The 144,179-nt window shown below is 44.5% G+C and overlaps 1 protein-coding gene across 2 annotated transcripts; it reads right to left on the bottom strand.

Moving 5' to 3' along the window:
- Positions 1-47,084: 47,084 nt before the first annotated feature.
- ST8SIA3 (ST8 alpha-N-acetyl-neuraminide alpha-2,8-sialyltransferase 3) lies at positions 47,085-131,045 on the bottom strand. 2 transcript variants are annotated; one of them, XR_012242858.1, is made up of 5 exons: positions 130,547-131,045; positions 96,133-96,255; positions 90,037-90,594; positions 50,759-55,418; positions 47,085-50,620 (listed from the first exon to the last, which is right to left on the bottom strand). XR_012242858.1 is itself a non-coding variant. In XM_073620240.1 (4 exons), the coding sequence occupies exons 1-4, from the start codon at positions 130,723-130,725 to the stop codon at positions 55,136-55,138; spliced, it is 1,143 nt and encodes a 380-aa protein (XP_073476341.1). In that variant the 5' UTR covers positions 130,726-131,045; the 3' UTR covers positions 47,085-55,135. The 2 variants fall into 2 exon arrangements, 1 of the variants encoding a protein (XP_073476341.1); XM_073620240.1 differs by having other exon boundaries at positions 47,085-55,418.
- Between the last annotated feature and the right edge of the window lie 13,134 nt (positions 131,046-144,179).

Genomic DNA, 144,179 nt, shown 5'->3' with positions numbered 1-144,179 from the left:
TGGTAAAGAAATTGGGTGAAAAATTGCCCAAGACTGAGTATCTTTGGCTTAGGGAGCATAACAATAGTGGCCTGTAGCATATTAAGAGTGAGACTGTCGCCGATCTTGAGGATATTAAACATGGTGGTGAGATGTGGGATGATAACGTTTAGGAGTTTCTTATGAGGCGCTTATGAGATTTTAATTCCTTGATAACCTGGCGGACCTCCCGTTCTGTAACATCTGCTCCAAAAGCTTCACCCGTAAGGGCAGAGAGGTAAGATTTGGTTAAGAACGTGTCTGTGTCAATAACCAGACATTCACTTGAAAGAGAATAGATCTTAGATAGATGGTGTCAGAATAAGTCAAGAATTTTAATCAGGTCGGAGTTGCGTACCTGAAATATCGTTCTGAGGGAGTTGGCAGGTTGCCTAGGGGCAAACTATTTCAATTTGATAGCTAACATTGTGCCGATTTTATTGCTTTTAGCGTAAAAGTTTTGTTTAGTCCATCGAAGATGTCATTCTGCCCTGCCCATTAGGCAAAGATCAAGGTCCGCGTGGAGGAGTGCAACTGTCATTCTTGTTTGTTTCATAGGGTACTGTTTAAGCTGAGCAGTAGCTGTGTCCGGTTCAGACTCTAAGCGTGCAATATGGGCCTAACAATCTTTTTTTTTTTTAGAGTTTTTTTATATAAAAGGTTTGTTGGACAAATTCTAGGGACAGAATGTCATATTCACATCCCTGTTAGATCAATAGAAAAAGGATAAGAGAGAGCATCACTCTTTCGTGGGGTGATGGGATTTTAATGGATATGTTTTTCTGTCACTGAGGTAAGTAAAACCACAAGGGTATTGATAAAATATACATTTATTACAAGATATACAAGATATAAAATTGATTCAGTAATAACATTCAGTCATATACACATTTGACCACAGTTAATACTCAGTCCAGAAAGCTTGAACAGATGCTTGAATATGCGGATATCCAACACGTTTCGCAGACTTATCTGCTTCTTCAGGGCAGCTCAACATGCATCTATATCACTGTCCAAGTTATAAAAAGATATAACATTAGTATCGATATCAAGTAGATTTATTCACAATATTGGCAATATTTGTACTGTTATGCCCCATACACGAGATCGGAAATTCCGCCAGCAAAAGTCGGATGTGAGCTTTAGGTCAGAAATTCCAACCGTGTGTATGCACCATCGGACTTTTGCTGGCGGAATGCCTGCCAGCAAACGATTGAGAGCAGGTTCTCAATTTTTTCAGTCGGAAAAAGTTCAGAGCGGAAATTCCGATCATCTGTACCAATTCCGACGCGCAAAATTGCTACGCATGCTCGGAAACAATTCAACGCATGCTCCGAAGCATTGAATTTCATTTTCTCGGCTCATCGTAGTGTTGTACGTCACAGCGTTCTTGACGGTCGAAAGTTCAGAGAACTTTTGTGTGACCGTGTGTATGCAAGCCAAGCTTGAACGGAATTCCGTCGGAAAAACCATCCGAGTTTTTTCAGATGGAAAATCCGCTCGTGTGTACGGGGCATTAGTATGGGTGCTCACCAAAACTTTTTAGTACTGAAAATAAAACGACCGCAGCATCAGAGAGAGCAGAGGCGAGTCACTATCCAGTGATTAAGCGGTGATGTCAGAATCACGAGCTTGGTCTGATGGACGTCGGACTGCATAAAAGGCACAATGGTTTGGACCAATAGTAATCTAAAAATACCAAACATATGTGTTCAGATGCACAGCACTTTACATCACCACATATGTAAGGAACGAATATAATGGTAGTATTGGCAATATGTTAGCACAATGGCATATATCGATATATATGAAGCATGCATCCATATGGCTTGAGTCCCAGATAGATTAACATGCTTAGCACATGGAGTCATATCATAAAACATGGAGGGGCAAGAACATTCATCATATAGCTAACCATTCAATATCCCTATAGATTTAAAGTTTAACATATAGGGCTATAGCATAGGTCATGGAAAGACTGGAGCTAATATTACATGACTAGCCACTAAACGCGAGGCTGCCGGTTGCAAACATAAATGGCAAAATTTCTATATATTCAGATATCAATATAAAGAAAAGGAATAAAAATAAAGTAGCCAAAACAAAGAATGTGGCTTACTACCTGAGTATTTTCGCCAAGGGGGGGCATATAGATTGTAGATAAGCAGGGTGCAATTGCACCTCGATCTCAGACTGATCCCTCACCGTCACCGTAATGTGCGTCCTGGCAGCTGAGCCAATCATTTGCTGCCTTTATATATACGGTCCCACTGGAAGTGAATGAACCGGAAATGGCTCACTGACATCACATCCGGCGGGTGCCCCTTAAGATGCGCATGCGTCAGAAACCCCCAGCCACAGTGTAAACAGTGGATATAGGGCTAAAGGCGCAAGTGCCCCCCCCTCTGCCAGAATGCAAAAAGCAGATGAGTTCCGAGGAGAAGAGAGCCTCCTCGTCTATCAGGGGCAACCGAACTCCACATCGAATAACTGTCACAGATAAGGAATCGACTCACTCTCAATGATGCAATTAAACAGTCGCAAATAATCAACCAAACAGTTAGTAATGCAAAGATAGATATCTCTCGTAATGGAAAAGACATAATGAAAAATTAAGAATAAAAAAACAATAAAATATAGCAATGGTGAGTTGAGAAGGTTATGCCCTGTACACACGGTCGGATTTTCCGGCGGAAAATGAGCAATCGGAGCTTGTTGTCGGAAATTCCGACCGTGTGTGGGCTCCGTCGGACTTTTTCCATCGGATTTTCCGACACACAAAGTTTGAGAGCAGGCTATAAAATTTTCCGACAACAAAATCTGATTGCGTCAATTCCGACCATGTGTGGACAATTCCGACGCACAAAGTGCCACGCATGCTCAGAATAAATTCCGAGACGGAACTGCTCGGTCTGGTAAAATTAGCGTTCGCAATGGATATAGCACTTTCGTCATGCTGCAATGTTTTAAATAGTTTAATGCAGCGCACTCTCTTCTTCTTTATAATGCTAGAAGAATGAAGTTGTTTTGCTGCTCATATTCACATAGAGTTCTTTCTTTATTATTTCTCGTGATTTCATCACTATATTTTGGTGAACACATCTGAGTAAAAAATTTGAAACTTTTTTTTTTTTTTTGTATTTTTTTTCAAGCCTAATCTTTTTTTTTTTTTCTTTTTAACTACAGAATAGTTTTGGGTGTGTTTTGTGTGTCAAGTTACCACAACACCATTATTATCTTGTATTATTTAATCTCAAGGAGATAGCTTGGTGTTGGTGTCTCTTGTTAATTTCACATTGTAGTTTTGAAATGTGCCTGACCTCCTCACAAACAAACTGTCCTTTTAGAAGGAAAACACACATAGGCGAGTATAATAAATCAAATCACAAATTTATTAAGGGCTCATAACCAAAGAAAGAGGGAGGCAACGCTGGAGAAACAGCAGAAATTGGAGAAGCCTTTGACCCCCAGGGCACACATCAATTATTTTACTGCAAAATTGGTGGCCTGAGGAGTCCATATATATGGGAGTTCAATCTGGTCCAGAAGTCCAAGAGATCATGAACAGCAGCAGATGACATGTATGTTCCCAGGCTGTGGTCATACAAGAGCCTGCGTCTTTTGTCAGACCAGACTGAACCCAGGTCATCACTCTCTGGTCTTCCTTTCATGCTTCCTTCCACGCTGTGTCTGTGGTGGTGGAGGATGGTCCAACTCACACAGGTGGGTATTGGGTGTGATTTCGCCCCTTACCCCCTTAGTTAAGGTTTTATAAAGAATAACACATGAGGCGTTGGCCCTCCTGCATGCCCTTCAGCTTTGTGGCAGCCATGCAGGCAAAGGCCTCTTCACGAGTGGGGAAGGCTCTGAGGGACGCAGAAGCCTCCTGAATCAGCCTGAGTGCTGAATCCTGCATGTTACTCCCCTTCCTGGGTCTTTTGTTTGGAAGGCGGAAGGGAGGGACCTGCGATTCTATCAGGCTCCTACTGGGCCCGGCCTTCTCCTGGCTGCCACTTAGCCCCGCCTCCTCCTGGCTGCCACTAACCCCTGCCTCCTCCTGTGTGCCAAATTCCACAGCCTCCTCCTGTGTGCCACATTCCTCAACCTCCTCCTGGCTGAGGTCTTCCTGTGTATGAAAAAAGGACATAATTTTAGTTTTTTCTTCATCATTCACACACAATTTTCACATCATGACTGTTGCAAATTGAATGTTAAGAAATATAAAAGACTATCATTCTGAGCCCAGCATTTTTCATTCTTGTCCCAATTATTTTTGCCCACTACTGTCTATTGATATGTAAAACACTTTATTAAATCAGCAATTAGTGATCAATAATAACATCTAGTAAACATCATTTATGTTTTACCAATAAATCTGTAGAAGAATGCTACACCTGGCTCCAGCTGGGCTCCTCCACTTCTTCCTGGCTAGAAGTCCCAGGTTGGACATCGGAAGCCTGAGCTGGGGTGAAAGATAGGGTGGAAGGAAGAGTGGAAGGAAGAGTGGTGAGTGATTCCCTGACCTCAGTCTGGTCTGACAGAAATTGCAGTCTCTCATAGTACCACAGCCTGGGGACATAAATGTCATCTGCTGCAGCTCCGGATCTCTGGGAATCCGTGACCTTCTTGCGCTCCCTAAGATAAGTGCTCCTCAGGCCACCAATTTTGGCTTTTAAATAGGGGGTGGTTGCTGTGGGGACCACCGGCTTCACCAACTCCAGCAGTTTCTCCAGCGCTGCCTGCCTCTTTTGTTTATTGTTGTATTGGGGGTGTTTGATCTGCCACAGACAGGGCAGCTCCCTGTATTTGTCTATGAACAGGGAGAGGAAGTTGTGGTCATTGAAGCCATCCATTTTATCTGCAATACACAAGACAAACCCTAATGTCAGGCTAAAGTCTCCTAATCTTGTCCCAGAATCAGTATAGGCCCAAGTTTAAATGTTACCTTCGTTATCATGATCGGCGCTTACAAAACTCTTTCCTGTCGCATCATGGCATCATGGCAGCATACACGTTGGGTTGTGACTCCGCCTCCACAACCTGATAGGACCACATAGCTATAAATTAGAGAGTAGGCACCTGCCCCAGTATTCTCTTATTTTTCCTCACCTGTCAGGACGCACGGATCAGCACCCCCTTACCGCTTCGCCCCAGCCAGGTTCTAGCCTCTCCTGGGTGGAAGTCCTTCTTGTACAGCCTCTAAACGAGCTAAATGGAAGGAGCCCCACTCTGGTGGTCTCAGGGGCACTCATCTCATCTTAAACTGTTGCCAGAAGACAAGCCTTAAACAGGCTTCAAGTGCAAACAGCCCGCAAAAGCCTTAAACAGGCTTGCTGGAGGATTGGCCAGGGAACCGTCTATATGGCCTCAAGAAAGTAAGCCTTAAACAGGCTTCATTGTGTGCAGCGGTCTCCATGTCCCCCCCCCCCTCTCCCCCTCTCCCTTTCCGGCATACCTGGGGTGTCCTGCTGGGCTCTGTGGTCCATGCAGTGCTGTGGGGGACCGCCGAGCGTTCTCGGCGTCCTCGCGCATGCGCAGTACGGCTCTCTGGGCGCTGCTAAGCTGTTTTCCAGTCTCCAAGATGGCGCCGGGCGCCTCGCGGCGCTACTGTGCATGCGCGGGCGTCCGACGCTAATGGCGGCAGATTTAAAAACCACAGCATTGCTGTGGAGGCTGCTGATGGTTGCTGCACGCTACAGAAGCCTGCCCCGCGATCCACAGCAAGAGAAAACGCTCTACAAAGGTGGGTCTTACCCCCCCCCCCCCCCCCCACCGTCCAGGCTGGGTCAGCTTCTACATTGCTGCTTATCTTTTCCTTGCAGGTTTCCAACCTATTCACCATGGAGACCGCTGCCCCAGCAGATCACCGCCAGCCGACTAGGTAAGGGGGGGAAGAAGTGGGTAAGTAAGAAGATTGAAAAAGAGAGCACTTCTAACGCTACCTAAATTGGTCAGCCCTACCAGGTCCTCAGGAACGTCTGCGTCAAGACATAGAGAATCCTCACGCAGGAGAAGTCGCTCTAGACACAGACGAAGCCGCTCCTACCATAGGAGGAGTCGCTCAAGAGGAAGTCGCAGAAGAAGCCGCTCCAGATCACGTTCTCGGCATGGTCGATCCCGCCACAGAAGGTCGTCCTCACGTAGGCACCGCTCCCCTGCACGCCATGCCCGTCCCGCTGGAAACGCATGCTGGATCTGTGGTGCGGCGGCTCTTCCGGATAAATTGGTCTGTCAGAGATGCCTAGAAGAGGCCACGAGAGAGAGAGCCTCAGAAGTCGGGGACTCAGCCCCTCAGGCCTCAATACCGGATGTGGATCTTTCCACCATTACCTCTCCAGCCCGGGCCAGCACATCAAAGGAGCAAGACTCCCTATCTGATAATGAAGGCCTGGAGGTGTCGGCAGGATTCGACTTTGGCCTCATAGAACCGTTTGTTAAATCGGTCAAGGAGGCAATAGGATGGGAGGAACCCCAGGAAGTCCAGCCAAAGCAGAGAAAATATTTTCCGCAGCTTAAAAAGGAGCCTGAAACCTTTCCGTTCATCGATGAGCTGGAGGATTTAATCAAAGAAGAGTGGCAGAGGCCAGAGAAAAAATCTAGTCTGAACAACAGACTCCAGAAGCTGTACCCACTCAAGGAGCCTAAAGTGAACCCTCTGGTATCCCCTCCGGTAGTGGACGCATCCTTAATGCGCCTTGCCAGGCATGTTACCCTCCCGCTAGAGGATGCGGTTACGTTTAGAGACGTTCTTGACCGGAAGATCGACACGGATCTCAAGCGGGCTTACCTTTCGGCCGGAGGTGCATGCAGGCCTGCGATAGCACTCGCGGCAGTAGGAAGGGCCATCTCGAGTTGGTCTTCAAACACGGAAAAGCTGGTATTAGAGGGGGCAGACCAAGAGAAAGTTGTGAAGGCATTACAAGAGTTAAGCCTGGCTGGTGATTTCGTGGCTGAGGCCTCAGTTGACACTATCAGGTCTGCTTCAAAGTCTATGTTGGCCTCAGTGATGGCCAGAAGGGCTTTGTGGCTTAAGCCCTGGACGGCAGATCCGGCATCCAAGTCCAACTGGTGCCGTATTCCGTTTGACGGTGAGCACCTTTTCGGGACAAAATTAGATACGGCCATCTCCAAGGTAACTGGTGGAAAATCCGGGCTCATTCCCTCAGATAGGTGGCCCAAACAGAGACCCCCTCCTTTTAAGCGGAATCTCCCAGAAAGGTATAGAGACGCGAAAGCGTACAGACCAGGGAAGGAGTATAGAAGGAACTGGAAGAACCCTCAAACTTCCTTTATGAAATTCCAAAAACCTAAGACCTCCGCTCCCAGTGACCAGAAGCCTTTTTGAAGGTGCGTCCGTCCGGCCAGCAGTAGTGGGAGCAAGGCTCTTCAGTTTCAGGCTGGTTTGGACGGAAACCATACACGATACCTGGACCCTGGCCACCGTCAGTTTCGGCCACAGATGGGCCTTCAAAAATCGACCCCCAAGAGATCATTTCTACCCAACCCGTATTCCTCCTCCCGGAGAGAAAAGGTTATCCCTTCTAACCTATATCCTAGAGCTGCTTCAAAAGCAAGCGATAACAGAGGTTCCGCCAACACAACGAGGCAGAGGATTCTATTCTCCACTATTCCTCGTCAAGAAGAAGTCAGGGGACTTTCGGCCGGTTCTAGACCTGAAGAAACTCAACAGGTCCATCAAAGTGGAGTCGTTCAGGATGGAAAGCCTGCAGTCTATCCTCCAGGCCATAAACTTGGGAGACTGGATGCTCTCCATAGATCTCCAGGATGCCTACCTACACATTCCAATTCACGTGGCATTCCAAAAGTTCCTGCGGTTCTCGGTGGGCCAGGAACACTTTCAATTTCGAAGCCTCCCTTTCGGGATCTCTACGGCACCCAGAACATTTACAAAGGTTCTGCTGCCAGTAATAGCCTTTTTGAGGGAGAAGGGTCTAAGGGTCCACCATTACCTGGACGACATTCTTCTCCTCTCAAACAGCCAGGAATCACTCGTGCAACATCGCGAGATCTTAGTTTCCACCCTAACGAGTCTGGGTTGGATAATCAACTGGCAGAAGAGCAACATTCAGCCTACCCAAAGGATGGTCTTCCTGGTTGCCGAGCTGGACACCCGAGCCAACACGGTAGAACTACCGAAGGAGAAGTTGTCCCTACTAGTTCAGAAGGTGAAAGATGTGGTTCCAGCATCATACTTACCGGCCAGAGCATACCTCAGCCTGCTGGGGTCCTTATCAGCAACCATTCCAATGGTCAGGTGGGCGCAATGGAATACCAGACCTCTGCAAGCCTCCTTCCTGTGCCAGTGGGACGGATGGTCCATGTCCCAACCGATTCGCATCTCGGAAGAAGCCAGACTATCTCTACGGTGGTGGATCCACCCCGGCAACCTCAGCAGATGCAAACAGATAGTCACTCTCCATCAGGAGGTAGTGACTTCGGACGCCAGTCTGGAGGGATGGGGGGCACACTACCTACATTATGCAGCTCAGGGCCGCTGGCACTTCAGAACCAGAGATGTTGTGTCAAACGTCCTAGAGATGAAGGCAGCCTTCCAAGCCCTCTTGGCATTCAGCTCTCTTCTGAGAGGGAAACAGGTCCTGATCCAAATGGACAACCGAGTGGCTGTGGCCTACATCAACAGGCAGGGGGGTACCAAGAGCATCTCCATGATGCGGGAAGTTGGTCCAGTGATACAGTGGGCTCAACTGAATCTGCAGGACCTGAAGGCGACGTATATTCCGGGAATTCAGAACGAACTGGCGGACTCTCTCAGCAGAACATTCGTTTCCAACAACGAGTGGTGTCTAAGCCCGCAGGCCTTCGCCCTCATATGCCAGACATGGGGTCATCCAGACATAGACCTCGCAGCAACACCAGAGAACAGGAAATGTCGAAGGTTTCTGTCGAGGAACCCCTTCCCCTCAGCGGAGGGAACGGATTGTCTCCAGCATACCTGGAACTTTCGCCTAGGTTATATTTTTCCACCAACGCCACTGATTGCCAAGTTCCTTCTGAGGCTCAAACACTCAGCAGCTCTAGTACTGGCTGTGATTCCCTTCTGGCCACGGAGGCCTTGGTTCACCACCCTCCTGCAACTGAGCACAGCGGATCCAATTCCTCTTCCGGTGACAACGGATCTACTAACCCAGGGCCAGCTGTTGCATCCGAATCCAGAGAGATTGCACCTAGCGGCCTGGAGACTGAAAGGTCTAGGTTCCTAGATCAGGGCTGTTCGCAGAAGGTAGTCGAAACCCTGCTTTTAGCCAGGAAATCTTCCACGAATTACACCTATGAGAGAGTCTGGGGGAAGTTCTCTTCCTTTGCTCAGGAACAAGGCTGGGATCCGTCTTCCCCATCAGCAATACAAGTGCTTGAGTTTCTACAGTCAGGCCTAGACAAAGGCCTTAGATCTAGCACCCTGAAGGTCCAAGTCTCTGCCATCTCTGCTCTGACAGGGGTTAGATGGGCACTCAACCCTCTTGTAGTTCAGTTCCAGAAAGCATGCCTGAAGCTAAGGCCTCCCAGAAAGCCTTCATTTCCAACATGGGACCTATCAACTGTCCTGCAAATTCTATCCGGAGAACCATTCTCCCCTCTGGAAGATACCTCCCTCTGGGACCTGACTCTAAAAGTCTCATTCCTAATTGCCATCACTTCAGCGAAGAGGGTCTCGGAAATGCAAGCCTTACTTATCAAGGAACCATACCTGATGGTTTACCCAGACAGGCTAACCCTAAAACCTTCAGACAAATTTATCCCAAAGGTCTCTTCTGCATTTCACTTTAACCAGGAGATTGACCTCCCGGCTTTGAACACAGATCAGGGCGTTCCTCATCCCCTGGATGTTAGGGGCAACGTTCTGCATTACCTCTCGGTGACCAAGTCGTTCAGGAGATTCGAGAACCTTTTAGTCATCCCACATGGGTTCAGGAAGGGCCAGGCAGCCTCTGCCCGTACCATCGCCTCATGGCTCGTGAAAACTATCAAAAAGACCTACTCCTTAAGCACCTTGCAAATCCCGGAAGACCTTAGAGCGCATTCCACCAGGGCAATGGCTACTTCATGGGCAGCTTACTGTAAAGTTTCGGCGGAAACCATTTGTAGAGCGGCCACTTGGTCTTCAAGAAACACCTTCATTTCCCATTACAAAATAGACGCTGCATGCTTAGCAGCAGTGGAATTTGGGAGGGCCGTCATACAGGCCAATTCTTCTGTTCCTTGTCAATAAATTTGATTTTTTTTGCACTCCCACCCAGTTTGGTGAGTTACTCCCCAACGTGTATGCTGCCATGATGCGACAGGAAAACGGAAAATTGTATACTCACCTTTCCGTAATTTTCCTTTCCTGTCGCATCTTCATGGCAGCATACAATCACCCACCCTCTGAGGTGACATGTGTATATATTTACGGAGAATACTGGGGCAGGTGCCTACTCTCTAATTTATAGCTATGTGGTCCTATCAGGTTGTGGAGGCGGAGTCACAACCCAACGTGTATGCTGCCATGAAGATGCGCCCGCGTGTTACGCTTTATATACACTGCGCATGCGTGAAACTCCGCCCGCCCCTGACGTTCTTTCTAGTCTATTCCCCGCCCCTCCTCGTTCGGCATAGTGGGGGAAGAGCACAATGCGGAGACACAGCAGGTGCGTGCTAATTACAGCAACGAGGAGGAGGAGGAGGAAAGCCCGGAGCCAGAAACGTCCCGATCCCGGAGGAGATGATTTAAGGCCTCAAATATGTTCTTTGGGGAGATGTTGGAGATGGTGGACATCCTGAAGAGGACCGACTATGACGGGAAGTATGAACCTTACCCCAATGTCAGAAAGGCCAAGATAATGGCGAAAGTTGTCAAGAGTCTACAGAAGAATTTTGGGGTACGACGATCAAAAGATCAACTGAGGAAGCGGTGGTCGGACCTCAAATTAAGGGAGCACGATCAGTATAGAAGGATCAGGAGAGTGCTGCAAAAAAGTAAGTATTTGTCCTGTGTTCCTATTCTTTATTTTTCTAATGTTCGTGCTGCTCCATGTGCTTTTCTTAACTGTTGTACAGTTTAAAATGGCAACTTTCATGTTCATGGGCACATTATTCATTCGTAGGAAACATTGTTCGTTCGGCATAGAAAACACAATGTTTTGGACATATGCATTTGAATACATTTTTGCTAGCCTAATTCTCGTCAAATAATTTTGGTGTCTAGATGGGTTGATAACTAGAATGAAATGCAAACTAGATTCTGTGTAAGGAGAGGACACTCAGCAGCTGTTTACACAGCTGGACGCTGGAGCACTAGTGTGGGACACCAGAACACCCTTTTTATTAGGGGGCCCCACACAGGTGCTCCAGTGTATACTATAGGGGTGTCTCCATCTGTCAAGCTTCTACAAAACAAATAAGTATTCATGCTTGAGGAAAAAAATATTTCTTCATCTTGGAACTCTGCCAAAAGAGACAATTGTACCCCACTTCCAAGCAATGTTTCATATTCCTATTTCTGCCATCAAATATCTGTGTGCTAAGTATACCTATTTTTTTTTACATAGGGGAGAAAAGACTCGGAGGACACCACTCATCCGAGGAGACCACAGACCCCCCACCTCATGAGGAAGTGGAAATCCCCCAAAGTCAACAGGAGGAGGAGGAGGGAGACGTGGTGGAAATTGTCACCACAACAGGTGAGTGTCTGCGACCACAGGCTCAGGTAAGAGATGGATGCCGGCATATTTATAATACATGGTGTGTTTTTGTTTCTATATTTTTAGGTGATCATGATGTTGTGGATGAAGGACATTTCACCAGTGAGAGTGCCCAGATCCTGATCGGGGAGATCATGGGGTGTAATAGGGACTTGGAAAACATCCAGAAAAACATCAATGATGTTAAAACAAAATGAAGAACATCATTGATGTTTTAGGGAGAGTTTAAAACCCCTCGAAATCCCTAATGTAGTTTGCAATTTTTCCCCCAAAAATTGTTGCACCTTTTTTTACATGGTGTCAAAAAGCCAAATTTTGAAGATGCACACAGTGTGTCAACATGTGCTATCTGCCATCACGGGAGATCAATGTCTGCGTTTTGTGGGTGCAACCCCTTCCTCAATAAAAAAGTAGCTGAGAGGAAGGGGTTGCACTCACAAAACACGCCCCTTGATCCCCCCGTGATGGCAGCTAGCACATGTTGACATTCAGCAATTTGTGTGCATCTTCAAAATTTGGCTTTTCCAGGGGTGACTTCACCCCATCTGAACGCAATATCAAACACAGTTTATAAATACTCATGTCTGATATTGCCTTCAATTTATAACAAAGTTGAACTTTGTAAGTTCCAGTTTTGTGTATTACTTGTTGGTTTTAAACATGCCTGTTTTACCTTAAAAGGACATTTCTACTTTTATTAATGTGACACAAAAAATTGTTATACAACAAACATGTTGGTTTGTTTTAAAAACCTTTGATAAATGCACATGTGATTGTGCTTGTATTAAAAAGATTGTTAATCAAGAATGTGTGGATTCTTCTTTCAATGCTCCAAAAATTTTTTGGTGGTAAAATTGTTGTTTTCTGTGACAATGGGGGTTATTTCCTAAGGGCAAATTCACTTTGCACTACAAGTGCAGTTTCAGTGCAGTCTCCAGTGCACTTGTAGTGCAAAGTGGATTTGCCTTTACTAAATAACACCCAACAATGCTTTCTAATGTTACACAATCACGCCATTTTCAGGACTCCCCAAATTTAGGTGAGGGTCAGCTAAAAGAAAGACAAGCAGTAAATGTCTGCAAATATTTTAGTAGTTCAAATTTGTTTTTTATTTAAAAAATGTCTCAGACATTGTCTGGCATATTGATGGCCCCCCCTACCCGCAAAGTATTCCATGTATCTTAGACGGATCTCGCGGGCACTCAGGGGAGGAAGCCAGGACGGCCAGCTTCAAGCGCCGTCAGGGTTGGTTCATTTACATGAATTCCGGATTCAGGCCCAACTGAGCCAGCATAGTTCACAGAATTTCTCCTTAACAAGTTGTGGAGAACACAGCAAGCCAGGATGATGTGATTCAGTTTATACTCCGCCATGTGTATTGGTGTAAGAAATAGGCGGAACCGGCTGGCCATTATTCCAAATATGTTCTCCACCACTCTTCTGGCTCTGGCCAGCCGGTAATTAAAAACCCTCTGGTCCGGGGTGAGGGTCCTCATAGGGAATGGCCACATAAGATGGTCCCCTAGCACAAACACTTCATCCGCAACGAAGACGAATGGGAGTCCTTCCACATTGTCTTCTGGAGGTAGCAAGTCCAAGCTGCCATTCTGGAGACGCCTGTAGAACTTCGTCTGGGCGATGACTCCATCATCCGACATCCGGCCATTTACCCCACGTCCACATACAGGAGCTAGTAAGTACCGGACACCACTGCCAACATCACAATACTATTGAACCCCTTGTAGTTGTAATAGTATGACCCCGAGTTGGGTGGTGGGACGATGTGGACGTGTTTCCCATCAATTGCCCCTCCGCAGTTAGGAAAGTCCCACCGCTGGGCAAAGTGGGAGGCCACAGTCTGCCATTCCTGTGGGTTGTAAGGAAACTGTGGAGTCAAACAAGAAAATAAAATTAAAAGTGCTATGTGAGTGGATGCGCTGCTCCCATCTGTGCTCTCTATATTGCCTGTGTATGTGCTATCTTAATAGCCTAATTTGGTTCACCATCCACCTAACAGGTTATATCTCATTTATACAATAATCATATGTTTGTATAATTCATCACATGTGAACAACAACTTAATCCAAATACTTTAAATCATATAAAAAGTCCAGTGACATATGTCACATAATGATAGACTCTTCTTCATATGTGTTGCGAATCATCCATTATAATTGCCGTGGGCGGCGTGCTCTTGTGTGTGGTATCAGATTAAAAGTGACTTAGTGCTTCACCACCACCTGTGAGATTTGCCACTCACCAGATTAATCTTTAAAACTGCACCTTTGGTTCATTAACAGGGATAACCACTCCACTCAAAGGAAACTTGCTCCAATATCTATACCAGGTCCTCAATGTTCCTCATGCAAACGGATAAAAAACCATCATCGCGCAATAACGTTTAAAACCTTTATTCCATACATAAAAAACACTTTGCACTCACATTTCCAAGTGCCATTAGGCCGGCACCGAGCTTTTCCCGCAGTTAAGGACGGGTGGGCACTGCAGCCCGGTTCGTCTAGTGTGTGCTAGATGGTCTCCGTTGCCGCTTACGTTCCCCCCTGTTTGCGTTCGCGTCCTCTCCAAACCCCGTTCGAAGCTTCCTGATGACGCAAATTTGATTGCGAAACGCGTAGAGGCTGCTGGGAGATTATCGCACCCACATGACCGGGAACGAACGGGGTTTGGAGAGGACGCGAACGCAAACAGGGGGGAACGTAAGCGGCAACGGAGACCATCTAGCACACACTAGACGAACCGGGCTGCAGTGCCCACCCGTCCTTAACTGCGGGAAAAGCTCGGTGCCGGCCTAATGGCATTTGGAAATGTGAGTGCAAAGTGTTTTTTATGTATGGAATAAAGGTTTTAAACGTTATTGCGCGATGATGGTTTTTTATCCGTTTGCATGAGGAACATTGAGGACCTGGTATAGATATTGGAGCAAGTTTCCTTTGAGTGGAGTGGTTATCCCTGTTAATGAACCAAAGGTGCAGTTTTAAAGATTAATCTGGTGAGTGGCAAATCTCACAGGTGGTGGTGAAGCACTAAGTCACTTTTAATCTGATACCACACACAAGAGCACGCCGCCCACGGCAATTATAATGGATGATTCGCAACACATATGAAGAAGAGTCTATCATTATGTGACATATGTCACTGGACTTTTTATATGATTTAAAGTATTTGGATTAAGTTGTTGTTCACATGTGATGAATTATACAAACATATGATTATTGTATAAATGAGATATAACCTGTTAGGTGGATGGTGAACCAAATTAGGCTATTAAGATAGCACATACACAGGCAATATAGAGAGCACAGATGGGAGCAGCGCATCCACTCACATAGCACTTTTAATTTAATTTTTTCTCTGAAAAATATTTTTTGGATGCAGCAGCTATAAATATCACTTACACCATTTTTGATAGGATAGTTTTTGCGCCAGTGACACATATATTTTCACAAAAAGAAAATAAAATTAATAATTTTGCACATAAACATGGAAAGCAGATTAGACACAAACATTCTTGGCCAACATCAGTATAACATTTATTTTAACCGGTTCCTGACCGGCTCCTGTAGATATACGTCGGCAGAATGGCACGGCTGCGCAAAGTAACGTTCCCGTGCGTTACTTTGAACTTGGCGCCATGTGCGCGCGCGCGCCGCCTGTTGCGATCTCCGTGAGTCGGGTCGCGGGTCCCATGGACTCGATCACCGCGGGCATACCCGCGATTGCCTTACGGAGAGGGCGAACGAGGAGATGCCGTTGTAAACAGCATCTCCCCGTTCTGCCTAGTGACAGTGTCACTCGATCTCTGCTCCCTGTCATCGGGAGATATCATACACACAGCCCATCCCCCTGACAGTTAGAATCATTCCCTTAGGACATACTTAACCCCTCCCCGCCCCCTAGTGGTTAACCCCTTCACTGCCAGTGTCATTTACACAGGAATCAGTGCATTTTATAGCACTGATTGCTGTATAAATGACAATGGTCCCAAAAATGTGTCAAAAATGTCCGATGTGTCCGCCATAATGTCGCAGTCACAATAAAAATCGCTGATCGCTGCCAAAACTAGTAAAAAAAAAATTATTAATCAAAATGCCATAAAACAAACCCCTATTTTGTAAACGCTATAACTTTTGCCCAAACCAATCAATAAATGCTTATTGCGATTTTTTTTAACCAAAAATATGTAGAAGAATACGTATCGGCCTAAACTGAGGAAAAAAAATGTTTTTTAATATATTTTTTGGGGATATTTATTATAGCAAAAAGTAAAAAATAATGCGTTTTTTTCAAAATTGTCGCTCTTATTTTGTTTAACCCCTTCCCGCCGACCGTACGCACATATGCGTACTCGGCTTTCCGGGGTTATACCGGGATGATGCCCGCAGCTGCAGGCATCATCCTGGTACCGTTGTTTTCAGCGGGCGATCGGCTACCCGAGTATAACAACCGATGCAGCTAAAAGCCGCTCGGCTGTTATACCGGAGGAGCGGGAGGGGACATCCCCCCCCCTCCCGCCGCCTCCCGCTGCCTCCCGCCGCTGTTACCGGGCCTCCCGTGCGATCGGGAGGCCCTGTGTCCAATCGGGAATCTTCGGCGGCTGGGGGCGGGCTGGAACGAAGCTGTGAGCGGCTTCGTTCCAGCCTTCTAATTGTAAACGCGGAAGCGACGTCATGACGTCACTTCCCGTTTACTCGGCTGCCAATGGCGCCGAATTTAAAAAAGTACACAGTATTCAGAATCGCCGTTTTCGGCGATCTGAATACTTTGAAGTGTAAAGGAGGGATGGGGGGTCTTTTAGACCCCCCATCCCTCCATAAAGAGTACCTGTCACCACCTATTACTGTCACAAGGGATGTTTACATTGCTTGTGACAGCAATAAAAGTAAAAAAAAAAAAAAAAAATTTTTAAACACAATTTATAAAAGTACAAAAATAAATAAAATAAATAAATAAATAAAAAAAATTTTTTTTTAAAGTGCCCCTGTCCCCGCGAGCTCGCGCAGCGAAGAAAACGCATACGGAAGTCGCGCCCGCATATGTAAACGGTGTTCAAACCACACATGTGAGGTATCGCCGCGATCGTCAGAGTGAGAGCAATAATTCTAGCCCTAGACCTCCTCTGTAGCTCAAACCTGGTAACCGTAAAAATTTTTTAAAGCGTCGCCTATGGAAATTCATAGGTACCGTAGTTCGTCGCCATTCCACGAGTGCGTGCAATTATAAAGGGTGACATGTTTGGTATCTATTTACTCGGCGTAACATCATCTTTCACATTATACAAAAAAATTGGGGTAACTTTACTGTTTGGATTTTTTAAAATTCATGAAAGTGTCACTTTTCCAAAAATTTGCGTTTAAAACACCGCTGCACAAATACCGTGTGATAAAAAATATTGCAACAATCGCCATTTTATTCTCTAGATTCTCTTCTAAAAAAATATATATAATGTTTGGGGGTTCTAAGTAATTTTCTAGCAAAAAATACGGATTATAACTTGTAAACACCAAATTTCAAAAATAGGCTTAGTCATGAAAGGGTTATAGCGCAAAAAATAAAAATCACAGAGGTGATCAAATACCACCAAAAGAAAAATCTATTTGTGGGAAAAAAAGGACGTCAATTTTGTTTTGGAGCCACGTCGCACGACCGCGCAATTATCAGTTAAAGCGACGCAGTGCCGAATCGCATAAAGTGCTCTGGTCAGGAAGGGGGTAAATCCTTCCGGGGCTGAAGTGGTTAAGGAGTATTTAAAGACAAAGGTATATGGTCCACTTATCAGATCCCCCCCCCCCCCCATGGGCCATTTTGTGAATTTTATGAGGGGGGGGAGATGTTTTGGACAGGTAACCCTCTCCACTTCATTGAGAGATGAATGCATAAATAATGTGTATTACTTTGGCCAGCCCCTCCTTACTGTACAGTATTGGCAGCCCACTGGACAGGTAAGAAGAGTCATAATGCAAAGAGATAAATACACACTGTACACATTTTAGCACATTTTTACATTCTGCTATTACCTATCAAGATAATAATAGGATACAAAAACTTTAAACAGTACCATTTGAAAGTATTCAGGCAGGCCCTTGCACTGCATGCTTTGGGGAATTCATCCATAAATCTGACCACAAAAGAGGTGGGTATAGTGTGTATGGGTTTGGCAAAGTCAGCAGATAGAGGATTGGTATCAGCTGAGCTGCCAGTTTGGGGGAAGGAGGGTTCCAAATGATTTTGGGACCCCCCCAAAAAAACCTCTGGCACTTGCAACATTTTAGGAGGTTTTTAGGGTAAAGCACTACTATGGAGCTGAATACATCGTTAAGTGACTACATGAGGTGGATATAGAGCCAGGAGAGCATGCTGGAGAGGTAAGTGAAGGCAAATATATATGAAGGACAAAAAAAAATTACATAAAAATCCAGCATGCATGAGGAAAAGGGGACATTCACAGCATATTACAATCATGGTAATTAGGGAATGAGGAAAGAAATACAATATATTATCAAACATTCTATACAATAAAATGTGATGTTAAAGGATGAAAATCCTACCTGAATATACTCCTTCTGCAGGACCTGGATGATGGCAGAACAGGTCTCTGGGATAATGATCCCCAGAGCCTGGGGGGAGATGCCTGTCGAGAACTTAAGGTCCTGCAGGCTTCTCCCCGTCGCCAAGTACCACAGGGTGGCGACTAGCCTCTGCTCCGCAGGTATTCTGCCTGCTGATATAGGGTGTCAGCAAAGCCAACAAACGGTGAAACACGGGGTCCGTCATTATGAGAAAGTTCCTGAAATCATCAGGATTATTCTCACGGAGCAAAGGCATGTGACAGAATTGGTCACGCTGGAGCAACCAATTTTTGGTCCATGAACTCCTCCCCACTCTGTTCATGGACTGGACTTGTGTCAAGGTAAGGACCCCAACACCAAGCCCCCGCACAGCACGAACTCTACGAGGAGTACGTATACGCAACATGGCTAGAAAATAGTCAGCTGCTCAGAACGAAGTAACAGAATGCACTGAAGAACAGCCAGGCCTGTGAAGAGTGACCTAAAAATCAGTAACGAGTGTGTACAGGGCATTACAGTTTTTTTCATTTTTTGGGGGGAAAAAACGGAAATTTTCGGAAAAATTGAAAAAAATGCTACATTAGCACTTTTTTGTCTTTTTTAAGATTGAAAGTCATTCTGTTACTTTAGGAACATAAAATATGACTATGGACAATTTGACTTGGCATAAAATTATCACAACTAGCATGTTAAAAATATAGTGTAGTCAAACAATTATCACAAACAGAATTTACTTTTTTATAATATTTATTTGTAACAAAGGGAGCAACAATCTCCTGAACTGCTTACTAGTTTATGTGGAACAGCCAAAAAGCCTCCACAAAACAATTTTCAAAACCAAAAGTAACAATTTTTTATATTTCCTCTCCACAGTATTAAATAAAAATAAAAACCCCATTCTCATAAAAAGAATTGAAGATGGGGGAAGTGTTAAGAAGAGAGTGAGACTAAGTTTCAATGGACATTTAATCAGAATCATTTTCTGAGCTGAAATTGTCAGTATCCGTCTCTGCTTCTGCAGCTACTCTTTTTTGTCCGTCATCACAATTAGGAACTTCTAAAAACTTAAGGTGAACACCATGTCTTAAAATATTTTATTCATCATGTTAAAATAAAATATTCCACAATTTTCTTTTTTAAATTTTTCCAATTTTTTGGAAAAAAACAAAAAAGCCTTCAGGAAAAAAACAGAAAAAAAAACGTTTTTTTCCCCCGAATGTTTCCATTTTTTTTCGGGCCTTCGCATCTCTATGTCCCTCCAGATGTCAACAAGACCAAAATTTTCTAGGAGATCCCTGTAGGACTTATTTTGGGCATCAGAATGCAACTGGCCCATGGAGGATCGAACAAGTTTTGGATTCAAGATGAAATAGAGTTGAGAGAGTGCCTTTTTTGTGAGTTCCAAGAACATTGAAAAGATGGGACAGAAAAGGCAACTGTCTCTGAGCTTATAGTAGGTGCAGATTGTGACCTCCACATTCATCAGAGATCCCAGTAGCAATATGTGACATCCCTGGGGATCAGAGATTGACCTGTAAAAGGTAAACATAACTCTATCATGAATAGCTACTAAGACTCCTCATTGTTTGCTAGGGTAGTTTTCTAATATGAACATGGAACAGGAGCTCTGGGAGGGTGAATAGGGTGAGCTGAGAGAGAACAACTTAAAGTGTTAGTTCACCTTCACAGAAAAACATGTAAAGGTGGGCTAACACCACACATCCTCAACATTCCTGAAGCCAGTCAAGCTTTCTGGAGTTTTGAAATCACTGCTCTTCTCTTTTTTCTCTGTGCAACACTTTCGGGACGGACCAGATCAATTCTGATTGTTCCATCATTGAAGCACTCCACAGAGAAAAGGGAGAAGAACAGGTATTTCAAATTCCTGGACCACTGTTCAGCTTTGGGAGCTCTGACAGCTCAGGATTGCTGGAGGTAAGTACAGCCGGGGATGTGTACAGTGTTAGTTCACCTTTACAGTTTTTCTGTGAACTAACACCTTAAACCAAGGGTGTTCAAACTACGGCCCTCCAGTTGTTCAAGAACTACAATTCCCATCATGCCAAGTCATGTCTGTGAATGTCAGAGTTTTACAATGCCTCATGGGACGTGTAGTTCCACAACAGCTGGAGGGCCGTAGTTTGAGGATCCCTGCCTTAAACAAATACTGCAAGAAAGTATGAAACCAACAACCTACTTCCTACTGCTGGTGATTTCTCTAGTGATGCACCCTAGAATTCTTTAAAAAAAAAAACATTTCACTGCTAGGTGATCTATCACCTAGGTTTTCTCATTTTGGGGTTGCTCAGTCATCTGAAGTAAGCATCCTCAAATCTTTTTTCTCTGTAGTTCTGGCCAATACTGTAGTTGAAATATTGTACCTGAACACAGCAATATCAACCCTATTGTACACTTTTGTGTCATCAACATAAATACTGTAGCGAGGTGCATGGCTAGAGAAGCAGTCATTATGAAGACGGAGTATGGACTGTCACTCCTAGATATACATAATCAGAGGGAAAGGGCACAGTTTTTCGCCTGGACTTTAGATAGAGAACTTCCTATTGCTGTGCGGGGGCTGGAGTGTGCACACTGCTATCCCTGGGTGCACACTAAACTGCTAAAAGCCTGTGCCTAAGACAGAAACTGCAGAGCTGCTTTGTGTGCCTATACAAGGCTCTTATGCTGGATTCCAGTGCCGTTCAGCATTTATCCAGCAGAGGGAGCTGGTGGGCATGAAGTACTTGAGAGACTTTGATACAGGCTGCAGTGAACTCTGGGAAGTGTAGTCTGAGAAGAGGATCTTGCATGGGAGTAGATGAAGTATGGCCTGCAACTCCCAGATATACACTCTTAATAGCGGGGGGGGGGGGAGCAGTTTTCCTGGACTTTAGATAGAGAACTTCCCTTCGCTGTGAGTGAACTGGAGTGTGCACATCGCTATCCCTGGGTGCACACTAACCTGCTACAAGCCTGTGCCCGAGACAGAAAATGCAATGCTGTTAAGCCTGTGTGCTGGGGACCTGAGTCACTCCAGGCAGATCCAGAAATGAGATGACATCTGAACAGCGGGACCAAAGTTGCTGCATCGCTGGGAGGGCATTGCTGCCATTAATATATCATTGCTAGCAGAGACTGAGTTTATAGGGACTGGACATCTAACTAGCAGCCTTTTCACTTCATGCAGATTTTACTGGAACTGTACTTATGTGCACCACCGGAAAGACTAGGCCCCAACATTAGCTGGCTGAAAAATGAGGGCAAAGGACTGTCTTCTCAAATAGGGCTACTATAAGAACTTTACTCATCATCCACAGTTCGAGGTACCTCTGTAGGAAGGTCTGCATCTTAATGTAACAATTCATATAGAGTGCACTGTAAGCAGCATAGCCTACTGGTCTCAGAAAAACAATTGCAGTGTTGATTACTATTGTCGTTACTGTTATCTATGCCATTGTTTATTGGTGATTTATAGATTATTGGGTATAGAACAATTAAACCATACAGAACTTCATTCTAAGCTGCTATAACCTAGTGGTCATATTATTTAGTATTGTTTAGTGAACTGTGGTTGACCTATTTCTCTATTTGCTCATTTATGTACATACATACTGCCATTTACCTCAACCCATTACAATACACTATTTACCTTTAGACCATCTGATGTTTATTTTCTGGTACTGAACCTCTGCTGTGTGCATTGTATCCATACTGGTGTTCCTTTAATGGTTTGCACCATTTCCACCAGGTGTCTCAGAGGGGCCGAGGTTGTTTACAGGGTCGAGGCAAAAGAACAGAGAACCCCATCTATCAAGCGGCTCCTGCGGGGGTAGGGCCACAATACAGTCCTCACCCAGCAAACCTTCAGTTATTTCCTTTACAAACAGATTAAAGTGGTTCTAAAGGCAGAAGGTTTTTTTATCTGCATTCTATGCATTAAGATAAAAAATCTTCGGTGTGCAACAGCCCTCGATCCAGCGATGTTGCATGAGAGACTCGGCTGTCTGGAACTCTCCCTCTTGATTGGCTGAGACACACAGTGGACGCCATTGGCTCCTTCTGCTATCAAAGCCAGTGAGCCATTGAGGAGAGAGAGGGGACGGGGACGGGGCCGGCCAGCGGCTCCGTGTCTTAATGGACACACAGAGCAGTGGCTTGGGTGCCCCAATAGCAAGCTGCTTGCTGTGGGGGCACTCATCAGGAGGGAGGGTCCAGGAGCACCAAAGAGGGACCCGAGAAGAGGAGGATCTAGGCTGCTCTGTGCAAAACCAACTGCATAGAGCAGGTAAGTATAGCATGTTTGTTATTTTTAAACCAAAAAAACTGAAAAGCATCACAATTGGGATTAAATCAGCCAAAATCAAGGGTGAAATTCCTCACTTTATCTCGGTGTCAGATTGTCCTTTGGAACGTACTCAGCCTGATGGTACATTTGTTTATTAAATGGAATTAGTTTTCATCTTCTTGCACTTGTCATACAGAAGAAAATATGCACAGAAAAAAGAAGCATAAGTTGTCAAAAATAAAGAAAAAATAATTCATAAACTGTAATCGCAGGTGTGATGGATCAATACTTATAGAGCTTGTCAAGTCCTTACCTCTACAAGGAATCCTTCCCATTTTACTCTTCCGCTGTCATAAAAATAATTTAGTTTTTCACAAGCCATGAATAATTCTATGTGCTGCCTTTGATTTGGTATTTTGATATGATTTGAAATGGAATCTCTTCACAATCATAATAACGTTTGTTGGAATGCTGCTTACCAGTGAGGCGACTTAAAGCGTAACTCCACTTTTGTTGAGAAAAACCCATTCCCCTCAGGGTGATCTATGTACATTACAAGGATTTTACAAGGATTTTAACAACCTTTGTTGCAGATTCCTTTTGTTATTCTGAAGAAATCCCTGTTTGTTCCTCTGTGCCCCTGTACTGAGTGAATCTAATGGGAGTGGTTTTACAATTATAAACCAGCTGTGCACCTGCAGGGCAATAATGAGGAAATTTGCAGGGTTAGCATCCCTTTAGCCATAATTTCCTATTGGGAGTATCTCACCAAAAATGATATTTTTGTTGCAGGGGATGCTGGAAATCTGTCTTGTCTCTTAGTTCAGAGTTCTGGGAAAATTGGTGAGCCAATCACACAAGCAGGAAATTATGTTTCTGGGGGGCGTTCTGTATACATTCTGTGTACAGAACACCTCCAGGTGCATTGCATTTTCACAAAATGACAGAGCTGCAGATTGAAAAGTAAAGGTAATTTTTAATAACATTTAATTACAATATGACATGTGTCACAATTGTATATGCTATATTATTTTTTTCTTTATTTGCTATTTTCTTTTCCCCACGAAAGTGGAGTTACCATTAAAGCTGAACTCCAGGTATGAATTTTATTGCATAGGTACATACAGTAGGTCCAGCTTGAACCAATGTAAGTATGCATATGCCATACCTGGGAAAGCAGAAAATAACTGTAGTAGTCACAGCAGCTACTGCAGTGATTGCTGTCTTCATGGAATTTCTATTTAAAATGCATGCGTTTTGCTGCAAGAAATGGACAAGTATTAGTGGGCCCAACCCAGAGCTTATCAGAAGCACCTTCACTTAAAATAGTCACCATGGATGTGCTATTAGGGGCATAGGAGGCAAAGGGTACCATGTCAGATAGGCAGGATCAGATTCAAGATATGAGTTCAAAGAAACCCATGTATTTATGTTTAGTGTCATCAAAGATCCAAAACTACAAATGGCTTCATCAGGTGCTTAAAGTGGTGCTCCCCCCAAAAGGGGAAGCTCTGCGTGACTCCCTCCCCCCCCTCCTTGCAGCCAGACCATTCACAGAGCGCAGCATGATTAACGCATGTGCAGTAGGAAACCGGCTGTGAAGCTGCAAGGCTTCACTGCCGGTTTCCCTTAGCTGAGATGACGGCGCCAGCACACGAGAGCTGATTCAAGAATCAGTTCTTGTGAGGATACCACTGGATGCTTGGACAGGTAAGTGCTCTAACAGGAAAAGTCAGCAGCTACAGTATTTGTAGCTGCTGACTTTTCATTTTTGGAGGGGGGGGGGGGGCAGAACTTTGCCTAAATACACTAAATGACCCATAGGATCAGATGTAAGCCCTGATGCGATTTCTGGTGCATTTCACAACACATGGAATTGCATTGCAAGTGAAATAACATGACTTTCAGTGGAGGCTGGTCAAATATATGCATTGTGAATCCATTTGATTTAAAAAAGGGTCCTGTGTGGGTTTAGTGTGTTGCGGTGCGATTTTAAAGGGGTTGTAAACCTATGTGTTTTTTTTACCTTAATGCATCCTATGCATTAAGGTGAAAAAACACCTGGCAATGACCGACCCCCAGCCTTCCCCATTTTACTTACCTAAGCCCTAGAACTTGACCAACGGGGACGCGCTGTCCCTCTGCCTGGGGTTCTCGGCTCTTGATTGGATAGATTGATAGCAGCGCAGCCCTTGGCTCCCGCTGCTGTCAATCAAATCCAATGACGTGGGCGCCGGGGGGCAGGGCCGAGTCCTGCATTCGGCATCTACAGACGCCGAATGCTGGACTCGGGAGAGCGCCCGCAAGGTAACTCCCCGGGAAAGTGATTCTCCCAGGGGGTTATCTGATGTGGGGAGGAGCTGCGAGAGCCGCCGATGGACCCCAGAAGCACAGCACTGTGTCCCAATAGACATCAATGGGACTGCTGACACGGGGATGCACAGAACACATCTGCATTCCCCTTGCCAGCACTACACGGCCCTGCCACGGGGCACCCAAGTAATCGTTCTGTGTGAATGAGGCCTAATACGTGTCAGCACAGCCACTGTAGTTTTCACCAGGAGCGCATGTGATAGGTTGACTACTCAGGGAGACAGTCATCACCTTACATCACAAAATCTTTGAACAAGGACCTACATGGCATGATTACCAGCGATAATTTTTTATGAAAATAGAAAGATTGAATATTTTTGGACATGTTAACGCTTAAATGAGACTTTAGTGATTAGGTTTACATCTACTATAACCACTTAAGCGCCAGAAGATTTTACCCCCTTCATGACCAGGGCATTTTTTGCTATTCAGCACTGCGCTACTTTAACTGGTAATTGCGCGGTCATGTAACACTGTGCCCACATAAAATTTATATGATTTTTTTCCCACACAAATAGACCTTTCTTTTGTTGGTATTTGATCATCACTTTTATTTTTTATTAAATAAATGAAAAAAAAAAAAAAATTTAGGAAAAAAAAAAACAATTTTTTTTATGTTCTGTTAAAAAACATATCAGATAGAAAAAAAAATCAGAAAATCAAATTTCTTCATGAATTTAGGCCAACATGTATTCTGTCTTGGTGAAAAAAAAGTCCCAATAAGTGTATATTAATTGGTTTGTGCGAAGTTATAGCTTTTACAAACGATGGTATATATATACTGGATTTTTTTTTTTTATAATAGTAATGGCGGCAATCAGCAACTTATAATGGGTCTGCAAAAGTGGGCAATCTGACAGTGATCAGGGCTAATAATATACCATGTCACTGTACTAATGACACTGGCTGGGTTAAGAGGTTAACATTTCGGGCAATCAAGGGGCTAAATGTATGTCTTACAACAGGGGCAGATCCAGAGTCCAGTCTCGGGTAGGGCACTGCCAGAAAATAAGGTGTTACTTACAGAACCAATCCCTGGAAATGGAATCCTGTCAGACAGTGTCACTATTCTTCCCTCCTATGCGGCTGGGAGGAAGTGACCTATTAAAATAATGCCACTTCCTTTCAGCGCAGGAGGAGGTAGGGAAGAAAAGTAAATATCTAAATATCTCTTTGTTTCTTATCCCTGCTTTGCAGGATGAGAAAAAGAGAGATTATTCCCTCTGCACAGAGCTATGTGTTGATTGTCAACACAGGGCTCTGGGCTGTAATTGGACACAGGCGGTCAGCAGGTCCCAGCCATGAATCATTGGCTGGGACGTGCTGACTAAGGTTGGCCATATATTATATAACTGTCTTGTACAACTTGCCTTTAGATTTACCAACATCATATAATATGAGGTCAAACCTAAACACTATCAATTTGTATGCAATCAGGCAGGCCCTTCCACTACATAGTTGAAGATAAATCTAAGGCTACTTTCACACTGGGGCGGTGCCGGCGTTAGCAGCGCTTCATCGCTGTTAGAGCTTTACCGCTTTTCGGGTGGTAGCGGGGCACTTTTAACCCCCAAGAAAGGGTTAAAAAGGAGTTAAAAGGGCCCGTGATGCGTCGCTTCTGAAGCGCTTCGGAAGCAGTGCCCACTCATTCTAATGGGCAGGTGTATACACCGCTCCCACACTTCCCCAAACTTTTTTTTCCCGTCCCGCAAGTGCACTGCCCCAGAGTGAAAGCACTCAGGCTTTCACATTGGGGTGGCTTGAGAGGCAATTTTCAGGCGCTTTACAGGTACTATTTTTATAGCTAAAACACCTGAAAACTGCCTCAGTGTGAAAGGGGTCTAAAGGAAATTGAATAAGAAAATTGATTAACGTACGGAAGGTTTACTTCTCGCTGTGTTCGATTACAGCAGACGCGGGCACCCAGAACCTGAAAGTAAGCCACGATGTACAGGTACATTATGGTGCCTGTATGAGCTGCCCTGCTGCAGTATATGTACTGCGGCGGGTGAGCAAGTGGTTTTAACATCCCCGAAAGCTACAGTCTCTCAGATATGGTGGATGCTATAGCTGAGATGCTTTTGCAGTCTAAAGCCCATTCAGGATTCCTATATTAAGTTAATATGCGCAACAACTTATATCATCTCATCAGTCTAAAAACAATATACAGTAGATTTAGCAGGCAGTAATCACACACCAAACACAAGGGTAGAAAAAGCAATCAGGTTGTATTTTTTGCCTTGAAGAATCTAGCCATGTCCTCTGTTGGTATTTGACTTTTCCTTCCTCCCATGATCCATCATTTTTCCTAGCACTACATCAAACACGCAGACAGCAATATTAACCCACAGGTCACATCACCTCTAATTGATTACCATATACTCTTGTATGCAGAATACTAGACTCGGACGGAAGTTGTCACATATAACTGGTTGCTACATGCCCTTTGTTCAGATGATGTATGTAGCTCTGAAAATGCTCAATCTGCCCCAAGATGTACACATTTCCATAAGGGAAATTATTTTCCTCTAGCACAGGAAGGGTTTGGAGTTTGTAAAAGACAAAAAAAATCTTCTTTCATTGTCCTAATTCTACACAACGTGTCAACACGACTTTTTTGTGCATTTCATTTTTTATTTTTTTTTACTAGAAATTGCAGCTGAAAGCAATCTGAAAAAAGTAGAAAGAATTGGAAGCAGCGAGAGGGAGAGAGAAAACAGAAAGAAAAGGCTGGACACAACACCGGGCAGTCATGGAGATCCCAAGCATCTGAAGATATCATTTGGACCAGCTGCAGGAATAAACATAGACACACGGCTTAGCCAAGGATTCGTGTTTATGCCTGTGAAGGAAGGAGGCAGGAGACACACACAGATGCCTTCAGAATAGGATTATATCAAGGCAAACAAAAGCAATCTGAAGGTTTTCTGAACTACTCACTGTAGATTTTGCTGCAAGTGACCCTTAAAGAGGTTGTCACCCTAAATAAAAAAAAAAAATTCTGTTCTTTAAAGCATGTTAAAGTGATTGTAAAGTCTAGTTCCTTTTCCTATAAGAATGACAAACATTATATACTTACCTGCTCTGTTGCAGTAGATTTGCACAGAGCAGCCCCAATCCTCCTCAGCTTACTATGGGGGCACTCGAGCTGAGTCGCAGCTCCCTGTGTCCACTCAGACACGGAGCCCCAAACCGGCCCCACCCCCTCTCTCCCCTGATTGGCTAGTTGACTTTGATTGACTATTGGCTGCCTCTGCTGTGTCTCAGCCAATCAGGAGGGAGAATCTCAGATGGCTGAGACACTCCTGGACAGAGAGGGTAAGTGGTGGTGGTGGTGGTGGTGGTGGGGGGGGCTGCACACAGAAGGCTTTTTATCTTAATGCATAGAATGCATTAAGATAAAAAAACTTCTGCCTTTACAACCACTTTAAGCCGCATAGTGCTTGTACAGCATAATTTTTCCCTTTCTATTCTGTAAAATACCTGGTTGATCCTTGCTGTTCCTGTGTCCCCCTGTGTGTGCTGACCACGGTAATCATGGCTGCTGGGCCATGATACCGTGGTCAGTTTACTTGCCTTCATCATCCCACTCTGTTTAGAGTCTCTTCCTCTTCCACTCCTTCCCTCCCTGCCTGTCACTTTTCTAGTGTGTGAGCCGAACGACAAACCCTCTCCTCCCCTCCTGCCACTATTCTGTGTGGCAACAAAGTTAGTGATCACAATTACTGCCAGCCCCTCTGTTATAACTAGATATACAACTCATTGTATGTGTTTTTTGAAAATTCTGCAGCTAAATACTTATTTTTCACATTGCCTATGTGCGGTCTATGTGACTGCCCGACTGACATCAGAGGGAAAACTCAGCCCCTCCCACTGTAATGCTTAGATCGGGGAAGGAGAGTGGCAGGCAGACACGTGACCGCACACTGAGATGTGAAAAAAGGTATTTAGCTGCAGAATTAAAAAAAAAAACACAGACCGTGTGTAGCATAGTTTGTTATAGCAGAGGGGCTGGTGGTAATTGTGAGCAATGACTTTACAACCACTTTAAGCCTGGTACACACAATGAGATTATCAGACGAATGATCAACCGTTTTTTTTTTTGCATGCTAGTCTCCATATTGAAAATGAACAGGTTACTAAAGTTATGAAAATTCTCGTATGACAGAATAAAAATTCAGAAGTGATGTATTGTCATGTATTGTATTCGTATTGTATTTTCAGATGAAAACTGTACTGATTACCACTTAAGAACTGGAAGGATTTGCCCCCTTAATGACCAGGCCATTTTTCGCGATACGGCACTGCGTCGCTTTAACTGACAATTGCGTGACTGCGACGCTGTACCCAAACAAAATGTCCTTTTTTCCCCATAAAATAGAGCTTTCTTTTTTCGTGGTATTTGATCACCTCTGCGTTTTTTTTTTTTGCGCTATAAACATAATAATATAAACATATCATATCATAAACATAACATTGCATATAAACATATTTTTGGTAAAAAAAAAAAAATCGCTAAAAGTATATATTTATTGTTTGCGCAAAAGTTATAGTGTCTACAAAATAGGGGTATATGGCATTATGCCGCGTACACACGGTCAGAATTTCCGACAACAAATGTTCGATGTGAGCTTGTTGTCGGAAATTCCGACCGTGTGTAGGCTCCATCGGACATTTGTTGTCGGAATGTCCGACACCAAAAATTTGAGAGCTGGTTCTCAAATTTTCCAACAACAAAATCCGTTGTCGGAAATTCTGATCGTGTGTACACAATTCCGACGCACAAAATTCCACGCATGCTCTGCATCAAGCAGAAGAGCCTCACTGGCTATTGAAATTCATTTTTCTCGGCTCGGAATTTCCGACATTTGTGCGACCGTGTGTATGCAAGACAAGTTTGTGCCAACATCCGTCGGAAATAAATCCAGGATTTTGTTGTCGGAATGTCCGATCGTGTGTACGCGGCATAACAGTTTTTTTTTTTGTTCAACCAAGAGAGCTTAACCGCTTCTTCCCCGGAAGATTTTACCCCCTTCCTGACCAGAGTGTTTTTTGCGATTTGGCACTGCGTTGCTTTAACTGACAATTGCGCGGTCGTGCGACGTGTCTCCCAAACAAAATTGACGTCCTTTTTTTCCCACAAATAGAGCTTTATTTTGGTGTTATTTGATCTCCTCTGCGATTTTTATTATTTGCGCTATAAACAAAATAAGAGCGACAATTTTGAAAAAAACGCATTATTTTGCTATAATAAATATCCCCCCAAAATATATAAAAAAAACATTTTTTTTCCTCAGTTTAGGCTGATCATATTCTTCTACATATTTTTGGTAAAAAAAAATCACAATAAGCGTTTATTGATTGGTTTGCGCAAAAGTTATAGCGTTTACAAAATAGGGGATAGTTTTATGGCATTTTTATTAATATTTTTTTTTTACTAGTAATGGCGGCGATCAGCAATTTTTATTGTGACTGCGACGTTATGGCGGACATGTCGGACATTTTTGACACATTTTTGGGACCATTGTCATTTATACAGCGATCAGTGCGATTAAAAATGCACTGATTACTGTGTAAATGACACTGGCAGTGAAGGGGTTAACCACTAGGGGGCGGGGAGGGTTAAGTGTGTCCTAGGGGAATGATTACTAACTGTAGGGGGATGGGCTAGCAGTGTCATTACTCTGATCACTGCTCCCGATGACAGGGAGCTGTGATCAGTGACACTTGTCACTAGGCAGAATGGGGAGATGCTGTTTACATCAGCATCTCCCCGATCGTCCTCTCTGTGAGGTATCCCTGCGGCGATCGAGTCCGCGGGACCCGCGACCCGACTCACGGAGCTCCCGGCCGGCGCGCACGCGCCGCCGGCAGCGCGCACACAATGCCACGGCGGGGAATTCAAATGGACGTACCTGTAAGTCCATTTGCCCAGCCATGCCATTTTGCCGACGTACATCAGTGTGCACCGGTCGGGAAGGGGTTAAAGGTGAAAAAACATCCGACAATACCGGCCCCCCCAGCCCCCCGTTTTACTTACCTGAGCCCCTAAACCTGCTGCGCTTGCCCCCGATGTCCTCTTCACCGCTCAGCCTGGCCATTGATTGGCTAGAGTGGATGGATTAAAAGCAGCGCAGCCATTGGCTTGCGCTGCTGTCAATCACATGCAATGACGCAGCGCCCGGGGGGCGGGGCCGAGTGATACAGTGAGCGGCTATAGCCGCCAGCTGTATCACGGGAGCGCGCCCGCAAGAACTAAACACCATGCGAGAGAGCACGCATGAAGGTGGTTAGTTCTTGCGGGGAGGAGCTGAGACAGCCGCAGAGGGACCCCAGAAGACCAGGTTCGGGGCCACTCTGTGCAAAACGAGCTGCACAGTGGAGGTAAGTATAACATGTTTGTTATTTTAAAAAAAAATTCCTTTACAACCCCTTAAACGAAAAAAAAAAACCTGAAGAGCTTGGGAGGAGCCGCTGTATTAAGTATCCAATGTTAGTACAGCGATCTCCCCCACTAAGCTGTTGTGTTCTGACAGGGGGACTGCCCTCCGCCAGAACACACTGGTCACTGGCCATTGTCTAAGATCGCTGATTGGGTGCTAATCACAGGGCTGGGACAAGGGGTGGGCAGGAGGGACGGCTGCCCTGGGAGCAATGGCTTATTGCAGGGATGTGGGAGCCCTAAACCATAACCCTAAGGGAAAGGGGGGGGGGGCGCAGTTTGGCATCTTTGCCCTGAGAGCTGGATGGCCTTGTCCTGGCAATGGCTAATCAGTAGACATTTTTTGGTCGTGCCCCTTCGACAGAAGCCAGCTTCTGTCAGACCAGCTGCTGTACACACTGAACCGGCCGATGCAGCCCGATATTCGGCCCGTGTGTACAGCCATTTTTGGTATTTGTGTGAGAGATAACAAGAAGGAGAGAGAGAGGGAGAGAAAAACAGAGAACATAAAAAGGAGGGAAGTGGGAGAAAGAAAAAGAAATGAAAGAATACCTCCAGCATGGGTATTTAATGCATATTTACATTGGCCCATGCTTGGACCAATCTAACTATGTATATACCATACCTGGCTGGTGCCCCTGGAAGCTGGAAATCACTGAAGTAGACACTGCTATTCCAGTGATCTCCACTAGCTTCTGGGTAACTTTCTGAGTGGCTGTTCCCCTGCATTGTGAACACAGGAGGTCAGCCACTCGGCGTGGGAACCATTCAGAGAATGCTTTGCATTTTCTGAATGAATGCAAAATGTTCTCTGTTGGGATGAGGCGGTAGTTGTGGTGGGTGGGGGGCTTTGACATCAGGCTCTCCACGTCGTTCAATCAGAGAACACTTTGCATTCATTCAGAATATTGTGCCAGTTATTCATTCATTCACTCTCTGAATGGCACTTGTCCTGAGCAGTCGACCTCCTGTGTTCACAGGTGCAGAACAGCCACTCAGTACAGAAGCCAGTGGAGAACACTAGAGTAGCGGGGTCTACTTCAGTGATTACCAAATTCCAGAGACAACTGCCAGGTATGGTATATACGTAGTTACATTGGTCCAAGCTGGACCACTGTAACTGTATAAAATACCCATTCTTGGAATTATTCTTGAAGGAAGGAAGGAAGGAAGGAAGGAAGAAAGGAAGGAAGGAAGGAAGGAAGGTAACATAGAAAGTGGTATAAACTTTTATGGAAAAAAAAAAAAAAAGAAAGTGGTATAGTTGGGATATTTTCTTTCCCTTCATGTTGTGTCGCTGGGAAAGGGAAATTTCTCTAATGGTACACAGATAGCAATATATTATCATTCTTGTTTTATATACCACAAGAACAATAGAGCTGCAGCTTATACCATCTATTATATTTATCTTTCTTGTGTTTCCGTATAATTACTTTGCCCAGCTATCGATAGTGATGTTTAAAGTAGTTAATATCAAGTAATTTATGTCCAGATAGAAATCTGGCTAATTCCTGTTAAAGTTGTCTTGTCAGTAGAGGAACCTGGCTAATAGTCTGTGAGCTCACAATCGCTACTACCAGCGTCAAATAAGTTTATTATTGATTCCTCCACCTGCTGCAGACAATGATTGATTACTAGATAGAAGGGTAAAGGTCACAGAGGACTTAAGGGACACACAAGAGTGAAACTGCATGGAAGCTACTAGGATGCTCGGTATCTCAATTTGTTCAGCTGGTTCTTCACTAGAGGATCAAGGCTTCTCCGGGTCCTAGCAACACAAGTCCATCAAGCTCAACCTAAACTAATAGTGCTGTAATACTCTTTGCCCAGAAAAAGGGAAAACAAAAGCCAACTGAGGCAAATACCAATCGATCCTAACTGTGTGAGCAAATAACATTTTTAAGTCTATCAGTGGCAGTTAGGTTAAGGAAATAACATTTTTAAGCCTATCAGTGACAGTTAGATTAAAGCATCAGTCCAGGAGATAGTATGGAGGAGCATTGTTAATTCCCCCTTCTGAAAATACTAGTTCCCTGGCTATCATAGTGATCCAATGTTCTCAGATTGTTCCAAGTCACTGACTTTGAATGGGTAGGCATGTGCCTTTCCTGATCCACATGCTTGTTCTTGGTCAGAGTTTGAGAAATAACTAACATTTTTAGAATATAAACAGAAAGAAATGGTGAATAGCATTTTTAGAAATAGATCAGCAATTGTTATTATTATACAGGATTTATATAGCGCCAACAGTTTGCAGACAGTAAACTTATAATACAAATCAATACAGGAGGGATCAGAGGGCCCTGCTCGTTAGAGCTTACAATCTAGAAGGGAGGGTCAAGTGGAACTAAAGGTAATAACTGTGGTGGATGAGCTGATGGAGAAAATGAAAATACAGTTGTTAGGTGTGAGTAGAGTAGGCTTCTCTGAAGAGAAGAGTTTTCAGGGATCGTCTAAAAGCTAATAGAGTAGGAGATAATCGGACAGATTGGGGTAAGGTGTATAGCAATGGCTGTCTCGATGTTTCTTCCACTAGAGGTTTCTTCAGGATCAAACACTAATATACTTGCACACAAACCGCATCACCAGTCCAGCCTTGTCTATGCCTGCAATGGTTTTGGGCTAAAAAAGCACCTTTCCTAAAGGCATGAAAAAACCCTTTTCAAGGGTTAGATGGGTATCTGCAATAAGGCATTTTTCAATCGTATCCACATAACTTGAAAAAGTATATTGTGTGAAAGTGGACATTCCATCAGGAATGTTGCTGTCTTTGTGTTCCCGGTGGGGAGATTTCCCATTACTTATTTTCCTGGTGACTCCTGTATCTGTGGCATGACTAGGCAACCTTCAGTCAAGGAATTCATAATTGCTATCTGTTTTTTTAATTGCTATGTAGTGTTTAGTGTGGTAACACTGCATGACAAACCGAAACACTCCTTTCCAGAGTGAATAATGTAGAACAGTGTTCTAGGCAAGGTAACGGCTTTGGCCCTCTCATTTCTTCAACATATCTTGACATTGATAGACACAAAGAAGCCACCCCATTTGCTCTGTCTACATTGGCATGGATCCACTGCTTTGTCTGTCAGACAAAGTTCTTGCAAGTGCATCCTCCCTTGAGAAGTGACAGGCGATGTACAGCTTTGAACAATAATAGTATCTCCCTGGAGGACCATGAAAGTTGTACACGGGCCCCTTTGACATTTACTGACCCCTAGGCTTCTGCCATGGTTGCCCTGCTGATGATCATACTCTGCCCCTTCCTCCACACCACCACCAGTATAGGACATTTCTGCTCGTGTTTCCCTATAGATTAACCATATTTTTTCTTGTAATACAAATTCTGGAGAAATGGCTTAGACAGCCAGTAGTGTTTTGGACATCAGCATAGAAGGACATAAGCATGTGTGGCAGTACAGTTATAGCCCAAGGCATGTTCCCTGCAAATGCCTAAGGCGGAATTGACTCCAACTAGAACCCTTATTAGTTAAACAAACTCATATTCATGCATTGTTTTCATAAGGAGTCCCAACTGGCTCTCACAATCCCATCTTCGTTGGAGAAGTACTTCAAAGCAGAGAAGAAAGTATCTCCTCACCAACAGAACAGAGGAACCAAGAAAGATAACTGCAGACCTCCCCAGCATACAAAGCACTCGGCTTAGTGGCATTAAACAAACAAGGGCAATGCAAACGCTGAAAGGTCATAAGCAGAATTTCTCAAATCAATAAATAACTAAAAAGCGAGCTTGTTAAGAGATTTCAAGTCATGTAAATGCAAAGGACTGGTTTGTATAGTCAGTGCATTGCACTGATGCTGAGTTTTGCTCCAGAAAAGGAATACTCCGAGAACAATGCACTAAATGAGCTGATTGTTGCCACTGAAAAGATGGCAATCAGGAAGTGTGAGAAAAATCCCAGCTCTGACACCGACAATAGCTAAAGATGTGGAATAATGTGTCTGGGAACAGCAGACTGAAAACTTTATAACGGTGTTATAAAAATTCGAACAAAAACTGGAATGTGCCTGGTCGATAGACAATGTCTCGGTGATGTTGAAGTGCACCTGTCATTCTGCAGCAGGCAATCAACTGAAAAGAAGGGAAGCAGCAGTGGAGGGTTGGTTGCTTGTGACCTTAAAGGCAAAAGTGAGACAGCCCTGTTAAAGCAGGACCGGTTCATTGTTTACAGAAACAAAGGATAATGGGAAATGCTACAGATGTATCTTTGTTGGTTACCAAATTTCAAGTGAACCCATGAAGGCCAAAGCTACAGGATCATGGTAAAGCAATCCTGTTGTGAAGATAAATTCGCTGTAAAATAAGCCCTATAATACTTAACCTGTCCAGCTGCCCATGCCTTGCATTTGTGCTCTCATAAAAAGATAAGGCATTTGAATCTGTGTTGTATGCCTGGTCTCCCACTGGGTTCTGTGGTTCCATCCGCTGGCCGATACATCACTATTTGCAACACAGTTTTGGTCTGAATGAGGACAGGTTAGAACCTTTGTTAGGTTTTTATAACCATTTTAAGCAAGAGCAATGCGCGCTTATATAATCGTGCATAAAACCCAGTGGGCCCAAAAACAATTTATTACTTCCAAAGATAAAACTGCAAAGAAATTGATGAAAGTTGTGGTTTTAAACTGTCACCCACAGATATGTGCTGGGGATTGATGTAGAGAGTGGACTACATGAGTCTATCTTTGGGTGGCCTTGGGACCTAGACCCAAAGATAGGCTTGTGAAGATTTTCTGTATGTGAAAGGCAACAAAAGAAAGTAGGCTGGACTGATGCATTACTGTACAAAGCAGGTAGGCTTCTGTGCTCTATATGCATACTTCGCTCCCCTCCCTACTACCATGACCACGTTGTTTGGTGCATGTCTATCCTTCGAAACCTTATGCCGTGTACACATGACCGGACTTTACGGCATACTTTGCGCGGCGGACTTTTCGACGGACTTTACGACGGACTTCCCGAATGAACGGACTTGCCTACACACGATCAACCAAAGTCAGACGGATTTGTACGTGATGACGTACGACCGGACTAAAACAAGGAAGTTCATAGCCAGTAGCCAATAGCTGCCCTAGCGTTGGTTTTTGTCCGTCGGACTAGCATACAGACATTTCGACCGAACTCGAGTCCGTCGGATAGATTTGAAACATGTTTCAAATCTAAGTACGTCAAACTTTTGAGAAAACAAAGTCCACTGGAGCCCACACACGATCAAATTGTCCGACGAAATCTGGTACGCCGGACCAAGTATGCCGTAAAGTCCGATGTGTGTACGCGGCATTACTTTTCTGTATGTACATGCCTAAAATGCATATCAGAACTGCATTAGCCATTCAGCTGAGTGTTGCCAGGGTCTGCCTAAGGAGCTTGCAGTTGGGATTTTTAGACCTGCACACACCCCATATGTTACAGAGTTACACAGTTTATAAGACACTGGTCCATCCAGTTCAACCTCTGTGTGTTTTTTTTCCCAGCCCGCTGGGTTGAACAAAAAAAACCTGTTATGCCCCGTACACACGGTCGGATTTTCTGATGGAAAATGTTCGATGGGAGCTTTTTGTCGGAAATTCCGACCATGTGTAGGCTCCATTTTCCATCAGAATTTCCGTCACACAAAATTTGAGAGCTGGTTGAACCTGAAGACAGAGCATCTTGTCTCGTATTTGGGGGAGAATTATTTGTATGGGTTTCTGGTTCAGCTGATTGAAGTGTTTGGTAGCTGCCTTTGTGTTTGGGTATGGAATGTCTTACTTTAACCCCTTTCGTACTCTGGGTGTCGTTACATGGCCTTCCTGACTCGCTAGCCCACCACACTGCTCCGATTGTGGGCCCGTCTGTCTACCGATGCCCGCAGCCCTCCTGGGAACATCCCTGTGCACCGGCCTATGTTCCCGAATCCACTGGGTAAGTGGCGGCCATTTTGCTACACCCCAGCGGCCACCCCCAGCCTCCCAGCCTATCTTCTTATTGTTCTGGGCCCCACTCAACCACCACAGCACCCTAGCCTACCTGTCAACTCATCCCATCTGAGGCTATAGAGGGTGTCCTGGGACGTGGCCAATGACTGGGATATGAGGGGCGCCTGAGCTCCACCCACGCCGCACACATCCTTAAGTGATCCTACACATCTGATCGAGCTCCGGGGGTCCCATCTGCTTCATTAGATCCTCCGGACCCCACAGCACATCAGGGGATGGTAAAATATGGCCCTGTGATGGAGGAAGCGCCGGGATTCATGCCGCCGCCTCCCCATCAGCAAGATGGCGCTAGCCAGCCTCACAGTCAGACGCATGGACAGCCCTCCTCTTCGTCCTACTTCGTCCTAGTGCCGCGACCTCCAGGAAAGGGTGAGTCACAGCGAACTCAGGTTTTCAGCTCTGCTGACCAGCTCCTATTCTCCCCTCCTGATGACATTGACTCTCCTCCAGCTCCACTACATGATGCAGAGCCCACCCTGGCACAGATCATGGAGGCTATACAGCACAGCCATGCTTATCTCACTACACAGATGGACTCCATCTCATGGAATGTTCGGGGGCTTAATTCCATCTCCTTCCTGAAACATGATGTTCATGCCCTCCGACAAAGAGTGACGAACGCTAAACAATGCATAGGGGAATTGGAAGATGAGACGCGTCCCTTGCAGGGCTCTGTTAGGGAACTGCGTCAGACCCAAACCTACACTGCTGACAAGCTCACGGACATGGAAGACCACTTGAGGCGCAACAATTTGCGCTTCTTGGGTTTCCCAGAGGGCAGAAACCCAGAGGCCTTTATGGAGCACTGGCTGACCACCACGTTTGGCGCCTCAACCTTCTCACGGCTGTTCGCCATTGAAAGGGCACATAGAGTTCCCCTACGCCCCCTGCCCTCTGGAGCCCCGCCATGTGCCATCCTCATTAAATTATTACACTTCAGAGACAGGGAAGCTGTACTCAGAGCTGCCCGAGAAAAAGGCAGAGTATACTTTAACGGCAATGGAATCACTATCTTTCCTGACTTCTCAGCAGCCACTCAGAAACAAAGGGCTACCTTTCTGGCCATCAAACGGAGTCTAAGAGAGCTTCATTTACCCTATGGTATGCTTTATCCTGCAAGATTGAGGATCATTTATCAGGGCAAGGCCTACTTCTTCACGGATCCTAAGGAGGCGTCGCATTGGGTGGATACCCTGGGACACCCGGATCACAGGGATCAAAACCGGAGACCCCCTCCTCATTGAAGTTGTTTAGTGCAGAACACATTGACAACCCCTGGCCTGGAATCCCCTCCCCCCCACTTGATTCAGGTGGATTGGGGGAGGGAATGGGACAGGTTCTCACATTTGTTATGACCCTCTCACTTTTTTGTTTCCCACTGGATGCTGGGGATCATCCTTAAGTTTATACCACGGGCCATGTGCATGTCAGCCATGCGGGACGACGGTTGATGATGACTTTATGTTTCTCCTTAATAGTTTGCTCCTACTAATACAGGAACTGTTTTTTCTACATATTCTTGTTTTGTGCGGACGTGGATGGAAGACTGCGGCTACAGACTTTTCTTCACATCTCAGGGTTTGTTGGTTGGGGGACTGTGCCATGGCCCCCTTGCTTTGCAGTTTTAGTTTTGGGAACAAAGCTCTCATGTGTTTGGGTTTGGGAGCCGGGAGGGTTAGGGTGGTTTTTAACGTTCTGGGATTGTTTATTGTTTTTTTTTCTTTTTTGTTATGCTTCTATTCACTAATCCATGATTATTTGGTTACTGGTTTGGTTGGCCCTTCTGGCCTGCAAATGATCCCTTTAAGGGGCACTATGCTTCCTCCCATGCATATGTTTGATTTATCCATGTTCCCGTATACTTCTCGGAGCGCACTGGGCTATAAGATATGGGTATTTCCAGTGCGCTGTGAGAACTGGGCCCCACCGATTATATCTCATGCTTACTCATGACTAGATTACGCATAATCTCATGGAATGTTCGGGGGCTTAATTCCAAGGTGAAAAGGTCATTAATGTTTGAGTATTTGGCACGACATAACCCGCATGTGATCCTTCTCCAGGAAACTCATTTGCAAGGCTCCAGGGTCATGGCCCTGAAGAGAGCAAAAATTGCATATGCCATTCACTCCACTTACTCCACATACGCCAGGGGCACGTCTATCCTCATTGCCAAGTCCGCGCCCATCACCATCAAACAAAGCAAACTAGATCCAAATGGCTGTTTTGTAATTGTTGTACTAGAGCTCCTTGGTAAACCATACACAGTGACTAGCCTCTACACACGGGTGATGGACTCGACATTGGCGATTGCGGAGGGCCCCCTTTTGATAGCTGGTGATTACAACATGGAACTTGATAACTCCATTGATAGGTTTCGCTACTCCACACTACCCTCCACACCCCTTGGTTCCTTTCTAACCCAATTCGACCTAGTGGAAGCCTGGAGATGGAAGCATGCGGATAAGAGGGAATATTCATGCCAGTCTGAGTCGCATGGTACATTGTTTCGCATTGATTTATGTTTGGTTTCATCCGATTTGCTCACACTGATAACTGGGGTCAAGTACCTTCCTAGGGCGATGTCTGACCATTCTCCCTTGATGGTGGATCTCGCTTTGGGCACCCCCTCCTCCTACAGGGTCTGGCGGCTGAGCCCATTGTGGTTGGCTGACAAGGCTGTTGTCGATCAAAGTACAGCTGAAATTAAATCGTACTGGATGGACAACAGACAGAGTGCCTCCATCCCGATTGTATGGGACGCCTTTAAGGCCACCACACATGGCTCATTTGCTGCCGCGATAGGGCAGGCCCGCAAGGTATTCCAGTCCAGATTGGTGGATGCTGAGGGAGATCTTAGGGATGTGGAAGCAGCTTATTCTGCATCTCCTACTTCTGAGACACACACTGTCTAGCGGCATAAAGCCAGGGACTTAGATTTGGTACTCTTGGAGCGTACCCAAAAGAAGCTGTTGTAACAAAACCAACGTCTCTTCAAGTTTGGCGACAAAAACAGTCGCCTGCTGGCCTATCTCTCCAGACTGGACTATCAGCCATGCAGCATCCCAAGAATTAAGAACTCTGAGGGTAAAGTATTGGAACAAAACAATGAGATAGTGGAAGCATTTGTCACATTCTACTCCTCACTGTATGCTACTAGAGCTCACTACACCATTGTTGAATTAGATGATTACCTGTCTGATATCACTCTACCAAAGCTTCAGGATCACCAGGCTTCACTGCTCGATGCTCCCCTAACAGCTGAGGAGATAGGGGAGGCAATACAGTCCTTTGCCAGGAATAAAACACCAGGACTAGATGGATTTCCCATAGAATTGTACATGCACTTCAGAGACTTATTAATCCCCCACCTGCTTAAGGTATACAATTTTGCTCTGAGGACGGGACAGTTACCGCCCTCTATGTCTGAGGCACTGATTGTCCTCATTCCTAAACCCCATAAAGACCACCTACTCTGTGAGTCGTATAGGCCGATTTCACTCATCAACACAGATGTTAAGATTCTCGCCAAGGTACTCGCCCGACGATTGAACACGGTCATTAACACTATTAATGGAGCGGATCAGACTGGGTTCATCCCTGGGCGATCAACCTCCAACAACTTACGTAGACTTTTCACCAATATGCAAGCTACTCATGATAGAGTGGGTTCTCAGGCACTGTTGGCCTTGGATGCCCACAAGGCCTTTGACTCAGTGGAATGGCCATACCTCCTAGAAGCCTTGGAAAAGTTTGGTTTTGGTGACACTTTTATTAGGTGGGTACAGTTGCTGTATCTGAGACCTACTGCCATGTTGCGAGTGAACGCTTCTGTGTCTGATTCCTTTACGATAAAGAGAGGCACCAGACAGGGGTGTCCCCTTTCGCCATTGCTGTTTGCATTGGTGATAGTGTCTCTGGCTGCGCTGATAAGGTCCAGTAGGGATGTTGTGGGATTGACGATTGGGGGTCTGGAAGAAAAAATTTCTCTCTATGCCGATGACATGTTAATCTACTTGTTGGACCCTCAGTCGTCTCTCCCGGACCTGCTGGATATTATTCGGGGGTTTGGTCACTTCTCGGAGTTCCAGGTCAACTAGGACAAATCTATCTTATTTATGATAAGATCAGACAACACCGATAGTACTGCTCCCCTCCTGCCCACTGCAGACAGTTAACTCTTTCCGATATCTAGGGGTTGTGGTACAACAGCCCATCTCCTCTTATATTAAGATCAACCTAGACCCCCTTATTGGTAGAATGAGAAACACCTTAAAGACGTGGAGTACTCTTCCCCTGACATTACTGGGTAGGATAAACATTTTTAAAATGATTTTCCTGCAGCGCTTCTTATATATTTTAAGTAACTCACCATGCTATGTTACTAAGGCCAAATTTAGGGAGATAGACTCAACCCTCACCACTTTTATTTGGAGGGGAGGGGCAGTTCAGATTGCTAGAAATACCCTGCAGCTACCAGTTGTGGAGGGAGGTCTTGCTTTGGTGCAATTGGCACATGTGCATTGGTGGTTTTACCCTGAAGCCAACAATGCAGCCACTGCTCTGGAGGCAGCAATCCTTACCTCCTATGAGTCCCTCCAGAACCTGATACACAGAATGTCAATATGGGGAGGGGAGGGTACTAGCGTCCTAGCGATGACCCTATGGATTTTCCGGCTCTCTAGGATGCTACCGTCCACCACGCTTAATACATATTCACCGAATACTCCACTGTGGGGGAACCCAAATCTACGTGAATTTTTCCGTAGAACTGATGGGGGATTCTGGTCTAATAGGGGAGTAAAAACAATTATGCATCTATTTTCAGATAACATGTTCTGCCCTTTCCCTGAATTCCGTAGAGCTTACAACCTCCCACACACGGCCTATTTCTTATATTTGCAGATCCGACACACTGCTGCAACGCAGTTCGGTCTCAGTAACATAGTGGTTCAGCTATCTCCGCTAGAACGACTATTGACTGATTCTTCTCATTCCAAGCTTGTTTCTACTTACTACAGGACTCTCTTACACTCCACAACAAACAGGCTTAGCAACACAGCCAACAGATGGCGTGCTGATATACCTGAACTGACAGAGGATATTTGGCAGGAAGTTCTTCCTCTCCAGGTCCCTACTGTCATCTCCTCACGTGACAAGGTAATCCAGACTAAATTGTTGTATAGATCTTACTTCACCCCATGCTTGCTATACAGATTAGGTAGATTGCCCTCTGCAGTGTGCACTCGATGCGGCATGGCTGACGGTACCTTCTTTCATCTAATATGGGAGCGTACTCCGATTAGAAAGTTCTGGTCAGAGATCACAGCCTTTATCAGCTCTGTAATTTAGATACCTAATATTTGCAACCCCCTGCAATGCTTGTTGGGGCATATCAACGATGAAGGAATATCCAAAAATGTACAAACTTTTATACGTATTGTGCTGTTCTATGCAAAAAAAGCAATACCTATGCACTGGAAAGCTCAATCCTCACCCACTATTGCTTTTTGGCTCACCCTTATTAATCACGTATACCATTATACAAGTTGACCTATGAAGCCAGAGGGTGCCCGAAAAAGTTCTCTAAGATTTGGGATTCTTGGGTCAGTTCTTCTGACCGTACCATACCACCTGCTCCCTGATATCTTGACTGAAACTAGATTCCTTAATACAGATTGTACAGGAATATGCCCCTAAAATCTGATTGATATCACTTATGGAATAATGACTTCTGTGTTGCTCCGTTTATATTGAATGTATACCAGACCTATGTATTCTGTTCAGGGTTGAGCGCTGTTCGCTCCACATGTGTATTTGTATGTTTTTGTTTTTTTTCTGTTGTAAAAAAATAAATAAAATAATTTACCCTTTAAAAAAAAAAAAAAAAGGTGATACTAGAGTCTGTGAGGTCACTCAAATATATGTTTTGTAATCTGTGTTTGTATATAATGGTTTTAATCCAATTAAAAAACTCCAATTTTTTTACAAATATATGCGTGTGCCTATAAAGTCCATATCCTTATCTTACTCTATTCTAACAATTACTGGGACGTTGGCACACTATTATTTGTGTATCCACAGTGTCACCCTGTGATGATACATTTAAATCCTTATTTTTTCATTATGTTAAAAAGATATCTTACCAAGTTACTAACCTCTTGCTTAAGACCCCTTTCCTGGTTATGCTTATATAAGCATTACTGGATGTTTAACGTGAATTTCTGCTGAGAAGTCTGCTTTAAAACATGTAAAATGTGTAGAATCTGATGGAACAAGCAACGGTGTGCTAGATTAAATATAAGCATAGTTAGAATTTATTGGCAAATCCTGTTTTATTATCTTTGCTTTTTACCATTCTTACCTCTTTTGTTTTTACATTTCCTTTTTGTTTGTTTTACAGCTCCAAAATTACTGTATTTATCGGCATATAACACGCACAGGCATATAACACGCACATTCATTTTAAGAGGGAAGTTTCAGGAAAAAAACTTAAATTTTAAATAAGGAACTTTGAAGCAAAATAAGGATCAGTGCCCATCTGCAGCCTCACCATTGCTATCAATGCAGCCTAATCAATGCCCATCTACAGCCTCACAAGTGCCATCAATGCAGCCTCATCGGTCCACATCAATGCAGCCTCACCATTGCCATCAATGCAGCAGCCTCACCATTGCCATCAGTGCAGCCTGATCGATGCCCATCTGCAGCCCAGAGGGGACAGGGTGGGGGGTGGGACGAGTGCCGTCAGATTACACATAGTGAGAGTCTCCTATGATAGACAGAACAGTGGTCCAATGGAGGCCCAGGAGACGGGAGTTCCTATTACAGAGGCCGCCAAGTAAACAGGAGATTCTCACTTTATGTAATCTGACGGTGCTTGTCCTGCCCCCCCCTGTCCCCTCCGAGGCAGCTAAAACTGAAGTATTGGCATATAACACGCACACACTATTTGCACCCAATTTTCATGGTGAAAAAGTGAGTGTTATACGCCAATAAATACAGTATGTAGCCTCGTGTATTCTTTCCAGTGCTGCAGCTAAACTCCCCAGGCCCCGGAGCAAACAGCAAAGATGGGAGTCAGCTATATTCCTCAATTAAATCTTTTTAGACACTAGATTCTCTTTGGTTTCAAAGTCATGTTTTGCTGTGATATCTCCATGCCTTGCTCTGATATTAAAGTGTCTTCTGGCATAAACCAATAAGTTATATTACATGGGACAGTTACTTATTAACAATTCTGCACATGAAATTTCTTATACCTGCACAGATTTCTGTACCAAAACTCAAAGTCATACAAATCAAAAACAGCATGGCTTAGGCAGAATAAATTCCATATGTCAGATTGGTCAACTGACACGAGTAATTTATGAGTAATGGCATGAATCCCAATGAAACTCTGTGGTGTGATGTGAAACAGGGTCTTCTAGCCTGACATCACAAACATACACATGAAGTAAAAGAGTTCTGTATACAAGGATGTTCCTATTACCTCCTAAGACAGCACAGGTCTGATCAGCAGCTACATGAAGCATTTGGGTGAATCTACTGCCAATAGAGTAAATTTTATAGCATAATAAATGTAAGGTGTGGTAGACCCAACCAGGAGAGGGGCTTTTGGAGGGGAGTGCAGGCTAGCATCTCGCCTACTGACTATGGGCCCTGGCGTTTGAGGGGGCTCTAGTCTTTGGGCGATGTGTCCCTGGGGGACACATCGATTCAAGCCCATGTCTCCCCAAAACACACAGACTCTGAGAATTGAAGGACCCGGATATAAACTCCCCCCTTATACTCAGAGAATCAATGCAGAAGAACATAATCGGACCAAAACAACCTGATGCTGAGGTTTCCCACTGTTATGTGTAATCTGTTTATTAAGGTGTTGTGTGTTTGCTGTTAAATATCTTTTTCCCATTGTGTGAATTCCCATTGTTAATTGAGTAACCAATTGTTTCAGTCTATTTGCTAATCCTTCTGAAGATGTAAATAGTCTTTTGTCAACTTTACCTCGTTACCTACCCATAATGGGACGTTTACCACAATGTGTAATATTTGTTTTTATTGTTCATGTGGTGACTGCCCCTATTTTTGAAGTGTATAAAAACCTGTATTTCTGTTCAATAAAGTAATTCCCTTGGCTTTAAATCAAGATCTTGTCTGCGTATGATGCTTGAGGTGAAGGGCTGGTATTAGCTGCTGGAAGATTTTGAGGGCAGGAGGCACAGGTGGTCCGTCACATAAGGGTTCACATGATTGTTCATGAATGACTTTGGTTGTTTAACCACTTCCCGCCCGCCGTATGCAAACTGACGGCTGCAAAGTGGCTCTATTATCCTAACTGGGCATCATATGACGTCCAGCAGGATAAGCCACTCGTGCCGATCCCAGTAAAGAGCCTATGATATAGGCTCTTTACCATGTGCTTAGCTGTGTCCAATCACAGCTGGTCACATAATAAACAGGAAGTGTTGTTTATCGGAATTTCCTCTATTCAGGACATTGATTATCAGTGCAGACCCATCAAGGATGCCCACTAGAGCCCACCAGGTATGTCAACCCGTGCCCACCAGGGATGTCAACCTGTGCCCACCGGGGTGCCAACCCATGCCCACCAAGGATGCCAAGCAGTGCCCATTAGGGATGCCAATCGGTGCCAATGAGTAATGCCTGTCAGTGCCTCCTCATCAGTGCTGCCTATCAGTGCCATCTATCAGTGCCCATCAGTGCTGCATATTAGTACCTCATCATCAGTTCCCATTAGTGCCACCTCATCAGTGCCCGTCAGTGGAGCCTCATTAGTGCTCGTCAGTGAAGGAGAAAACTTACTTATTTACAAAATTTTATAACACAAAAAATTTTCGGTCTTTTTTTATTTGTTTAGCAAAAAATAAAAAACCCAGTGGTGATCAAATACCACCAAAAGAAAGCTCTATTTGTGGGAAACAAATTATAAAAACATCGTTTGGGTAGTGTTGCATGACCGTGCAATTGTCATTCAAAATGGGCAGTGCTGAAAGCTGAAAAATGGCTTGGGCAGGAAGGGGGTGTTAGTTCCTGGTAGGCAAGTGGTTAAATGGTGCAAGTACCAGTGCTATCACCTTTTTCCTTGATACTGATCTGGAACCAGTGTGCAGCTCTAACTTTACTATCTGCATTCTTGGGTGAGGTCAGTGACTCACTAAACCAGGCATTGTCAACCAGGGGGTTCCTCCCGAGATTGCTAGGGGTTCCTGGAGCTGAGCTTAATTGACCTCCCAGTTGATGGTGCCTTCTTGGTTCCAGATCCATCGCCACTTGGCAAAGCCAGAGGCATGACACCAACCATATTTTCAACTAACTGTAGAGGTAGCATACTAACCAGCACTGTAAGGGATCATTCCTTCCAATGCCCACCAATGAAAGGGGACCTTATGATCCTGATGGACTAATCTTAGCAGGGGCTCTCGGACACCTGAAAATTATTTCAAGAATTCCTCTGGGGGTAAAAACGTAGAGAAAGGCCGTACTACACAGTGAATCAAGAATAATAGTGCTGAACCTTGCACCTGTAAAACCAAGTCGCCGATGCCTGATTCCATATTTATGTACTGGAAGGTTAACAACTATGTTTAACATCTTTATGTTTTCTTTGTGTGAATAAAAATCAACCACATATCTGCACAATGAAAGTTTTATTAATAAAAACAATGCATTCATCACCGTGTTTTGGCACACAAATTCAAGTTGCAGGCACATTACATCAACCAATTACTGAACTGAAAGATGTAAAGTGAATCACTGCCAATTTTTTTATTCACAAAATACTGATACAATAAATAGGTAGATAACCTCTACAGTATAAGAAATAGATAGTCCAGACTCAACAAGATATGTACATCAGCATTTCTGCTTTAAATAATATTTTAATTTAATATGGCCTTTAATTCATGAATGGTGGATGTCACATTTGTAAAGAGAATTGTGGCACAATATACCCTAACTGTACAGGTGAAACTGATGGTGATCATCGGACATTCACAAAGAAGCGGACAATGGCAAATATTGTGCTGTGCAATTCTGCATAAATTAATCCGTGTGCTTCAAGTGAACCCTAAAGGGATCTCACAGGCAAATTCACAGAAATTCTTCTAAAGATACAAATCCACAGAAACATATTTAAAAAAAAAAAGATTCCCCCTATTTTTGTTGGGGTACAGCAAGGGGAGGCAGGGGAATTTATCTGTGTTAATGTCAAGTCCTTCATTCCTTTCTTCAAGATAAATGATATTTCCTAGAGTTTTTGACACCTGACCATCACACCTACTTTATGGGCAAAAGTATGTGACTACCTCTCGGAATCCTCCAGTTCGGGTGTTTTCAGTGAAGGATCCTATTAATACTAGAGCATACAAAGACATTTAAAACAACTGTGTGCTTCCAGTTTTTGGAAGGTCCAGTATGACTTTGTTCCTGTTCACAGAGCCTCCGTTAAGATGTGGTTTGATGAGTTTGGTGTGGTGGACCGTCAGAGCCCTGGCCTCAGCCTTAATAACACCTTCAGGATAAACTGGAATGCTGATTGAGATCCAAGCCTTCTTGACCAACATCAGTACCTAAACTCATAAATGCTCATTTGGCTAAATTGCCACAAATTCCCATAGACACACTCCAAAATCCTACCCTGAAGAATCCTCCATTCTGTTGTAGCTGCAAATAGTAGATTACTTAATGCCCATGGTTTTGCAATGGGATGTCCAACAAGCTCATATACAGTAGGTGGGAGGGTCAGGTATCCGCACAGTCTGGCCATACATAGTGTATCCAGCAGTCAACTGGCTATTTGGTTCCTTTGTAGCATTTCATGAATTTAATGCTTCTGCACCAAAGGCAGGTTAATCAGAGCTGGGGGAAGAGGTAGTAAGACCTCCAGGGCTCATTCACATCAACTAAATTTTTTTGCTGGGTTACATAAAATATTCAAAACTAATAAACATTAGAAAACACATTCAATCTAATCAATCAAGTTATCCACCAAACGCAAGGTTGCATTTGAAAAAAATGTTCAGCATGGTAGTTTGGATGTGCAACCCTGCATTGTCCAAGAATCCCAATCAAGTAAATTGCCGCACTTTACCACATGCAATATGGTGTGAATGACCAATTAGAGAGATGTACTAGAGCAGTGGTCTCCAAACAGGGGCCAGATGAGATCCTTTGCTTGCCATTATCCGAACCTTGGGGCAATATTCCTCCCACTGATATGACACTGTTTCTCCCACTGACACCAACCATGGGGCACTATTCCTCCCAGTGTTACCAACCATGGGGCGCTATTCCTCCCAGTGTTACCAACCATGGGGCACCATTCCTCCCTCTAACACCAAATGGGGCAATATTGATTGCCATTGATGCCAGGAAAATTTCCACTCCCACTGATCACAGTCTGGCCCCCCTGAAGTCTGAAGGACAATAAACTGGCCCTTTGTTTAGAAAGTTTGGAGACCCCTGTCCTAGAGGACTTGATGTAAGTCAGGTTTACCCCTCTGCTTCCCCTTGCCATTCTTTACACAAAATCTTAGCAGTGACCTCATCAGGAGGTACTTTATGAAAATGAGTCACCTACTTTGTCCATTAAATGATGCAGAGCAACGTTGTGAAGGGCAATCCAGTTTGCTAGTACATTCTTTTAACCAGGTCTAAACTTTAAGACCGTGGTTCACGTTAGCATTGTCAGTGAACGGATGTATTTTAACCTTACTTTTGCACTTCAACAGAAACCTCTGTATATAAACGAGACATAAACATGCAAGTGCAGCCTGATTTAAAGATAGTCTTCTTAAAGGGGCCATATTTTTTTTTTTTTTTAAATGGCAATGTACAGTGGGACCCAGCCCCCATTGCAAAGCTGCAGGGGGTAAGGATCCATCTAAGTGCATTTCTGTAGCTTCTACAGCTACGCTCAGCTCTGGATGACAAGCTTATAGGAGCTGTTTATAGCTTGCTATACCAGATATATTTATTTTCTTGTCCTGACCTGATGGGAAGTCTGCAGTGTTGGAGGGAGTGTGGCAAACCACTGCGTAGCCACTGAGTTCCATTTTACTCACTATACCTTTAAAATAGAATCCCCCTTTAACTGCTCTCCAGGGCATGTGTGCTAGTGTAAGTGTGTGTACACATTCTTTTCACATTGTTCTTGTATAGCTTGCCAATAAATTGGGCTAGTTATGTTTTTTTTTCTTAAGCAACTTCTGCCATATGACCATCACGTGGTATGCAATAAAGTCTACGCAAGCATGCTTTTTGTAAATTGACAAGCAGAATGTTCAACTACCGATTAGTAAGAAAGGTTTATAGTAAAATTCATGTTAATCATTTCAAAAGCTTTGTACCGGCGTTGAACAATTTGAGGCTTTCATATAACAGCCACCAGCGGACCTGAGGGCTGCTGTATACTACTGGGCCAGAAATTGCCAAAAGTAGACAAATTCAAAGTGTTCACATGTATAAAATAAACCTATATACCTAAATTCTTTGTCACACCAAAAATATTACTCATTTGGCAAGGTTCCCAACCCATTATCACAGTCCGTTAGTCTCTCTTTCTCTTTTGAAAAAAAATAAAATTAAAAATGATAATAATAATAAAAAATAAATAAAGAGGAACTCCAGTAAAAACTTTTTTTTTTTTAATGATCTAAACTGGAAAAGCAAAATATTGGCTTATAGTGAACATTTAGAAATGTTAATTGTAGTTGCAGTGCCCTAAAAATGTACCCTTTGTCTTGAGTTTCACCTAAAAATTAGCACCTGTGTCTAGCCACTTCTGTGCCTTGGACCTCATAGCTGTATATCTGCAGTAAGAGATCATCTAAAGCACTCATGGGAGAAATAGAACCCCACGCTCCGAGAGAGAGGCCCAGGTATCAGAGTACAGGTAAAAGTGGCTTCAGCCTGGCTCCATCCAGGCCACTCCCTCTGATTCATTTTGCCTCGCCCATAGGGCTTATCCATAAAGAACTCTCTGATACCTGGGCTGCTTTCTCGGAGTGTGGCATTCTATTTCTCCTTCTTCCTCGTGTGTGTGTTGAGCTGGGATGGGCTCTCCCTATACCGGCCACCTATCCAAGGAGGGTCACTGGAGTTGTATACTATGAGGGCTTGGAGCGGCATCCAAAGCTTTCATAATTCATGATCATCTAAGGCATATGTGCTCAACCTGTGGCCCTCCAGTTGTTGCGGAACTACAAGTCCCATGAGGCGTTGCAAGTCTGACAGGTACATGCATGACTCCCAAAGGCAGAGGCTTGATGAGGCTTGTAGTTTCGCAACAGCTGGAGGGCCACAGGTTAAGCACCCATGATCTAAGGAACTACAGTGTCTACCTGCTAGTCTCAACAGATTTAGTGAAATCACTGAGGTGTTGCTCACTGTTCTCCTCGCTGGAGAGGAAGTTATAACTGAGAAGCTGCAGTATAAGGGTCTTCCTACTTCTCCGTCATTTATTCAGTAAATCTGTGCTTCCTCCACTTCTCCTGCTGCTTGATTATTGCTCCATCTGTCATCGGATCAACTAGGTATCAGAGGGAAAGCTTGGATATAAATTCCCATTACAGACCAAGGCATGGTAAGTTAGTAATGGTGAACAAATAATCTTCGGAGAGTCTACAGACAATACTGGTTGGAAATGTTGGCTTTGTTTGCTGAAATATTTGATATTTTTAGAGCATACAAAACATTGGCCAAATACCATGTTATGAAAATGGTGATGTGAAGAGCAGGCAGTGGGAAGAAGAGGACTGGGTTGGAGGTGAGGGGTTACACTGTGAGGCAATCAGACTCTATTGCACTGCACAGTGTTGTCATCTTACCCTAAAGCAGAAATAAAGCTGAAAAAAAAAATCTTTCCCCTGTAAGGTAAAGTCCTAATGTGCTAGTATGAAAAACTCACCTTGAAAGGAAGCCCTCCATTGGTGTGCTGTCACCGCTGTCAGGCCTTCCATCTGCACCCAGTCTTCCCTTTCCGGGTTTGCGGACTCCAGTCCTTTGAGTGGCCTAGCCGCGATGACGTCACTGTTTACCGCACAGAGCTCTGAGGGAACGGCAAGGGGTATCCATCAGAGCGCATGTGATGTCACTGGCTGCAGGGACACTGAATATCTCCTAAACGGTGCAGGTTTAGGAGATATTCCTTGTACCTACAGGTAAGCCTTAATATAAGTTTACCTGTAGGGAGAAGTGTCCAGAGGGACTTTACTACCAGTTTAAGTGGTTAGTACTTATGCCTAGCAACACTAGGGTCATCGGTTTGAATTCCAACCACAGCACTACCTGCCAGGAGTTTGAATGTTCTCCCTGTGTCTGTGGGGGTTTCCTCCGAGTTCTCTTGTTTCCCTCCACTCTCCAAAGACACGCTGGTAGGTAATTGGCTCCTGTCTAAGTTGGCCCTAGTATATGTATGTATGAATGTGAGTTTGGGACCTTACATTTTAAGTTCCATGAGGGCAGGGACTGATGTGAATGCAAATTGATGGTGGTATTTGAGTAACTGTAATAAATAAATAAAAGAAGCCTTTAGGTTCTTGTACAGCATACAGAAGGAGCAGAAGAGAGGGACAACCTTAGCACTGTTATGACATTCTTTTGTTGTCCATTGAGCAGGCAGGAAACAGCGGGGTTACCAGTGTGTCTGTGTAATCCATGGGGATGACAAGAGTGGCTAAACAGAATTAAAAAATATTTTCTAAAACAGCACATATATGTATTTCAGTATAAATAATTACCTGTTTGGCTGAAGTTCTGCCTTAAACCATTTAAACCGCTGGCTCACTAGTTTACAAAGTATAGAACAACTCCAGTCTTATCTGTAAGAACACAGTATATGCATTATGAAAACCAAATCTAATGCCCTTTCAGTTAATCTAAAAAATATGCCAGTCTACTGCTACATTCTAAGAACAAAACATAGTCACATTTACATCAGCAGAACAAACACATACTGTTTTTATGACCATTTGTAGGCGAAGCACCAGTATCTTGTGACCCAGAGCAACCAGATGGACTTTGCATTAATTCTGCTGAAGGTATACTCAGCTCTCATTAGATCAAGAGACAGACCTTAGCTGCGTGGCTCCAGCTTATTTTAGCTCATTGCCATTGTAGACAAATCCGTACATTTGCCTTATCATTACCAAATGGATGACCTGGAATCTGAGCCTGTAGACTGGTTCCAGGAAGGAGCTTTCACAGTACAGAATCTGGTGGCCAAATGCAGCAGTCCTACCTAAACACTCCTTACTGCCCCTCTAATGACAATTACAACATGTCAGCTGTTGCTTCTAAGAAATGTCGGTAAATGCACCCCAAATAGCCATAAGATAGAACACAGCTTTCTTAGAATGCTGAATACCTACAGATTATTGAATTGTGCAAATCAGAAATCGTTTATGCTTTCACAATAAAGCTTGCATATAATGGTGATTAAAAAAAAAACAAAAAAAAAAAAAACAAACTATTTTCACAATCTGCAAACTTAAATGCCACACAAAATGAATGCATATGTTCTGCTGCTTGTCTAAAATAAAGGGTAAGTCCACAAAAATCTGATATATCAGTTATAAGTGAATGGAGATAGCTTTTTATTTCTTATGGGAACACTAATAGGGAACTCTGCTTTCTTTAGAGTATGAAATCCACCAGGGAGCCCGAGACCCCCTAAAGGCATTGGCAGGTGGGAGGAGCTAGGAACTGTAGATACAAATACTTCACTACTGTCCCCAAGATATATAACAAACTGGCAGAATAAAAAACAAAGTATCCTTAAAGTGTATGTAAAGCATTGTGAAAATATTTTTATTTAGTTTTGGATGGAATGGGGAAGGGTTAAAGTCCCTTCCAGTTTATTTTTTATTTTTTGCTGTCTGTGGATTGGGGAAATTTCCATCCATTTCCTGTTCCATGGGTGCACCAGGAAGTTATGCCGCGTACACACAACCGGACTTTCTGGCAGAAAAGGTCCGACGGAATCAATTCATTGGATATTCCGATTGTGTGTGGGCTTCATCAGACTTTTTCTTTCGAAAATTCTGACAGACCTAGAAATAGAACATGTTTTAAATCTTTCAGACGGAATCAATTCCTATCAGGAAAACCACTCGTCTGTATGCTATTCCGACGGACCAAAAACGACGCAAGGGCAGCTGTTGGCTACTGGCTATTTAACTTCCTTTTTCTAGTCCTGTCGTACGTGTTGTACGTCACCAATGTTCTAAACGATCGGACTTTGGTGTGATCGTGTGTGTATGCAAGTCCGTTTCAGCGGAACACAGTCAGAGTTTATTCTGACGGGAAAAACGGTCATGTGTACGCGGCATATGAGGAAATTTCTTCAAAGCAGGGGGATTTTATGCTCACTATACACATTAAAATATGATTGTACAATCATCTTTAGACTTACAAAAACTATGTAATATGAGGACCTCTGTAAACTATCCAATCAATCGTTATCCAGTCAGGCAGGGCCCTGCACTATATAGTTGTTTGTAGATCTAAAGGTGATTATACAGTCTGCTTGTAACATGCGTGGTGGGCTTTAGTCTGCTCTCGCCACAACAGATGTTCTTTTTGGGAGCATGACAGTGCTGTACAGTGTGGAAAAGGGCTTTTTATCACCCAGGGTTTTCACCCAGGATCTTTTAGGGGATAAGGGCGCTTGTCTCCCTTAATCCCCTAAAACTGCTTTTTAAGTTTCCTCAGAGGTTGCTAAAACCTGATTTGGGACCTGTTGTCTGGAGGTTTTAAAGAGACCTGGGAGGACTGAAGTCTCCAAAACCTGAACCCAAATTTGGAGGGTTCATCCCTCCCAAGTCTCTACAAAGTCTCCTGACTCTAGGTCTCAGTTCCAGGTTTTACCAGCCTTTGAGGAAACTGAAAAGGCAGAAAAAAGTGGAAGAGATGGACCTACAGAGAGCCAAGATTTTAAGTCCCTAGATTTTTTGCAGTAAAATCCCAATAAAATGTAATTTTGTTATATTAGATGTTGTGTGATTTTGCGGCAAAAAAGTCCCTTGGGAGAAATTTTTGTTTATACTGAAAAAACAGTTTCCTCTGAAAGAGACAAGAACCCTGGAGCCCCTCAACCTGCCTGGATGAGTATCCTGAGCGACACAAAAACCCTTTCCACACTGTGGCAAAGCAAAGCACTGTCACAGGAGATTTTTCATCACCTCCTGTTTTTGTGACAACTCAAAATTTAGAATTTGCCTTTAATCGCTTTACTAGAGAAAATGGACATCAGAATCAATTTCCCCAGCCTTCCACAGCTTTGCAAAACTCAATAAAAAAGTTTTGGCATTGCATAAACCTTAAATATCAGTTGTGGCAGGCTTGTACCTTTAATGATGATCGCAGCGGAATATCAGAATGTAACAGATATTCCAAACTGGTAATAAAATACAAGAAATAACTACTTAGCAGCAGATGGATTTGTGATTTTTTTTTTTGTTTTCTATAAAATACTTTCAACCATTGTCATTCTTTGAAAACTGATCATTTGTCGGTCGCTAACCTCTAACAAATACATTACGAGGAATGGGTAAAAGATTCTACATTCTATGTCATGAAGTACATTTTTGATTGTTTTGATTTGGACTTTTTTTTTGTTTGTGTTTGATGACTATTCAATTACTTTTGGGCACTTTTAGAACAATGGCACTTCATGTTTCCGGTTTCATTTTTAGGCACAATGTGACAGCGTTAACCTTGTTAGTCCTTCGCGATGCATCTTGTAGAGCAATTTGAACTCGGCCGGAAGTTGGTGGGACTCCTGCCATTTTGTGGTGAATTTTGTTCCTTTTTTGTCATAGTAATGGTACGGTAGATCCTTCCCATTGTTTGGGTCCCACCCAAAGGGCCAAAATCCATAGAGGTGTATTTCGTCACAGATAGATGAGGCCAGCGTATACATCAGGATACCGGTGCTCAGTCTTTTAGGTGATAAATGTTTGTTTTTCCAATACCTACAGAAAGAAATAAAAAATTGTTAGATGTAGATTTCTAGCTCTAAATCAATAATGTATTTTGATGTCAGAATCCAAAAGCACAAGAGGCCTTTTAAAAAATCTTAGATCAGTGTAAATGGAGTTGCGCAGCCTATAAACGAAATATCATGAAATAACCATATCCATAATTCACCATTCACATAAATACAATAATAAATGAAAGGTTATAGTTTTATGTTGCTGAGTCTTGGGATGACTCCTAGAGTCTATACTTTTTTTTTGTTGCACCTGCATCCCTTTTAAAGGTATTTTTTTTCCCTGCAACCACAATATTATGTGACTTTCACTGTGCCACAGCAAACAATTTTTCTTTAAAAACAAGAAGTTTTATTTCACCTGCATTAAAATTACAATAAAAAGGAGTTTACAGTTAATTTACAATTTCACCTTCCATATAAAGCAAGATTTTTGGGGTTGATTGTCCCTTCCATACAGGCTACACTGTTGTTTCCTCTACATGTTTTTCCGACCACAGCTTCTTCAGGAAGAGTGTCGCCGGAATTTAATAAGCCACATCCTTATCTATCAAAAAGCTCTGAGTGCCATTCAGGTGGCACTCAGGGAGTCAGAGAAGGGGCAAAATGGACAGCAGTAGTAATATCTATTAAGAAGAGGAGAAAATGGGAATCTGTGGATGTAATCGCCACTAGAAATGTTAGGGATCATGAATAAGAGCTTTTTGATGGATAAGGTTGTGGCCTAATCAATTCTTATTTAAGAAAAATTGTTTGCATGAAAGTCCCATAATATTGTGGTTGGAGGAAAAATAAATAAATTAAAGGTATTTACATAAATCAAATATAGCAGCAGTGTCCATAACCACAAAATAAATCAGTGCTGGGTGTATGGTGAGTGATAAGACAATGTTATCCAATCGTGAAAAAAAAAAGTTCCACTTCTGTGATACACATAAATCCACATTTGGTGATGAAAACTGAATTGTGCATTTTCACCTCCACTTAAAAACCTCAGTGCTCAAAGAACTCTCACCTTAATAAATATTCGAATACACCATATAATAAACCCCAGTAAATGATCTGGTCACCCTCGATTCCAAGTGTTCTCCTTATCTCCTTGTTCAAACTGGGGGACTGGTCCCTTTAAGGCGTCGTTTGTCATGCTCAGCAACATGTTAGGACAGAACATATATAATGCCTCCCACAGTGTAGTAGTTAAATAACACAAGTTTATTTAATTAAAATGACGCTTACATCAAACAAACTTTTAAAAAGCATCCAAAGTAGTAAATACTCAGCAGTATCAGCCTCTCACATCACTTCTGATGCGAGACACCCTACGCGTTACTTCACACAACTTGACTTCTTCAGGGTAAATGGATTGGTTGTTAGTATATTGTATTTTTGTGTGCTGGGGAGAGGAAATGTGGCCGTTGTCATTTTGTTGAAGCCGCTATAAAGAATGTTTGGCGGCCACTATTGATGTGACCAACAAAATGTAGTCCATACGCTAGAGGAACTTAGAATAGCTACTTAGTGGCTGTTTTGTTGTGGATTCAACTATACGGCCGGCTACTTATAGATTGCCAGAATAAAATATAAAAACAGCCTAAAAAAATTAAACAAAATAAGTTAAAACGTTTCTGAACCCTCCTCATTCCGGGAATGATATGTGAGGTTTACAAAGTAGGAAATCTTCAATCACGTTAATACAGAGCCATCCTTAGATATATATCCAAATGTAAGCTCCTTCTCTCTACTGGTATTAAGGTTAAAACCAACAAATGTATAGCAGGATCCATAACGACATAGCAAATCTAGTATTTGGGTAAGGGAAAAAACTAAAAGGACTGAATTTACCAATCACTGATAAAACAATTCAAATCAAATTCTACATTCAAGCCATCAAGAGTTAGGGTTTTCAAGGTATATAGCCACTTCGATTCCTTTTGGCTGAGTGTTCTAATTTTATGGCTCTCCATATTTGGATACACAATGTTTGGGGTATGCCTTTCTGATATTTTGTATGTCTTCTTTAATTCTGTTTTTAAGGTTCTTTCTACCTACATATTGTAGTTGACAAGTACTTTCTAAGACATACACTGCTCCCTTTGTGTTGCAACTTATAAAATCTTTGATCGGAAAAGTTTGTCCAGTTTTTGTGGCTTTAAATTCCGTTTGTTTAATACCTGGTTTAATTGCATGATTGCATGCATAGCAATGTTTGCATGGATAAAACCCTTTTCCCGTAAAGAAGGTAAATTCTCTCTTAGGTGGTGGTTCAATCACATTCCTGCCAATTTTGTCTTGTAGTGTGGGGGCTATTCTATAGATGAGACCCAGTTTCTCTGGTAGTATACTTTCTAGATGTTTATCAGTTTTCAAGATGTGACAATGTTGTTTAATCACTTTTTCCCTTTGTCTATGTTGAATGATATAGTCCAAAATTAGTAGTGGAGTTTCTTGTAGTTCTTAAGTATAATTGTGTTCCTCTCCATCCTGGCTAACTGCTTAACCTGATCATGTATGAATTTATGGGTGTATTCTTTGTCATAAAATTTTCTTCCTACTAAATCTGCTTGGGCCAAAAAATCCTAATTTCTTGTGCAATTTGGCTCAAATTTAGCTCCCATAGCTATACCTATTTTTTCTTTATAGTATGCTCGGTCATACCAAAAATAGTTGTTTTTGAGGCAGAACTCCAGGTATTTGATCAAATGCAAACAAAGATTGGATAACATTGACTTATCATTCATCATACACCCAGCACTGATTTACAGTATTTCATGGTTAATGAACACTGCTGCTACAGTGGGGAAACTAAATTATTTGATCCCCTGCAGATTTTGTAAGTTTGCCCACTTACAAAGAAATGAAGGGTCTATAATTTTTATCATATGTGTATTGTAAATGATAGAGACAGAAAATCAACCAAAAATCTAGAAAAAAACACATGATACAAATGTTATAAATTGAGTTGCAGTTCAGTGAGTAAAATAAGTATTTGATCCCCTACCAACCAACAATAATTCTGACTCCCACAGACTGGCTACAGTATGTGCCCATGTGGTACACAGATTAGTCCTGTCAATTTAAGAAGGTGCTCCCAATGACAACTCGTTGTGTGTATAAAAAGACACCTGTCCACAGAATTACTTTCTTCCTTTCAAACCTCACCATCATGGGCAAGTTCAAAGAGCTGTCAAAGGACGTCAGGGATAAGATGGTAGACCTGCACAAGGCTGGAAAGGGCCACAAGACCATCAACAAAAAGCTTGGGGAGAAGGAGAAGACTGTTAGAGCGATTATTCGCAAATGGAAGAAATACAAAATAACCATCAATCGCCCTCGGACTGGAGCTCCATGCAACATTTCGCCTCATGGGGTAAGGATGATCATGGGAAAAGTGAGGGATCTGCCCAGAACTACACAGGAGTATCTTGTGAATGATGTCAGGGCAGTTGGGACCACAGTCACCAAACAAACCATTGGTAACACAATATGCCGCCATGGATTAAAATCCTGCAGCGCCCGCAAGGACCCCCTCCTCAAGAAGGCACATGTACAGGCCCGTCTGAAGTCTGTCAATGAGCATCTAAATCAGGGGTCTCAAACTGGTGGCCCTCCAGCTGTTTCGGAACTACAAGTCCCATCATGCCTCTTCCTGAGGGAGTAATGCTTGTAACTGTCTGCCTTGCAATGCCACATGGGAGTTGTAGTTTTGCAACAGCTGGAGGGCCACCAGTTTGAGACCCCTAAACTAAATTAATCAGAGAAGGACTCAGAGAAAGTGCTATGGTCAGACGAGACCAAATTTGAGTTCTTTGGGATTAACTCCACTCGCCGTGTTTGGAGGAAGAAAAATGCTGACTATGACCCTAAGAACATCATCCCTACAGTCAAGCACAGAGGTGGGAACAATATGCTTTGGGTCTGTTTCTCTGCTAAAAGTACAGGCCGACTTTGCCGCATTGAGGGGCCAATAGACAGGGCCATGTATTGTAAAATCTTGAATGAGAACTTCTTCCCTCAGCTAAAACACTGAAGAAGAGTCGTGGATGGGTCTTCCAGCATGACAATGACCCAAAACATACCGCCACGGCAACAAAGGAGTGGCTCAAGAAGAAGCACATTAAGGTCATGGAGTGGCCTAGCCAGTCTCCAGACCTTAATCCTATAGAAAATTTAATTTATGGAGGAGACTGAAACTTCGAGTTGCCAAACGACAGCCAAGAAGCCTTAAGGGTTTAGAGAATATCTGTAAAGAAGAATGGACCAAAATCCGTCTTACCTCTATGCCAACAAGGGTTTCTCCACCATGTACTAAGTCATGTTTTGCTTGGGGATCAAATACTTATTTTACTCACTGAACTGCAACTTAATTTATAACATTTGTTTTGTGTTTTTTCTGGATTTTTGGTTGATATTCTGTTTCTATCATTTAAAATACACCTATGATCGAAATTACAGACCCTTCATTTCTTTTGAGTGGGCAAACTTACAAAATCTGCAGGGAATCAAATAATAATTTTCCCCACTGTATATTTGTAAATACCTTTATTTAAAATTGTATTTATGTGAATGGTAAATTATGGATATAGTTATTTCATGATATTTCGTTTATAGGCTGTGCAACTCCATTTACACTGATCTAATATTACACTGTGGGAACACATTAGGAGTTGCAGCAACCGTTTGATATTATTTACACATCTAATTTTGTTGGATAACACACCGTATTTACAGGACACTTTGCACGCATGGGCCATTTGTTGTTTATTCCTTATAAAAAATATACCTACAAAAGACTACCATTTAGATTAAGCAAAAGCTTGCAGTTGTTTGCACTCTTGCTTTCCAGCATTTAGGTTCTTGGTTCTATACCTACCATGGACACTATCAGTATGGAGTGGTTGGCTCCATTCTCACCAAGGATATTACCTATATGGAGCGCTTTGTTCTATTCCCACCAAGTATACTATCTGCAATGACTGCTTGGTTCTAATCCCATATAAGATACTATCTATTCCCACCAAGGAAACTATTGTATGGAGTGCTTGGTCCCATTCCCACATAGAATAATATCTGTATGGAGTGCTTGGTTCTATATCCATTAAGGATACTATCTGCATGGTTCTATTGCCACATAGGATACAATCTGTATGGAGTGTTTTGTTCTATTGCCACCAAGAACACTATATGTATAGAGTTCTTGGTTCTCTGTTGACCAAGGATACTATCTGCATGGAGTGCTTTGTTCTATTCCCACCAAGGAAACTATCTGTATGGAGTGCTTGGTTCTATTCCCACATGAAACACTGTCTGTATAGAGTGCTCAGTTCCTTTGCTAAAAGGACACAGAGTGCTTGCTTCTATTCCGACCAACGATGCCATCTTCATGTGGTGCTTGGTTTTATTCCCACTAAGGAAACTATGTTCCCACCAATAACACTATTTGTATCTTTATCATTCGGTGCTAGATTTTTTTCCCCACAAAGGACATTATCTCCATGGGGTGCTTGGTTCTTTTTCCACCAAGGAAAATATCTCCATGGAGTGCTTGGTTCTTCTTCCACCAAGAAGACAATCTGTATGGGGCGATTGGGTGTATTCCCACCAAGGAAAATTTCTGCATGGAGTACTTGGTTTTATTGCTACCATTGCCACTTTCTGCATGTGGTGCTTCATTCTATTCTGAACAAGGACACTATCTGCATGTGATTCTTGTTTTTTCTTTTCTGATCATGGACACTAAGTGCATAGGGTGTTTAATTCTTGATCGACAATGGTCAATATCTGCATGGGAGCTTAGTTCTTTTCTCACCAATGGCACATTCTGATTGGGTGCTTAAGTCTATTCCCACCAAGGAAATTACATGGATTGCTTTTTACTATTTCTACCAGGTACACTACAGTATGTGCATGGGGTGCCTGGTCCATATTTTTACCATGGACATAATCTGTATGTGGTGCTTGGTTCTATTTCCCTCAATGACACTATCGTCATGCAGAGTTTCATATTTTGTTTAACAAAGAACACTAACTGCATGTGGTGCTCGGTTTTATTCCAAACAAGGGCACTTTCTGCATGTAGAGTTTTATTTTGTTCTGACTAAGGACACTACAGGGTTGATTTACTAAAGGCAAATCCACTCTGCACTACAAGTGCACTTGAAAGTGCAGTCACTCTAGATCTGAGGGGAAGATCTGAAATGAGGGGAAGCTCTGCTGTTTTTATCATCCGATCATGTGCAAGCAAAAATGCTGCTTTTTATTTTCCCTGCATGTCCCCCTCAGATCTAAAGCGACTGCACTTCCAAGTGCACTTGCAGTGGAAAGTGGATTTGCCTTTAGTAAATAAACCCCCCATGTGCATATGGTACTTGGTTCAATTCTGACCAAAAAACTATCTACACGTGGTGCTTGGTTCAATTTAGACCAAAGACACTATCTACACGTGGTGATTGATTCCATTCCTGTTTCTGCGTGAGCTTTATATCTTTTCTCCACGTTGGTGTGGACTTCATTCTACAATCAAGACTGTAAGGGTGGATTAAATGTACTGGGAGGAAGTCATTTATGACTTTCTTACAAAAATACCCATTCTCTGGTTTCAGTGCTTTCACTGGTGTAGCGCAAGCATATGGATTAAAAAAGAATGAAGTCAGAGAGTCTATTGTTTTTCATCAGACAGACTCCATATGTCAGGATCAACTATGTTGCATTAAAAAAAGTTTAAAACAATACTAATGCCACGTACACACGGCCATACTTCCCGACACAAAAAGTCCGATGGGAGCTTTTGGCCGGACATTTCGACCGTTTGTATGCCCCATCGGACTTTTTCTGCCAGCATTTCCGACGGACTCAGATATAGAACATGAAGACGGAGTTTAGCCCTTTGGCAAGTCCGGCCGTGTGTACGCGGCATAATACTTCTCCAGTGAGCAGCAAGTCCTCACTTCACTCTCTCACAGAGCTACATCCTCCAGCAGAACCTTTAGCATCTGACACCCCCAGTTGTGTCAAAGGCCTGCATCCCCCACCGCAAGCTATGATTCCATCCGCTAGCCCCTATAACACACTAGTGATGAAGGGCCCGGCGGGAGGAACCACAGTGCACAGAGGGGGTCAGGGAAGTGATGCACTTGGAAGTGTGTTGGATGCAAATGATACTTCCACAGCTAAAGCTCTTCAAGCTTGAAGGTGCAGAAAGTAGGACAGGTGAATTTTAAATATTTTAGAAATTCTCTTTATTAGGCACCCTTTATAGTGTGTTTTTCCATCTCTTTATTGCATTCCTCTGCACAAGGAGGACACGGTGGCACCTTAAAACCCATCAAACCTGAGCAAAGTTGGGATAGGCTGACAGTTAGGTTAATATCTAAGCTACTGTTGTAGAGGGCAGAATTCACAGAAATGCTTTATTATATGCCTCCATCAATCATATAAATATGTAGGAAAATCACAAACTAGTAATACAAGTTAATCAGCTTTTCAGCTCAACCCATGGGGAGGGGGGGAAATCTATCTGCTGGGGTTCAGGACAATACTGAGGACCAAGAGGAGGATCAAAGACTCTGCGGTGCCATGCTCTTTAGTCCTATTCTCTTCTTTTATCCAAGACCTAATTTGACGTGCCATTAGCTGGGTTTATATTATATTTTATAACCAACGTCAACCATTTTGGCATTCCCAGCTATGGTTTCCTCAAGCCATGGCAAGAAAGACTCAATAAAGGTTGAGCAATGAAATTAAGAGCCACTATGTGAAAGGACTATAAAAACGTAATAGATGGATTGTTGTAATAAAAACTGGCAAATCTGATTTGGAGGGCTTACACATCTTGATGAAATGCCAAATCTTATTTAAAGACTGCAGCTAGAATTTGACAATGGTTAAGCAGTGTATGGCAATATAATTGGAGATTATTAATGTGTCACATAGCGGTTTGTCAGTTTGCAGCGTATATGGAGATGTCAAAGAAACTATAGGTGTCAGACATTATTGCTGTGTTCACAGAAAGCTCTTATGAGCAATAAAACATATATTTAAAGGGCGAGAATATCTTGTTTGTATGGGATTTTGGTCTTTAATTGTGCCTTAAAATACATGGATATGGAAGGGCAAAAAATCATATCTCAGCTTCAATATCACACACGCAGTTTTATAGCACCAGAGCTGTATTGAAATGCTATTGAGGACAGAATGCTGGAATGTATGGTGCCCTAAAATGTTATCTGCACGGTCTTAAAGCTAAACAACACTTAAAATGGAACTAAACTGTATCTGAGCACCACAAATTGAAAACACAAATTCAATTTTTAACCACCTGAGCTCCAGAAGATTTTACCCTCTTCATGACCAGGGCATTTTTTACTATTTAGCACTGCGCTACTTTAACTGACAATTGTGTAATCATGCAACACTAAATTTATATCATTTTTTTCACACAAATAGACCTTTCTTTTGGTGGTATTTGATTACCACTGTAATGTTTATTATATACATGAAAAAGGAAAGAAAAAGATGACAAAGAAAAAAAAAACAATATTTTCTACTTTCTGTTATAAAACATATGCAATAAAATTCTAATTTCTTCATACATTTAGGGTAAAATGTATTCTGCTACACGTCTTTGGTTAAGAAAAAAAATCCCATTATAAGGCCTCTCTCACCATTCAGTTGCTGAATGTGGCAAAGGCCTGCATTCCACTTTGCTGGAAGGACATCAACCCATCCCACACTGTCTCTGTGGTTCTCCAGGGTAAATGACCTCAGGGATAAGAAGGACCTCACAGCCACTCTGTGTAATACTGAAGAGATCTTCAGGGAAACCTGGAGGCCCTGGCAATACTTCATATTCAAGGACGCATACCTGAACGAATTCTCCCCACCTCAGCGAGTCCAACCTCAGTCCAGGTCTCTTTCTCTTCCTGGGAGAGGATACCTGCCTGGCCTTACCACCCTCTGGCCCTTTCCCTACTGTTCTCTTCTCAGTCCTCTTCCCCTTGTCTTTTCCCTGTGTTCTACCTCCCCTCTCTCTGGTCCCCTCTCTTCTCCCCCCTGCCCTTTTCTGCTTTCTTGACCCCCCCCCCTCTGTCTGTTATCGCTAATCATAACCTGATGCTCTGTACCAGGGCTCTCCAAACTATGGCCCCCCTAGCTGTTGCGGAACTACAGGTCCCATGAGGCATTGTAAAGTTCTGACATTCACAGACATGACAAGGCATGATGGGAATTTTAGTTCCTGAACAACTGGAGGGCCGTAGTTTGGAGACCCCTGCTCTATACCCTGTCATCTGCCCTTAACCAGATTTATAGCCTCGGTCCCGTAGTTGGCAACGTTTCCTATCTGGACTTTCCATGACGGGAACTCTAAAGAATGATTAGCTCACTTTAGTGTCTGCCTTAATATTCTTACTACGATGGTAACCATCTTCTCTGTACCCTTCAATATTGCTCTGGTCATCTTCCTGGTTACAAATGTTACTGTGGTTATACCACCATGTGCCGGTTTCTTATTGCCCGCACAGGGAGTCCACACAGACCACATTTTACATGTCAAGAATATATGCTTATTTGAACATCATTTGATGGTTAAAGGCCACCTACTAACATGCTAGTTGACCATTGGTAAAATGTTTTCTGTGGCATATGCCATAAAACATCAGATATTACCACATGTATATAGACAATACACCATAAAAATACTTTATAGAGGACTTCATATATTACATTTCTGTGGGGATCCCTAGAGATGTAAAGGCCCGGAAAAAAAACAGAAAACTTCAGAAAAAAAACGTTTTTTTTTCTGTTTTTTTCCTGAAGGCTTTTTTGTTTTTTTCCAAAAAGAAAAATTGAAAAAAGAAAAAAAAATTGTGGAATATTTTATTTTAACATGATGAATGAAATATTTTAAGACAGGGTGTTCAAATATTTTCCAAATCATTTCTAAAAAAAATGTATGATATCAGATTATTCTAATTTCTGTGCACTGAGTGAGGACAAGCAAGTCCTAGGTAACAAACTGAACCCTCCAATGCAAGAACAGTATGCATTTCTTCCTTTAGGAGGTGCTGTGCTGCTATTGTAACAAGAACCGGTTTGGTCAAACCTTAAGTTTTTAGAAGTTCCTAATTGTGATGACGGACAAAAAAGAGTAGCTACAGAAGCAGAGAAGGATACTGACAATTTCAGCTCAGAAAAGGATTCTGATTAAATGTCCATTGAAACTTAGTCCCAATCTCTTCTTAACACTTCCCCATCTTCAATTCTTTTTATGAGAATGTTGTTTTTATTTTTATTTAATACCGTGGAGAGGAAATATGAAAAATTGTTACTTTTGGTTTTGAAAATTGTTTTGTGGAGGCTTTTTGGCTGTTCCACATAAACTAGTAAGCAGTTCAGGAGATTGTTGCTCCCTTTGTTACAAATAAGTATTATAAAAAAGTAAATTCTGTTTGTGATAATTGTTTGGCTACACTATATTTTTAATATGCTAGTTGTGATAATTTTATGCCAAGTCAAATTGTCCATAGTCATATTTTATGTTCCTAAAGGAACAGAATGACTTTCAATCTTAAAAAGACAAAAAAGTGCTAAAGTAGCATTTTTTAAAAATTTTTCCGAAAATTTAAGTTTTTTCCCCACAGAAAAACGTTTTTTTTCCCGAGTTTCAAAATTTCCAGAAATTTTACATCTCTAGGGACCCCCCTGTTCCATCCCTCCAGTCTGGGTACTCATTTGTTTGCCCCGTATGGGGTATTGATTTGATTCTCCCCACACCTGACCCCGTCCAGTGAAGTATTACATGTTCCACTAGTAAGCTCCTGACCACAGTCCAAGAAACACGTTGAGTTCTGCGGAGAATCTGATATAAAATATATACCGCTTAAAACGCACAACTGGACATAAGTCTGTATATTGTAATGGGGTGCTTGGTGTAATACCTATGTATTGAAGAACAAGTTCTGTTTTAATTAAAATTTTGTTTATCTTTTAGGAAACGTATTTTTGTAATAAACTTTATATATTTCAACTATATATGGACTAGGGGCGATTAAAACCCGCCATATCTAAAGTGTCAAAAAACAAAACATGTACACTGCTCATCCAATGTTATCTTATGTGTACATGTACACAGGGTCGTTTAATGTCGTTTTTAGGCAGTTGAGTTTAGAGGCCTTTTTTGGAAAGCAAAAAAATGAGTTCAGACGCTGAGTTTAGAGGCATTTCAAGTGCCAAACGCTTCTAAACGTGCTAAACGCAGCTAAACGCGACAACTCGCGTTTCGTTTACAGGCATTTTTCATTTTTGGCTATTTTCAACGCTTCTAAATGCAAACGTGGCAAAACGGACGTTTTAAACGTGGGTAACTGTCAGGATGCGCATACCAGCAGAGAGATCCATCTCCCTACAAGAGCTTTGAGGCGCAGAAATACACGCATTCCTGTTGCCCATAGGAATCGGGCCTTGGCACATAGAAGTGCGCATGCGAGAACTGACACGCAAACAGAAGCCGTCGTGCACCCAGTGTGCGCGGCGACGCTCGCGCGCACACGTGAGTGATGCTGGCGCCAAGTGAGTCTATTTAGGCACAGCCAGTACCTAGCTCCAGTGCTGCTTCGTCTTCAGCTCTGTGCATCCTGTTTTCCTGAAAACCTGTATCTTGATCCCTGTTACCTACCCGGCTTGTCTTGACCATCCCTTGATCTCCACCAGCACTGACCCCGGCTCGTCCTGTGACCATCCTCCTGTCTTCTCCTTGGCTCCTGTTTGCTGATCCGGCTTTTGACCTTGGCTTGCCTCCTGACTACGATCCTGCCTGCACCTTGCATCCGATTGTCCTAGCCGTGTATGACCCAGTCTGCCTGACCTTGCTTCTTCGTTGCTGCCATCCGCACCAGCTGCCTGCCTGTCGGTCTTCCTGCTGAAGTCTGCCTCTGTCTTTTCCAGCCTTACTAGGACTGCTGTCCAGCTACCAGTTAAAGACTCTTGGCAGTCGTGCGACTCTGTACCCTGGCGCCTTCTGTTCCCACTATCAGAGGCCCCAAGTCAGAGGTGTAAGGGAGGCCTTGCTCGTCCATTCAGCTCTTCTACCTGGTACGTGATAGTAACTATCTGTCAAGTTAAATCATTCAGGAGAGGTTGTCCCATGTACATTAAGCCTTATACTTCCAAATAGGGATGTGACATTTCAAAGCCAACCAATTAATTTATCACATCCCATCAAAGATGGTGGGGTTGTGGGCAAGAAGGAACCCTTCTCCACATTCTGTGGGCATGCAAGAACATGAAAAGCATCTGGCGGAGGATTTTCCAACTTTACTGGGTTACTGAGATCTTAACCAAATCTGAACCTACCTCGGGCCATTCTAAATAAAGGAATTGATACCTTCTGGACAAATTATTGTACTATAGTCATCCGCATCCTAATTACGGCCAGAATAACAATAGTCAGACATTGGAGAACTCAGCTCCTGACGGGTTGGGTGCCAACTATCTCCTTACTGAAGACTTATTACTTATTTGAAAAATTTTGGGGTTGATTTACTAAAGGCAAACAGACTATGAACTTTGCAAGTGCAGTTGCTCCAGAGCTTAGTAAATGAGCCAAAGCTTCACTTTACAAAGAATACCCAATCACATCTAAGGAAAATTTAAATAAGAGCATTTTTCAACATGATTGGATGATGGAAGTCAGCAGAGCTTCTGCTCATTTACTAAGCTCTGGAGCAATTGCACTTGCAGAGTGCACAGTCTATTTGCATTTATTTAGTAAATCAGCCCTATGGCAACTCTAGGTTAACTGGTGTAACAACTGATTATCGTACAATCATACTTACTCTACGTGACCACTGAAGTATTGCTTAAAACAGGGGGTCATTTACTAAAGCCAAATCCACTTTGCACTAAAAGTGCACTTGGAATTAAATTTGCTGTATATCCGAGGGGGACGTGCAAGGAAAATAAAAAACAGCATTTTAGGGGGGGCGTGTCCGAATGGCGAGGTGAATGGACGCACTGCAGAGGAGCTCTGTCTAGCCCTCTGCAATCCACTGCCATCCGGCATCCACAAACATCAAAAACTGCCCCAAAGCCTATCTAATAACCACTGGGCACTAGGAGAGCCTTTTACTGAGGACATTGGAGCAGATTAGCCGGCGGACTACTTTGTTTTCAGGCCGCGGCCGGCCTTCTACAATCTACAGCCATCCGGCATCCACAAACATCAAAAACTGCCCCAAAGCCTATCTAATAACCACTGGGCACTAGGAGAGCCTTTTACTGAGGACATTGGAGCAGATTAGCCGGCGGACTACTTTGTTTTCAGGCCGCGGCCGGCCTTCTACAATCTACAGCCATCCGGCCTCCACAGACATCAAAAGCTGCCCCAAAGCCTATCTAATAACCACTGGGCACTAGGAGAGCCTTTTACTGAGGACATTGGAGCAGATTAGCCGGCGGACTACTTTGTTTTCAGGCCGCGGCCGGTCTTCTACAATCTACAGCCATCCGGCCTCCACAGACATCAAAAGCTGCCCCAAAGCCTATCTAATAACCACTGGGCACTAGGAGAGCCTTTTACTGAGGACATTGGAGCAGATTAGCCGGCGGACTACTTTGTTTTCAGGCCGCGGCCGGCCTTCTACAATCTACAGCCATCCGGCCTCCACAGACATCAAAAGCTGCCCCAAAGCCTACCTGGTAGCCACTGGAGGAGTCCTTCCCTGAGAATATTTAAGTAGATTGGCTGACGGATTGCTTGTTTTCGGGCCGCGGCCAGCCTCACTCCACAGACGCCGGCCGCCATCTTGCGGCCTACGAGACACACAGAATCCCCGGTCTCGGGTGCCACGGAGGGCGATCGGGGGCCCTGGGGCCGGGAGGGCTGTATCCGGAGCGGAGAGGACACCAGACAAGGCAGAGAAAGCAGGCACTGGATGCTTGCGGCAGGCCCGAGGCCTGTGAGGCCCCCAGCATCACCGCATCTTGGCGCCACGACCGGAGGTAAGGGGGTCATATAATTCACCCTCACTTAAAGTGGCCCCCCCTGGGCATATCTGACAAGTTTATAGCCAGCTCAGACCCATCGCTGACCCCGCTAACACTAGAGACTTCCAGTGACGGCCGCCATCTTACCATCTTGCGGCCTAGCTTACAAGACGGGCCCGCACTATCAGAAACTGTGCCCTGGCTGGACGGTGCTCTCCCCCTTGAACCCATACGGTGTCCCAGCCTTGCGCCCATGTTAATAGGGTGACACCGCTGCTCCCGCAGGCCTGGTCACCCTCCCCAGTCCCCCTCATCTCCGTGGAAGATAGGTTTTGATGGAGAGAGACTAACTATGGATGGCTGAAGACCCGCACCCCTGAGTCCCGTGCTATCCCGACAGCTACAGGCTATTTACATAGCATAGCACACCCACATAATACATGGCGGCAGCTAGCTCACACTCCACGGAGCTTACCGACCCCCAACAAGGCACCATACAGAGGTATCTACTTAGAACTACGCCGATTGATCCCCGAACTCCCAAAGACAAGATGGCACCCGGCCGCAACCCGGGGAAGACCAAGCCTCCCGCCTCAGCAGCAGCTCACACGGCAGAGGACAATAATGAGAGACTTCAGAATTCTACGGGAGAGCCCTCAGCCTCCTCCACAAGGTCAGTCTCATCGTCCGACACAGGCACCGGGGAATCCCAGTCTGCTACGCATTCCCTATCAGGAGAACCCATTAGATCGGAAGCTGCTGCCCTCCTCTCTGCCTTCAGAATGGATTTCGAATCCTGGGCAAGCAAAATGGAAGATTCCCTCCACGTGGAGCTGAACGCCCTGAGGCAACAAGTCACAGCTAACGAGGAAGCAGTATCGGTCTTAACCACGGCTCAGGATGACCACGAGGCACGTATAACAGCCCTTGAATCCTCATCCGCGACACATCTTAGGCGCATACGTCACCAGCAACTCCGCATAGAAGACAACGAAAATCGCAGTCGCAGAAATAACATTAGACTGCAAGGCATACCGGAGGCAACATCTGGAGCAGAATTGAAACCCACTGTCATAACTATCCTCAATAAAGCACTGGGAAGAGAGGCAACATCACCAATTGAACTGGATCGTGTTCACAGAGTAGGAGGACCAGGGGGGGCCCGAGATGGTCGCCCCCGCGATGTTCTATGTCGGGTCCACTATTACACTTTAAAAGAAGAGATCATGCGAAAGGCATGGAACTTGGGTCCTGTTGACTTCTTTGGTGCCCCTATTCACCTATACCCTGACTTATCTCGCAATACGCTGTATATGCGTAGAGTGGTGCGCCCTCTACTTGACCTTATACGGCAAGCTGGAGCTACCTATACATGGGGTCACCCCTTCAGCATCAAGGTGACACGGGGCGGCAACAGGTTTACGCTCTCTGATCCAGACCAACTGCCCGACTTTTTCCTCTTTATCGAACAAGATCCAGTGGAAGTTTTGAACTGGTTAGACCCTCCAGAGGATAGATCAGGCCAGGTGGGACTTGGTCCACTTCCACAGCGCCGCAGACGTCCTAGGTCCAGATCAGTTTCCTCTGGCCCAGGGATAAGAAGACCTACTTCCCCAGAAGATTAACTCAACAGTTAATTAGAGACTGATGGCTTGTTTTGTCTCCACTGGTTCTTTCCCTGCTCTTTGCCAATTTACAATTTGGCTGGGGTTCGGGTGAGAACATAGATTGGAGTCAATCTTATGCCTCTCATTATGAAGAGCGTCAGGTAATGCGAATGTCTACCAATGCTATGTTTTTGTGTTTTTCTTTTTTCCTTTTTATCTGACGTTTTTCTAAAGATGTTTTGCATTGTCTCAGATTGATTCCTCTCACCTTCCCATGATGATATATGCAGTGGGGGAGGTGTAGCGGGAGTGGGGGGATACCTTCCTCGGAGGGGGGTTTGGTACCCGGTTTTACTCGGTCTCTGCTACAGAGAATATAGGGTTTAAAGGACGTTACACATGGAGCAGAGGATTGCCCCCATGGAGGGATCCCCCACTCTCCCTGCCCTCCATATACCCACCCAATTGTCTTGGCGCAATAACTTTCTTTATATACATGAGACAATGCAATAGTTTTATATATACCTCAGGGTTACTTATTTAAATCCAATGCACACACTTGGTTGATTGTTATCATTTGTTGTGGTTAAGCTGCCTTATGCCCCACACTCGTTTTAAATATCAAGTGTGCCACACATACTACTTGCATGCCTGATATGCTGTCGGGAACACGGCTCAGACCCATTCATCTCGACTTTTCCCCCACAATAGGACAGGCACGGTTTGTGCCTAAAACGTGAATTTTCACGCAGTGTTCTGCGTTCGCAGACACATTAGTTTTCCAGACACATCTTTTTAGGTGTCTTTTCATTTATATCGTATTTCTTCCATTATCCTCACGCTCCTTTCATTTTTCTTCCTCCCCTCCCTCTCTTCCCCTCCTTTGTCTGTTTATCTTTTTCTTCATCTCTTCTTTCTTTTTCTTTCCTGCTCCCTATACCTTTCCTCCATATCTTAATACTTTCTCCCTTTTACAGCTTTTGGCACTCCAGCATGGCTCACACGGTGACTTTGCGCCCACACCTGAAACTTTGTTCGTATAATGTAAACGGACTTAACATAGCGTCGAAACGTGGGCAAATTCTATATCAGATGCACAAAAGACAGGTCAGCATACTCTTGCTGCAGGAGACCCACTTCCATTCTGACTCCACTCCTTCCTGCTCCAATAGATATTTCAATAGATGGATACACAGTACCAACCCGACACAAAAATCTAAAGGAGTATCTATTGCGTTTCATAAAACACTCCCTATTGAGCTGCTTGATCAGGTGACGGACCCCCAAGGCAGGTATGTCTTTGTAAAAATTTTATTATGGGGGACTAAATTTACAATTGCCAACGTATACTTGCCTAACACACACCAAGTCCCATCAGCCTTGCAATACCTAAAGATTTTGGCGGGTTTCACGGAGGGCAAGCTCATACTCGGAGGGGACTTCAATACTCCCCTGGATCCACTTTTGGATTCATCGACATCCCGTTCGTCTATATCCTTTCCAAAAATACGGGCCCTAAAACGTACCATCTACAATATGCATCTCATAGACGTATGGCGAATACTGTACCCGGACTCACGAAACTACACACACTTCTCCAACATCCACCAATCATACAGTCGTATAGATTATTTTTTAGTCGAGCACGGCTGCTTAGATTGGTCCCCCAATTGTGAAATAGACCCTATGGTTTGGTCCGACCACTCACCCATATTCCTGACGCTTACAATCCCCTCTACACCAATAAAAGAATGGACATGGAGGTTAAATGACTCTCTCTTGACTGAACCAGGGTTTGAAACACAGATAGCAGAGACGATATCAAACTTTTTCACAGATCACACATCTGATGACACCTCACCACCCATGAAATGGGAAGCATTGAAGGCGGTATTACGGGGTAGGTTTATTCAGATGGGTGCTCGCATGAAAAAAGAACGTTCAACTGCGATAGTTACGGCAGTACATAAGCTAAGGACACTAGAAACTACTCATAAACGCTCCCCGACGGTTGAACTGCTTACGGAGGTTTCTTCTGCTCGCACCCAGCTTAGAGAGTTATATGAGGCATCAGCCCGCACGTTTGCGAACAAACTAGCTTTTCATCAATATAAATTTAGAGATAAATGTGGTAGATCCCTGGCTCGCACCCTCCACACCAAACAACCTAACTCCTTTATACCTCATATACGGGACAGCTCTGGGAAAACTGTCTCATCACCTTCCGAGATGGGACAGGTGTTCCGGGACTTTTATCAATCCCTATATAATATACCTGCAGCGAGCTCCACTGATCCTCCCCTCACTACAGCGGAAACACAAGCCTTATACATCGAGCAAACTGCATTACCCACTCTAGATGGCGAGACGATAGAGGACCTTGAGGCCCCGATTTCGGAAGACGAGGTTGCCCGCGCCATTACTTCTACCCCATCTGGTAAAAGCCCGGGTCCTGATGGCTTTACTCCGAAATTCTATAAACAATTTGCTACCCTTCTTACTCCCTTCTTGACAAAAGTATTTAACTCCATCTCTGAACGATCAGTGTTCCCACCACAAACCTTAGAGGCACATATTACCCTCATCCCCAAACCAGACAAAGACCTGAATGTTTGCGCTAATTACCGACCTATTTCGCTAATAGGAGTAGATCTAAAGGTGTACGCAAAAATTTTAGCTAATAGGTTGCAACCATTGTTACCCCGTTTAATACACCTAGATCAGGTTGGCTTTGTGAGTGGAAGGGAGGTGCGTGACAACACCCTAAAAACACTCCTCATTGCTGATTATGCTCGGGCCCACAATATCCCATTGTGCCTTCTCACAGTCGATGCGGAAAAAGCCTTCGACCGTGTCGACTGGCAATTTCTCCGCTTATCATTACAACAACTAGGTCTAGGCCAAAACATGATCTCCAGAATAATGTCCCTCTACACATCTCCTTCCGCTAGGATTAGACTAAACGGCTCCCTATCCCCTAAGTTTACTATACACAACGGAACGCGGCAGGGGTGCCCCTTGTCCCCCATTCTTTATGTAATTGTCATGGAACACCTAGCCATTGCCCTTAGAAACAATCCGGCCATACATGGCGTTAGAGTAGGCCCACTACACACTAAAATTGCCCTATTTGCTGATGATCTACTCATATTTGTAACCCAACCACAAATTTCTCTACCCTCCATTATGCAGGAGTTTCAGAGGTATGGAGAGGTTAGTAATTTTAAAGTTAATCTAAATAAGTCAGAAATCCTCAACATTTCACTCCCAACAGCGGTTCTACAACAGCTTACGACTTCCTTCCCTTTTAAGACAAGCTCCACATCTATCCGCTATCTAGGAATCCATATTCCAACAGTCTCATCCCAACTATTCTCCAGCAACTTCACCCCTTTACTTACCAGAACTCAAGCGGATCTGACCACATATGCCTCTAAACAGCTCTCCTGGCTGGGTAGGGTGAATGTCTTGAAGATGGATGTTCTCCCTCGATTCTTATACCTTTTCCAGACCATTCCTATCTATATCCCCACCTCGTTCTTCAAAAGGCTCCGTCAGATCTTCTCTAAATTTATATGGCAGGGACGTCGCCCCAGGATAAAACATGACACAATGATTCTCCCGAAAGTCAGGGGGGGTGCGGGGGTCCCAGATGCCTCTATATACCATAAGGCAGCGGTACTCGTGCGTATAGTGGATTGGTTCCACCACTCTTCCTCCAAACTTTGGGTTCAACTAGAGAAATATCTTAATGAGGCTGATCTTTGCGCCCTGCCATGGACCCCTATGGCTGGGCGTGGGGACGGCTTATTCTCCACTGCTCTTACTCGCCAAACTCTCCAGATTTGGGACCGCATGATCTCAGCGAGTAAATTGTCTAAAATCCAGGGCCCAATGACCCCTCTCTTCGGGACTCCGGCTTTCCCCCCAGCAGCGAACAAGTTAAGATTTGGACCCTGGAGTAGGGATAGCCATAGACGTTTAGCGCAGGTCTTACGCGCTGACCCATCCTTGAGAACGGACATACCCTCTCGGACGGAATTAGGGACCTCAACAATGTGGTTACAAAGGGGTCAAATAACGTCATACATACGCACTTTCTCATCCATCTCAGAGATACTGGCCGACCCATCAGACTTTGACGAACTGCTTTTACAACCAGACCCACCAATACATGTAGTATCACTGTTGTATTCCCTACTACTGAACGAATATGCCCCTGACCTTCCAACATATACACAGAAATGGGAAGCGGAGCTGCAACACTCCATCTCCCCCACTGATTGGCAAAAAAGCTTTATCCTAACGCATAGGATTTCCCTGGCAACCAAGAACCAAGAAAAAGGGTTTAAATTATTAACGAGGTGGTACAGATGCCCAGTAGATATTAAAAAGTTTAACCCCTCTTTGACAGACGTGTGTTGGAGATGCCTGTCCTCTAGCGGGACAATGCTTCACATCTGGTGGGCTTGCCCTCCAATCTGGAAACTATGGCAAAAGGTCTTTGATCTTTACAGCAGGCTGATGGCGACATCAATCAAACCCACACCAGAGATAGCCCTATTATCTATACTCCCAGGCCCCCTCAAGTCGATTAAAAAAGATGTACTGCGCCACTTTCTGGCAGCAGTTAGGACAGTGATCCCCCGACATTGGAAAACGACAGATGTGCCTTCCTTGGGAGAATGGGTGGTTGAAGTGGACCAGATAAGAGATCTGGAGCGCCTGTTGGCGGAGGAAGTGGGAAAGGAGGAGCAGTTTACCGCCACCTGGACCTCATGGTCCATGTTTCGCTATTCTGATGAGTTTTCCCTTTGGGTCAGAGATACCCCACCCTTACCCGCCGATTAGCCATGCTGGAGTGCCTGGTGCCTCAGGTACCATCCCACACTTCTACTCACGTTCTTATTTCTGACTTTTTCTGTCTCCTCTTTGTTAAGTACTGAACCGACCACTCACATATATAGTTAAAGATCATATCTTTGGACTAGCTAAATGACTTGATTATCTATAATAGGTGAATAAAAGACTTCTACAGCAGTCTAATTCGTTGAGAGGGAACCCTCAGATAACACCAACCCGCGAAACTACAAGGTTCATTATATGTTGGCCCCCACCCGTATATTATTCCTCTCTTAGAATAAAGATTTCAATATACAATATGATATACCAGTAGTTCACCGAAAGCTGTATGTTAAAATGATCACTCCTGTTTATACATGGGTAAAGTACACCTCACTATTCTATGTATACTATATGTGTTGCCAAACTGTAAAGAATGGTATTTTTCTGTTATATTCTTTGTGTTCTTACTTTTGAAAATAAACTAAGATTGAAAACAAAAAACAGCATTTTAGGTTGCACATGATTGGATGATAAAATCAGCAGATCTTCCCCTCAGATCTACAGCAACTGCACTTCCAAGTGCACTTTCTAGTGCACTTGCAGTGCACTTGTAGTGCAGAGTAAATTTGACTTTGTTAAATCAACCCGTGTGTCATGCTGATGATATATGCTGTTACTTTTGTGACCGAGTTCTGATGCAATTCTTTTTGCCTTGTATATACTGTACAGGGCTCCAAAAATTTCAAGTCCTGATCTACTAGCCAGGCCTTAAGATTTAATCGCCACCAGTTGCCCCACCCAACCCCTAACTTGCCCCGCCCCTAAACACGCCCTTGTAAATTATCTCATGAAATTATTTAGACTAGATTCTAGTGAATTCATTGCACTAAAATATACCCTGGATGTGACATGCCTTATAGACAGTTAGATGATATATGTAATGATAGCCATGATAAACCAGATCCCCAGACCTCAGACTAGCCCTTCAATTTAGAAATGACATAAGCCATTGCCACTCAGGGTATGCTGAGACTTGTAGTTCTACACACAGTCTTACACATTAGCACCAGCACCCCCCATAATTCTTTCCATGGTGTCACCCCACATTTCATATCCCTCCCTTACCGGACTGGCAGGCTCCCTTGTACACCTGCACTATTGTGTGTTGTCATTGCTGCAGTGCTCTCCGACCTGCTAGATTCAATTGGCACTGGTTGTCATAAGTCTGCCCAATATTGGTACACACCTGATAATCATACTTTCACTGGCACCTCCCCTTGGTGCCTCTTTTGCTGGTCGGTGGCTTGCAGTGTAGAGTATCCCCACAGGGCTGGCCTCAGGGCTCTCCTTTTCCCTTAGCGCAGATCAGGCAGCAGTGACAGCGAACCCAGGACAGCCCTTACCTGCCTCCAGCTCACAGGGGATCATGTAAGTGTGCAGATTCTGCAGTCCCGAGGCTGAGTCCAGGCTCTCAGTGGCTGACTGTGTGTTGGGTGATTCCCCGACTCCCGGACGCCCCTGCTGTAGCCTGTAGTACATAAAAGGCGCCGCTGTGATGTCACCAGCCCAGGCTGGCCTGGGTACTACGCATGCACAGTTTCAAAGCCGGCCTGCGGCCATATTTTTAACGGGCAGCAGCCGTCCAATTTCCAGATGGTTGGCAACCCTGCTCCACACTCGCTTATTTCCACTCACCTAATGCGAGCAGGCGAGTGGAAATTTTGAGGGCTGCTGTTTATATCCACGTAGAATATTTGTTCAATAAAAATATATTCACAAATTCATAAAAAAAAAAAAAAAAAAGAATCATAACAAAAAAGTTATTCAGGTCCAACAAAGTTGTAAACCTGTTTATTTTGAGCTAGATCCTTGCAGTACTGTTTTGATACCATTCAAAGTTTCTCTATGTATGCTGCTACTGTTTGCTCTCAGCAGGCCACTGCAGAGGAAAGACCTCCATACTAATGCCAGTGCACAAGAGCACCCAGTGGTTGCCACAGATAATGTCATTGAATAACTTTCTGCTGTCTTGCTTGTGGAGCGCTGTGTGCTCTCCCTAATCTGCTCTGTGTGTGGCTAACTGATTTGTGTTTGACACCAAATGTTTGGGGAACTATGGATCAAGACATTAGCAAAGAGGCTGTTGGCAGGTAAAGAATCCACAAAGCAATAAATCGCATTCTGCAAATTAATAAATTTGTGTAGGCTGCCCGTGTTTCTTGTACTTGCATGCCGTAATGCGCATGACCAAGCTGTATACGCGTTTAGCATTGAAACTACATTTTTCACTCTTGGCAAAAACACCTCCAAACCTTTCTTTTGTCACATTAAAAGTGTGAGAAGCGATTTTCAAGGTGTGAAGACAATTAAACTAACACAAAAGAGTAAAAAGCTTCCTGCTCCTGGAAGCCGTTTTGGACAATTTAAGCAAAATCCCCGTCTGTAATTGTCAACAGGTTCAGCTTGTGAGAACCATTAACCTATCTATGTGTTATGTTTCCAAATACATTTTCAAGATCGCATTTTTTTTTTTTTAAACATAACAAAACACTTTTTACACATTAAAAGTGAAATACTTTCAAGGTGCGGAGATTGTTAAGCCAGAAGAATGAGAATGGTGACTATTTTTTTTATAATTTGAATTTGGCAGAGAAGACCAGAACCCTGAAGAAAAATACTATTCTATATAATAAAATGATACTAAGCATGAATCTATTTTATGTTCAGAGTAATAACAGAATTCCACAATATTCTTATCATAATGTATCCGATTTGTTTACAGGAACATTGGTGGTTATTTACTAAAGGCAAATCCACTACAAGTGCAAACTACAAGTGCAAAGTGCACTTGAAATTGCACTGAAAGTGCACTTGTTGGAAGTACAGTCGCTGTAGACCTGAGGGGGACAGGCAAGGAAAATAAAAAGCAGCATTTTAGCTTGTACATGATTGGATGATAAAATCAGCAGAGCTTCCACTCATTTCAGATCTACCCCTCAGATTTACAGCGACTGCACTTCCAAGTGCACTTTCAGTGCAATTTCAAGTGCACTTTGCACTTGTAGTTTGCACTTGTAGTGCAAAGTGGATTTGCCTTTCGTAAATAACCCCCATTGATAGGTTACATGATCCAGTTGAAATATAAAAGAGATGAAAAAATAGGGTGACCAGTACGTCGCTAGGCTTCAAGTGGTTATAGCGGGATGATGGGTGCAGCTGCAGACATCACCCAGTACCGTTTTTTTTAGAGCCAGCGGTCGGCTCTCTTGTAAAAGCAATCCTGGCAGCTAATTAGCCACTGGTATTGCTTTTACAAGCAATGGATCTCCCGCTTCTGCCGGCTGATCGGAGAGCCGAACAGCTATGGTAACCTGGAAGTGATGACTTGACATCACTTCCTGTTTACCTGGAATGCAAATGGCGCCATTTTCAAAAATCAAAAGCATTCAATCACTCCGATCTTGGGGGTTTATTTACTAAAGGCAAATTCACTTTGCACTTGAAAGTGCACTCGCTGTAGATCTGAGGGGGACATGCAAGGAAAATAAAAAACAGCATTTTAGCTTGTACATGATTGGATGATAAAATCAGCAGAGCTTCCCCTCATTTCAGATCTTCCCCTCAGATCTACAGCGACTGCACTTTCAGTGCACTTGCAGTGTAAAGTGGATTTGCCTTTAGTAAATCAACCCCTTGGTGTTATGATTGCTTTTAAGGGCAGAAGAGGGGTTTGGGGTCTTATATATAGACCCCAGATTTCTGTATAAAGAGAACCTGTCACATGCCTATTGCTGTCACAAGCAATAAAAGTGATTAACCTGATTCAAAATGGCCCACCCACATTTACTGCAGCCGCTCTGTGCAGAATCACGTGTGGGTACATGATTCTGCACATCTGGGTCTGGGGCGTGCACATATGCCGCCAGCGACCTGCTCCCGTTGTGATTGGATACAGCGGGAGCCAATCAGCGGGTCTGGCGGTCGTTCTGTGACAAGGGAAGGCTGTGATCTTGTGAAACACAGATCTCTGCTTTCCCACAGTACAAGCACCTCCCTCACAGAAAGAAAGCACTCTCTAGGAACACACTTAGCCCTTTGATTGTCCCTGATGTTAACCCCTTCCCTGTCTTTAGTACAGTGACAGTGCTTATTTTTTAGCACTGATCACTGTAATAACGTCACTGGTCCCCAAAAAGTGTCAAAAGTGTCAGTTAGGTGTCCCATTTGTCTGCTGCAATATCGCAGTCCCGCTATAGGTTGTTGATTGCCGCCATTACTATGAAAAAATATAAATAAATAAAAATGACATAAACCTATCCCACAGTTTGTAAACGTTATAACTTTTGCGCAAACCAATCAATATACGCTTACTGGGATTTTTTTTTTTACCAAAAATATGTAGCAGAATACCTATTGGCCTAAATTGATGAATAATTTGTTTTTTTTACATTTTTTTATTGGATGTGTTTTGTGACAGAAAGTAAAAAATATTGTTTTTATTTCAAAAGTGTCGGTCTTTTTTTGTTTATAGCGCAAAAAATAATACAAAAACAGAGGTGATCAAATGCCACCAAATGAAAGGAGAAATAAGGACATACATTTTATTTGGGTACAGCGTTGCACGACCGCACAATTTTCAGTTAAAATAACGCAGTGCCGTATTGCAAAAAATAGCCTGGTCATGAAGGGGGTAAACCTGAAGTGGTTAAAGAAAAAAAAAATGAAAGCAACAGTGTGAAAAAAACAAAAAAAAAAGTGCCCCCTTGCAAAGACGAACTCACGCGTCAATCACAACCAACGATCGTCCAACACATGTGAGGTATCACCGCGAACGTCAGATCATGGCCAGTATTTATAGCACCAAACCTCCTGTGTTCAGCTGAAGTGATAACCTGTAAAGGCTTTTAAATTTAAATTGCCTTCCATGTGCTCCTTGCTGTGAAGGCCGGTTATAGGTAGGGGCAGGGGCCAGTTGTTTGCTGCTTTTAAATTGTCCCCTATGGATTTTTTAAATTTACATAATTTGCCTCCGTTGCACGGGTGTGCGAATTTTAAAGCGTGACATGTTTCATATCTATTTACTCGGCATAACATCAGCTTTTACATTTTACCCCAAAAAATTGGGTTATGTATTGTGGTTTTTATTTTTTGCATTAACCACTTCCGGACCGCCCACCGTCGTTGTACGTCGGTTGTTTGAAGTGGAATATCGTTGTAATTGTAGCAGCTAGCTGCCATAACCCCGGTATCCTCTTCTTCAGTGAGCGGTCCGGTTTAAGACAAAAGTGGTCTCTGCGGTGGATTCGCCGCAAGATCACTTTTATCGCCGGCGGGAGAGGGCCCCCCCCTCCCGCCGCCCTCTGCCGCTTACCAGAGCCATTGGCAGCGGCAGAGGCAATCGGATCCTTCTTGTGGCCTGACATGGAGACAAGTGAGGGGAAGATGGCCCCCAGCCATCTCCATATCATTGCATGCGGAGGCGTCACTTCTGCCCATAGCTCATAGGGCCATTTTTTTTCTTCATTTTTTTAAATGACAAAATTTTTTTTTTATTGCATTTTAGTGTAAATATGAGATCTGAGGTCTTTTTGACCCTAGATCTCATATTTAAGAGGTTCTGTCATGCTTTTTTTTATTACAAAGGATGTTTACATTAATAGGAATAGGAATAAAAGTGACACAATTTTTTTTTTTTAAAACAGTGTACAAATAAAAAATAAATGGTAAAATAACGCATGCGTGAGTAGCGCCCGCATATGAAAACGGTGTTCAAACCACACATGTGAGGTATCACCACGATCGGTAGAGCGAGAGCAATAATTCTATCCCTAGACCTCCTCTGTAACTTAAAACATGCAACCTATAGAATTTTTTAAACGTCGCCTATGGAGATTTTTAAGGGTAAAAGTTTGTCGCCACTTTACGAGCGGATGCAATTTTGAAGTGTGCCATGTTGGGTATCAATTTACTCTGAGTAACATTATCTTTCACAATATAAAAAAAATTGGGCTAACTTTACTGTTGTCTTATTTTTTTATTCAAAAAAGTGTCTTTTTTCCAAAAAAAGCGCGCTTGTAAGACCGCTGCGCAAATACAGTGTGACAGAAAGTATTGCAATGACCGTCATTTTATTCTCTAGGGTGTTAGAAAAAAAACGTATAATGTTTGGGGGTTCTAAGTAACTTTCTAGCAAAAAAAACTGTTTTTAACTTGTAAACAACAAATCTCAGAAAGAGGCTCTGTCCTTAAGTGTTTAAAATTCAAAAAAGTGTATCTTTTCCCAAAAAACTATGTTTGAATAACCGTTGGGCAAATACCATGTGACACCATGGGGTTGATTTACTAAAGTGCACTCGCTGTAGATCTGAGGGGAAGATCTGAAATGAGGGGAAGCTCTGCTGATTTTATCATCCAATCATGTGCTACCTAAAATGCTGTTTTTTATTTTACTTGCATTTCCCCCTCAGATCTACAGCGACTGCACTTACAAGTGCACTTGTAGTGAAGAGTGGATTTGCCTTTAGTAAATCAACCCCTATATCAGTGTTTCTCATCCTTTTTTCAGTCAAGATACCCTTTAACCACTTCAATACCGGGCACTTATACACCTCCCTGCCCAGACCAATTTTCAGCTTTCAGCGCTGTCGCACTTTGAATGAGAATTGCGCGATTATGCTACACTGTACCCAAACTACATTTTTATCATTTTGTTCCCACAAATAGAGCTTTCTTTTGGTGGTATTTGATCACTTCTGGGACTTTTATTTTCTGCTAAACAAATAAAAAAACAGATCAAAAATTTTGAAAAAAAATGTTTTTTTTTTGTTTCTGTTACAAAACTTTGTAAATAAGTAAGTTTTCTCCTTCACTGATGGTCACTGATGGGGCTGCACTGACGGGCACTAATAAGGCGACACTAATGGGCACCGATGAGGTGGCACTGATGATGGGCACTGATAGGTAGCACAGATGGGCACTGATAGGTGGCACGGATGGGCACTGATAGGTGGCACGGATGGGCACTGACAGAGACACTGATGTACACTTATTGATGGTACGGATGGATGCCAATCAGTGCCAAACAATAATGCCTGCCAATCAGTGATGCCCATTGTGGGCACTGATTGGCATCCACTGTGGGCACTGATTGGCATCCCTGGTGGTCTAGGGTGGCATACCTGGTGGTGACATCCCTGGTGGTCCTAGTGGCGTCCCTGGTGGTTCATTGTGGGCATCCTCAGGGGGGCTGCGCTGATAATCAATCAGCACAGACCCCCCTGTCAGAGGAGCAGCCGATCGTCTCTCCTCTACTCGCGTCTGACAGACGCGAGTGAGGAAAAGCCAATCAACAGCTCTTCCTGTTTACACTGTGATAAGCCATGATTGGACACAGCTAATCACGTGGTAAAGAGTGCTAAAGAGTCTCCGTCAGAGACTCTTTACCTAGATCGGTGTTGTGGTGTGTCAGATTGACACACCGCAACAACGATCGCTGCGATGGGCTTGATATCAAACCCCCCGGCTTGATATCCTGCTGGACGTCATATACGCCCGGTCAGGATATTGAAACCACTTTGCCGACGTCATATTGCTATATGGCGGGCGGCAAGTGGTTAAAATGTTGCACAATCTTGAAGCACCACAATCTAAAATCTAAAAAAACTAAACTAATAGTTTTACATAAAGTTCTGCACATGTAGGACACCCAGCATAAGAGGTGATTTATTCTTCCAAAGCAAACACTTTGCACACAGGTACTGACTAGTATTCCAATGTTTCTCTTATTCTTCAGTTTCTCTCTCACTCTGTGCTGATGGAGGAGGGCAAACAAGGATGCCGTGCAGTTGCCTGATGCCCTTCAAATCAACTTATGATGTCATTGGATGTTAGGATGCCAGGGGCTAGAAGGTTGTAATGGTGCACAATGAAAACCCGTGGCTTTCTGTATATAAAGGCAGGCTTCATCCACATGCTGGCTTGGAATGGAAATTTTTGAGAAAATTTTAGGCATTTGCTAAAGGCACCCCTGAAGAGACCTGAAGGGCCCGGGGCGCTCTGGCTGAAACAGGCTGTTCTATATTGGCCCTATGCAGCAAGCAGTTACAACTTTAGCTTTTTAAAAAATTAATTTCCAGCTATGTGAGTGACTAGCCTTTACCCAGCCTATTGGAAATAGTGGCCTGCCAGTGCAGCAAAACATCCCAGAAAATCGGATGTATCACAAACTTTGTAACACTATGGTGCATTGCCGTGCATTGCAGTGCAGTTGTTGTGACACATGTGCATTTTTTTAAGCCGGCCATAGATGGACCGAATCTTGGATGGTTCAGCAATGATCCATGTATGGGCAGGCTGGTTGTATTGAAGTTGATCCATCGACTGACTTCAGTACAACCAGCCTGCCGGACTTTTTGCATGCAATTACTGCCAGTGGCTATAGCTGCAAACAGTAATCATTGTGTTCTACCAACTGATGCTTGACCCGATACCTGGACAGTCAGGGCCGATCGGTGCGGTGCTGGGGGGGGGGGTTACATTCACCGATCTCCCTGTATAGATTTCAATAAAGCATCTGACAGCTGATTCTCCTCCTCTCCCCTCATGGCTTTCAGCTGCTTTATTGAAATGTATACAGGGGGATCGGTAATTGTAACTCTACCCCAGCGCTGTACCGATCGTCCCTGACTGTCCCCCTCCATGCTGCGATCCCCCTCCGTGCTCCGGTCCCCCTCCGTGTTCCTCAGTCTCTCTCTGTGCTCCGGTCCCTGTCCGTGTTCCTCGGTCCTCCTCTGTGCTCCAGTCCCCATCCATGTTCCTCGGTCCCCCTCTGTGGTCTGGTCCCTCTCCGTGTTCCTCGGTCCCTCTCTGTGCTCCGGTCCCCCTCCGTGTTCCTCGGTCCCCCTCTGTGCTCCGGTCCCCCTCCATGTTCCTCGGTCCCCCTCTGTGCTCCGGTCCCCCTCCATGTTTCTCGGTCCCCCTCTGTGTTCCTCGGTCCCTCTCTGTGCTCTGGTCCCCCTCCGTGTTCCTCGGTCCCCCTCTGTGCTCCGGTCCCCATCCATGTTCCTCGGTCCCCCTCTGTGGTCTGGTCCCTCTCCGTGTTCCTCGGTCCCTCTCTGTGCTCCAGTCCCCCTCCGTGTTCCTCGGTCCCCCTCTGTGCTCCGGTCCCCCTCCATGTTCCTCGGTCCCCCTCTGTGCTCCGGTCCCCCTCCATGTTTCTCGGTCCCCCTCTGTGCTCCGGTCCCTCTCCGTGTTCCTCCGTCCCTCTCTGTGCTCCGGTCCCCCTCCGTGTTCCTCGGTGCCCCTCTGTGCTCCGGTCCCCCTCCGTGTTCCTCGGTCCCCCTCTGTGCTCCGGTCCCCCTCCATGTTTCTCGGTCCCCCTCTGTGCTCCGGTCCCTCTCCGTGTTCCTCTGTCCCTCTCTGTGCTCCGGTCCCCCTCCGTGTTCCTCGGCCCCCCTCTGTGCTCCGGTCCCCCTCCGTGTTCCTCGGTCCCCCTCTGTGCTCCGGTCCCCCTCCGTGTTCCTTGGTCCCCCTCTGTGCTCCGGTCCCCCTCCGTGTTCCTCGGTCCCTCTCTGTGCTCCGGTCCCCCTCTGTGCTCCGGTCCCCCTCTGTGCTCTGGTCCCCCTCTGTGTTCCTCGGTCCCCCTCTGTGCTCCGGTCCCTCTGTGCTCTGGTCCCCCTTCGAGAGCCTCTGTCTCCTCTCCATTTATCTTCAGTGCAGCTGAGGCTGCAGAGAATGGGACCGGAGAATCTGCGTCCTCAGTCCCTTTCCCTGTCTCAAAATAGAGATGTCAGGGGTCTGTTAAGACCCCTGATATCTCAGCAAAGCCACCCCCCAACAGGGCTAAAAAAAAAAAAAAAAAGAAAAAAAAAGAAAAGAATTGTAATTAATAAATATTGAAAAAGTTAAATTGTAAAAAAAAAAAAAAAAATAAAATAAAAAAAACACACTGACAACGTCCACTCCCCCCCCACCCCCACCCCAAAAAAAAGGAGCATGTAAAAAAATAAAATTTAACAAAAAATAAATATATTGTAAATAATAATAAAAAAAAATGTTAGAAAATAAAATTGTAAAAAAAAACAAAAAAAACTACTGACACGTCCACGCGTCATCAGTGCTGCATATCAGTGCCACTGTCACATGACATAAAAAAAGTATCGGTTATCCGTACTTAAAAATGGTATCGGTGCAACCCTAGTGTGCGTGTAAAGGCAGGCGTCCCAATACTAATGGCAATATATAGTGTGTGTGTGTATATATATCTATATATATAGATATATATATATATGTATATATATATTCCCTTAATACATTGCAGTACATTACATTGTGACACACCCAAAATCTGCTTGTGTGAATGGTAACACTAAGTCCTCATTCACATGGGCTTCCTGCAACTCTTTTATTTAAAACATATTTTTTTCTAAATAGAGAAATTGATCTAGGAAGCATAAACAAACCTTATACTTCCTGGGACAATTTCTCCTGCATTTAAACCCACATGTGTTTAGATGCGTTAAGAGTATCCAATCTGCACCTGGATACACAGAATTCTGTTGTCTCTAAATACAGCTAAACTGAATAAACATGAATGCAAATATACATACAGTGTGCACATTACATGCAATTATATGTGTTAGAAATGTTCTATAAACACATATAAATGCATGCTTGTGTGAATAAGGCCTATGGGATCATTCACAAATATAAACTGCATTAACAAGCAGCCAGTAATAGATCAGTGTGGCAGTGATCTATTGCTGCAAGACAATGTATTTCTAATGTGTAGATATCATGACAATTAAGTAATAAGGTCTTGCTTTTTTCAGTGGAATTTCAGGTAAATATTGAAACCATCCAGTGCTCAGCACATACAGATTATTAGACTTCTTTATTATGTCCATGTCTCAAAACAATAGCTATAACTTCAATGTTACCTGTTGATTCTGCCAGTTCGCAGTCCTCATAAAGATTTCTAGCTTAGGGCTGACTAGGTTATCTGGCCACCTTTGAATTCCATCTAGCCACAGCGTTATTGGCCCTCGGTATCTTCCTCACCTAATTATTCATTCCTGATGACCTTGCACTCTTCCTCCATTGTGGTGATTCCTCCATGTCATTGTGGGCATCCCGAATCACAAGGACTGGCCAAGTCCAGCCTGCCCTGCTCCCAGTACTCTGTTAAAAATGCACTCCAATTACCCATACATGCTGATATGGTGTGCTGAAGAGAGAGGTATGCTGGGCTTACCTCTTGCCCCAGCACTGCGGATAGGACTACATTTCTTCTCCCACTGCCCCATTCAATGCACAGCACAGAGAGCATAGAAGGCCAGATGACCACCGCTTCTTGGATCAAAAGGCACACAAATTGTTTTAACCACTTGCCGACCAGCCGCTGCAGTTTTACGGTGGCTGGCACGGCATAACATAACGTCGCTTCGCCCTGTGGCCACTAGGGGCGCGCGCCCGCTGCACGCCCCCCGAGCCGATGCGAGTGCCCGGTGGTCACAATCACCGCCGTGCTCCTGCGATCGCCGCTGAGACACAGAGAACCTGGGATCTGTGTGTGTAAACACGCAGTTTCCGGTTCTCTTAGGGGAGAAGTGACAGATCGTCTGTTCATACAAAGTATGAACAGCGATCTGTCATCTCCCCTACACAGTCCGCTCCCCCCCTTCAGTTAGAAACACAATCAGGGAACACATTTAACCCCTTGATCGCCCCCTAGTGTTAACCCCGTCACTGCCAGTGACATTTTGACAGTAATCAGTGCATTTTTATAGCACTGATCGCTGTATTAATGCCAAAAATGTATCAAAATTGTCCGATGTGTCCGCCATAATGGCGCAGACCCGATAAAAATCGTAGATCACCGCCATTACTAGTAAAAAAAAAAAAAAATTATAATAAAAATGCTATAAAACTATCCCCTATTTTGTAGATGCTATAACTTTTGCATAAACAAATCAGTATACGCTTATTGCAATTTTTTTTTTTACCAAAAAAATGTAGACGAATACACATCGGCCTAAACTGAGGAAAAAAATTTTTTTTATATATTTTTGGGGGATATCTATTATAACAAAAAGTACAAAATATTGTGTTTTTTTAAAAATGGTCGCTCTTTTTTTGTTTATAGCGCATAAAATAAAAAGCGCAGAGGCGATCAAATACCACCAAAAGAAAGCTCTATTTGTGGGGAAAAAAGGACATCAATTTTGTTTGGGTGTAACGTCGCACGACCGCACAATTGTCAGTGAAAGCAACGCAGTGCCGAATCGCAAAAAGTGCTCTGGTCAGGAAGGGGGTAAAATATTCCGGGGCTAAAGCGGTTAAAGAAAGAAACGGCACAGATCATCATGCCAAGAAATATAATTTACATACACATTTTTTACATGGCTTTACATGATATCTGTTATTTGCCTAAAATACTTTAAAGCAGTAGTAAAATCTACCAACTTGAAAAAAAAAAAAAAGTAATGGCCCCCTACAGTGTTATGCTATAATGTGCTAGTGTCTACCGACACATTATGGCAGACTTACCTTTAAAACAGAGCCCTCCTGAGCTGCTTTGTCCCTGCTGCCAGCACTCCTATCTTCACCTGGACTTCTATTCCGCGTTCATGCTCTCTGGCCGTTTGAATGGCTGGGCCGTGATGATGTCGCTCCTGCACATGGGAGTCATTGCGGCACGACACTCTGCATTCAGTGGTTATAGCCCATGTGAATATTTCCTAAACGTCGCATGTTTAGGAGATATTCACCGTACCTACAGGTCAGACTTGCTATAAGTTTATCTGTAGATACAAGTTTTATATAAGAGTTTACTACTGATTTCACTTTTTTTTACTGTATCTTTTTGCCTGATGCTTTTTGTGGGTGCGTTTCCTCAATAGCTTTGCCAGTGTCCAATCACCTGAAGGTATCAACCTATAACCCAGGGTCTATGAATACTCTATGAATAACAATGCATATGTGCTATGGCTAAGAGGGTGGGCTGTAACGCCCACATGCTGCACATCTATGGCTGGCAGAGCTTTCTGTGCTGAGGGCACACTCACGCCGAGCTCCCAGCCCAGTGGCTGAGCTGTCAAAGACAGTTTCCCATCAGTACTAATCAATTGGGAGTCGACAGGACCGGCTCTCGATCATGTGACCCCTGCAGGGCTGCTGTTAGAAATCATGGGGCCCCATACTGACAGAAAAGTGAACTAAGCCTAACAGGCGGCTCCAGACTCTTGAATAAACCACTCATTCATTCAACAAGAATACCTGTGAGAATGAGCCCTTAAAGTGTTACTAAACCCACAACAGTAAAATCAGTCTGTGTATGCAGTAAAGCATGCTTGTTATACTCACAGTGGAACCTAAGGGGTTATTCCTCTGCATTGTGTAATATAAATCCTGATATTTACAGAGCCTTGGGAATAAGCTGCGGATACTCAGTTTGGTGTGCATTGCTAGAGTTTTTCTTTCTTTCTTGGAAGAGTGCATGTGATCAGCACAGGGCCAATCAGCATTGTCCAGACAGAGGGTCAGGGGTCCTGCATTCTCATAGGGCAATTGTGGGAGAACGAAAACTCCTCCTACAAGTTTTAACCAGACACTAATAGAAGTCACAAGACTACTCTAACTGCTGATGAAAAAAGGTATATAGCAGTTTATATTTACTAAAATAATTTCATTTACGTGTTCTATTATAGTGAATGCAGGGTCCTGGGTTTAGTAACACTTTGATTAAGTTTTTTTTATTATTGTTTACAGCCCTGTGGGGTTGGTGAAATATCAGAGGTCTAAACAGACACCTAATGTCTCACTTTTGAGTCAGAGAAAGAGATTGAGGACACAGATTCCTCAATCCTTTCTCTGCAGTCTTAGCTGCATGATGCATGAACAGAAAGCACTCTGTACAGAGGCTCCCTGTTCATTCACAAACTGAAGCATTGTTACCACTGCGATGGCTACATGGAGATTGGTTCCAGTAATTGTACCTATTCCTCCTGCTCTGGCCCCTACTGTTGAACTTATGGGGCCTGGACCCCGTACATAAGGGCAGATGCTACCCCCTTATCAGCAGCCCTGGACCCCTGTGAGAGCCAATTACAATGGTCACATAAAGGGGTTACGATACATGGTAGCATTTGAAAACAGAAGCATGTTTCATACCTGTTGACATGTTGCATTATATTTCCAGGCCATGCCAGCTGGACTTTTAGCTGATCTCGATGTTCGACAAAGAAGTCCACCAATGTTCTTGTAACTGTAGCAGAAGTATGGAAGAAAAATGCTGGGATCCACAGTATGGCTCCATCGAGCTTTTTTAAGTTCAAGAAAAAGTTGTTCCGGTCCTGTATGGTCAAAAGATTATTGTAATATTTCTCGAGAATACTGGGGTTAAAAGTAGTCAAGTTGGTCTTTCTGCCGACATCTTTATAGAAAGCTTCTGTTGGAGCAAAGTTACATCGAAAGACAAAATCGGCGCTGTCTATTTCTGCTCCGCACTGGCTTTCTGTCAGGATGCCACTGTTTCCGATGACCGCGCAAATGTTGTAATGTTTGTTCATGATGGGCGAGCTATCCGGTAGAAGGGATCGGAAGTTATTGCTGATGGAAAAGACGTATTTATGACTGGAATAGTCGTAATGCATCAACTGCCCAGTTCGTACAGTATTCTTGGTCAAAGAAAAATTTCGGATTACATCCACATTCTGGAGTATTTCTCGCCTAACAAATGGCACAATGAAAAAAAAAAATATCACTCCTAGTTATGTTATCACACGTTAGATTGCAGCAAAAACTGCAAAACAGTTAAAGTTTAATATCCAGGCATACGGCAAAAAGTCTATAGACCACTGACCATCATACCTATATCTATATGGGCAAAAGTATGTGGAAACTTCCTCACATTGGACCATTTTCAAGTTCAATTTTCAATGAAGGATACTCAAAGGTGTAACTAGAATCATGAAGGGCCCCCTTGACCCCCGGCTGCAGCCCTTCCCTCTGATGCTGGAATGCCAGGGCCCGGTCGCAAGTGCGACTTTTGCAACCCTGGTAGTTCTGCCACTAGTGTCTGTAGTTTTTTATTTGTTATTTCATTTATTTTTTTTTAATACAATTTTTTTTAATTGATTTTTTTACAGTTTTTTTTCAGAAGCCCCATTGGTCCCAACAGACCTCTGATGTTCCACCTTTGAGACAGTGAAAGGAGAATTAGGACACAGCCCTCAACCTCCATCTTTGGAGCCTCAGCTATTCAGAATGAATGGACAAAATAGCTCTGTACAGAGCTTCACGTTCATTCACAAACCGAAGCATGTCTATTATGCTTCAGTTATGAATGGACACGGGAGCAGCCAGTACTGACCACTCACTGTGTCCATTCAGAAAAGGAAGGGGCAGATAATGACATATTTACTGACACCTTCTCCACACTCTATACTGACACATCCCCGCAGGAGCTGGCAGAGAGGGAAGGAGGGGGGATGCCAGCAGAGCAGCGAGGGGGAGGGGCAGAGGAACACACAGGGGCAGCAGAAAGAAGAGGAAGCTGGATAGGAGGGGTGGCGGGGGCAGCATATACAGTCAGGTCCATAAATATTGGGGCATCGACACAATTCTAATCTTTTTGGCTCTATACACCACCACAATGGATTTGAAATGAAACAAACAAGATGTGCTTTAACTGCAGACTTTCAGCTTTAATTTGAGGGTATTTACATCCAAATCAGGTGAACGGTGTAGAAATTACAACAGTTTGTATATGTGCCTCCCACTTTTAAAGGGACCAAAAGTAATGGGACAATTGGCTACTCAGCTGTTCCATGGCCAGGTGTGTGTTATTCCCTCCCATTTACAAGGAGCAGATAAAAGGTCCAGAGTTCATTTTAAGTCTGCTATTTGCATTTGGAAACTGTTGCTGTCAACTCTCAATATGAGATCCAAAGAGATGTCACTATCAGTGAAGCAAGCCATCATTAGGCTGAAAAAACAAAACAAACCCATCAGAGAGATAGCAAAAACATTAGGTGTGGCCAAATCAACTGCTTGGAACATCCTTAAAAAGAAAGAACACACCGGTGTGCTCAGCAACACCAAAAGACCCGGAAGACCACGGAAAACAACTGAGGTGGAAGAATTCTTTCCCTGGTGAAGAAAACACTCTTCACAACAGTTGGCCAGATCAAGAACTCTCTCCAGGAGGTAGGTGTATGTGTGTCAAAGTCAACAATCAAGAGAAGACTTCACCAGAGTGAATACAGAGGGTTCACCACAAGATGTAAACCATTGGTGAGCCTCAAAAACAGGAAGGCCAGATTAGAGTTTGCCAAACAACATCTAAAAAAAGCCTTCACAGTTCTGGAACAACATTGTATGGACAGATGAGACCAAGATCAACTTGTACCAGAGTGATGGGAAGAGAAGAGTATGGAGAAGGAAAGGAACTGCTCATGATCCAAAGCATACCACCTCATCAGTGAAGCATGGTGGTGGTAGTGTCATGGCGTGGGCATGTATGGCTGCCAATGGAACTGGTTCTCTTGTATTTATTGTTGATGTGACTGCTGACAAAAGCAGCAGGATGAATTCTGAAGTGATTTGGGCAATATTATCTGCTCATATTCAGCAAAATGCTTCAGAACTCATTGGACGGCGCTTCACAGTGCAGATGGACAATGACCCGAAGCATACTACGAAAGCAACCAAAGAGTTTTTTAAGGGAAAGAAGTGGAATGTTATGCAATGTCCAAGTCAATCACCTGACCTGAATCTGATTGAGCATGCATTTCACTCGCTGAAGACAAAACTGAAGGGAAAATGCCCCAAGAACAAGCAGGAACTGAAGACAGTTGCAGTAGAGGCCTGGCAGAGCATCACCAGGGATGAAACCCAGCGTCTGGTGATGTCTATGCGTTCCAGACTTCAGGCTGTAATTGACTGCAAAGGATTTGCAACCAAGTATTAAAAAGTGAAAGTTTGATGGATGATTGTTAATCTGTCCCATTACTTTTGGTCCCTTAAAAAGTGGGAGGCACATATACAAACTGTTGTAATTCCTACACCGTTCACCTGATTTGGATGTAAATACCCTCAAATTAAAGCTGAAAGTCTGCAGTTAAAGCAATTCTTGTTCGTTTCATTTCAAATCCATTGTGGTGGTGTATAGAGCCAAAAAGATTAGAATTGTGTCGACGTCCCAATATTTATGGACCTAACTGTAGAGGAACCGATCCCCTCCACTTTCCTCCTGCAGCCTCTGAGTGCCTGCGGGAGAAAGAGGAGGCAAAGCAGGCATGCAGAGGCTGCAGGAGGAAAGTGGAGGGGATCGGTTCCTCTATACAGTATGTCACCCTGCTGCCCCTCCTATCCAGGTGTACAGGGGACCTGAATGGGCCCCTCGGAGCAATGGGGCCGGGTTGCAATTGCAACCCCTGTAGTTACGCATATGTTGATACTGTTAAAGTATATATACAGCCAAAACTTTTTTTTCACTTTAGATCAAGTAGAGGAGAGTTGAATGCAAAGTTTTTGTTGCCATTTGTGTCGGCTTGTAGTTTTCAACAAACTGCAAGGGCACTAATGAGCACCCTTAAAGTCTACTGATATATCCTCCAGCTTTCTTGCCCATAGAGGTACGGGCAAGAAAGCTAGAGGATATGTTTGCAGGGGCTTGACATTGCACCCCGTGATCCATCACTGATCAAAAGGTGCGATGCTCTGCAGGCTCTTGTGCAAGCAATAATAAATGCACATTTTTTTGCCTGCATAAATATTTGTATGTATTATTTATTTCAGAAAGGTGAACCTATCCTTTAGTGTTGTTGCTACAATCCCCTCTGTTATAATAAATGCTGTGCCCTAGTGTATGTGTTTTGTAAAAAATCAGTCGGTAAATACCTTATTTTATAGTGCCGCTCGGCGCTCACGTGACCAGCCGCCTCTCTCCTCTCCAGGCCTGATAGCAAAGCGGGTGAGCGCCGAGAAACCCACGCTGACGTCAGCCGGGAGGAGGAGCGGAGAGGAGGAGAGAGGCGGCCGGTCACGTGAGCGCCGCTATAAAATAACTTATTTATCAGTGGATTTTTTTACAAAACACATACACATACACTTGGGCACAGCATTTATTATAACAGAGGGGATTGTAGCAACAACACTAACTTATGATACCAGCAGGAAGGGAGGGGCTGGCACTGGTACGATCAGACTGGAAGGCGGGGGGGGGAGGACAGAGGAGAGCTGTGGATGACAGAGGCACGTAGACTGACCACCATGGTGTCAGGGCTCAGCAGCCATGATAAAACGTGGTCAGTTTACAGGGGGGGGGGGGGGACCAGGCAGGATCAGCCAGGTATTTTAGGTGATAGAAAGGGCCAAATTACACAGCACAAGCACTATGCTGTATAATATGCTTTAAGGGAACAGGATCCATTTTTTTATTTTATTTTTAGGGTAACGAACATTTTAAAGCTACGGTATACAAAGACATCTTAGAGAATTATTCGACCCCTCCATCATTGTGGTAAAAGTTTGGGGAAGGTCTTTTCCTGTTCCAGCATGACTGTGCTCCTGTGAAAAAGCCAGCTCCATATACACATGGATTAATGCGTTGAAGTGGAGGAAGTTGAGTAGCCTACATAGAGCCCTGATCTCAACCCTACTGAACACCTTTGGGATAAACTGCCTCTGGCTTTGGAATGGGATTTCCCAAAAGCAGCTCATCAAGGTGTGATGGTCCAGTGCTGAAAAACATTTAGCCACATATTCTATAGGCAGCTGTACGTATGAGCAAATCTTCACTTTTTCCTGTTAACATCAAGTTTTAAGTCAGAAAGGTTTATAGGGTTAGTTTACCTGACCAAAGCTGGATAATGCCCTCGCTATAGGTGCAGGCCATTTATGTACTTCCCGAAGCCTGACTGAAAAACTCCCAGAGATGGCATTATCCCATCCTGTCTTCTTGCTAGGATGTTGCTAAGACATTCCCAGCCCATTCAAACCCCCCTTGCATGCACTCTCTCCACTCTGTTGCAGTAGCTCCGAGCTCATGGACAATGGACCACACAAGTGTGGGGCTTTAAGAGCTTGCTCCTGTGATGGTGGGGGCAAGCAGTAATGTCTGGGAGTGTCTTAGCAACATCCTAGTAACATGGTAGGATGGGATGATGCCATCTCTGGGAGTTTTTCAGTCAGGGTTCAGGAGGCACAGTATGTAAATGGCCTACGCATTATCCTACTTTAGTTAAAGCTGCACCGTTTGGTTTTATCTACAGAAGACCCTTAGCTGCATCGGCAGTTTTTTGGTAATGGCAAACTCACCCCTTAAAAGTGAAAAGAAAAAAAAAAAAAGGTAAAATGTCAAGTGCTCAATAAATTGCATGATCTCATTTTGTGGCAGTGGTCTTTCAAAGCAGAATTCCAGACAAAATGCTGTTTGCTTCTATTTCCTTCCCTGTCTCTGTTACTAAGGCACACAAAAGTTCTGATCGGGTCCGCCAGTCAGTTTTTCAGGAGGACCTGATTGGAACCTCCATTCTTCTTCTATGGAGAGGCGGGTGTAAACAAACATGTGTCCGTTTACACCCGTCGACATCCAATCCGATCTGCCAAAAAGAAACGGATGGGGATCCATTCTCTTTTCGTCCCGCGGATCAGACGGCAGTCAAGTGTAGACGGACAGGCGGTCCGTTTACATCCAACCACCCATAGAGGAGAGCGGGCTGTGTCCGTGTGCGCACTGCATAAGCGGAGCAAACACGGAACTGTCATCAGCCTGCTCAGCGGGAATCAAGGATAGATTCCCTGCTGAGCAAGCAGATCGAAGCTGGAGTCCGCTCCCTGTCAAAGGGGCCTTAGAGAGATTTCACCCAAATTTCTGTCATGGCGATCACAGGTTTTTTTATTTATTTTTTTGGTCCTCATTGAATTTGATTGTCATAATCACTGATGATTATAAAACCTCTTTTACACTTGACAGAGCATATACTTTTCAGTGGCTACCTTTAAAAAAAAAAGGGCAACGAATGAGAACCGTGACATCAGAGTTCTTCCAAGACAAATGAGAAAATGAGAGAGAGCTGGTCAAACATTTTGAATCTGGCCAGGCAAATATAAGTTGCTCAAAGTTCCCTGCTGTGTTTACAGAAACCACATACAGTGATTTAAAAAAGCTGTTATATGATCAGCACCATCTCCAGTAATGCGCTGATTATGAAAACACAACGTATGCGGGAACTCATTTTACACATGACGCGAGACACTAACCTCTGCCGTGCAAATGCTGTTCGGTTAAATATCCACTTGGCTGGTTTCTCTTGAAGCTCCTGTGTCAGGGAGTTAGTAATTGGAACAAATGACGGATCCAGGAATTTCATCGCAAACTGTGACCTGCCAATGGAAAACAGTAAGTTAATATATGCACTGAAAAGAAAAGAGGACAATCTGACTTCAGCATATTATACCGAGGGGAGTTCCTGGAATGCATATAGCGGGTCCAAAATTGCTGACAAGGCCTGGTATTGCTTCCAAACTGGGGATCATAGGAATAAAATAAACACTTCAATGAACCAATGTTCATAAAGGTAATTTACATGGTGTTGACACATAACTGAGCCCGCAAAGCCGCAAACATTTTTCATGTCCAAAGACTTAAAGCTGAATTCCAGGAATTCAGCTCTATTGTAAAAAATGGAGGCACAGTATGAGTTAAGTCCAGCCAGGTGCATGACATCCCCTGGGCTTAGCTCTATTATTTATATCGGACAGCTTTATAGTACTCCCGGAAGACAGCTATCGCTTTAGTTTTCGGGAGAGCGATGCTAATCCTTCTGAGCTCTGTGTTTTGACCAAGAGAGTTGCTGCAGCCGCTATGCCCACCCCTCACCTCCTACTGCCCAATCACAGAAGCCTTTATATTATGTGAACACATTCACAAAATACAATGGCTTCTGCGAATGGGCCTCACCTGTCAAATGTAAATAACAAAGATAAACCCGGGAGATGTCACGCAGCTCCTTGAACTTAACTAAAAGTGTGCTTTCACTTTTTACAAAGTGCCTGAATTCCTGGCGTTTAGCTTTAACCCTTTCGCTGCCAGGTCAATCCGTCGTATGGTGGGTGGGCTGTACACTCATTCATGGTGGCTGCGGAAAGCGACATGTTTCCGCCTTTCGATGTCCCTGGCCGGCATACCTGGGAGAGAATGTAATGCAGTGCGATCTGCATTGCATTACATTCAATGAAGCACAGAGGAGACATGCAGGGTCTTATAGACCCTGCATGTCTCATTAAAGAGAACTTGTCACCAAAAAATCATCACATGGGGGGGACTTTTTGTCTCCTATGCGATTAAAAAAAAAAGTAAACATTTTTTTTTAAATTGTAAAGAATTAAAGCTACACCCAAGCACTTAAAATTTTTTTGAGGGCCCCCCACCCCCACATATATGCACGTATGAATGTGTCAGGGGGGACTACAAACCAAACCACCATTTGCAATACAAATGGTACATATCGCTGCACATGCCAGAGTGAGAGCTATATTATAAGCACCAGAACTCCTCCATAATGCATCAAAGGTCCGACGGAGTTACGACGGACTTTCGAACGACCGGACTTGCCCACACTAAAGTCCGTTCGAAAGTCCGTTGGCTTGAACGTGATGACGTACGAAGGGACTAGAATAAGGAAGTTGATAGCCAGTAGCCAATAGCTGCCCTTGCGTCGTCTTTTGTCAGTCGGACTAGCATACAGACGAACGGATATTTCGACCGGACTCGAGTCCGTCGGAAATATTTGAAACATGTTCTAAATCTAAAGTCCGTCTGATTTTTCGAAAGCAAAGGTCAGATGAAGCCCACACACGATCAAATTGTCTGGCGGATTCCTTCCGTCGGACCTTTGCTGTCGAAAAGTCTGCTCGTGTGTACACGGCATTACACTAAACTATAGGAGGCTTTTACAGTGTCGCCTATGGAAAATATAGGGTACTGAAGTTTGTCCCCATTTCACAGGCCCACACACATTTAAGGTTTAACATGTTGGGCATCTTTTAACTCAATACAACCTCATCTTTTATATTGTACAAAAAAATGGGTAAGTTATTGAGTTTATGTGCCCTAAAATTAACTTTAGTGTATTTTTTTTTATATTTTGCATTTCCTAGATCTTTGCAGTAATATCGTGTGACACAAAAAATTGGAACTACCACTATTTTATTCTTTAGGGTGTCTGCTTTCAGAAAATATATAATGTTTTGGGGGGCTTCTGTAATCTTTAGGCCTAAAATGATTTTTTCAGCATGTGTGCAAAAAATGCAAAAGCGACTTTGGCAACGAAAAGGTTAAAACTAAATTCTAGGTAGCTATAGAATACCACTTGATACCATTATGTATTCTTGTAAAAATCCAGCTGGTATGGATCACACAAGCTCTGATTCATGAAAATCAACCTAGAAGACATGATCATAAGTAGTGTGGCAATCATAGGGAGATAAATATCTATGGCGACAGTGGCAGCACTCTACTGAAATCTCAAAAATCCCACCAATCCAACATCCTCAATGCCATTAATGTTCAGACCAGGCTCTATTTCCACCTTGGACCCCTGTAACTACCCCTTTTCCACACCCCTCCACTCTCCTTATCCCCCTTTACCACCCTGGTTAGTTTGTTACCACTTTCATGAGCACCTTCTACCACTTGTACATTACAACATTTAACCCTACCAAATGCACTTTGTGTTTCCTCTGTGCTGCAATTAACACTGTGCTTCTATGCAATACTAAATGCATGTTGTCTGTTGGAACATTCCTTTAAAACTCAATAATAATGTTGAACAAAAAAAATATAACTGGTATAAGTAGGCTGTTTTGTCCTTATATCAGTTCCTGGTATTCCCATCAGCAGTCAGGCTGAGAGGGGAAGCCAGCAATGTCAGCTAATCAGATTCCATTGCAGTGCAGTCTTCTCTCTTCTTCTCTACTGTGTGTTGGTGCCTACAGTGGGCTCAGAGAAAGGCCGATACATAAACCAATGAACACATTGCCACAGATCTGCTGTAGAACTGATCTGTTACTTATAGTTTTACAAATGCAGTTTTCTCCTACCTTGCTGGTTTAGAAGCTGAAGGTGCCAGCACATCTCACCAGCTGATTGATACACGTAGTTGGCTACACAGCCAGTCCCCGCCAAACCTGTAAATCTAGCTCCCTATTCAAGCTGTACACAGATCAACACTCTTCCCGCATTTCAGTGTACCTACGTGCCAGGGTTCCCAGGTTCCAGTATCTCCAAGTTCCTGAGTTCCTGCGTCTTCTGAACTCTGGCCTTCCATTGACCCCTGCTATCTTCAGAGACCCTATCTCCCTGTACATCCCTGTGATCACACTTTCTCCAGTGACCCCTGTGCCCCTTTGTCTTCAGTGACCAATGTGTCAGTGTACCCCAGTTCGTGTTTTCCTATCTTTCCAGTTATCGACCGCAGCTTTGTATCTGACTATACTTGCTTACTGCCTGTCCTAGTCTTCAGCTGGTCCTTGTTTCTCATATTGTATATTGATTTTGGTGCTGCACTCTGGTTCTTTTTCAGGGCAGCTGTTGTCTGCATTGGTATGTCTGAAGGCCGCAACTTGGGAGGCATTCTGCAGCAAACTCCAGTTGTGTGCCTGAGGGCCGCAACCTGGGAGGCATTCTGCAGCAAACTCCAGTTGTGTGCCTGAGGGCCGCAACCTGGGAGGCATTCTGCAGCAAACTCCATGCAAGTGCCTGAGGGCCACAACCTGGGAGGCATCCTGCAGCAAACTCCATGTGTGTGCCTGAGGGCCGCAACCTGGGAGGCATCCTGCAGAAAACTCTGTGCGTGTGCCTGAGGGCCGCAACCTGGGAGGCATTCTGCAGCAAACTCCATGCATGTGCCTGAGGGCCGCAACCTGGGAGCCATTCTGCAGCAAACTCCATGCGTGTTCCTTGAGGGCGACAACCTGGAAGCCATTCTGCAGCAAACTCCATGCGTGTGCCTGAGGGCCGCGACCTGGGAGCCATTCTGCAGCAAACTTCATGTGTGTGCCTGAGGGCCGCGACCTGGGAGCCATTCTGCAGCAAACTTCATGTGTGTGCCTGAGGGCCGCAATGTGGGAGCCATTCTGCAGCAAACTCCATGTGTGTGCCTGAGGGCGGCGACCTGGCAGCCATTCTGCAGCAAACTCCATGCGTGTGCCTGAGGGCCGCGACCTGGGAGCCATTCTGCAGCAAACTCCATGCGTGTGCCTGAGGGCCGCGACCTGGGAGCCATTCCGCAGCAAACTTCATGTGTGTGCCTGAGGGCCGCAATGTGGGAGCCATTCTGCAGCAAACTCCATGCGTGTGCCTGAGGGCCGCGACCTGGGAGCCATTCTGCAGCAAACTCCATGCGTGTGCCTGAGGGCCGTGACCTGGGAGCCATTCTGCAGCAAACTCCATGCGTGTGCCTGAGGGCCGCGACCTGGGAGCCATTCTGCAGCAAACTTCATGTGTGTGCCTGAGGGCCGCAATGTGGGAGCCATTCCGCAGCAAACTCCATGTGTGTGCTTGAGGGCCACAACCTGGGAGCCATTCTGCAGCAAACTTCATCACCACTTGAATGCTGCACTGGTGAATGTCGGGCTGCTCCTTAGACTCTGAGCCCCAGCCCTTCTTAGGACTCATACCTCTGCTAACTAATATGCAGACTGCGCAGAGAGTGCACGAACCCCAACCATAAGTGACATACATTGACCTACGAAGAAGTGGAAACTTCGCATTAGCAGAACATTTTGAGAATCCAAAGGTACTTGTCAGTATCTGATGGTGCTGGATGTTCTACATAGGACTTTGGTAAGACTATGGGCACTTGTCAGGATAGCTGTTACTTGTGAACTACAGATACACATCTACTGTTATTGATACTCTGCTCAACTCCAGAAGATCAACCAGAAGATCAACTAGATCCTGAGAAGCACACTCAGTGCCGATGATAAAGCAGTACAGCCAGCCCTCCTCTACCGGGCCCAGGTCCCATCAGTTCACAAGGAGTGCCTGGGTACCTGCTGAGCAGGGGGGCTGGCTGTACTGCCTTTTTGCTGATACTTGTGACTCTTGTGGATCCCCCTGCAGAGCTGCTGGCTTCTTCTCTTCTTTCTCCCTCTGGCTGCGCTGCAGGGGGATCGATTTGTCGATCTGCGCTCTGTTCCACACCCCTGCTGTCAGATTTCCCTGTGTGCCCTCCTCCCCCGCAGCACTGCTGGCTTCCCTCTTCCCCTCTCCCACCGGCAGCTGCTGTGGGCACACAGGGAGATCGGTCTCAGGATGGAGAGCAAGGAGGGGACCGATAAATATGTCATATTTACTGGCCTCTTCATTTCCTGAATGAACGCAGTGAGTGATCAATACTGATTGCTCCTGTATCCATTCATCATCGAAGCATAGTAAACTGTGCTTACTATGCTTCAGTTTTTGAATGCACAGGAAGCCTTAAAGCGCTTCCCATTCATTCACTGTCCAGTGCAGCTGAGGCTGCAGAGAAAGGGACTGATGACCTCAGTCCCTTTCTCTGTCTCAAATGGGTCCCAAACAGGTTCACGGACTCCTGATATTTCACCAAAGGCCCCCAAATGGGCAATTAAAAAAAAAAAAAAAAATATATATATATATATATATATATATATATATATATATATATATATATATATATATATATATAATAAAGGACTTGGTTACATGTGCTTTGCTTTCTAAACTGCAGTCAGCATTTGGATCAGTTCGGGGTGCTTCCGGAGCAGGTCATGTTTGACGGGGGTATCATTTCTGCCATGGCTGCGAAGCATAGCATTGCTTCATTGTAAGCATTTTAGCAAAGATATCATTTGATATTTTTTTGTTGGTGGGGGGGGGACCCTGCCAGGTAGGCTGTGTGGGGCCTTGTGACTTCTAACAGCAGCCCTGAGCACACAGCTCTGCAGAATCACAAGCAGTGACACCCTGGAACTGGCAGTGGCTACCTCCAGGACTCGACGAGAGCTTTGGCTGTGCCAGCTTTCATATCCCCTATTTCAGCCCCTTGAACTGTGGATAAAAAACAACCAGATGCTTTCCTCTCCACCTTCCTAATCTCATGATTTGCTGTGGGCAAGACAGAGACTTTTCTCTACACGAAGCCTGCTAATGATCACACGCTTCTTTGTTCACAAAAATATGCACCACCGAGTACCGAGATTACAATATGCTGCAGAATGCATGAATAATACCCAGCAATTAAGGCAAGTTTCATTTATAAAAGTGACGTATTGAAATGCAGTACCCCGGCAATGTTCCCCTGCTGCACAAATGTATGTAATTACTGTAGGTTTTGTGTAGCTGGGTGATAAGCTGATCATATTTTTCACAGCAGCTGAGCAAATGTACTTGTGCTGGAATGGGCAGCAATAGAATTGTGCATCAACAGCTGCTACGGCACAAATACGTGTGTTGCTTCAAGTTGTTTCGTGTAATCTGTTCAAACCGAAGGATTTATGTCATACATGTGATTGGAAGTACGGTCGTGCTGCTGCTAAGTAGTGCCATTTAATCTAAACAAGCACTCCAGCTGGTAAATGCCAGATTTTGCAATCAACTATTCTTACAGTGTGTGTGTTCTTAACGACGACTAGAAAGTATGTTACCGGCATGACAAAATTCAACAGTGAAAGGGGGGGGGGTACGCTCTGAGCACAGATTTAGACCATTCTGTACAGTTTATGCAAAACATGAAAGCCTTTCGATTGTCTATTTAAGTCTTTTATGAGAAGTGGTATGAAGTATTACTACTGTCTGGGGATAAGGGAATTATCAAATAATGAAATAAAATAGAGAGCAAAGGAGGAGATAGAAAATCACTACAAGCTAAACCAATATAGCCAAAATGTAATAGAAAAAAAAGCAACACAAACACAACTAAACCTAACCAATTAAACGATTTTAAGACCAAGCTTATTCTGACACTTCTCACATACAGTATATGTAAAAATCTGAATTTTTCTTGCTAGAAAATTACTTAGAACCCCCCAAAAATGATATACTTTTTAAACCCCCTTAGCCCCAGAAGGTCCCCCCCCCCCCTTCATGATCAGGCCATTTTTTGCAATACGGCACAATGCGTTTAACGAACAATTGATCTCCTTTTTTTCCCACAAATAGAGCTTTCCTTTGGTGGTATTTGATCACCTCTGCGGTTTTTATTTTTTGCGCTATAAACAAAACAAAAAAAAGACCAACAATTTTGAAAAAATATATATATTTTTTACTTTCTGCTATAAAACATATCCAATAAAAAAATTAAAAAAAAAAAAACAAATTTCTTCATAAATTTAGGTCAATATGTGTACATATTTTTGGTAAAAAAAAATCCCAATTAGCATACATTGATTGGTTTGCGCAAAAGTTATAGCATCTACAAACTATGGGATAGAGTTATGGCATTTTTATTTATTTTTTTACTAGTAATGGCGGCGATCAGCGATTTTTAGCGGGACTGCGACATTGCGGTGGACAGAACGGACACCTAACTGACACTTTTTTTGGGAACCAGTGACACTAATACAGTGATCAGTGCTAAAAATATGCACTGACATTGTATAAATGACTCTGGTTGGGAAGGGGTTAACATCAGGGGCGCTCAAAGGGTTAAGTGTGTTCCCTGTTTGTGCTTTCTTACTGTGGGGGGGATGGGCTCACTGCATGGACACAGTGATTCATGTTCCTGATTAGCAGGAATACAAGATCACAGTGTCCATACCTGACAGAACGGCGGTCTGCCTTGTTTACATCGGCAGACCACCGTTCTATCTCTGTGGGGACCAATCGCGGGTGGCCGGTGGACATCGCATCTGCCGGACCCGCTGATTAGCTCCTCCTGTGTCCAACGATCACGCCTCCGACTATTGCACAAAATCACGTACCTGTATGTGATTTTGCGCAGCCAGGCCGCCCTTCTGCAGTATATGTACGTGGGGCGGTCCAGATCTGGTTAATCATTATAGTGGACACAATTTACAGTAATACCCAATTTTTATGCTAAAATATAAAAGATGATGTTACCTCGAGTAATTAGATACCTAACTTGTCGCACTTTAAAACTGTGCATGCTCGTGTAACTAGGGTACAATAAATTATCCATAGGCGACAATTTAAAAGCCTTTACAGGTTACCACTGTAGATTTACACAGGAGGTCTGGTGCTAGAATTATTGCTCTTGATCTGATATTCACAGTAGCATGGGCAGTGACAGGTACTCTTTATTGAGATATGTGAGGTCTATTAGACCCCAGAATTCTCCTCTTCTTTTAAAGCGGAGCTTCACCCTTCCTTACACCCACTGCCCCACTGGTAGCTGATAACTGTACCTGTAATCTTTGGATATTTTGTTTTTGTTTAGTTACCTTTTTTTATTTAAAATTCCCCCACTTCCTATCCTAGTTATGTACGTCATATATTGACTCACATTGACTCCTGGGATTGATAACACTGATATCCCAGGAGTCAATATATGACAGGCATCCTCCGCTTCTGCCATTGCGTTATTTCTGCAATCAACACAGTGCACCGTGCTGTGTCCTGACTGCACAGACAGGTATCTTGTCCCCCCTCCCCCCCCCAAAAGGTGCCAATTGTTGCACTGGAGGGGGAGAGGAGAAAACGAGCGGAAGTTCCACTTTTGGGTGGAACTCCGCTTTAAATCATATGCTCCTACTATTATTAGCGAAATTGTTCCCTACAACAAATGTAGTTAAAATTTCTTACATTAAATTTAAACACTTACCATATAAATGTAAGTTTTTAATTCCCAACCTCCACCCCTCAAGAAAATAGAAGGGAGGTGGGAGGGAATAACAAATAAAAAAAAAAAGGAGAAAACAAAAACAAAAAAAAAAAGGGGGGGGGGGGGATTCTCAATAAAAAAAAAGGGGGAAAAGAAAAGAGATGATGAAAGAGAGGTGAAAGAGAGGCCTAAAACAAGTATAAAAAAATTGTAAAGTGTTAGAAAAAGAAAAAAAGAAGAAAAATAAACAGATAAACAAATAATCAATGTTAACTGATATGTCATACTCTGATGCCCCGTACACACAATCGGACTTTCCGCCAACAAAACCGTGGATTTTTGTTCGAAGGTTGTTGGCTGAAACTTGTCTTGCATACACACGGTCACACAAATGTCGGCCAACAATTACGAACGTGAGAACGCGGTGACGTACAAGACGTACGACGAGCCGAGAAAAAGGAAGTTCAATAGCCAGTGCGGCTCCTTCTGCTTGATTCCGAGCATGCGTGAACTTTTGTGCGACGAAGTTTTGTTGCCGGAAAATTTGAGAACCCGCTCTCAAACATTTCTTGGCGGAAAATTCCGACAGCAAATGTACGATGGTGCATACACACGATCGGACTTTCCAACAACAAGCTCACATCCAACACTTCCCATCGGAAACGCCGACCGTGTGTACGGGACATGACACTCTATTCACTAGAGTCTGAAATTATTTCATGATATAACCTAGTAGTCCTCAATTCAAACCATTTTGCCCATGTTTTAAGATATTTCCTGGTTAGCCCTTTATTCCTACAAGTTAATTCTTCCATTGGACGGAGCTCATCAACCCTACCGTAGCAATTGCGAAATAGTAGGTATAGATCGCTTACCCCAATAGACACAAATGACATGTACCCTGCAAAGTGCTGCAGAATCATGTTAGACTATGTCAGAATATATGTAAAAAAAAAAAGAAATATTTCGTCATTGTCCTTGAACAGCTAAAGACCTGGGGAACGTGTATAATAATTAGCTGATAGTGAATCAGCACCATGGAGAGCTCTTTGATCCATTCAAGCTCCCCTCCTATCACAGACCGCTGTGCAATTTCCATGCCCAGGGAAGCCCCTTAAATAATAACATTCCTTATAAGTTATCAGCACCTGGGACAGCGACTGCCTCACCAATCTGCTTGGATTCTATGTCTGCTACCCACTGACTGCTTCAGACAAACTAAACACCTATGTGACAATCCAAATGAAACAAAAATAAGGCCAACTATAGCTGACTTGACCACAGGCAACACCTGGGTACTGCAGGGCCATAATGTGTCTGTACACTGGAAAATCTCTGGATGTTATCTTTAAAAACGTTCTTTATCAAAATACAGAGCTCTATCATTGTATATATTCCTAACACAGCTTTTCTGAACCTTTTAGTCACGGGGGATTCCTTGAAATAAGGTTCACGTTTTAGAGAACCCCTGCTAAAAAAGGTTATATCTACAGCATGTGGTACATTGGCCAAACCATACTGGTGGCGAATGAGATAAGAGCCTCCTCAATGGAAAGAATATCCATCACAATGGTGGTCAGTGTAGTACCCACATACATTGAGGGACAGTAAGTAGAATGCTCCTTACACTGATGGTCAGAAGAATGGCCCCTTTACAGACATGATCAGTGATTTGCATATCGAGGCGAGATGCTCCATGGTCCAAAGCTGCTGCCTCCCGGTGTGGCATTGGTGTGGGAACTATGCAGACACCTTCAGGCAGCAGATCAACCCACCACTGTGGCCTTCGCACCTCTCCTGCAGGTGGCATAAGTTTATAAAGAAATTCGATTTTTCTATATTTATTGGATATGTTTTATAGCATAAAGTATTTTATTTTTTTTTTCAAAATGTTTTCCCTTTTTTTGTTTATATAAAAAAAAACCCAGTGGTAATCAAATACTACCAAAAGAAAGCTATATTTGTGTGAAAAAAATTATATAAATCAATGTTCATTTAATGGTAGACCGTGTTCCAGACCCGGACCGAGTGACAGTCCTGTCCGGACCGCGGCACTTATCAGTCTGGATGTTCTCTTTGGTCTCCCATCCGGCCGCCGCCATCATCCTCGAAGCGGGCGGAGGGTGCTGCATATCGGGACAGAGGGTGGGATTCGGTAATCACCCACTTGTTAATGTAATAGGTTGGGCAGCACCCACCCTCCAGCTCAATATACAGCACCTCCCGCCCGCTGTGAGGATGATAGCAAGTGACGGGCAGGCGGGAGACCAGAAAGAGAGAGAGAACACCTAGGTGCTGTGCCTCTGCCCTGGTAGGACTGTGCAGAGGAAGCTGAATGATGAAAGGGGGATGGTGATGTATAGGAGGAGAGGGGGCTATGACTGCAAGGGGCACTGTGATGGGAAAGGGAACTGAGGACACTGTTGGACTGCTTTAAAGGGGGACTGCAATGTGAAGGGGGTCACTGATGTAAAAGGGGACTGTGGACACTGATGTAAAGGGGGAGCCATGATGTTGAGGGGGGTTTGTGATGTGAAGGGGGGCTGAGGACAGTGATGTAGAGGGGGGACTGTGATGTAAAGGGGGCTGCAATGTGGTATTGCGCAAATGTGAGATTCGGACCTCTGCCAGAAGAAAATTTTACGAACTGGACCCCCGTGAATTTTAATTCAAGACCCCTGATATCAATTTTGTTTGGGTAAAGTGCTGCAAAACCGAGCAATTACCAGTTAAAGTAGCGCAGTGCCGAATAGCAAAAAATGGCCTGGTCATGAAGGGGGTAAAAACTTCTGGAGCTGAAGTGGTTAACTGAATTAAATGTTTTACAAGGTGAGGGTTCATATACTGTAAAGTTTAAGCTCTACTGATCATCAGAGATTGAAACAGGAACAGTAGAAAACTTCCAACCTGACTGATCAGCATTTCCCGAAGATTAATCTAATGTCATTGTTTTCTATCTACACGTAGTAAGACTGACATACAACAGTGTCAGAATATTTCAGATTACCTCTGAGTATTTTATAGGTAGACCCTATTACAAACAGCTAAATACATAGTTAAAATACACAAACTATATGGCCAACTGTTTGTGAATATCAGACACCTGTGATATGAACTTGTTGGGAATCCCATTTCCATGCCATGGGCATTAATATGGATCCCCCCCCTCCCCCACACGCCCTCTTTTTCTTAATTATAACAGCTTCTTTTTTTCTGAGAAGGCTTTCCGCCTGGTTTGGATTGTTTGTGGAAATTTGTGCCACAGATCATTTGGGAGGTCAGGTACAGGTGATGTTGGATGAGAATGACCTGGCTCACAAGTGGCATCCCAATGATCCCAAAGCTAATCAGGGTTCTGTGCAGGACGCATGAGTTTTTCCACACCAAACCATGTCTTTCTGGAGCTGGCTTTGTGTACTGGACTCCAAACCCTTGATGAAGTCACGTGATCAGTGATGCAACGCGTCGGGAGGAGCCGAGTGACGAGACCGGAAGTCCTTGATTTATGTGAAGCTGAACAGTTTTTATTAAAATATTGTACTGGAATTCTGCACATGGAGATTTATTTACATTGCAGGTGAGCCTACAAAAGAGGAGTGTGGAGGATAATAAGGAAATATAAATCATCTACTGGAGTTCCTGTTATATATTGAGAAGTTTGTTTGAATCTGCTGAGTGTTCCAAGGAGAAGGAGCTTCCGTTACCTTAGAGAGTGATACCAGAAGTGCGACTAGACCTGTAGGGGTCTCTTCCTGAGCTGAGAGGCTGGGCCACACCCGGTCATGAATAGTGAAAGCTTATCACTTTGAAAGAGTTGGATAATTATTGTGCACTTGGGATGGTGACATCACTATATGAACTATTTTTGCACTAAGTTTTTGCACGGAGCACTTTATCAACTTTTTTGGAATTTTTTTATGTGAAAAATACTTTTTTGCTTTTAATCCTTTTTCATCATATGTTGTTTGATTATTTGCATATTATCAGTCATCGGATATTTGCACTTTATTTACTATTTACACTGTACATCTTCAGCAATTGGAGTTATTGGAGGTTATTTGCACTCTATTTACATATTTCAGCACTTTAGATAAAAGGTAGAGCTGCAGGATTAATCGTCAAGAATCGTTATCACGACCTTGACTAAGGCCCCCTTCACACGGGACGGATCCGTGATGATTCGCCCCGTGAACATCCGCTGCTCAGCGGGGATCTCTCCCTTGATCCCCGCTGAGCCGGCGGATGACAGATGTCAGATCTCCGCTCTCCCCTATGGGGGATCAGATGAACACGGACCGTCTGCAGCAGCGCTTTGCGGGTGGTTTTAACCCTTTCTCGGCTGGTTTTAACCCTTTCTCAATCGCTAGCAGGGGGTAAAAGCGCCCCGCTAGCGGCCGAATAGTGCCGCGAAATTGACGGTAAAGCACCGCTAAACCGCCCCAGTGTGAAAGGGGCCTAACTAGTGGAACATCATCGTTCCAACTATGATGGGCCAGTAACACTAAATGAGAAGTATAAGATAATATAATAATTAGGCAGTCTTATGCCCCGTACACACGATCGGACATTCCAACAATAAAATCCATGGATTTTTTTCGACGGATGTTGGCTCAAACTTGTCTTGCATAAACACGGTCACACAAATCTGCACTCCTGTGACCCAGATTCAGCCATCAGCAGGCTATAGCCCGCTGTCAGCTGACATCACAGAGCTGGTCCGTGGCCTGCAGGGATCCCATCAATAATGTCTGGATCTGCCCAGATGCTTGACTAGCGGCTGTCTCATCCTCCCAGTGAGCCACTGAGTGCCTGAGCCATTCACTCCAGCCCCCTCCACAGCCCAGTGCACTAGTGAGCGCTGGAGGAGCAGAGCAGAGAGCCGGTAACTGACAGTCACTGGCTGAGTGATCAGTGGTCTTTCATCGCTCATTTCTTAGAGACGGCGGGGCACAGATGCAACATGGAATCAATGCTGCATCCACCTAGGCGAGTATAATTGTTTATTTTTTTTTCGAATCCCACACTTTTCTTTTAATGATTTGATACCCAGGGCTGTTCTATATAAAAACAATTCTGTAATAGTTACATAGTTAGTCCTATACCCATAGTTGATCCAGAGGAAGGCAGAAAAACCCAGCAAAGTGGGACCCAATTTGTTCCAGCAGGGGAAAAAAATCCTTTCTGATCCGAGAGGCAATCGGATTTTCCCTGGATCAACTTTACCTATAAATGTTAGTATCCAGTTAAATTATCTACATTTAGGAAAGTATCCAGGCCATTTTTAAAGCAATCAAATGAGCTGGACAGAGGACCTCTTGGGGGAGTCTATTCCAAATTTTCACAGCTCTTACTATGAAGAAACCTTTCCAGATTTGGAGATATCTTTTTCCTCTAATAATAATAATAAAACAATTAAAGCGGAGTTCTGCTTAAAAAAAAAAAAAATGTAAAAGCACTACAAATACTGCAGCTGCTGACTTTTAATAATCGGACACTTACATGTCCCAGGGTACAGCGATGTGGGGGAATGAAGCCCCACTCGTCTCCCCCCTCCTCTCTGCGGCGCCATCATTGTCACTGTGGGCGCCCGGCTGTGGCTTCACAGCTGGGCACGCACTGCGCATGCGCGAGCCGCGCAGCGCGTTGTGACTGGCCGGGCAATCATCTGGGACCTGTGATGTGTCCCAGATGATTGCCGAGAGAGAGGGGGGAGAGGTTAACTTGCTTCCGGTGCCGCGAGGAAGTGGGAGATGGAACCCTCTAAAATGAGGGTTTCCGCTCCCCCCCCAAAAAAAATGACTGGCATGTCAGGGGGGGTCACCTTCCCTTAAAGTGGAAGTTCCATTTTTAGGTGGAACTCCGCTTTAATAATAATAGCCAGAAATGCAGACACTGAAAATTGTAGTGTTCCCATTGGTGGTCCTTGGAAAAATGTTCCCCTACATTGGTGGTCAGTGAAGAGCTATTTTGGTGGTCATTGGTTAGGTGCCCTATTACATTGGTGGTAACTGGGAAAAAATGCTCTTTACAATTGTAGTCATCAGGAAGGATCCCCTCTTATAGATAGCTAAAAAGAACAATGGTGTCAGTGGCAGAAATTGCTTTTGTGGGGTGGGCAACTACATGGCAAATAAGGTTCAAAGTAGAAAAATGTAAAATAATGCATTTGGGTGGAAAAAATATGAATGCAATCTATACACTGGGGGGAGAACCTCTGGGGGAATCTAGGATGGAAAAGGACCTGGGGGTCCTAGTAGATGATAGGCTCAGGAATGGCATGCAATGCCAAGCTGCTGCTAACAAAGCAAACAAAATATTGGCATGCATTAAAAGGGGGATCAACTCCAGAGATAAAACGATAATTCTCCCACTCTACAAGACTCTGGTCCAGCCGCACCTGGAGTATGCTGTCCAGTTCTGGGCTCCAGTCCTCAGGAAGGATGTACTGGAAATGGAGCGAGTACAAAGAAGGGCAACAAAGCTAATAAAGGGTCTGGAGGATCTTAGTTATGAGGAAAGGTTGCGAGCACTGAACTTATTCTCTCTGGAGAAGAGACGCTTGAGAGGGGATATGATTTCAATTTACAAATACCGTACTGGTGACCCCACAATAGGGATAAAACTTTTTCGCAGAAGGGAGTTTAACAAGACTCGTGGCCACTCATTAAAATTAGAACAAAAGAGGTTTAACCTGAAACTACGTAGAGGGTTCTTTACTGTAAGAGCGGCAAGGATGTGGAATTCCCTTACACAGGCGGTGGTCTCAGCGGGGGGCATCGATAGTTTCAGGAAACTATTAAGCACCTGAACAACCGCAACATACAGGGATATATAATGTAATACTGAGATATAATCACACACATAGGTTGGACTTGATGGACTTGTGTCTTTTTTCAACCTCACCTACTATGTAACTTATGGCTCAAGGAACCCCCTAGCAAATTCTGGAGGAATCCTAGGCTTCCGATGAACCCAAGTTGAGAACGCTGCTAGGGGGGGGAGAGGGGGGGCAACACATAGGAGAGTTGCGCTCTTTCCTCTTTCAGGTAAATGAAATAGCAGCATCTGAGATGATGTGTGTGCGTCCCAGTAAGGCAGGATGCTGTCTCTGGGGGATGAAGTGACGGTGTGAGCGAAACCTGAGGCAGCACTGAAGGCCAGATTTGCTGCGCTGCCGGTAAAGTAATCACTGCTGGAAATCTACAGGCGAAGCATGTTTGGGAAGGGTTTAGCTGTACACAATACTCTGAATTTTCACAGCTGGAACAACTGACAGCTGACCTTTTTAAGGAATCCCTCGTAGCTTTTCTAGCCTTTTGGACAGCACTATAAAAATGGATGTTTCATTTTGGCAGCTGTGGGTGCTTTGCCAAAGGCTGTGGGCATTTTAAATTAAGCCTGGCTTTAATTATTAAAATAGTGTATTAAATAGTGTACACTACAGAACATGAGTTTCGACATTCTGTGGGCACACATGCTTTGCAGGGAAATACTTAACCACTTGACCTCCGCAAGGTTTTACCCCCCCTTCATGACCAGGGCATTTTTTTTGCTGTTCAGCACTGCACTACTTTAACTGGCAATTGCGCGGTCATGCAACACTGTACACAAATTTAATTTATATCATTTTTTCACACAAACAGAGCTTTCTTTTGGTGGTATTTGATCACCACTGGGTTTTTTTTTTTTTGCAATATAGACAAAAAAAGGCTGAAATTTTTGAAAAAAAAAAAAACAATTTCTAATTCTGTTATAAAACATATCCAATAGAATCAAATGTTGACATAAATTTAGGCCAAAATGTAATCTGCTACATGTCTTTGGTAAAAAAAATAACCCAAATCAGTGTATATTAATTAGTCTGTAGGAAAGTTATAGTGTCTACAAACTATGGTACATATATATTAGAAAATTGATTAAGGCCTGGTTCACACCTATGCATTTTTTAGTGCGTTTTCAGTTTTGCAGAAACACACTACAGTCCATTTAACATGGTTTCCTATGGATGTAGTTCACATCTATGCATTTTATGGAAAGGGCCAGGGACTTTTTTCTGGTTTTTGGTTCCATAGACTTCAATGGATCAAAAAAGTGCATTGAAAAACGCAAAATGCACCTGGAATATGCAAACTGCAACTAGCATAGGTGTGAATCAGGTCTAAGGCTGGATTCACATCTAGGCATTTTTAGTGCTTTTTGCATTTTGCAGATTTGCACTACAGAACGTGTTCCATAGGAAACCATGTTAAATGGACTGTAGTGTAAATCTGCAAAATGCAAAAAGCACTAAAACTGCATTGATGTAAGGCTGGATTCACACCTATGCATTTTTAGTGCTTTTTGCATTTTGCAGATTTGCTCTACAGTCAATTTAACATGGTTTCCTATGGAACACGTTCTGAAGTACAAATCTGCAAAATGCAAAAAGCACTAAAAATGCATAGGTGTGAATCCAGCCTAAATCCAGCCTAAAGGAGTTTTTAAGGCAGAAGGTTTTTTTATCTTAATGCATTCTATGCATTAAGATAAAAAAACCTGTGTGCAGCAGCCGCCCCAGCACCCCCTAATACTTACCTGAGCTCCATCTCTATTCAGCGATGTCCACGAGTCCCTCGGCTGTCTGGAACTCACCTCCTGATTGGCTGAGACACAGCACGGCGTCATTTGCTCCTCAAAGTCAGTTAGCCAATCAGGAGAGAGAGGGTGCGGGGCCGATTGGCAGCTCCATGTGTGAATGGACACACAGAGCTGCAGCTCGGCTCAGGTTCCCCCATAGTAAGCTGCTTGCTGTGGGGGCACTTGACAGGAGAGAGGAGCCAGGAGCACCGAAGAGGGACCCGAGAAGAGGAGGATCTGGGCTGCTCTGTGCAAATCCACTACAACAGAGCAGGTGAGTATAACATGTTTGTTATTTAAAACAAAAAAGAAAAACAAGACTTTTCATTCACTTTAATTCAGATGTACTGGCAGCCTATCACATTTCTTGAGGCCCTAAAATGCCAGGACAGTAAAAATACCCCCCAAATGACCCCTTTTTTGGAAAGTAGACAGTCTAATGCCGCGTACACACGATCGAAATTTTCGTCGGAAAAACCTTGGATGGTTTTTCCGACGGGATTCCGCTCAAGCTTGGCTTGCACACACACGGTCACACAAAAGTTCTCTGATCTTTCGACCGCCAAGAACGCGGTGACGTACAACACTATGACGGCACTAGAAAAGGGAATTTCTATACGAAGCGCACCACCCTTTGGTTTCCATCTGCTAATCCAGACCGTGTGCTTCCGTCTCGTACTTGATTCTGAGCATGCATGTTTTTTTGCGCGTCGGAATTGCATACAGACGAACAGAATTTCCGATAGGAACTTTTCCCGATGGAAAAATAGAGAACCTGCTCTCAATCTTTGGCGGAAATTCCGCCAGCAAAAGTCCGATTAAGCATACACACGGTCGGGATTTCCGACCAAAAGCTCACATCGGACTTTTGCTGGCGGAATTTCCGATTGTTTGTACGCGGCATTAGGCATTTAGTAAGAGTCATTGTGAGTTTTTTTTAAAATGAAGAAATTGTATAAAATTTTTACATACTGTCACCAGTGCAGTACAGCCTCATCACATGACTGATTTGATGTTAAAAAAAAATGTAAATAATTTTTTATTTAATTTAAAAAAAAATGTTTTTCATTTTTTAACATTTTTATTTTTTACTTTTGTATTTTTCTTTGCATACTTTCATCAGAGTAGTTCACTGTCACCATAGTAACACTGTACTACTCTGGGGGTGTGATTAGGGATTCTTTTTTTTATACTTTGCTGTTACAATGAAGATCATTGTAACAGCAAAGTTTTCAACTGTCATGACAGCTGTGATCACTAGTGATCTGTGCTTGGCTACAGCTACTCACATTGTACAGGGTGTTCTGACTGGCCCAGGTACCATGTGATAACTGTGGGCCAATTACAGCATAGGAAACACAGCTTCATTCATACACATAATTCATTCATAACAACTTTGTTAACACTGTGATCACCGGGCCCCGAGTACCAGGATCCGCAATTTGCTGTGTCCGGTGGACACAGTGGTCATGGTGGGGATGCAGCGCGCTCCTAAACCCGGAGAAGGCACATGACGTACACGTACGTTACGGTGCCTGCATGTGTACCCCCGCCGCAGTATATGGACTGTGGTGGATCAGCAAGCAGTTAAAGTGGAAGTCATGATAATTTTATTTGTACCAATTTTTACTCTAAATCAATGTACTTTACCTTTCACATTACTACTGTCCAATCACATTTATAGTTTGTGGCATGTCCAGTCCTTTCCACCAGTAAAGTTTAAACTATTAGGGACCATTCACACTGAAGGGACAGCTGCTGCACAGTTGAGGCAAAAGTATTTTTGCTGTGCAAGTTACAATGATGATGGAAACCCCTGTGTGGGAAGCTATTCATTTGTAAACTTTCTTTCTGTTTTAAAGCAGAGTTTGGCCAAATTTTTTTTTTTTAAAAAGTCAGCAGCTACAAATACTGCAGCTGCTGACTTTCAAAATATGGACACTTACCTGTCCAGGGCACCCGCGATGTTGGCACCCAAAGCCGATCTGTCCCTCGGCTCTCGGGGGGAGGCACCGCCATCTTCAGTAAGGGAATCAGGAAGTGAAGCCTTGCGGCTTCACAGCCTGGTTCCCTACTGCGCATGCAGCGTGATCCCACTGGTCCCTGCTGTCTTCTGGGACCTGTGTGTCTCCCAGAAGACAGTGCGGGGGAGGGGGGGGGACAGAGGAGGGGCCAGCATGGCATAGAGGTCCACAGATACTGCGGCTATCTATGCCCGGAAGTGGGAGCAAATACCTGGATTACACAGGTATCTGCCCCCCCTGCCCCCTGAAAGGTGTCAAATGTGACACCATGGGGGGGGGGGGGGGGGGGAGTTGGGATTCCGAAAAGCGGAAGTTCAATTTTTGAGTGGTTTAAATAAAAATGGGCAGAAAAAGCCCTAAGTAGCACATCTGAAGTGGATTAGAGAAGACTCACTGTTATGCACTACCATTGAGTTAAACAACCCCCAACTTGTAACAATGCGTACAGGTGTAAATAATGCAAAAATTACAGCTTAATGCCGTGTACACACGAGCGGACTTTTCGACCGAACTGGTCTGACGGACTATCCGACGGACTTTCGTCGGACTTCCAACGGGCTTTCCCAATGAACGGACTTGCCTTCACACGATCACACCAAAGTCCGACGGATTCGTTCGTGATGACGTACGACCGGACTAAAATAAGGAAGTTGACAGCCAGTAGCCAATAGCTGCCCTAGTGTCGGTTTTTGTCCGTCGGACTAGCATACAGACGAGCGGATTTCTCAATAGGAACTGGGTCCGACGGAGTTACAACGTAAAGATTTGAAGCATGTTTCCAATCTAAAGTCCATCAGACTTTCGACAGAAAAAGTCCGCTGAAGGTCCGATGAAGCCCACACACGGTCAGATTGTCCGCCGGATTCGGTCCGTCGGACCAGTCCGGTTGAAAAGTCCGCCCGTGTGTACGCGGCATTAGACTCAGCTTTTATTTTTTAATTCTGCTTAATGCAGCGCAACATTATGCTGCCAGGCACAGCTGTGTGAATGAGCCCATAGACTTCTATACTGCCATGTACAAAGCTATACCCTGTACACATCTCTATGCTGCTCTTTTGACGTCGGTGTGAATGAGTCGCTGCTCATACAGTCATGTCACCCTAAAGCGCAGAGATGCTTCTGGCAATTTGGCTGTGGTAAACACAGTGCATTGTACACCCTCAGAGATAGCTGAGCAAATCTGTCAACAAAAAAGCAACAAAACGAAAAAACACTGTTCTCCTATAGATCAATCCCGACCAGGACCCCTGTAGATTTTATTAGTAGGTAAGCTACTAAAAAACTGTCTGTGTAGTTTAATCTTAAAACCTCACTGACATGGACCGCTGTGCTGGTGTCCTCACAGAGTAGCCCAGGTGATCTGCGGTAATCAGGCCGATTCCTTATTCTGACCATCTCTGAGTGATTTCCATCTACCACACTGACAGGTCACCTCATCTCTCTGGTCCCTGGGGCAATAAGTCATTTGTCCACCTCTTATGACAACACTTTTTCCATTTATCATGGGAGAGATGATCAGTAAGCCTATGCTCCGGCGCATTGGGTGTGATTACAAAATGCAATAAAAAAAAGATGCATCTGACCTAGAGCTGCACGATTCTGGGAAAAATGAGAATCACGATTTTTTTGCTTAGGATAAAGATCACGATTCTCACGGCGTAACATCACCTTTCACATTATACAAGAAAATTGGGCTAACTTTACTGTTTAGTTTTTTTTTTTAATTCATTAAAGTGTATTTTTTTTAAGTCACACTGTGCAAATACAGTGTGACCTAAAAATATTGCAACAATCACCATTTTATTCTCTAGGGCCTCTGCTTAATATATATATATATATATATATATATATATATATGTTTGGGGGTTCTAAGTCATTTTTTAGCAAAAAATAATGAAAAAAAAATAATGATTTTAACTTGAAACCAACAAGTTTCAGAAAAACGTTTAGTCTTTAAGGCCCCTTTCACACTTATGCGACTTGTCCTGCGGCTTGGGACTGCAAACCCATGATTTCCGATGAGTACCATTCATATCTGTGCAACTTCAAGTCGCACCAACTTCAAAGTAGCCCCTGTACTACTTTGGTCCAACTTTGATGCGAGTTGAGGTCCATAGACCTCAAGTTTACACCGGCATTCCTGCAAAATCGCAGTAAAGTCGTGGCAAAATCACGTGACTTTGAAGTGGCGGTAGTGTGAAAGGGGCCTAAGTGGTTAAACTTCCCTGATTTACAGACCAAAGTTCATCCCTTTGATCTAAAGAACAGAATGTTACAATGTTTATAGTTAGCTCAGCGGCTGAGGAATGTTGTGAAACTTGGCAGACTGCCTGTTTTTTTTTTTTTTTGACAGCTGTTGGCTTGAGCATAGAACTCTCTGCATAGAATCAGGAAAATGCTTTGTTAAGATCACAAGGGGGAAAGAATAGCAATCTCGATTCTTAATGATTAATCGTGCAGCTCTAATCTGTCCTGCATTGCATGCAATGTAAACGCATCTCAATAGGATCTGCCGCACCCAAAGAAAAGAAAAGCAAACATGAATGGTAACATGTGTTTGATGTGTGTCTCAAATGATCGTCAATTGCAGGAAAGCAGCACCTATCTTTCCTAACGCAGTTACATTGGTTGAAAAAGGCACGTCTGTTGATTCATAGGAAAAAAAAAAGGTACTAGAATGTTAATTATGGGTAATAAATGGACCACAGGAAGGTCTAATCTACCAGCAGTATTCATGCCAGTGCTCTCCATGCACTATACAGTCCCTGAGGATAACACATGCAATGAGCACGGCTGTTCAACGCTTATAAACTCAGAAGAGACATTATAAATCAGGAGGTGCCCAACCTTTTGAGGAGGGCCACTTAAGCGACTTGCTAAGCGGTCGCTGGCCACCATGAGCGGAGAGGGCGGATAACAGGTCCTTGCCCACCCTGCATATGTAGAGCGGACATGGACACAGCCCACTCTACTCTATAAGCCCTCCAATCTGATCCGCCCAGAAGGGGACGGATCCCCTATTATTTTTTTTTAGCAGATCGGATTGGAGGTAGGCGGATGTAAACTAGAGGTGCTCAGAATGGAAATTTTGGTGCCGAGAGCGAAAATGCAGGATTCACTTTGCCGAAAACCAAAAAATGACAGTTTTTAGAAAATATATCGATTTTTATATATAAATGTATTATATTCAACTTTTTAATTAAGTCCTTCGTGCCTAAGCCTTTTTCTGACATTTGATGCTTACAAGTTAAAATCTGGATTTTTTGCTAGAAAATTACTTAGAACGCACAAACATTAGACATTTTTTTTTTTTTAGCAGAGACCCTAGAGAATAAAATGGTGATCGCTGCAGTATTTTATGTCACACTGTATTTTTATCGGGACTGCGACATTATGGCGGACACTTCGGAAACTTTTGAAACATTTTTGGAACCGTTGGCATTAATACAGTGATCAGTGCTATAAAAATGCACTGATTACTGTAAAAATGTCACTGGAGGGAGGGGTTAACGCTAGGGGGCGATCAAGGGGTTAACTGTGTCCCCTCTCTGTGTTAAAACTGAAGGGGGGATGGGACTGTCTAGGGGAGATGACAGATCGCTGTTCATACTTTGTATGAACAGACAATCAGTCTCTTCTCCCCTCAAAGAACCGGGATCTGTGTATTTACACACACAGATCCCACGTTCTCGCTGTGTCACGAGCGATCGCGGGAGCCCGACGGTCATCGTGCCCACCGGGCACTCGCATCGGCTCCGGGGGTGAGCAGTGGGCGCGCGCGCCCCTAGTGGCCACAGGGCGAAGCGACGTAACATAACGTCGTTTCGCCCAGCCGTGCCATTCTGCCACAGTAAAAATGCGGCGGCTGCTCGGCAAGTGGTTAAATCTGATTTTTTTCGATTTAAATTGATTTTTATCAAATTTATTTTAATAAAATGCTTTTGGAGTGAAAATCTATCTAACGATAGTTTTCTATTTAGGATACAATAATAATTTTGTTTATTCAGCATGAAACGGAGCTTAGTTATGTAGCATGAGGCTGTATATTCCGCAATATTTACACGTTTTGTAAACTCATTCAATGAATCCAAGCTTTACAAGCTGAGATAACATGCCCTGCATTGATGCATTCACACAATTTCACAGTAACCATGAGATAAAACAAAGTTCAGGAATATTCCTTTATCCCATTGTTTTGCAAATCTATGTACACTACAAACTGTATGAGTGAATCAGTTCTGATATCGCTGCTTTACTAACCTGACAGCTTATTATTCTAAATAGGAAACCTTCATTTTGTTTGGAAATATTAAAGATTCTAACTACCAACAAGAATAAGTCCTTACATTTAAAAAGCACCTTTTATTTCGGATCCATCATGGCAGCGCCTGTTAGCGGGCATCCACTCAAATGCTGACGTCACGTCCCTCACCTTGTTGTGTCACTGCCGCATAACCAGCCGTCCCATTAAAGTGAATGGGACTGTCGGTGAGTCAACAGCGGGTCAGAGGAGGAGCCGGAGGGGGACAGAGATGACAGTTGCACTTTAAAAATGATGATTTAAATCGAGTTGATTTAAATCAAGCCTTTTTACTAGTGATTTAAATCATGATATAAATCAACTTGATTTAAATCAAATCCACCCTGATTAAAAATATTGCTTGCTGCATTTTTGGTCAGTTAAAAAAAAAAAAGCACCAAAAACGCACCTCACAGTTGAAATGCATTGAAAACACAGCAAAAACGCATCAATAACACACCTGTTACATTTTTTATGCTTTTTTTGAGTCACATGACCTATGAAAACACACCAGCACAGTAAAAGTGCGTCAAAATCGCATGCATTTTCAGTGCCATTATCGGCACCTTTTTCTTTATTGGCAAAATGCAGAAAAACACATTTTTCAGCCAAAATGTCTTGGCCACCGAAATTTCGGTGCATCTTTAGTATAAACAGACACAAGTCCACCATAGAGGTGAATGGAGGGTCCTTGATTGGGTCCGCCTGAAAAACAACCAGGCGCAACCGATCGAACTGATTATGTAGAAGGGGCCTTAGGCTGCACTCATGCGCTCATGCGCTGGGGTGTACCTGCACCATAGTGCACCTCTGGCTTTCCTGCGGGTTAGCTGCACTTTGCCATAGACTCCTATTATATCCTGCAGGTGTGGTGCACTTTCAGAAAGCGCACCAAACCCACAGGTAATAACAGAAGTCTATGGCTCAGTGCAAGTAACCAGCACTGTGCTGCACCCGCAGATCAGTTTGAAAGCAGACAACAGATATGCCCATTGCTATTTGATTTTATTTAAAAACTGACCTCAATCTTCACTTCAGGAATCCCCCTGCAGGCATCGCCGGCTGTTACTGTCTCAGGCTGAATGCATTTAGTATCAGCTCTGTTCTCTACTGCAGACGCATTCTTCCTCGACCAACGGCTCCATTCTCAACAACGGGGAGCCCGCGATCTGGCTTTGTGGACCCGCCATCCCAGAGCAGGAGGCCACTGGGCACATCAGTGGGGGGGGGGGGGGGCACCCCTGTTATAAACCTTTCTATCTGCACCTTGTATTTTTTTTTTATCTACATAAGATGTACACTGATGATGTAGTTTCTGGGTGTCATTGGTTGCCCTGTACAAACAGCCTATAGCAGAGTTATAGTGCCCACACACTAGACCAGGGGTGTCCAAACTTTTTTCAAAGAGGGCCGGATTTGATGAAGTGAACATGCGTGAGGGACGACCATTTTGCCTGACATTCTTTGAACCATTGAAATGAAATGCAAATGAACTAATACACTGCCCAACAAGAATTATTTTGCCTTTGTGGCTGTGTGTGGTGAAGAGTCTAAGGATGAGCTCAGGCGTGGTATTTGGATATACCGTATTTATCGGAGTATAACACGCACCTTCACTTTAAGAGGGAGGTTTCAGGAAAAAGAACAGTCATTCAATGCCAGCCCAGGAGACGGGACTTCCTATTACAGAGGCCGCCGAGTAAACAGGAGATTCTCCTATATGTAATCTGACGGCACTCGTCCCGCCCCCCCCCCCGTCCCCTCCGAGGAATGATAAATACAGTATATATCATTTGTGGCCCCCCAACGAATCCACGAACGCCGCGCGGCACTCAAGGATTAGTTGGGGGCCACAAAAGATATATATATCCAAATTACATGTGGGGCCGTATGAAACTGGACCACGGGCCGCAATTGGCCCGCGGGCCGGACTTTGGACATGCTTGCACTAGACAAAAAATCATTAGAAAATCTGTCATTTGGACAGTTTCGTTCATTTTTCGTCCAGTTAATGGGAACAGATCGAAAATCGGTTGTGAAGTTTTTGAGCCAAGAAAAATCGAAGGAACAGGGTGGGGAAATTCTACCCAACAGACGATAAATTGAAAGGTTATGATGTTTCTCGCCTGTTAAAAATTAAACTGTTGGCACTGTGAATACAAACGAGAAGCAGATTAATATATGTCCATTGAACGATTTGAAATGCAGTCATTACAGGATTTTCAGGATTTCCCTCAGATGAAACGGCTGTGGTAATTACTAAGGCAGTGAAACTGATCAAAATCACCTGTGCAAAATAATGGAGGGCCTGAAAACATGACCTGTTGGGGCCTCTTGAGGACTGGAGTTGAGAAACGCTGGTCTAGATACTGACGCTTCCTGTGAAGAAACTACATATCCCACAATCCATGGGTCTCTCAGTCCATTGCTCTGCTGGTGAGAGCTTAAGAGTAATTCGATCTGACACAGCCCAAACCAACAGAAATTAAAAGAAGGGATTTGTTTCATCACCTCTATTCTCCCGCTCTACAAGACTCTGGTCCGCCCGCACCTGGAGTATGCTGTCCAGTTCTGGGCACCAGTCCTCAGGAGGGACGTACTGGAAATGGAGCGAGTACAAAGAAGGGCAACAAAGCTAATAAAGGGTCTGGAGGATCTTAGTTATGAGGAAAGGTTGCGAGCACTGAACTTATTCTCTCTGGAGAAGAGACGCTTGAGAGGGGATATGATTTCAATTTACAAATACTGTACTGGTGACCACACAATAGGGATAAAACTTTTTCGCAGAAGAGAGTTTAATAAGACTCGTGGCCACTCATTACAATTAGAAGAAAAGAGGTTTAACCTTAAACTACGTAGAGAGTTCTTTACTGTAAGAGCGGCAAGGATGTGGAATTCCCTTCCACAGGCGGTGGTCTCAGCGGGGAGCATTGATAGCTTCAAGAAACTATTAGATAATCACCTGAATGACCGCAATATACAGGGATATGTAATGTAATACTGACACATAATCACATACATAGGTTGGACTTGATGGACTTGTGTCTTTTTTCAACCTCACCTACTATGTAACTATGTAACCTTCTCCTACATTTGTAATGCAACACAGAGAAAGGTCGAGGCATGCACTGGACACTGTGTCCTGGGAACAAGTTATCTTGTCCCTTCAGTGAATAGAGACAAGCTAGATGATGGACATAGGGCAATTCATCAGTCATGACACTTTATGGACCTTGCTTTGTGCACTGGAGCGTAGTCATGTTGGAACAGGAAGGAGCCATCCCCAAACTGTTCCCACAAAGTTGGGAGCATTAAATTGTCCAAAATGTCTTGGTATACTGACGCCTTAAGTGTTCCTTTCACTGGAACTAAGGGGCCAAGCCCAACCCCTGAAAAACAACCCCACACCATAATCCCCTCCTCCACCAAATGATTTGGACCAGTGCACAAAGCAAGGTCCATGAAGACATGGATGAGCGAGTTTGGGGTGGAGGAACCTGACTGGCTTGCACCTTCCCCCGATAGAACACCTTTGGGATGAATTAGAGCGAAGACTGCGAGCCAGGACTTCTGATCCAACATCAGTGCCTGACCTCACAAATGCGCTTCTGGATGAATGATCAAACATTCCCATAGACACACTCCTAAACCTTGTGGACAGCCTTCCCAGAAGAGTTGAAGCTGTTATAGCTGCAAAGGGTGGGCCAACGCAATATTGAACCCTACGGACTAAGACTGGGATGCCATTAAATTTCATGTGTGCGTAAAGGCAGGCGTCCCAATACTTTTGACAATATAGTATATTTGTTACATGGGCAGCAAAAAGTTAAATGCGTTTTTCCCCAAGGTGCACAGCCTAGGCAGACTGAAGGCCGTTGTCGAAGGCTTTTGCTCACTTCAAGTGGGTTTAGCTTTCCCATGTAAATCTATAGGAATACCAAACCAACCTGAAACTGATCAGGTTGGTTTGGTACCTGTCAGTGAATTCTGAAAGATTCTGAAAATCTCTCAAACTGATGCCACCTAGACAATCCCAAAGCCAATCGATGTGGTTATACATTGGTCAGCTGTTTACAGCTGAGATTTTCACATTTGGTAGCGGTTTCTGTAAACATCGGCAAATGGCAAAGCCCGGGGGAACATTAAAGAGGAACTTTAGACCCGGTAATGCTAGCCCCTTCTCCTCCGCCCCCATCTTTAAAAGTCAGGCATGTGTGCCTATGTGCTGAAGGGCTCTGCTCAGCCTTCGGGACCTCTGGCACATTTTACACACGGGCCCACTTTCCCCATGCATGTGTACACAACATAGGTCCGAGATCTCCAAAACAGCATTGTATTTGCACATGTATGCGGGAAATCCCACGGATGTGCAAATGTACTGCAGGTCCTGAAGGCTGGGCACATCTGCACATGCGTGAAATTAAGTGCAACCTCACCTAGGCAACAGAAGCACAAAAAAGTCCAAAACAAGTCCAAAATGTATGTTGTTTTGGGAGGGAGGTGCAAATCATTTGGTTTTTGGGGTGAAGGACTGCTTTAATGTCCCCGTTTACACCAAATCAGATCCAAGCAGTGTTCACGCAGGAGCACATGGAAAGCAACGTTCTTGATGTGCTCTTTTCACAATATAACGCAGTAGGTGAGCTGTGGTTGAGTGGCTGCAGTGCATAGGCTTGTATGGAGTGTCATTCTGTGATACTTCAATAAAGTTAAAAAAAAAAAAGAAAAAAAAATGTAAACAGTGTGATGCATTGTAATAACCTACAAGCTCTTTAGCGCATGGGCCGGGCCAATTCCCACTCCTCCATTCCTGTGTGCTGCATAAGTCTTCATACACTGGTCCCTACAGAGTCCACGTCATGACTCTGCTGGGAGCCGCAGCTGCCGCGTACAGACACCCTATCAGATGCATGAGAAGAGAGGGCGGTATGGGGTTGTGAATTGGGTAAAGTATGCGCACAGAGGTATGCGCCAAATGCAGATCGTGTTGGTTCGGCACTTATGTCTTTGTGTGTGGGAGCTTTATACAACCCCCGACACACAAACTCATTTTCTAACGGCGGCGGTACGGAGTGGCCACGTGTCCCCGGAGAGTAGTTAGCCTTTGGACGGCCAGGTGTATGATGAACCCTTCACATTCTTTGTGTCACACATTAGACCCCATTCACATCAAAGCGAAGCAGAATGCGATTCCCAATGACGCTAAAATTACATCAAAAGCCTGGTTAGCAGATGGGCGTTTTGGTGTGTGACAAACGCGTGTTGAATTAACGCACAATGCTCCATGCCTGAAAAGGTTGTAGGAGCTTTTTTGGCATGTTTGTCATGTTCAGGGCAATCCACTCCAAAGAGAACGGGCTGCCCTGTGCAAGATACGTGGAAACACGACCAAAAAAAAGTGAGTGGGAATGAATGGGGCCTAACTGTACATTGTGTTATTGCAGTAATCAGCATGGATTCATGAAGAATCGTTCTTGCCAAACCAATCTATTAACCTTCTATGAGGAGGTGAGTTGCCATCTAGATAAAGGAAGGCCCGTAGACGTGGTGTATCTGGATTTTGCAAAAGCATTTGACACAGTTCCCCATAAACGTTTACTGTACAAAATAAGGTCCATTGGCGTGGACCATAGGGTGAGTACATGGATTGAAAACTGGCTACAAGGGCGTGTTCAGAGGGTGGTGATAAATGGGGAGTACTCAGAATGGTCAGGGGTGGGTAGTGGGGTCCCCCAGGGTTCTGTGCTGGGACCAATCCTATTTAATTTGTTCATAAACGACCTGGAGGATGGGATAAACAGTTCAATCTCTGTATTTGCAGACGATACTAAGCTAAGCAGGGCAATAACTTCTCCGCAGGATGTGGAAACCTTGCAAAAAGATCTGAACAAATTAATGGAGTGGGCAACTACATGGCAAACGAGGTTCAATGTAGAAAAATGTAAAATAATGCATTTGGGTGGCAAAAATATGAATGCAATCTATGCACTGGGGGGAGAACCTCTGGGGGAATCTAGGATGGAAAAGGACCTGGGGGTCCTAGTAGATGATAGGCTCAGCAATGGCATGCAATGCCAAGCTGCTGCTAACAAAGCAAACAGAATATTGGCATTAAAAAGGAGATCAACTCCAGAGATAAAACGATAATTCTCCCGCTCTACAAGACTCTGGTCCGGCCGCACCTGGAGTATGCTGTCCAGTTCTGGGCACCAGTCCTCAGGAAGGATGTACTGGAAATGGAGCGAGTACAAAGAAGAGCAACAAAGCTAATAAAGGGTCTGGAGGATATTAGTTATGAGGAAAGTTTGCGAGCACTGAACTTATTCTCTCTGGAGAAGAGACGCTTGAGAGGGGATATGATTTCAATTTACAAATACCGGACTGGTGACCCCACAATAGGGATAAAACTTTTTCGCAGAAGAGAGTTTAACAAGACTCGTGGCCACTCATTAAAATTAGAAGAAAAGAGGTTTAACCTTAAACTACATAGAGGGTTCTTTACTGTAAGAGCGGCAAGGATGTGGAATTCCCTTCCACAGGCGGTGGTCTCAGCGGGGAGCATTGATAGCTTCAAGAAACTATTAGATAATCACCTGAATGACCGCAACATACAGGGATATGTAATGTAATACTGACATATAATCACACACATAGGTTGGACTTGATGGACTTGTGTCTTTTTTTTTAACTTCACCTATTATGTAACTACACATTCACTGTGATTGGGCTGCAACCCAAATGAACTGACCAAACCACACACCTGAAGAATGTTTTCCAACACCGCACACCACAATACACCGCACTGCCTTACCATGCATTGTGCTGCACTGCAACATGGACCTGGCTACTCCCCCGCGATATCTACCTGGCTCCTCTCTCTATATGTCTCTGGCTTCTCTCTATATTCATGGATCCTCTCTATGTCCCTGGCTCTTCTCTATGTCCCTGGCTCCTCTCTATGTCCCTGGCTCCTCACTCTATGTCCCTGGCTCTCCTCTCTCTATGTCCCTGGCTCCTCTCTATGTCCCTGGCTCCTCTCTATGTTCCTGAATCCTCTCTCTATGTCCCTGGCTCCTCTCTCTATGTCCCTGGCTCTTCTCTCTCTATGTCCCTGGCTCTTCTCTCTCTATGTCCCTGGCTCCTCTCTATGTCCCTGGCTCCTCTCTATGTCCCTGGCTCCTCTCTATGTTCCTGGATCCTCTCTCTATGTCCCTGGCTCCTCCCTATGTCCCTGGCTCTTCTCTCTATGTCCCTGGCTCTTCTCTCTCTATGTCCCTGGCTCCTCTCTCTATGTCCCTGGCTCCTCTCTATGTCCCTGGCTCCTCACTCTATGTCCCTGGCTCTCCTCTCTCTATGTCCCTGGCTCCTCTCTATGTCCCTGGATCCTCTCTCTATGTCCCTGGATCCTCTCTCTATGTCCCTGGATCCTCTCTATGTCCCTGGATCCTCTCTCTATGTCCCTGGATCCTCTCTCTATGTCCCTGGCTCCTCTCTCTATGTCCCTGGCTCCTCACTCTATGTCCCGGGCTCTACTCTCTCTATGTCCCTGGCTCTCCTCTCTCTATGTCCCTGGATCCTCTCTCTATGTCCCTGGCTCCTCTCTATGTCCCTGGATCCTCTCTCTATGTCCCTGGCTCCTCTCTATGTCCCTGGATCCTCTCTCTATGTCCCTGGATCCTCTCTCTATGTCCCTGGATCCTCTGTCTATGTCCCTGGCTCCTCTCTATGTCCCTGGATCCTCTCACTATGTCTCTGGCTCCTATCTCTATGTCTCTGGCTCCTCTCTCTATGTCCCTGGCTTCTCTGTATGTCCCTGGATCCTCTATGTCCCTGGCACCTCTCTATGTCCCTGGCTTATCTCTCTGTCCCTGGCTCATCTCTCTATGTCTCTGGCTACTCTCTATGTCCCTGAATCCTCTAGGTCCCTGGCACCTCTCTATGTCCCTGGCTATTCTCTCTATGTCCCTGGCTCCTCTCTATGTCCCTGGCTCCTCTCTCCTCTATGTCCCTGGCTCCTCTCTATGTCCCTGGCTCCTCACTCTCTGTGTCCCTGGCTCCTCTCTATGTCCCTGACTCTCCTCTATGTCCCTGGCTCTCCTCTATGTCCCTGGCTCCTCTCTCTATGTCCCTGGCTCTCCTCTATGTCCCTAGCTCCTCTCTATGTCCCTGGCTCCTCTCTATGTCCCTGGCTCTCCTCTATGTCCCTGGCTCCTCTCTCTATGTCCCTGGCTCCTCTCTCTATGTCCCTGGCTCCTCTCTATGTCCCTGGCTCTCCTCTATGTCCCTGGCTCCTGTCTCTATGTCCCTGGCTCTCCTCTATGTCCCTGGCTCCTCTCTCTCTATGTCCCTGGCTCCTCTCTATGTCCCTGGCTCCTCTCTATGTCCCTGGCTCTCCTCCATGTCCCTGGCTCTTCTCTCTCTATGTCCCTGGCTCCTCTCTCTCTATGTCCCTGGCTCTCCTCTATGTCCCTGGCTCCTCTCTATGTCCCTGGCTCTCCTCTATGTCCCTGGCTCTCCTCTATGTCCCTGGCTCCTCTCTCTCTATGTCCCTGGCTCCTCTCTATGTCCCTGGCTCCTCTCTATGTCCCTGGCTCTCCTCTATGTCCCTGGCTCTCCTCCATGTCCCTGGCTCTTCTCTCTCTATGTCCCTGGCTCCTCTCTCTCTATGTCCCTGGCTCTCCTCTATGTCCCTGGCTCCTCTCTATGTCCCTGGCTCCTCTCTATGTCCCTGGCTCTCCTCTATGTCCCTGGCTCTCCTCTCTATGTCCCTGGCTCTTCTCTCTATATCCCTGGCTCCTCTCTATGTCCCTGGCTCTCCTCTATGTCCCTGGCTCTCCTCTATGACCCTGGCTCTCCTCTATGTCCCTGGCTCCTCTCTATGTCCCTGGCTCCTCTCTATGTCCCTGGCTCTCCTCTATGTCCCTGGCCCTCCTCCATGTCCCTGGCTCTTCTCTCTCTATGTCCCTGGCTCCTCTCTCTCTATGTCCCTGGCTCTCCTCTCTATGTCCCTGGCTCTCCTCTATGTCCCTGGCTCCTCTCTATGTCCCTGGCTCCTCTCTATGTCCCTGGCTCTCCTCTATGTCCCTGGCTCTCCTCTATGTCCCTGGCTCTCCTCTCTATGTCCCTGGCTCTCCTCTCTATGTCTCTGGCTCCTCTCTATGTCACTGGCTCTCCTCTATGTCACTGGCTCTCCTCTCTATGTCCCTGGCTCTCCTCTCTATGTCCCTGGCTCTCCTCTCTCTATGTCCCTGGCTCCCCTCTATGTCCCTGGCTCTCCTCTATGTCCCTGGTTCTCCTCTCTATGTCCCTGGCTCTTCTCTCTATGTCCCTGGCTCCTCTCTATGTCCCTGGCCCTCCTCCATGTCACTGGCTCTTCTCTATGCCCCTGGCTCTCCTCTATGCCCCTGGTTCTCCTCTCTATGTCCCTGGCTCTTCTCTCTATGTCCCTGGCTCCTCTCTATGTCCCTGGCTCTCCTCTCTATGTCCCTGGCTCCTCTCTATGTCCCTGGCTCCTCTCTATGTCCCTGGCTCTCCTCTCTATGTCCCTGGCTCCTCTCTATGTCCCTGGCTCCTCTCTATGTCCCTGGCCCTCCTCCATGTCCCTGGCTCTTCTCTCTCTATGTCCCTGGCTCTTCTCTCTCTATGTCCCTGGCTCTCCTCTATGTCCCTGGCTCTCCTCTCTATGTCCCTTGCTCTCCTCCATGTCCCTGGCTCTCCTCTATGTCCCTGGCTCTCCTCCATGTCCCTGGCTCCTCTCTCTCTATGTCCCTGGATCTCCTCTCTATGTCCCTGGCTCTCCTCTCTATGTCCCTGGCTCTCCTCTATGTCCCTGGCTCTCCTCTATGTCCCTGGTTCTCCTCCATGTCCCTGGCTCCTCTCTCTCTATGTCCCTGGATCTCCTCTCTATGTCCCTGGCTCTCCTCTCTATGTCCCTGGATCTCCTCTCTATGTCCCTGGCTCTCCTCTATGTCCCTGGCTCTCCTCTATGTCCCTGGCTCTCCTCTATGTCCCTGGTTCTCCTCCATGTCCCTGGATCTCCTCTCTATGTCCCTGGCTCTCCTCTATGTCCCTGGCTCCTCTCTATGTCCCTGGCTCCTCTCTATGTCCCTGGCTCTCCTCTCTATGTCCCTGGCTCCTCTCTATGTCCCTGGCTCCTCTCTATGTCCCTGGCCCTCCTCCATGTCCCTGGCTCTTCTCTCTCTATGTCCCTGGCTCTTCTCTCTCTATGTCCCTGGCTCTCCTCTATGTCCCTGGCTCTCCTCTCTATGTCCCTTGCTCTCCTCCATGTCCCTGGCTCTCCTCTATGTCCCTGGCTCTCCTCCATGTCCCTGGCTCCTCTCTCTCTATGTCCCTGGATCTCCTCTCTATGTCCCTGGCTCTCCTCTCTATGTCCCTGGCTCTCCTCTATGTCCCTGGCTCTCCTCTATGTCCCTGGTTCTCCTCCATGTCCCTGGCTCCTCTCTCTCTATGTCCCTGGATCTCCTCTCTATGTCCCTGGCTCTCCTCTCTATGTCCCTGGCTCTCCTCTATGTCCCTGGCTCTCCTCTATGTCCCTGGTTCTCCTCCATGTCCCTGGCTCCTCTCTCTCTATGTCCCTGGATCTCCTCTCTATGTCCCTGGCTCTCCTCTATGTCCCTGGCTCTCCTCTATGTCCCTGGCTCTCCTCTATGTCCCTGGCTCTCCTCTATGTCCCTGGTTCTCCTCCATGTCCCTGGCTCCTCTGTGGGTAGCAGTGTCCGGTGACACAGCAGAGCCTGTTGCTAGGTGACACCATGAGGGTGAAAATGTGACACAATGAGGACCCGAGGGGCCCCTCAGTACCCACGGAGCCCAGTGCGCCTGCGCAGATCCGTCCACCCCCCCCCCCCAGAACACAGATGAGCCCCCCCATTCCCGCCATACACCCCGAACCCCTCGCCCATCCCCCTCACCTGAATCCGGCGTGGAACATGTACATTCGGGGGCCCCCGGGCCCGGCGTACTTGGGGGTGGTAAAGATGTTGTCCTTCTTGAGGGAGACGTAGGAGATGAGGGAGAGGATGAGGAGGGCGACACTCAGCATCACCAGACCCAGAACACTCGCCACCCGCACCATCTTGTACACTCTCATCCCTCAGATGATGGAGGAGGACGGGGAGTGAGGAGAGAGAGGAGGAGAGGAGGACAGATAATCCTCATCCACACACACACTGTGCACCCGGCTGTCACTGAGACACGGCGGACGGAGGGGAGAGCACCCTGACTATGGCGGGGCCGGCCTCCCTCATGTTATACAGAAAGAGAAAGGGAGAGAGAGAGGGCCCGACCGAGGAGGAGCCGCCTCATACACAGGGCTCCCCCAGGAATGTCTGTGCCAGGGGCCCCTCCTTCCTATGGCATCACCACAACACGGGCCCCTCCCTCAGATGGCATCACCACAACACGGGCCCCTCCCTCAAATGGCATCACCACAACACGGGCCCCTCCTTCCTATGGCATCACCACAACACGGGCCCCTCCCTCAAATGGCATCAGTACCCAAACAAAGCCCCTCCCTCACATGGCATCACCACAACACGGCCCCTCCCTCAAATGGCATCACCACAACACGGGCCCCTCCTTCCTATGGCATCACCACAACACGGGCCCCTCCCTCAAATGGCATCAGTACCCAAACAAAGCCCCTCCCTCACATGGCATCATCACAACATGGCCCCTCCCCCAGATGGCATCACCACAACAGGGGCCCCTCCCTCACATGGCATCACCACAACACGGCCCCTCCCTCACATTGCATCAGTACCCAAACAAAGCCCCTCCCTCACATGGCATCACCACAACATGGCCCATCCCCCAGATGGCATCACCACAACACGGGCCCCTCCCTCAGATGGCATCACCACAACAGGGGCCCCTCCCTAAGATGGCATCACCACAACACGGCCCCTCCTTCCTATGGCATCACCACAACACGGCCCTTCCCTCAGATGGCATCACCACAACACGGCCCCTCCCTCAGATGGCATCACCACAACACGGGCCCCTCCCTCAAATGGCATCACCACAACACGGGCCCCTCCCTCAAATGGCATCACCACAACACGGGCCCCTCCCTCAAATGGCATCAGTACCCAAACAAAGCCCCTCCCTCACATGGCATCATCACAACATGGCCCCTCCCCCAGATGGCATCACCACAACAGGGGCCCCTCCCTCACATGGCATCACCACAACACGGCCCCTCCCTCACATTGCATCAGTACCCAAACAAAGCCCCTCCCTCACATGGCATCACCACAACATGGCCCATCCCCCAGATGGCATCACCACAACACGGGCCCCTCCCTCAGATGGCATCACCACAACAGGGGCCCCTTCCTAAGATGGCATCACCACAACACGGCCCCTCCTTCCTATGGCATCACCACAACACGGCCCTTCCCTCAGATGGCATCACCACAACACGGCCCCTCCCTCAGATGGCATCACCACAACATGGCCCCTCCTTCCTATGGCATCACCACAACAGGGGCCCCTCCCTCACATGGCATCACCACAACATGGCCCCTCCCCCAGATGGCATCACCACAACAGGGGCCCCTCCCTCAGATGGCATCACCACAACACGGCCCCACCCTCAGATGGCATCACCACAACACGGCCCCTCCCTCAGATGGCATCACCACAACATGGCCCCTCCTTCCTATGGCATCACCACAACACGGCCCCTCCCTCAGATGGCATCAGTACCGAAACAAAGCCCCTCCCTCAGATGGCATCACCACAACAGGGGCCCTTCCCTCAGATGGCATCACCACAACATGGCCCCTCCCTCAGATGGCATCACCACAACAGGAGCCCCTCCTCATATGGCATCACTTACCACACCAAGGGCCCTTCTCTCCTGTGTGTCACCATACCAGGGGCCCCTTCCTCATATGGGTCACCATACTCTCATACAGCATCACTTGTGACACCAGGGGCCCCACTCTCACCATACCAGGTGCCCCTCCCTTCTATGGCATCACCACAACTAGGGGCCCCTCCCTCCTATAGCATCACAACTAGGAGCCCCTCCTTCCAATTGCAGCATATTAGGGGCCCCTCCCTTATGTGGCATTACTTATTACATCAGGGGCCCCCTCCTCCCTATGTCATAACCACAACTAGGGGCCCCTCAATCCTATGGCAGCATATTAGGGGCCCCTCCCTCATGTGGCATTACTTATTACATCAGGGGCCCCCTCCTTCCTATGTCATCACCACAACTAGGGGCCCCTCCCTCCTATGGCAGCACATTAGGGGCCTCTCCCTTATGTGGTATCACTTATTCCATCAGGGGCCCCCTCCTTCCTATGTCATGACCATAACAGTGGCCCCTCCCTCCTATTGCATCACCACAACTAGGGGCCCCTCCCTTACGTGGTATATCTTATTACATCAGGGGCCCCCTCCTTCCTATGTCATGACCACAACAGATGCCCCTCCATCCTATGGCATCACCACAACTAGGGGCCTCTCCCTCCTATGGCAACATATTAGGGGCCCCTCCCCTTTGTGGTATCACTTATTACATCAGGGGCCCCCTCCTTCCTATGTCATGACCATAATCAGGGCCCCTTCCTTCCTAGACCCCTCCCTTATATGTCATTGTGTATCAGATCAGGACCCCTCCCTCCTATAGCATCACCATACCAGGGGCCCCACTTTGCTATATCTTCTGCCTGGCAGCACCGGGGTCGTCACTTCAATTCCCCAACCACAGTGCCACCTGCCTGGAGTTTGCATGTTCTCCCTGCGCCTGCGTGGGTTTCCTCCCACAGTACAAAGACATGCTGGGAGGTACATTGGCCGTAGTATGTGTATGAATGTGAGCTAGAGAGCTTAGATTGTAAGCTCCTTGGGGGCGGGGACTGGTGTGACTGTACAATATACAGGATGGAAATAGATGACTGAGCACAGCTGCAATGTCTCCTGTACTGATCATTATCACATGGCCTACCTGTTGGATTGGCTCTGCAGACTCTTCTTCTCCGTTGCCGATACCTGCAGGTTTCCTGCCAATCCCCTGGACAGGTTTGTTGGTGGCGGGGATCAAGTGGGCTTGTACGGCCCTCTGTGGAGACACCAATTACACAGCGAGGCCCTTTATCTCCATAGCAACAGTGAGACACCCCCCCCCCCCTAACAGTAACAATAAAAACATTTTCCTTTTTTTATAATTTAACCACTTCAGCCCCGGAAGAATTTACCCCCTTCCTGACCAGAGCCTTTTTTTTGCGATTCGGCACTGCGTCGCTTTAACTGACAATTGCGCGGTCGTGCAACGTTGTACCCAAACAAAATTGATGTCCTTTTTTTCCCACAAATAGAGCTTTGTTTTGGTGGTATTTGATGGCCTCTGTGGTTTTTATTTATTGCGCTATAAACAAAAAAAGAGCGACAATTTTTTTAAAAAAAGCAATATTTTTTACTTTTTGCTATAATAAATATCCCCAAAAAGTATTAAAAAAAAACATTTTTTTCCCTCAGTTTAGGCTGATACGTATTCTTCTACATATTTTTGGTAAAAAAAAAAAAATCGCAATAAGCGTTTATTGATTGTTTTGCGCAAAAGTTATAGCGTCTACAAAATAGGACATAGTTATATGGCATTTTTATTAATAATTTTTTTTTTTACTAGTAATGGCGGTGATCAGCGATTTTTATTGTGACGGCGACATTATGGCGGACACATTGGACACTTTTGGCGCTATTTTGGGACCATTCACATTTATACAGCGATCAGTGCGATTAAAAATGCACTGATTACTGTGTAAATGTGACTGGCAGTGAAGGAGTTAACAAGGAGGGGGCGCTGCAGGGGTTAAGTGTGTCCTAGGGATGTGTTCTAACTGTGGGGGGGTGTGGCTATGTGTGACACAACACTGATCACCGCTCCCGATTACAGGGAGCGGTGATCAGTGTCCTGTCACTAGGCAGAACGGGGAAATGCTTGTTTACATCAGCATTTCTCCGTTCTTCCTCTCCGTGAGACGATCGCGGGTTTCCCCACGGACATCGAATCCGCGGGACCCGCGATTGGACTCACGGAGCTTGCGGGGGGGGGGGGGGGTGCACGCGCGCCTGCTATCCGGACCTTGTGAGATCACGTACAATAATTTGATTTCGCGCAGCAGAGCCAACCTGCCCCAGTAAAACTGCGGCGGCTGGTCCGCAAGCGGTTAACATATGGGGGACAAATTATTTGCCAGTGAAAGGGTTAAAGTGTGTGTGTGTGTGTGTGTGTGTAGGGGGAGGGGAGGGGTTACTTGGTTTGACAGTTAAAGGGTTGAAACAAATGAACAATATTATTTGGTAGTAAAAGGGTTAAAAACTGAAAGAAAAAAAAAATTGATTTGGCAGTTGAAGAGAATGAATCTCCCTAAGGCCCCTTTCACACTGGGGCGCTTTGCAGGTGCTACAGCGCTAAAGCACCCTGAAACAGACGCTGCTATGTCTCCAGTGTGAAAGCCCGAGGGATTTCACACTGGAGCGGTGCGCTTGCAGGACGGAAAAAAAACTTCTGCAAGCAGCATCTTTGGAGCGGTGAAGAAGCAGGGTGCTCCTGCCCATTGAAATCAATGGGGCAGCGTGGCTATACCGCCGGTAAAGCGCCGCTGCAGTGGCGCTTTGCGGGCGGTTTCAACCCTCTTTTGGCCGCTAGCGGGGGTTAAAACCGCCCCCTCTAGCGGCCAAATAGCGCCGCTAAAACGGCGGTAAAGCACCACTAAAAATAGCGAAAACACCAAAGAGAAATCCACCAAAGGAAGGGCAGCTATGGTAGGAGGTATTATGCCGCATACATACGGTCGTACTTTTGGACCGGACTGGTCCGACAGACTTTCCGGCGGACTTTCGACGGACGTTTGTCGGACTTCCGATGGACTTTTTAATGAACGGACTTGCCTACACACGATCACACCAAAGTCCGATGGATTCGTACGTGATGACGTACAACGGACTAAAATAAGGAAGTTGATAGCCAGTAGCCAATAGCTACCCTAGCGTCGGGTTTTTGTCCGTCGGACTAGCATAGCGGATGTCTGGGTCTGGCGGAGTTACGAAGATTTGAAGCATGTTCCAAATCTAAAGTCCGTCAGATTTTCGACTGGAAAAATCAGCTGAAGGTCCGATGAAGCCCACACACGATCGGATTGTCCGCCAGACTCGGTCCGTCGGACCAGTCCGGTCGAAAAGTCCGACCGTGTGCTGCATTAGTGACCTGTCTTCAGATACCCCAACCAAAATGCCCCCCAAAATGAAGAGGACCAGGGCGTTTATGCGCGGCTGTTTCAGAGCCGTTGTTGGATGTTTCGGTTTCTGGCTGTAAAGCCAATGGACATCACCGGTATACAGACACTGAGACTGGTAAGTATTATGGATAGTGGTAGATACAAAAAGTGCTCTGGATAAGTCACCTACACTGATGGATCAAAGGCACCTTTTTGTTTTCAAAGAGTTATAGAACAGAAGGAGATATTAAAGTGGCTGTTAAGCCACAATCTGATCTTTATATCATCTCCTCTGTCAGATAAAAAGCTGCATCCTAGTGCCTGTGCGTTATTTAAAAAAAAAAAAAAGGTTTCTACCTGTATTAAAGCGGAAGTAAACCCATCGATTTAATAGTTTCAAAAAACATTTCTATTTCCAGGATGCCGAGAATGCTAACTGTCACATTGGTTGTGCTCTCAACCAAACTGTCAAACCATCCAATGGCTGGTGTCATAACGGATCACAAGTGCAGCATTATGGCAGTTGAACCACTTCAATACCAGGCATTTCCCCCCTTCCTGCCCAGGACAATTTTCAGCTTTTAGCACTGTCGCATTTTGAATGACAATTGCACAGCCATACAACACTGTACCCAAACTACATTTTTATCATTTTCTTCCCACAAATAGAGCTTTCTTTTGCTGGTATTTGATCCCCTCTGGGGTTTTTATTTTTTGCTAAACAATCTAAAAAAGACCCAAATTTTTTGGGGAAAAAAAAACGTTTCTTAGTTAAAATTTTGTTTTCTCCTTCACTGATGGGTGCTGATGAGGCGGCACTGATGTGCACTGATGAGTTGGCACTGATAAGGTGGCACTGATGAGGAGGCACTGATATGCAGCACTGATGGGCACCGATATGTGGCACTGATATGCAGCACTGATAGGCACTGATAGGCGGCACTGATATGCACCGATATGCGGCACTGATATGCACCGATATGCAGCACTGATGGGCACTGATAGGCTGCACTGATGGGCACTGACAGGTGGCACTGATATGCACTGACAGGCGGCACTGACAGATGGCACTCATGGACACTAATAGATGGCATTGATTGGCAGCACTGATGATGATGTACTGACAAGTGTTACTGCTGGGCACTGATTGGCACTGTGGTGGGAACTGAGAGACTTTGAGGGGGCACTGCTGGCAGCTGTTGGGCACTGATTGGCACATCTGATGGGCACCTCTCATGGGGGCTGCACTGATAATCAATGTGCGGATTATCAGCACACACACACACACACCCCCCCAACAGGGAGAGCCGCCGATTGGCTCTCCCTGTCAGCGCGAACCGAGGAATGCCGTTTACAACACTTCCTGGTTCACGCGATGATCACGTTTTAAGAAACCTCTGTCAGGACTTCGGTGTCAGGACTCTACAGCCCTGATATATGGGAGTCAGCACAGAGAGGGGAGGGTAGAAACTGGTAGGATCAGCCAGCTATTTCATACACAGCACGAGCACTGTGTTCTATAACTGTCTTTAAAGGAACAGGATCTTCTTTAATGGTGCCAAAACACACAAAAATATATTTTGTTATAAAAACATCTTTATTGGAGTCCAAAGTTTTAAAAGAAACAGGGGGACAATGAATATTGTCCACATTTCATAAAAACAATTCAGTGCACATGTACAATATACACATAAAGTAGCTGCTGTAACCAGCGTGATGCTTGTTGCTCAACATGTTTCACTTTTCAGCTTCTTCAGGAGCTTATAAAGCAATATGTAGCTACAAAAACAATCAAAATAAAAAAATAAACAGCAACAATGATTCCAAAAATTTGCATAAACAATTATTAATAGGTATGTATGACTGTAAACAAACATTTCTGTTATCAAAGTAAATGTGTATCAAAAAGATATAACAACATAAATAATATGTTCAATGAATATCCATGAGGGTCTGAGCACTATACAGAGGGGCACACAACATGAACATAAAACTCACCATGTATATAGAATGTAATCAAGCTAATGCACACTACTAAAGGGTCCAAAACTGATGTCAGAAGAGCTTCCAACACTAGCGGTGCCAATTGATGGCAGAAGGAGCACAATGGGGCCGGTGGAAATACTAGAAATGTCAAAATAAAAGGGGATATATATATATATATATATATATATATATATATATATATATATATATATATAAAACAAAAGTGAGTACACCTCTCACATTTTTGTAAATATTTTATTCTATCTTTTCATGTGACAACACTGAAGAAATGACACTTTGCTACAATGTAAAGTAGTGAGTGTACAGCTTGTATAATAGTGTAGATTTGATGTCCCCTCAAAATAACTCAACACACAGCCATTAATGTCTAAACTGCTGGCAACAAAAGTGAGTACACCCCTAAGTGAAAATGTCCACATTGGGCCCAAAGTGCCAATATTTTTTATGGCCACCATTATTTTCCAGCACTGCCTTAACCCCCTTGGGCATGGAGTTCACCAGAGCTTCACAGGTTGCTACTGGTGTCCTCTTCCACTCCTCCATGACGACATCACGGAGCTGGGGGATGTTAGAGACCTTGCGATCCTCCACCTTCCGTTTTAGGATGCTCCACAGATGCTTAATAGGGTTAAGGTCTGGATACATGCTTGGCCAGTCCATCAACTTTACCCTCAGCTTCTTTAGCAAGGCAGTGGTCGTCTTGGAGGTGTGTTTGGGGTAGTTATCATGTTGGAATACTGCCCTGCGGCCCAGTCTCCGAAGGGAGGGGATCATGCTCTGCTTCAGTATGTCACAGTACATGCTGGCATTTTGGTTCCCTCAATGAACTGTAGCTCACCAGTGCTGGCAGCACTCATGCAGCCCCAGACCATGACTCCCCCATCACCAAGCTTGACTGTAGGCAAGACACACTTGTCTCTGTACTCACCTGGTTGCCACCACACACGCTTTACACCATCTGAACCAAAAAAGTTTATCTTGGTCTCATCAGACCACAGGACATGGTTCCAGTAATCCATGTCCTTAGTCTGCTTGTCTTCAGCAAACTGCAGGCTTTCTTGTGCATCATTTTTAGAAGAGGCTTCCTTCTAGGACGACAGCCATGCAGACCAATTTGATGTAGTGTGTGGTATGGTCTGAGCACTGACAGGCTGACCCCCCACCCCTTCAACCTCTGCAGCAATGCTGGCAGCACTCATACGTCTATTTCCCAAAGACAACCTCTGGATAGGAGGAAGACCACGTGCACTGAACTTCTTTGGTCGACCATGGCGAGGCCTGTTCTGAGTGGAACCTGTCCTGTTAAACCACTATATGATCTTGACCACCATGCTGCAATTTAGTTTCAGGGTCTTGCCAATCTTCTTATAGCCTAGGCCATCTTTATGTAGAGCAACAATTCTTTTTTTCAGATCCTCAGAGACCTTGTAACACTAATGAGTCACATGACACTGGGGAGGGAAAATGGCTTATTGGGCCCAATTTGGACATATATATATATATATATATATATATATATATATATATATATATATATATATATATATCAAGGATACCTAAAGGCCTCAATCAATTAGATATACAGGTTAGGTTTACCTTAAATGTCATTTAAATGCTCCTCCCACAGAATGTAGAGGGTAGCAACAGACCAATCCGGAACTATTTCTTCCAGTGATGAAGGAACAATTTCATGAAGCCATTGTTGTAATATGTTCACCAATTTATGTGGGACATTATATTATTATATGTATGTACACATACAGTACAATATTGACCAGGCCAGAATTCAATTGACAATGGTTGATTTGTCCGAGCCAACTGAATTTTAACATATTAAGGGGACAGCTGAAGACCCTTTGATGTGTTAATCTTATGCAAGTCTACCTAGGTGTGTGAGGTATGGCCTGTTAACCTAATTGAACATTTCAAAGGGTACATTGTTTAAAGGACCATAGAAGAAGTATTTATTGATGGTAATTAGACTTGAGGGGGTAACAATAAGATCAAAGAGTATTTTGGGTTGACCTAGCAGAAACTCCCCCCTAGTGTACTAGTATTTCAGGGGGTGACTATTCAAGTTGGCAGTCAGTCTTGTCTGTGTGTGATTATGAAGGTGTAGATCTAGGAAAAATGGGACTCTAAGTCATATTTACTTTGTTGGATTTTTGTCATCTGTGGACTTTGGACTTTGTGCTTATTACTACATTGGGGCCGTGACCTGTTCTTTGAAGGATATATCACTACATTACAATGTACTACAATCCGAGTCACTGCACCAATGTAGTGATATTTCCTTCAAAGAACGGGTCACGGCCCCAATGTAGTGATAGGATATAAATAGTGGTATCGTGGGTAGATAATTAATTAGTAGTTATAATGATGATGTAAGTACTCTTCCACAGCAACCCAATTCTTCCAGAGAGATGCACTTTATTAACTTCCAACACAGAACAAAGTCCAAAGTCCACAGATGACAAAAATCCAACAAAGTAAATATGACTTAGAGTCCCATTTTTCCTAGATCTACAACTTCATAGTCACACACAGACAAGACTGACTGCCAGCTTGAATAGTCCCCCCCTGAAATACTAGTACACTAGGAGGGAGTTTCTGCTAGGTCAACCCAAAATACTCTTTGATCTTATTGTTACCCCCTCAAGTCTAATTACCATCAATAAATACTTCTTCTATGGTCCTTTAAACAATGTACCCTTTGAAATGTCCAATTAGGTTAACAGGCCATACTTCACACACCTAGGTAGACTTGCATAAGATTAACACATCAAAGGGTCTTCAGCTGTCCCCTTCATATGTTAAAATTCAGTTGGCTCAGACAAATCAACCATTGTCAATTGAATTCTGGCCTGGTCAATATTGTACTGTATGTGTACATACATATAATAATATAATGTCCCACATAAATCGGTGAACATATTACAACAGCCATGATAAATGAGGACACATTAAATCAATAGCATCCGCAGGCCACCTACAGTGTCCCATCTGATAACAAATAGAGATCATGCACCCATCAGCAAGACCAACATACACATAAGAAGGGCATTATTGTTGGTATTTTTTATTTTAATTGTATTTGTCTTTTTGTAGCTACTTATTGCTTTATAAGCTCCTGAAGAAGCTGAAAAGTGAAACATGTCGAGCAACAAGCATCACGCTGGTTACAGTAGCTACTTTATGTGTATATTGTACATATGCACTGAATTGTTTTTATGAAATGTGAACAACCTTCATTGTCCCGCGTTTCTTTTAAAACTTTGGACTAAAGATATTTTATAACAAAAATTTTTTTGTGTGTTTTGGCACCATTAAAATCCCCTTCTCCTAAAATTTTTAAAAACTATTGATAGATACAAGATAATTGAAAATCTTTCATTGGATCCTTCTTTCCCATTGATCAGGGGTCACCCCCCCATATGTACACATGTATAGGGATTGCCACGACCATTGATGAGGGGCCACCCCCTAGATGTACACATGTATAGGGATTGCCACGAACATTGATGAGGGGGTCACCCCTATTTCTTCACTTTGGGGTGCGGCAGAGTAATCTGCAATACATTGGTTCCCGGGATCTTCTTCTATATCAATCCATCACAGCAATTCAAGGGATTACAATAAAAGAGGCTGGGTGTTTAATAATAAGAAACAGAAGCACTACAGATTACTCCACCGCACCTGAGAGTGAAGAATCAGTCCCCTTTTTTACTCAATTTTAGTGAGTCGGCATAACTGCCAGGCAACCAACATTTTTAAATGAAGGCCAATATTAGTCATCCCTGTGTCCCTGTCATGGTGGGATTATTTATTGTCCCTTGCACTGGAATTTTGAACTTTTCTCTCCATAATTTGATGTTTTATATAAATATATATAATGTAAGTGAAGGTGCTAAATCTGATTCTTCTTTTTTATTGCAGATGTACGCAGTATTTACTGCAGACACAGCTCACAAGGCAGGACTACCCCAGTGAGCGAGACAGAATATGAAAGCTACATTGAGACTCCACCAGCATGTGACGTTCACACGGAGACACCACCAGCATGTGATGTTCACACGGAGACACCATCAGGATGTGATGTTCACATGGAGATTCCACCAGCATGTGACATTCACACGGAGACAAGGCAGCATTTTCAGAAATACTGCCTGTACCTCGAGCCACACCAAGGGGGCAGCAGGAGCTTAGGGAGCTTAGCAAGTGGCTGAAGAACTGGTGCAGGAAGAAGTAGTTTGGCTTCATGGAGACCTGGACTGACTTTTCAGTTGGTTACTTGCTCTACAGCAGGGATAGACTGCTCTTAAATGAGCAGGGTGCAGCTCTGTTAGGAAAGAAAATAACCAAAAAGTTGGAAAAAATGTTAAATCAACCACATGTCATTCACATCAAGACTCCTCCAGCATCCAGCGATTCTGTTGAGACTCCAGCAGAATGTAACTTTCCCACTAAGACTCCGGCAGATTGTGGCATTACCACTGAGACTCTAGCAGAATGTGATGTTCACAATGAGATTCCTCCCGAATGTGACATTCACAATGAGTCTTCTCCAGAATGTGACGTTCACAATGAGACTACTCCAGAATGTGATGTTCACAATGAGTCCCCTCCAGAATGTGATGTTCACAATGAGTCTCCTCCAGAATGTGATGTTCACAATGAGTCTCCTCCAGAATGTGATGTTCACAATGAGTCTCCTCCAAAATGTGATGTTCATAATAAGACCCCTCCAGAATGTGATGTTTACAATGAGACTATTCCAGAATTTCATGATCACAATGAGTCTCCTCCAGAATGTGACATTCATAATGAGACTCCTCCAGAATGTGATATTCACAATGAGACTCCTCCAGAATGTGACATTCACATAAAGAATTCACCAGCATGTGACGTTCACACCGAGACTCCACCAGCATATGCCATTCACACTGAGACTCCACCAGCATGTGACGTTCACACTGAGACTCCACCAGCATGTGATGTTCACACCAAGACTCCACCAGCATGTGACGAAGATGGGACAAGGTTACAGGAAAGGATAGGCACATACTAGTGGTAGGGGATTCAGTTATTGGAAAGATACAGAGGGCAATCTGTCACAAAGACCATTATCGCCAAACAGTATGTTGTTTACCGGGCGCTCAGATTCGGAACATTGCAGATTGCATGGACAGATTGTTGGATGGCTCTGGAGAGGACCCAGCTGTCATGGTATATATTGGTACCAATGACAAAGTTAGAGAAAGATGGAGCGCCCTACAAAATGATTTCAGGGACTTAGGGGACTTAGGGGCTATATTAAAGAAAAGGTCCCCAAGGCAATATTTTCAGAAATGCTGCCAGTACCTCAAGCCACACCAGAGAGGCAACAGGAGCTTAGCTACTTAACAAGTGGCTAAGGAATTGGTGCAGGGAGGAGGGGTTCAGCCTCATGGTGAACTGGGTGGACTTTTCAGGTGGCTACCATCTTTATAGTAGTGACGTATTGCACTTAAATGGGAGGGGTGCAGCTTTTTTGGGATTGAAGGTGGCCAAAATGTTGGGAGAAAATTTAAACTAGGTGATGAGGAGGAGGGATTAGAGGATGATTTGCTAGTGAATATGAGGGAGAGAATCTTCAATTCAAGCCATCACCAAAATCCACTACATCATCAATCTCTTGAAAGATTCTCATCATCAGCTTCTGAATCACAAACTATCAATGTAGTTGGACAAACAAGACAATTGGCTTTTTCCTAGAAAAAGACTCAACCAAAAGTCTGAGGAACCCTCCCAGGGACCAGGTACAGCTGTACCAACACAGGTCCCTACACTGGTGGTGGCTGCCACTCCAGTAACCGGAGGTTTTTCCCATCAGCCCTCCATTTTTTCATTTTTGGAACTTCTGAATCACCAACTACTAATGTAGCTGGACAAACAAGACAATTGGCTGTTCCTAGAAGAAGACTCAACAAAAAGCCTGAGGAACCCTCCTAGGGACCAAGTACAGCTGTACCAACACAGGTCCCTACACTGGTGGCAGCTGCCACTCCAGTAACCGGAGGGTCTTCCCATCAGCCCTCCATTTTTGTTTTTGGAGCTTCAAAATCTACAACTATCAATGTAGCTGGACAAACAAGACAATTGGCTGTTCCTAGAAGAAGACTCAACAAAAGGTCTGAGGAACCCTCCCAGGGACTAGGTACGGCTGTACCAACACAGATCCCTACACTGGTGGTGGCTGCCACTCCAGTAATCGGAGGGTCTTCCCATCAGCCCTCCATTTTTGTTTTTGGAGCTTCTGAATCGC

This window comes from Aquarana catesbeiana, linkage group LG01, assembly GCF_042186555.1.
Source record: "Aquarana catesbeiana isolate 2022-GZ linkage group LG01, ASM4218655v1, whole genome shotgun sequence".
Classification (NCBI taxonomy): domain Eukaryota; kingdom Metazoa; phylum Chordata; class Amphibia; order Anura; family Ranidae; genus Aquarana; species Aquarana catesbeiana.
This window is presented reverse-complemented; position numbering and strand designations above follow the sequence as displayed.

Coding starts and splice junctions, on each gene's coding strand:
- ST8SIA3 (XM_073620240.1), bottom strand. CDS start 130,725: ATGAGAGTGTACAAGATGGTGCGGGTGGCGAGTGTTCTGGGTCTGGTG. Junction 96,256..130,546: donor ATGTTCCACGCCGGATTCAG/GTGAGGGGGATG, acceptor TTCCATTGGCAG/GTCACAGTTTGCGATGAAAT. Junction 55,419..90,036: donor ATAATGCAACATGTCAACAG/GTATGAAACATG, acceptor TTCTTTCTGTAG/GTATTGGAAAAACAAACATT.